This window comes from Kogia breviceps, chromosome 2, assembly GCF_026419965.1.
Source record: "Kogia breviceps isolate mKogBre1 chromosome 2, mKogBre1 haplotype 1, whole genome shotgun sequence".
NCBI lineage: Eukaryota > Metazoa > Chordata > Mammalia > Artiodactyla > Physeteridae > Kogia > Kogia breviceps.
In genome coordinates this window covers 133,026,650-133,170,828 of record NC_081311.1, presented here as the reverse complement: position 1 = coordinate 133,170,828, position 144,179 = coordinate 133,026,650, and the positions used below count along the sequence as shown (strand labels likewise).

The following is a 144,179-nucleotide window of genomic DNA, read 5'->3' as shown; positions in this document are numbered from 1 at the left end:
TTGTCCTGTGGCCTCACTTCTCTGCTGAATCTAAGAACTGTTGATTTTTAAATTTGTTCAATTTTTACTTCTTAGGATGAAGTGGAGACTTATAAACTCTTTACACGCCTGACTGGAAACCAGGAGTCCTAAATCTATAAACTTTTTTCTTTTCTTATATTTAATTTAGTAATAGGATTTTACTAGTCTCATAAAATTAGTTAGCTATTCCAGCATCTTTTCCCCCCTTCCATTTGAAGGAAGAATTATTCACTCCTTAAATGTTTGGTAAAACTCACCTGCGAAACAGTGTGGGCCTGGGAGGGGGGTGTCATGATTCTTTTAAATATATCTTCAGATTATATTTCTATATAATTCAATTGAATTATTTGGTTTTTTAGTTCTTTGAATTCAGCCTTAGTACTAAAAAAAAAGCCAAATATTTTGGTACTTCAGAAAAAACTTTGGGTTTTGCACATGCTATTTCTTTTTGGGGAGTACTTTTCTTTTCATGTATTTTGCCAGCTAACTTTGATCATTCTTTAGTTTTTTTAAATCTTATCAGATGGTGGTGATTATATGTTATAGAGAACCATGTCTTCTAGAAAGCCTTCCTTGATCTAAGTCGGGTTACATGTTCATATTATGTGAGCACACAGAGTCCTGTACTTCTGTTTTATATTGTGCATCACACAGTACTGTCATTCCCTGTGGACTCACCAGTATGTCCCACCAGTCCATAATCTCCTTGAAGACAAGAATGATATCACTTCTTGATTCCTCAAAATCAACATTTATTGTCTTAAAATATTTGCTAGATAAAACATTCTACACCACTATAACTAGGTTATGGTTTCAAAGAGGAAGTAACTGACATTCTCCATACCTTTGTTTTGATATTGCCATTTGTGGAGAGATTTTAATTGTTCAGTGTACACTTTAAAACAGATAACCACTACCATCTCGTGGCGGTTTTACGAATTACAGCCCATAGCCTCAAAGTGACCCAAAGTGAATGTGTTCTTTTAAGCCAGTAGTTCTCACTTAAGGGGTTGGAAAATCAGATTAGGAGGAAGGTGAGTAGCAGATAATGTGTTTCTCAAAATACTTAAAAGGTCAAAGTTAACACATTATTTTTAAAAACATCATGGATATATTCTGTGCTAAATCTATATTTGCATATTTTACTCATAATCCCAAAGCTCACATATTCTTTGAAGATATTTTGTTAGATGAATACACATTTATTATTGCTATATTTCCTCTCTGTATTAACTTTTTTATCATTATGAAATAACTTGCCTTGTCTTATGTTCTTCATTGATGTTAATTATAGCTACACCACTTACTTTTGATTATTGGTTGCAGGCAAGTCTTTCTATCCTGTCACTTTCAACTGATCTGTGTCCTTATATTTAAAGTTTGTGACAATCACTCCATCTGTTCCACTGGCTCTGGTTTATATGTTGGGTAGTCCTCTGGAGGTCACCACACCTACCCTCTCTGAGGGCTTTCAAAACAATTACTTTATCTCTTGCCTTCAACAGTGGGTGACATCATGCTATCCTGGTTTGGCCACAAGCTGTTCAAGAAAAGCATGGATATCCCTTGTGCAAATAGAATGCTCTTTTTGTTCTGCCTATGGGCGCTGGCATATCCTCTGTTTATGGCCTTGTGGGGAAAGCACTGAATGAAATCACATTTTAGGAATGCAGTGATTATAGCCTATGCAGAGAAGACATAGATGGAAGATGTGTAGTTTATGCTACAAAATCCCCAATAGGAAATTTAACATGAACAAAAAATAAATTATTTTTCACATTTTCTTGCATACACTGGAAAATTATCAATGGTGCTCAGTTACAACCTTTAGAGAGCTATTAAAAACTAGTATTCATGGGCAGCATAATGGATGCTGCAGCATCATAAGTAACAATGTAACCAGCATTAAATAAATGGTATTAAGACACTGCAGAGGCAAGGTTATATTGTTTACATATAAACAAGTTCCAAAGAACCATAGCATTGTAATTAATAACAATGGTACTTCCTTTTGCTAAATATTGAAAATATGAAGCTAACCAGGAACAGCCTTCTGACAATATGGAACACCAAAAAAATAATTCATCAACCTAAACAGAAGGAGAGTGTGCTTAGACACTGTGAAGAATCATCATGTGTGCCAATAAATGTATAAATACATAAGTGCATTGTCTCTGCAGACTATTAAAAAAAGCTTCATTAAAAATTACTATACGTTATATAGACTCAAGAATATTGTTATGCATTTTATTTTTAAAAATTTTTTTTAAAATTTATTTTATTTATTTATTTTTTGGCTGCGTTAGGTCTTCATTGCTGCGTGCAGGCTTTCTCTAGTTGCGACAAGCGGGAGCTATTCTTCATTGTGGTGCATGGCTTCTCACTGTGGTGGCTTCTCCTGTTGCGGAGCACAGGCTCTAGGCGTGCGGGCTCAGTAGTTGTGGTACGTGGGCCCAGTAGTTGTGACTCATGGGTTCTAGAGCGCAGGCTCAGTAGTTGTGGTGCACAGGCTTAGTTGCTCTGCGGCATGTGGGATCATCCCGGACCAGGGCTCGAACCCTTGTCTCCTGCATTGGCAGGCAGATTCTTAACCACTGCACCACCAGTGAAGCCCTGTTATGCCTTTTAAAATCATGTTGTTGGTATAGAAAGGGCCCTTCATAAAATATGTGCCTGATGCTCTGCTCACCCCAGACGTTAGGCCTAGAAGTGGCCCTGTTTATAAGCATCTCTAATTAGACAGAAGGTGACTTGTTTAGGAGTGGAATCACAGAGGGAAAATACCCCTAACTGATTGAGATAGAGTTTTCTTGACTATGGGTTATGTCCTGATAAACCCATATTCAGTTGAAAATGTCAGAAGTTGAAAACGCATTTAATACACCTAACCTACTGAGCATCATGGTTTAACCTACCTTAAAGCATACTTCCAACACTTACATTAGGTTACAATTGGGCAAAATCATCTAACACAAAGCCTATTTTATAATAAAGTGTTGACTATTTCATGCAACATTGAATACTGTACTGAAAGTGAAAAATGCAGTGGTTGAATGGGTAAGGAATGGTTGTATGTATATCAGTTGTTCACCTGGGTGATTGTGTGGCTGATTGGGAGTTGCGGCTCACTGCTGCTACCCAGCATCACGAGAGAGAATTGCACTGCATATAGTGTGATCTAGTCCAGGAAAAGGACAAAATTCAAAATTCAAAGTACAGTTTCTACTGGATGCGTATTGTTTTTGCTTCATCATAAAGTAGAAAAATCTTGAAGTCAAACCATCTAAAGTTGGGGACCATCTGTATAATTAAAGAGAACACATTGGAAACTATCCTTGTAGTGAGAGAAGTGATGGAGATGATGTTCCATAAATTAAGGGAAAGCACCAATTTGAGTTTTTGCAAAAGGATGGTTTGGTCACAGGCCTCTGATTTCCATACTCTTCTAAGTTTTTTCTAGGATAATGATATTCTAGAAAAGGTAAAACGATGGGGATGGAAAATGATTCAGTGATTTTACTGCCAATGTACCTTATCTAAAAAAATACTCGGGATTATTGAAATTAAATGACAATTAAAATAGAGATTTCAAAGTGGTGACCAACAGGAGAAGACAATTTTGTTGGCATTAAATCTCTTTCTCTCTTTTTCTTCCTCTTTCTCTTTATCCACCTATCTACCTATCTAAAATGACTGTGCTTTTGAAATAAGAGATTTAAGGACTGTTTAAACATTTGAGAAATATTATAAGGAAAAATATTATTAGAAGCCTAAAATAGAAATATGAAATTGTCTTAGGAAAACATAGCAGGATTGGTTTGTGTGTGTATTGAAATTTATATCATTCATATTATATAATGTTATGAGTGACTTAAAAAAAGGGATCAAATCTCTTTTTGTTCATGTGAAGGGAAGACAGGATATATTTTATGTATGAAAAGAAAGTGAGAGTAAAAAGGATCCAGTTTTGTAAAAGCAAACAAACCAAAAGTCTGTGTATGTGAATATATGTGTACATAATTTTGGATGGACACAGGATAAGAGGGAATATAAAGGCTATTAACATTGGTTTAATTATGAATAGATTAAGCAGCTAAGTAATTAGAGAGATCATTAATTGTTTATACTGCCTTATATTATTTCACTCATTACAATTATCATACAATATTTATTTAATTAACATTTCAATAGGAAAATATTAATTAACTAATGGTTACTTATTACTGTAGAAAAGCATTCAAAATCTTTTGTTGAGCACCTGCTATATTCAAGATATTGTGCTAAAGTGGAGAATTTAGGGCACATTTGAAATCTGTCCTCAAGAAACTATCAATCATTTTCTTCTTCTGTTTTTGCAGACCAATCATCAGGATATATTCAGGCTTTGGATAGTTATAATTATCAGGACTAAAGGGAAACACAGAAAGGTGAACCCAATATTTAGTGTAAGTTTTTTCCCTTGACATATTTACCAATAACATGTACTATAGGATGGGCTGAAAAGATGGAAAGCAAATGGTAGCTTAGAGCCTAAAAAAATCAGGCAGAGCTTCCAGTCATTTCATGAGGTTGATGGGAAAAAAATTTATGTTTCAAAGAAACCAAGGAGGAGGATGTTTGGCAAACACAGGCTTTTAGTTGAAGACCTCAAAGGGATACAACCTAGGAGTACAGGTGAAGAAAAGTAGACCAGCACTCACAAATAACAGTATCTAGGTAATATTAACATTAAAGCTTAAGGTTATTCACCCCAACCTAGCCTGCCAGAAACAAAATTAAACCTTATTTGAAAGAATAAAACTTTCTCTATAGCATGAAAATACCGTTTCCATGCACAATTTTGGCATTAAATCAAAATTACTGGGCATAAGAGAAGACAAATTATATGAAAAAGATCAAGAGGAAAAAAACAGAAAAACAGAAAATAGAAACATACCTAGAGAAGATCACTGCATTTGATTTGTAAATTGTAAAATATACAATAACAGAATTTAAGAAATCAAAATATGACCTAACAGCAGAAAGACATAGCTGAAGACAAAATTTCTTTAAGGTACAGAATATATTCAGTTTTGTCATTATTCCAAGTACTTAAGGAATAAAGGAACCCCCCCAAATTTCAAGGAACTGAAATCACACAGTGTATTTTTGTAAAGCAGTGATATAAAACTAAAATAAATAATAAAAATAAATAGAAAAGCTTTAAATATATGGAAATATTAAAGTATACTACAAATATACCATGGGTCAAAAAGAAATAACAAGGACAATTAGGAAATATTTTGAACAGAATGGCTATGTAAATAGACCATATAAATATTTGGGGAATGCAGTTATAACCTAACAAATAAGAAAATCTATAACCATGCTTCCAGGAAAATTCATAGCCTCAAAAGCATATGTTAGAAAAGTAGAAAGAGGGACTTCCCTAGCAGTCCAGGGGTTAAAACTCCCTGCTTCCACTGTGGGGGGTGCGGGTTCAATCCCTGGTCAGGGAAACATGATCTAAGATTCCACATGCTGTGTGGTGCAGCCAAAAGAAAAAAAGAAAAAAAAGAAAAAAAGACTGAAAAGCTAACTATTTCAATATCCATCTCAAGAAGTTAGAAAAAGTAATTAAACCAAAAAGAAAAGTAACAAAACGATGAGGACAAGAGCAGAAAACAATTAAATCAACAGCAAACATAGAATAGAGAAAGACCTCAAAGCCAAGAGTTGGTTGTTTGAAAAAAAGTAATAAAGTTGTTAAGCCCCTAAAAAGATTATTTAAGAAAAAAGAAGGTATGAAATCCAATATCAGAAATAAAGAAGGAGACAGCAGTCTAGGTCATACAGACACTACACACAATATAGCACAGTTTTGTGAACAGCTTTATGACACTCCCTCAAAATGTATTTTGAAATATAGATGAAATGGACAAATTTTTCATAAAACATAAATTACCAGAACTAATATAAGGGGAAAGAAAACATCTGAATAGTCCTTTATCTATTAAAGAAGTGAAATCTGTAATTAACATCTGTCAACTAAGAAAATTCCCAAGTACAAGAAGCTTTGATAGAGAATTATTCTTAATATTTAAGGAGGAGAAAACACTAGTGTTAAGCAGACTATTTCAGAAAATTGGAAAGAGTGAACTGCTGGGTGGGTGACTCACAAACTGGAGAATATTTATACCACAGAAGTCCACCCACTGGAGTGAAGGGTCTGAGCCCCATGCCATGCTTCCCAACCTAGGGGTCTGGCAATGGGAGGAGGAATTCCTAGACAATCAAACTTTGAAGCCTAGCAGGATTTGATGGCAGGACTTCAAAAAGGAAAGGACTGGAGGAAAAAGAGACTCCACTCTTTGAGGGCACACACAAAGTAGTGTGCACATCAGGACCCAGGGGAAGGAGCAGTGACCCCACAGGAGACTGAACCCAACCTACCTGTTAGTGTTGGAGGATCTCCTGCAGAGGTGGGGTGTGGCTGTGGCTCACTGTGGGGACAAGGACACTGTCAGCAGAAGTTCTAGTAAGTGCTCCTTGGCATGAGCCCTCCCAGAGTGTGCCATTAGCCCCACCAAAGAGCCTGGTAGGCTCCAGTGCTGGGTTGCCTAAGGCCAAACAACCAACAGGGAGGGAAGTCAGCCCCACCTATCAGCAGACAAGTAGATTAAAGTTTTACTGAGCTCTGCCCAGCAGAGCAACACCCAGCTCTACCCACCACCAGTCCCTCCCATCAGGAAGCTTGCACAAGCCTCTTAGATTGCCTCATCCACCAGAGGGCAGACAGGAGAAGCAAGAAGAACTAAATTCTGAAGCCTGTGGAAGGAAAACCATTCACAGAAAGATAGACAAAATGAAAAGGCAGAGGACTTTGTACCAGATGAAGGAACAAGATAAAACCCCAGAAAAACAACTAAATGAAGTGGAGATAGGCAACCTTCCAGAAAAAGATTTCAGAATAATGATGGTGAATATGATCCAGGACCTCAGAAAAAGAATGGAGGCAAAGATCAAAAGATGCAAGAAATGTTTAACAAAGAACTAGAAGAATTAAAGAACAAACACCTAGAAGAATTTAAAAACAAACAGAGATGAACAATACAATAACTGAAATTAAAAATACACTAAAAGGAATCAATAGCAGAATAACTGAGGCAGAAGGACGATAAGTGACCTTGAAGACAGAAGGATGGAATTCACTGCCACAGAAAAGAATAAACAAAAAAGAATGAAAAGAAATAAAGACAGCCTAAGAGACCTCTGGGACAACATTAAAAACAACAACATTCCCATCATAGGGGTCCCAGAAGGAGAAGGGAGAGAGAAAGGACCCGAGAAAATATTTGAAGTGATTATTGTCGAAAACTTCCCTAACATGGGAAAGGAATTAGCCACCCAAGTCCAGGAAGTGCAGATTTCCAGGCAGGATAAGCCCAAGGAGAAACATGCTGAACACATAGTAATCAAATTGACAAAAATTAAAGACAAAAAAAAATTATTGAAAGCAGCAAGGGAAAAATGACAAATAACATACAAGGGAACTCCCATAAGGTTAACAGATGATTTCTCAGCAGAAACTCTACAAGTTGGAGGGAAGTGGCACAATATATTTAAAGAGGTGAAAGGGAACAACCCACAACAAGGATTAGTCTACCCGGCAAGGATCTCATTCAGATTCGATGGAAAAATCAAAAGCTTTACAGACAAGCAAAAGTTAAGAGAATTCACCACCACCAAACTAGCTTTACAACAAATGCTAAAGGAACTTCTCCAGGCAGGAAACACAAGAGAAGAAAAGAACCTACAAAAACAAACCCAAAACAATTAAGAAAATGGTCATAGGTACATACATATCGATAATTACCTTAAACGTGAGTGGATTAAATGCTCCAACCAAAAGACACAAGCTTGCTGAATAGATACAAAAACAAGACCCATACATATGCTGTCTACAACAGACCCAATTCAGACCTAGGGACACATACACACTGAAAGTGACGGGATGGAAAAAGATATTGCATGCAAATTGGAAATCAAAAGAAAGCTGGAGTAGCAATACTCATTTCAGATAAAGTAGACTTTAAAATAAAGAATGTTACAAGAGACAGGGAAGGACACTACATAATGATCAAGGGATCAATCCAAGAAGAAGATAGAACAGTTGTAAATGTTTATGCACCCAACATAGGAGCACTGCAATACATAAGGTAGCTGCTAACAGCTATAAAAGAGGAAATCGACAGTAACACAATAATAGTGGGGGACTTTAACACCTCACTTGCACCACTGGACAGATCATCCAAACAGAAAATTAATAAGAAAATACAAGCTTTAAATGACACAATAGACCAGATAGATTTAATTGATATTCATAGGACATTCCAACCAAAAACAGCAGATTACACTTTCTTCTCAAGTGCACACAGAAAATTCTCCAGGATAGATCACATCTTGGGTCACAAATCAAGCCTCAGTAAATTTAAGAAAATTGAAATCATATCAAGCATCTTTACCAACCACAACACTATGAGAATAGAAATCAATTATAGGGAAAAAATGTAAAAAACACAAACACATGGAGGCTAAATAATATGTTATTTAATAACCAAGAGATCACTAAAGAAATTAACGAGGAAATCAAAAAATAACTAGAGACAAATGACAATGAAAACATGACTATCCAAAACCTGTGGGATGCAGCAAAAGCAGTTCTAAGAGGGAAGTTTATAGAAATACAAGCCTACCTCAAGAAACAACAAAAATCTCAAATAAACAATTTAACCTTACACCTAAAGGAACTAGAGAAAAAAGAACAAACAAAACGCAAAGTTAGCAGAAGGAAAGAAATCATAAGGATCAGAGCAGAAATAAATGAAATAGAAACAAAGAAAACAATAGCAAAGTTCAATAAAACTAAAAGTTGGTTGTTCGAGAAGATAAACAAAATTGATAAGCCTTTAACCAAACTCATCAAAAAAAAGAGGGAGAGGACTTGAATCAATAAAGTTAGAAATGGAAAAGAAGTTACAACACACACTGCAGAAATACAAAGCATCATAAGAGACAACTACAGGCAACTCTGTGCCAATTAAATAGACAATCTGGAAGGAATGGACAAATGCTTAGAAAGGTATAACCTTCCAAGACTGAACCAGGAAGAAATAGAAAATATGAACAGACCAATCACAAGTAATGAAATTGAAACTGTGATTTAAAATCTTCCAACAGGGCTTCCCTGGTGGCACAGTGGTTGAGAGCCCACCTGCCGATGCAGGGGACATGGATTTGTGCCACGGTCCAGGAAGATCCCACATGCCGCAGAGCAGCTAGGCCCATGAGTCATGGCCACTGAGCCTGCACGTCCGGAGCCTGTGCTCCGCAACGGGAGAGGCCACAACAGTGAGAGGCCCGTGTACTGCAAAAATAATAAAAAATAAAAATCTTCCAACAAACAGAAGTCCAGGACCAGATGGCTTCACAGTTGAATTCTATCAAACATTTAGAGAAGAGCTAACACCCATCCTTCTCAAACTCTTCCAAAACTGTAGCAGAAGGAACACTCCCAAACTCATTCTATGAGGCCACCAACACCCTGATACCAAAACCAGACAAAGATACTACAAAAAAAAGAAAATTACAGACTAATATCACTGATGAATATAGATGCAAAAATCCTCAACAAAATACTAGCAAACAGAATCCAACAACATGTTAAAAGGAACATACACCATGATCAAGTGGGATTTATCTCAGGGATGCAAGGATTCTTCAATATACATAAATCAACCAATGTGATAAACCATATTAACAAGTTGAAGAATAAAAACCATATGACCATCTCAATAGATGCAGAAAAAGCTTTTGACAAAATTCAACACCCATTTATGATAAAAACTCTGAAGAAAGTGAGCATAGAGGGAACCTACCTCAACATAACAAAGGCCATATACAAGAAACCCACAGCAAACTTCATTCTCAATGGTGAAAAACTGAAAGCATTTCCTCTAAGATCAGGAACAAGACAAGGATGTCCACTCTCACCACTGTTATTCAACATAGTTTTGGAAGTCCTAGCCATGGCAGTCAGAGAAGAAAAAGAAATAAAAGGAATTTAAATTGGAAAAGAAGATGTAAAACTGTCACTGTTTGCAGATGACATGATACTATACATGGAGAATCCTAAAGATGCCACCAGAAAACTACTAGAGCTAATCAATGAATTTGGTAAAGTTACAGGATACAAAATTAATGCACAGAAATCTCTTCCATTCCTATACACTAATGATGAAAAATCTGAAAGAGAAATTAAGGAAACACTCCCATTTACGATTACAACAAAAAGAATAAAATACCTAGGAATGAACCTAAGTAGGTAAAAGACCTGTATGCAGAAAACTGTAAGACACTGATGAAAGAAATGAAAAATGACACAAACAGGTGGAGAGATATACCATGTTCTTGGATTGCAAGAATCAATATTGTGAAAGTGGGTATACTATCCACAGCAATCTATTGATTCAATGCAATCCCTATCAAATTAACTGTAGCATTTTTTACACAACTAGAACAAAAAATCTTAAAATTTGTATGGAGACACAAAAGACCCTGAATAGCCAAAGCAGTCTTGAGGGAAAAAAAATAGAGCTAGAGGAATCAGACTCCCTGACTTCAGACTATACTACAGAGTTACAGTAATCAAGACAATACGGTACTGGCTCAAAAACAGAAATATAGTTCAATGGAACAGGATAGAAAGACCAGAGATAAACCCATGCACCTATGGCCAAATAATCTATGACAAAGGAGGCAAGGATATACAATGGAGAAAAGACAGCCTCTTCAATAAGTGGTGCTGGGAAAACTGGACAGCTACATGTAAAAGAATGAAATTAAAACACTTCCTAACACCATCCACAAAAAGAAACTCAAAATGGATTAGAGACCTAAATGTAAGATTGGACACTATAAAACTCTTAGAGGAAAGCATACGAAGAACACTCTTTGACATAAATCACAGCAAGATCTTTTTTGATCCACCTCCTAGAGTAATGGAAATAAAAACAAAATAAACAAATGGATCCTAATGAAACTTAAAAACTTTTGCAAAGCAAAGGAAACTACAAACAAGACAGAAAGACAACCCTCAGAATGGGAGAAAATATTTGCAAACAAATCAATGGGCAAAGGATTAATCTCCAAAATATATAAACAACTCATGCTGCTCAATACTAAAAACACCAGCAACCCAATCCAAAAATGGGCTGAAGACGTAAATAGACATTTCTCCAAAGAAGACATGCAGATGGCCAAGAAGGACATGAAAAGCTGCTCAACATCACTAATTATTAGAGAAATGCAAATCAAAACTACAATGAGAGGGCTTCCCTGGTGGCACAGTTGTTGAGAGTCTGCCTGTCAATGCAGGGGACACGGGCTCATGCCCTGGTCCAGGGAGATCCCACATGCCGCGGAGTGGCTAGGCCTGTGAGCCATGGCCGCTGAGCCTGTGTGTCCGGAGCCTGTGTTCTGCAACAGGAGAGGTCACAACAGTGAGAGGCCTGTGTACTGCAAAAAAAAAAAAAAAAAAAAAAAAAAAAAAAAAAAAAAAACCCACAAAAACCCCAAAAACAAACAAACAAAAACTACAATGAGGTATCACCTCACACCAATTAGAATGGGCATCATCAGAAAATCTACAAACAACAAATTCTGGAGAGGGTGTGGAGAAAAGGGAACCCTTTTGCACTATTGGTGGGAATATAAATTGATACAGCCACTATGTAGAACAGTATGGAGGTTCCTTAAAAAACTAAAAATAGAATTACCATATGACCCAGCAATTCCACTACTGGGCACATACCCTGAGAAAACCATAATTCAAAAAGACACATGCACCCCAATGTTCATTGCAGCACTATTTACAATAGCCAGGTCATGGAAGCAATCTAAATGCCCATCGACAGACGAATGGATAAAGAAGATGTGGTAAATATATACAATGGAATATTACTCAGACATAAAAAAGAATGAAATTGGGTCACTTGTAGAGACGTGGATGGATCTAGAGACTGTAAGTGAAGTAAGTCAAAAAGAGAAAACAAATATCGTATATTAATACATATATGTGGGCTTCCCTGGTGGCGCAGTGGTTGAGAATCCGCCTGCCGATGCAGGGGACACGGGTTCGTGCCCCGGTCCGGGAAGATCCCACATGCCGCAGAGCGGCTGGGCCCGTGAGCCATGGCCGCTGAGCCTGTGCATCCGGAGCCTGCGCTCCGCAATGGGAGAGGCCACAACAGTGAGAGGCCTGCGTACCACAAAAAAAAAAAAAAAAAAAAAAAAAAAAAATACATATATGTGGAACTTAGAAAAATGGTACAGGTGAACTGATGTGCAGGGCAGAAATAGAGACAGATGTAGAGAACAAACTTATGGACACCAATGGGGGAAGTTTGTGGGGTGCTGGTGGTGGTGTTGGGATGAATTGGGAGATTGGGATTGACATATATACACTAATATGTATAAAATAGACAACTAATAAGAACCTGGTGTATAAAAAATAAAATATAATTCAAAAATTCCAAAAAAAGTTATTATAAATGTGATTCCACAAGATTTGATTAGATTTGAAAGTTGAGGTAGATCATAGATTTCAATATGATTCTGAGATTTTTCTGCCGATTGGTTAATAACCAGCCCAACTGGTATTTATGAGAAAGGCAATATCCTAGGAAGTCCCCAAGTTGGAATCCCCTAGTTGACTAAAAAACTTGTATTTTTCAACCATCTTGGAGTTTGTTAAATGTGTTCAAAATTTTGTGTTCTTACATATGAAAGAGATGGCTGAAACAATGGAGTTAAATGTGATTCTGAAGAAGGAAATGTAGAGATAGTGAGAGATGAGAGAGCAAGAGAGAAATATTGAAATCAACATACTGAGAAATATAGATATAAAATTCTAAAGATCACATCATATGCCATCAGTGAAATACAAATTAAAATGTGATACCACGGTGGCCAAAATCCGGTACGCTGACAACACTAAATGATTGTGAGGATGTGAAACATCAGGAACTCTCAGTCATTGCTGCTGGGAATGCAAGAGAATACAAGAACTTTGGAAGACAGTTTGGTGGTTTCTTACAAAACTAAACATATTTTTACCACATGATACAGCAATCATCTTCCTTGGTATTTACCCAAAGGAGTTGAAGATTTATGTCTGTACAAAAACCTACACACAAATGTTTATAGCAGCTTTATTCATAATTGCCAAATTCTGGAAGCAATCAAGATATCCTTCAGTAGGTGAATGGATAAATAAACTGTGGTACATCCAGACAATGGAATATTATTCAATGCTAAAAAGAAGTGAGCTATCAGGCCATGAAAAGACATGGAGGAACTTTAAATGCATATTACTAAGTGAAAGAGGCCAATCTGAAGAGATTACATAGACTTGATTCCAACTATATGACATTCTGGAAAAGGCTGAATTGTGGAGACAGTAAAAAAAAATCAGTGGTTGACAGGGGTTGGAGGAGTGGAGAGGGATGGATAGGTGCAGCACAGAGGATTTTAGGGCAGTGAAAATACACTGTATGATATGATGATGATGGATATGTCATTATACATGGATAAATGTCTAAACCCATAGAATATACAACACCGAGAGTGAATAGTAATATAAACTGTGGACTTTTGATGATTATGATGTTTTCATATAGGTTCATCAATTGTAAAAAATATACCTCTCTGGTGGGGGATGTTGATAATGGGGGAGGCGATGCATATGTGGGGGCAGAGGGTACATGGGAAACCTCTGTACTTTCCTCTCAATCTTGCTATGAATCTGAAACTGCTACAAATATAATCTTAAAAATATCTAAAGAAAGAGGCTATACATCAGGCATCTGCATTTTAGACATCTTGGTATTCTGTTAATGCCTTACTACAGTGCTCTACACAAAAATTCTGCTTAACAAATATTTATTAAATCTATGTAAAAATCAGATTTATTATGATTTTTCAGTCTATAGCAGGATAACATAATTAATTAGAGAACTAAGGGGGGAGACATTGCTAGTGGCAGGCTGAGAAAAGTGATAATCAATAGCAAAAGTAACAAGATAGAATAACTATAAAAGACAGCAATAGATACTTTAAAAACCAAGCAATTATATAATCAAGTGTAGGGAACAAATGGTCATCCCAACAACCTAATAGCTCATCAAGGGATCACTGTATTCCAGTATGGACATTGTTGACAGTGAAAGCTGTGACCAAGAATCATTAAGAAATCAACATAACCTAAAGGCCTTGCCTTTGATTTGTATTTTTGTGAAATGACATCATAAGAGAATACATTACAAATATGTTCAATAAATTCTTCAGTGTTTATTCAGATTACAGTGGGAGTATAGTGGGATGAGGATCGAAAAATATAAGACTGATCAGAATTTTATATATATATAAAATACATTAATATATATTATATAAAATATATGTTCATTAGTTATAATGCCTATTTCTAAAAACTTCTTTTATGAAAACTTTTTCATTCTTATAAAAAGAACGAGATGAAAGTCAACTATACTTCAATAAAAAAATAAATCAGCAAACAACCAGGGTTTGGCTATGGGAATAATTATTCTTCAGGAGCCTTTTTTTAATTTAACATCTGTATTGGAGTATTAGTTGTGTTAGTTTTTGCTGTATAACAAAGTGAATTAGCTATATGTATACATATATCCCCATATCCCCCTGCTCTTGCATCTCTCTCCCAACCTCCCTATCCCACCCCTCTAGGTGCTCACAAAGCACAAAGCTGATCTCTCTGTGCTACGTGGCAGCTTCCCACTAGCTATGTATTTAACATTTGGTAGTGTATATATGTCAATGCTATTCTCTTACTTCGTCCCAACTTCCCCTCCCCCTCCCCATGTCCTCAAGTCCATTCTGTACATCTGTGTCTTTATTCCTGTCCTGCTCCTAGGTTCATCAGAACCATTTTTTTTTTTTAGATTCCATATATATGTGTTAGCCTACGGAATTTGTTTTTCTCTTTCTGACTTATTTCATTCCGTATGACAGACTCCAGGTCCATCCACCTCACTATAAATAACTCAATTTCCTTTTTTTTTTTGGCTGAGTAATATTCCACTGTATATATATGCCACATCTTCTTTATCCATTCATCTGTTGATGGATATTTAGGTTGGTTCCATGTCCTGGCTATTGTAAATAGTGCTGCAGTGAACACTGTGGTACATGTCTCTTTTTGAATTATGGTTTTCTTAGGGTATATGCCCAGTGGTGGGATTGCTAGGTCATAAGGTAGCTCTATTTTTAACTTTTTAAGGAAACTCCATACTGTTCTCCATAGTGGCTGTATCAATTTATATTCCCACGAACAATGCAAGAGGGTTCCCTTTTCTCCACACCCTCTCTAGCATTTGTCATTTGTAGATTTTTTGATGATGGCCATTCTGACCAGTGTGAGGTGATACCTCACTGTGGTTTTGATTTGCATTTCTCTAATGATTAGTGATGTTGAGCATCCTTTCATGAGTTGGTTGGCAATCTGTAAATCTTCTTTGGAGAAATGTCTATTTAGGTCTTCTGCCCATTTTTTGATTGGGTTGTTTGTTTTTTTTGATATTGAGCTGCATGAGCTGCTTGTATAATTTGGAGATTAATCCTTTGTCTGTTGCTTCATTTGCAAATACTCTCTGCCATTCTGAGGGTTGTCTTTTCATCTTGTTTATGGTTTCTTTTGCTCTGCAAAAGCTTTTAAGTTTCATTAGGTCCCATTTGTTTATTTTTGTTTTTATTTCTATTACTCTAGGAGTTGGGTCAAAAAGGATCTTTTTGTGATGTATGTCATAGAGTGTTCTTCCAGTGTTTTCCTCTAAGAGTTTTACAGTGTCTGGCCTTGCATTTCGGTCTTGAATCCATTTTGAGTTTATTTTTGTGTATGGTCTTAGGGAGTGTTCTAATTTCATTCTTTTACATGTAGCTGTCCAGTTTTCCCAGCACCACTTATTGAAGAGGCTGTCTTTTCTCCATTATATATATTCTTGCCTCCTTTATCAAAAATAAAGTGATCATGTGTGTGTGGGTTTATCTCTAGACTTTCTATCCTGTTCCATATTTCTGTTTTTGTGCCAGTACCATACTGCCTTGATTACTGTAGCTTTGTAGTATAGTCTGAAGTCAGGGAGCCTGATTCCTCTAGCTCCATTTTTCTTTCTCAAGATTGTTTTGGCTATTTGGGGTCTTTTCTATTTCCATACAAATTGTAAAATTTACTCTACTTTTGTGGAAAATGCCATTGGTAGTTTGATAGGGATTGTATTGAATCTGTAGATTGCTTTGGGCAGTATAGTCATTTTCACAATGTTGCTTCTTCCAATCCAAGATCATGGTATGTCTCTCCATTTGTTTGTATCATCTTTGATTTCTTTCATCAGTGTCTTACAGTTTCCTGCATACAGTTCTTTTGTCTCCTTAGGTAGTTTTCTTATTAGGTATTTTATTCCTTTTGTTGCAATGATAAATGGGATTGTTTCCTTAATTTCTCTTTCAGATATTTCATTGTCAGTTTATAGGAATGCAAGAGATTTCTGTTCATTAATTCCGTATCCTGCTACTTTACCAAATTCATTGATTAGCCCTAGTAGTTTTCTGGTGGCATCTTTAGGTATAGTATACCTTTATTTATGTATAGTATGATGTCATCTGCAAACAGTGACAGTTTTACTTCTTCTTTTCCAATTTGGATTCCTCTTATTTATTTTTCTTCTCTGATTACTGTGGCTAAAACTTCCAAAACTATGTTGAATAATAGTGGTGAGAGTGTGCACCCTGGTCTTGTTCCTGATCTTGGAAATGCTTTCAGTTTTTCACCATTGAAAATGATGTTTGCTGTGGGTTTGTTGTATATGGCCTTTATTATGTTGAGGTAGGTTCCCTCTATGCCCACTTTCTGGAGAGTTTTTATCATAAATGGGTGTTGAATTTTGTCAAAAGCTTTCTCTGCATCTATTGAGATGATCATATGGTTTTTATTCTTCAATTTATTAATATAGCATATCACATTGTTTGATTTGCATATATTGAAGAATGCTTGCATCCCTGCAATAAATCCTACTTGATCATGGTGTATAATCCTTTTAATATGCTGTTGGATTCTGTTTGCTAATATTTTGTTGAGGATTTCTACATCTATGTTCATCATTGATATTGGCCTGTAGTTTTCTTTTTTCTGTGACATCTTTGTCTGGTTTTGGTATCAGGGTGATGGTGGCCTCATAGAATGAGTTTGGGAGTGGTCCTCCCTCTGCTATATTTTGCAAGAGTTTGAAAAGGATAGGTGTTAACTCTTCTCTAAATATTTGATCAAATTCGCCTGTGAAGCCATCTGGCCCTGGGCTTTTATTTGTTGGAAGATTTTTGATCCCAGTTTCAATTTCAGTGCTTGTGATTGGTCTGTTCATATTTTCTATTTCTTCCTGGTTGTCTTGGAAGGTTGTACTTTTCTAAGAGTTTGTCCATTTCTTCCAGGTTGTCCATTTTATTGGAATATAGTTGTTTGTAGTAGTCTCTCATGTTCCTTTGTATTTTCTTCAGTGTCAGTTGTTACTTCTTTTTCATTTCTAATTCTGTTGATTTGAGTCTTCTCCCTTTTTCTCCTGATGAGTCAGGCTAATGGTTTATCAATTTTGTTTATCTTCTCAAAGAACCAGCTTTTAGTTTTATTGATCTTTGCTATTGTTTCCTTCATTTCTTTTTCATTTATTTCTGATCTGATCTTTATGATTTCTTTCCTTCTGCTAACTTTGGGTTATTTTGGTTCTTCTTTCTCTAATTGCTTTAGATGTAAGGTTAGGTTGTTTATTTGAGATTTTTCTTGTTTCTTGAGGTAGGATTGCATTGCTATAAATTTCCCTCTTAGAAATGCTTTTGCTGCATCCCATAGGTTTTGTGTTGTCATGTTTTCATTGTCATTTGTTTCTAGGTATTTTTTGATTTCCTCTTTGATTTCTTCAGCGATCTCTTGGTTATTTAGTAGCGAATTGTTTAGCCTCCATATGTTTATATTTTTTACAGTATTTTTCCTGTAATTGATATCTAGTATCAAACCGTTGTGTTTGGAACACATACTTGATACGATTTGAATTTTCTTAAATTTACCAAGGCTTGATTTGTGACCCAAGATATGATCTATTCTGGAAAATGTTCCACGTGTACTTGAGAAGAAAGCGTGTTCTGTTGTTTTTGGCTGGACTGTCCTATAAATATCAATTAAGTCCATCTGGTCTAATGTATCATTTAAAGCTTGTGTTTCCTTATTTATTTACATTTTGGATGATCTGTCCATTGGTGTAAGTGGGGTGTTAAAGTCCTCTAGCATCATTGTGTTACGGTCAATTACCCGTTTTATGGCTGTTAGCTTTTGCCTTATGTATTGAGGTGCTCCTATGTTGAGTGCATAAACATTTACAACTGTTTTATTTTTTTCTTGGATTGATCCCTGGATCATTATGTAGTGTCCTTCTTTGTCTATTGTAATAGTCTTTATTTTAAAGTCTATTTTTTCTGATATGAAAATTGCTACCCCAGCTTTCTTTTGATTTCCATTTGCATTGAATACCTTTTTCCACCCCTTCACTTTCAGTCTGTGTGTGTCCCTAGGCCCAAAGTTGGTCTCTTGTAGACATCATATATATGTGTCTCTTTTTGTTATCCATTCAGCCAGTCTTTGTCTTTTGTTTGGAGAATTTAATCCATTTAAAGTTAAGGTAATTATTGATATGTATGTTTATATTACCATTTTCTTAATTGATTTGGGTTTGTTTTTGTGGGTCTTTTCCTTCTCTTGTGTTTCCCACCTAGAGAAGTTCCTTTAGCATTTGTTGTAAAACTGGTTTGGTGGTGCTGAATTTTCTTAACTTTTGCTCATCTGCAAAATATTAATTTCTCCATCACATCTGAATGAGATACTTGCTAGGTAATCCTAGTTGTAGGTTTTTCCCTTTCATCACTTTAAATATGTCCTGCCACTCCCTTCTGGCTTGCAGGGTTTCTGCTGAAAGATCAGCTGTTAACCTTATGGGGATTCCCTTATAAGTTATTTGTTGCTTTTCCCTTGCTGATTTTAATATTTTTTCTTTGAATTTAAGTTTTGATAGTTTGATTAATATGTGTCTTGGCGGGTTTCTCCTTGGATTTATCCTGTATGGGACTCTCTGTGCTTCCTGGGCTTGATTGACTATTTACTTTCCCATGTTAGGGAAGTTTTCAACTATAATGTCTTCAAATGTTTTCTCAGTCCCTTTCTTTTTCTGGTCTTCTTCTGGGAAGCCTATAATTTGAATGTTGGTGTCTAATGTTGTCCCAGAGGTCTCTGAGACTGTCATCAATTCTTTTCATTCTTTTTTTCTTTATTCTGCTCTGTGGTAGTTATTTCCACTATTCTATCTTCCAGGTCACTTATCCATTCTTCTGCCTCAGTTATTCTACTATTGATTCCTTCTAGAGAATTTTTAATTTCATTTATTTTGTTGTTCATCATTGTTTGTTTGCTCTTTCATTCTTCTAGGTTCTTGTTAACCATTTCTTGTATTTCCTCCATCTATTTCCAAGATTTTGGATCATCTTTATTATCATTACTCTGAATTCTTTTCCAGGTAGACTGCCTATTTCCTCTCCTTTTGTTTGGTCTGGTGGGTTTTTACCTTGCTACTTCATCTGCTGCATATTTCTCTGTCTTCCCACTTTGTTTAACTTACTGTGTTTGGGGTCTCTTTTTCACAGGCTGCATGTTCGTAGTTCCTCTTACCTCTGGTGCCTGCCCCCAGTTGGGGAGGTTGGTTTGCTGTCTTGTGTAGGCTTCCTGCTGGGCGGTACTGGTGCCTGTGTTCTGATGGGTGGGGCTGGATCTTGTGCCTCTCGTGGGCAGGTCTGCATCCGGTGCTGTGTTTTGGGGTGTCTGTGAACTTAGTCTGCTAATGGGTGGGGTTGTGTTCCTGTCTTGCTAGTTTTTTGGCATGGGGCGTCCATCACTGGAGCTTGCTGGCTGTTGGGTGGATCTGAGTCTTAGTGTTGAGCTGGGTGAGCTCTTGCCAATTACTATTACATGGGGCCGGGAGGTCTCTGGTTGTCCAACATACTGGACTTGGCTCTCCCACCTCGGAGGCTCAGGCTCGACGCCCGGCTGGAGCACCGAGACCCTGCCAGCCACACCACACAGAAGAAAAGGAAGAAAAAGAAAAAACTGAACAGACAGAACCCCAAAACAAACAGTAAAAGCAAAACTAAACAGAATCTCACAGAGGAACGTGTACACACACAGTCACAAGAAAAAAAAAAAGGAAGAGAGCAACCAAGCCAATAAACAAACCCACAAATGAAAACAAACAGTAAAAACTAAACTAAGATAAACATAAAGCCAAAACCAAATCAAACACAGAAAGCAAACCTCAAGTCCACAGTTGCCCCCAAAGTCCACCACCTCACTTTTGGGAACACTCATTGTCTATTCAGGTAGGTATTCCACAGATGCAGGGTTTACCAAGCAGGTTGCGGGGATTTAATCTGTTGCTCCTGAGGCTGCACGGAGATATTTCCCTTCCTCTTCTTTGTTCGCACAGCTCCTGGGGTTCAGCTTTGGTTTTGGCCTCACCTCTTCGTGTAAGCTGCCCTCAGGCGTCTGTTCCTGCCCAGACAGGAAGGGTATTAAAGCAGTGGCTGATTAGGGCTCTCTTGCTCACTCAGGCCAAGGAAAGGGAGGGTATGGAGGAGTCTATTTTTATCTGACTAAGTTCTAACAGGGACAGCAAGCACTAATGACTTTAGACCAAAGCAAGAATATGTGTAATATATTTGTGAAGTTCCCACTACATACACACACACATCATTTTGGCACTTAGCAAACCAAACTTTAATTATAAAACTTATTTATAGAGACTACATTTTCTAGCAATAGTAGATAAATAAGGTCTTACTGTATTTGTTATCAGCTGTTCAAATAACAAACTATTGAAACACAGTCACCAGTACTTTAAAATTGCATGATTTTTTAAAAACTTGAGAATATTTATTTATTTATTTAAACATTCTTTTCCTACTCCCAAAGAGTCACATAACACATAATCATGAATCTTAGACATCATTTTAGAAAATTTCCTCTAATTTATTATTCTACTTTCTACATTTTAACAAAAGCTACAGTTTTTATCCCTTCCATCAACTCATTCGTTTCCTGCATCCTAACTTCTTTATTTATAAAAGAGGTAAGATTTATGTGGAATTATTTTTAAGTGAATAATGATTATGAAAAAACTGTAGAGTCATAAAGGACCATTTCTCTGAGAAACATATCTATGACCTAGATTGAAAGTTTGCTTTATAAAGAAATGTGCCCACATTCTTGTGCTCTGTTAACACTACATTGCTATAAAAAGTCAGACTAACAAAATCCCAGTGGAATATGTACATTGCACCAGCTGCTAAGGTAACACCTTTAGTCTCTAAATAGAAAAAAATTAAAAATACATTCTTTGAGGGCAGATAAGTTAAGGCTGTCCCAAGTCTTTCTAAGACTATTTTCATGGCAGCAATAAATGACAGTAAGGAGAATAACTAGGACCTAAACTGAGACCTAGTCATAGGTGAATAATAAATTGGCCTGTATAAATGAAATTAAAACAGCATAGGATAAAGCCCTTCTGAAGTGCCCTTTAGGTACCCACAAGGAAGAGTAGCCTCAAGGAGAACTAAAAATGAGGAAATTAAACTACATTGTCATATTCATCCCTCTGGGTGAATTCACTATTAAGACAGAAAGAAGCTCAGAATAATTTGCTCACTATACAATCTTCCTATTCAAACTTTATCTTTCCTCTGGGGTGACCCTTGAAAGTATAGATTTCTTATATACGAGCCTAGAAATGCACAGAGAACAAGTTTCAGAACAAGATTAAATTACCCTCTACTCAAAAAGTCTAATATCTAAATATATATTATTTAAAGAGGCAGCCACTGGATGTCATTGTAATGCCATGAAAATAAAAGTTTCATAAGTAAACTTTTACTCCAGAAATTTGATAGCATTAAGCATAGTTCAGTCTACATCACCTGAAACATCATCAAAGATATGCTTTCCAGATTTGTTTTATTTGGTGGTGACAGCGATGAGATATTTATTAAAGGATTTAAATGCATTGTTTATTTTTTCATTATTTTTTCTGTTTTGTTTGTCAACTGATAAGTAGAGTGAAAATATTTTATGATTTTCCTGTTACCATACTTCAGATATTTCAGTCAAATTGGTTTGTATTGTTAACTAACACACATTTTATTAACTAAGACATTATTATGGTTCAGTAGAATGAGAGAAATTATAAAGATTTGAGGCCCAACCCCATGGCATGCTTTAGACTGTGTCAGGGCTACTGGAAATAAATGATTCACAAGGACTGTAGACATGCCGGGAGACCGGGCATCGGAATACTGTATCTGTCCCTAGACTACTTAGGACCCCCTAGACTACTTGGGACATCCTGTTCAGGGTACCAGTTGCCCAGAGAAGCTCCTGATAGCTTTTCACAGTTTTAGCACAAATTTAACAAGTCAAATTGAATTAGTCTCTTTTCCACCCAGTTCAAAATTCTATCCCTGACAGAAAAAACAATGGAAAAAAAAAAAGTTTGGTTGAGGTTATCCTTGTTTTATTTGAAGTCAAACTAAAAAGCTTAGGTAATTAAGAAGGTGCCTTACCCCTATCTCTGATCTCCCTATCTCTCTTAATAATAACCCATAATAAATCTGTTATTTATTTATCTAAGCAAATTTACCAAATAAATTCAGTGAAACCAGGGTTCCACCAAATTTTATGTAAATAATTCTCAGTGGTCAAGAGTTAAAAATCAAACTAGTCTATGAACCTCTTGGAACTTTACAATGAGTTTTATAGTGTCAAAGTTTCTGAAAATTCTTGCAGTAAAACACTCTTATCTATATATGTTTAATATAGATTTGATACCTTTTAATTCCTATCACAGTCAGTTCTAATATGATGTCTATTATGTCATACTTATAATTTATAAATAGATTTTCTAGAAAAAACATATTAAATGTTCACATACAATTATTAACCAGTTATAATATTTAATTATTCCTAGACTTAAATGCTACTTTCTTTTCCAATAGAAACATCTAAGTTCCAGTCTAGAGCTTCTTCACATTCTGAATTAAAGTTTTTCTGAATTACTCTGGGGTCAGAGTTGTAAAGTTTTTTCTACAAAGTAATGTCCTTTTATCATGTTCAGTTCTGATGCACCATTTCAAAGATTGATGTTTTTCAGTTATTTGGGGTATTTTATTTCTACCATGCTCTCATTCTGCAAGCTTTGGTGCAGATGTCCTTTTAATCTTACCATAAGGCAGCAGAAGAAAAAACCTAGTATAGATTCATACTCTTTCCTTAGAAAACTGGTTCTAAATTTTAGCATTCATCAGATACACTTGGAGGGCTGTTAAAACAGAGGTTGCTAGGGCACACTCCCAGAGTTTCTCATTCAGAATGTCTGGGCTCAAGAATTTATGTCTAACAAGTCCCCAGGTAATGCTAATGCTGTGGCCCAGGAGCCACACTTGTAGAACCACTGCCTTAGGCCTTCTCTAAAATGCTTTACCTCAAGGGCTTGAAGGTGGTTAGTTGTACTCTCAGGAATAAAAACTATGTCATAGCACATTCTGCTAAACTTATTTTCAGCTGATTGGATGAACTGATTGTTTGCAGAACTCATTAAAAATTTATGGACTGGTTGTGTTAACTAAACATCTCTTGTATAAATATTCAAGTAGGATTTATCAGTCTTGTATTAGCACAAAAATCTTATATTCACTGTTCATGCAAATATCATATATTTGAGAAATAAATATACACATTCTTGTGTAACTTGTCTTTTGTAATCATGCAAGATGGTAGGAGCATCAATAAATAGCATCAGAGTGAAGCACTTCATTTCAAAACTGGCACTCTTTGAAATTAATATTTTTAGCAGCTTTAAGATTGGCAGTAAGATTTTGAGGTATATTTGACACAATATTTATTTATTTAGTTTTTAGTTAAATTTGAGGTTAATTTTTTTTCTTCATGAATTTCTTCATTGAATCACTGAAAGTCATGTAGCATCTTCTGAAAGTCACACCTTGAAGGAATGGAAGTATGTCACCTGATTGATATTTCTTCATGATGCAAAATGGATGATAAGTTCTTTTTTGCTTTGTGAAGTCTATGGTCTTGTGATAGAGATCTGGCAGTGTGTATGGTCTTTAATTGCATTGCCTAGAATGTGGCAAACAATTATTTTGATAATAGGTATCCATGACAAAACAATAAGTTTTGGCCTAAACAATAGGTCTTAATGACAAATAAAACACAACTTTATTTGTGAATATCTTGCATCTTGAAATTCTGAAAGTTTCTTGGTTGTTTCTTCACAAGAAAACATAGAAATGTAGTTTTTCTCTAGTAATAGGTGTTTAAATTTCATAACTATATTTTTATGTCCTTTTTGTTTTAAAACTTTATTATAGTGAAAACTTTTAAAAGGACATTTTAAATGACTTTTAAGTGTACAAATATAAACTGTATGTGATTTTATCAGTACTAATAACCTAGATGACAATCTGTTCAGATTCTTTTTATGCACATTTGATATAGATGTATGCAAAGACAGCATTATATCTTTTCTGCCTAAAGGTTGGTGTAAACATAATAGAAAATATATATTCATGTATATGGAATCAAGGAAATATTGTAATTAAAAAAACAGGAAAATAGTGATGTAAGCTGATGTAATTCATTCTTAAAATATCAGGAACTGGTAAATTTTTATACTCTCTCTATTTTTTTCTTTATGTCTTTATAGAACAGAGATAGTGGTGTGTAGGTTCTCCTATTGCCAGGACTGTTTAATGGAGAGGTTCTTTATAAATATTTATAAATATTAAGTAATTTCATCTCTTTACCTTAGTTTGAAATTATCCAAAGGAATTTGTCTTAGGAAATAAAAATGGTATCAAAACAATTTACAGTCTAAGTAACATGTAATGTTACATGTACATGTAATGCAACTGTTTTACACTCATTTATTTAAATGTAGATAAGTAAATAGTATAAGTTTGTTTCTATATTAAAAAAGCAAGGGAAACTGAAGAATCATTGTATAGAAGATACAATAAAATGAACAAAGAGACATAAACTTAAAGCTTAGTAACAGAAAGAACTGTAGAGATCATCTAGAGCTCTATTTTACAGTGGAGAAATTTTGAATTCAAAGTAAATGAATTTTCCAAAAGACAGTAATCATGGATTATAAACATCATAAAGATAGTTAGTGACAAAGTCAGGACTAGAACTTTTCTACCAAAGGACTTTTCTACGAAATATCCCAAGGCATGTTTAGTTAAGATGACAGAGTAAGTGTCAGTAACATTTTCCTCTCAGGTGACTGCAGATTCCAAATATATTCTTCCCCCAGAACCTTTCCTCTGTTCCTTTTCCTTCTGTTTCCCTCTGCATAACACCTGCTCTGTGAGTTATCTCCTTTTTCTTCTTCACAGTCTGAGTCCCTCAAGGTAGAAGAGATAATTTTCTGAGCAAGGAGTGGTCAGGTGGGAAGCAGTAATGCTTCTGGAATGGGTGAGGGAGGAGACAGTGCATTTGGGGAGTGGGGGTAGGAGGACAGTCAAGGGAATGGAATTTGATGCTGCTGAACTCAAGCTTTTTCATAAAAAGTCAGCAGTCATTTCCTCCCCTCAAGGAGGCATCTCAAAAGACTTTGTACTTTAGCATTTTACACATTGTGCGTGGTGGCGGGGGAGAAAAAGGGGAGGGGGAGAGAGAGAACTTTGTCTTTCTTCAGCTTGTAAAATCATGAGTTCCCTAGAGTTGTAAAAGGACTTGGGATCACATAGCACAGTACTGAACACATAGCAGACACTTTATCAATTACCTGTTGACTGTTAATTTTATGTATATATATATATTATTTTCTCAGGTTTGGAGTTACAGGTTTATCCAGTTATTTATTGTTTGAAGGCAAAAAATCCATTAATTGTTTCATTTATTTATTTATTTTTGTGGTATGCGGGCCTCTCACTGTTGTGGCCTCTCCCGTTGCGGAGCACAGGCTCTGGACGCGCAGGCTCAGCTGCCATGGCTCACGGGCCCAGCCGCTCCGCGGCATGTGGGATCCTCCCGGACCGGGGCACGAACCCGTGTCCCCTGCATCGGCAGGCGGACTCTCAACCACTGCGCCACCAGGGAAGCCCTGTTGAATTTACTTTTAAAAAATTAATTGAATGCTTACTATGTGCCAGGCAGGTACTGTGCTGTTACTTCCTCTACCACATCCTCCATTACCACTGCTAATGAAGATGACACAGCAATTGGTGATGCTGCTGATAATAAAGATGAAGATAATGATTGCCAACATTTGTTGAGTGCTTACTATTTCCCAGGCATTGCTCTAAATGTTTTCTCAATTACTGTTTAGAACAAATGTAGGAAGTGGCTACAATTATCTTCATTTTATAGTTGAGAAAACTAGAGCAACTTGTCCAGTGTCACAGCACTAATAGTTGAAGCATCTGGAGTTAGGTGATGCATCTGGGGTCTGGACCCCAAGCAATGCAGCTCCAGAGCCATTATGCTAGAGAGAGGAGCTCTGCCTCCATAAACTAATGGTCTGAGGGATGAGCAGTATACATGAATGGACATGAGAAGTGCCAGTTATGATTTGCAAATTAAGTGTAAATCAGTAATGCACAAACGGACATGCTGAACCCTCCCTGTGGAGTTGTGGAGGTTTCATAGAGCAGAAAAGTATGATGTAGGTCTAACAGGAGTTAGCATATTTTTCATTCAGACTACTTTGGCAGTCTGATGAATTTGTCCCAGAATAATATTTTTAAATGCTTTAAAGAAAATACATAGAAATGTAACTAAAACTAACTGTATGTAAATAAAGGTATTTTAAATACATTTTTTTCATGTAGTAATATGTGCACTTCTTTATTAATGCATAAAATAACAAGATCTGTTGGTCGTTCTAATAGTTACCCTAATTCAAAGAGTTGGAGTCTAAATGTTATTTGAGATACCTGCAAAAACTGTAACCTGCTATGAAAATATTTGTGATTTCTGTTGATGATAAAGTCACAGGTTCTGCTAATAATACTAAAGTTTGTATACTACATTTACTTTTGAAGGATATGCTAAATTTCAGTTATGGGTTAGCAAAAGTAAAGGTATAATTTTTTTCCATCCACATTCATAAATCCATTGAATTCTATCCATGGTCTATCTAGAGTCCATGGACCCCAAGTTAAGAAGCCCTGAAAAAATGAAGAAGCATTTATGCTGTGGGCAAGGCGGCATAACCTGCTATGCTATGATTTGGGGAATATCTTATTGAGAGTTATGTTGAGTTGAATCACAATAAAAACTCCTTCCCAAAAGTATAAGCAGCAGATTATTATTTTCACACCATGGACTGCAAGATGGCCTGCTGAGAAGCACCATTAATTAAGACCGAACAGTAAGCAGTTTGCTCTCTACAAAGTTTGTTCCTCTTTCACTACAGCCAACTTAGAATTTCCAGGCTCTTGCCAGCACTGTCCTGCAGATTTCACTGTCTTAATAGCTTTATTACAAAGTGAACATTTGATCCCAATAAAGGCATAGTTTCTACCTGAGCAGCATCTATAGTCTGGACAAAAAAAAAAAAGACCCAAAATGTGATAATAGATAGAGTCCCCAGTCATGCTGGGACCAGCGTTTTGGCAACCAACTGAATGAAAGAATTTATCGAATGTCCAATTTGTGACCCAGGATGCATATTGGAAGGACAGATGGAAAATAAGAAAAAAGAGGGAAAGGGATTCTTGTTTACTCTTTGAAGGCAAGGTCACCATTGAAATGTAATGGACATCACTGAAACTCAATGTTCAAATATTTGTTTACCACCCAGACCCTGCTGCCAGGTTTTGGTGTGTGCTGGGACGTTTCCCACAGCACATGCAAAGGCTCCAAGTAGTTCATTAAGGCTTCTCACCGCTTTCTTGCTCACCCTTATCTTTGGAGGTGTAAATTAGAGAGGCAGATGTACAATCTGGGAAGTTTTCCAGCTATATATTTAGAACGTGGAGTGTTCAGCACCGTGGGCGTTGAGCAGTTTTTTCAGTCTGTCACACATCTAGCCTGGGTGCCAAGGAAACCCCCCAAATGGCCCCTGAATGCTTTGTTCTGGAAGAAAATAGTAACCTTTATCAGGACAAGCCACAGTTTGCTTTTTAATGTTTATTGTATAATGAATTACTATTGAGCATAGTGGAAGAAAAAGTGGATTGTGATTGAAGTCTGGGAAGCCCTGAGGTTCCTGGCTAAGTGATATCTGTTAGAAGAACGTTTTAAAGGATCCCTTTCTTGCAATTTGCAGAAAGTACTTGTGCATCAAGGACATGAGATACCAAAAAGGCTGAAATGGTCTAAGAGCATACTTACTTATATTTGAAAAGTACATATCAGTTGAAGAGTGCTTTCATATATTTTTATCTGATTTTATCCTTGCTATACCTTGTATCTACAGGATAGATTTTATTTTTCCACAATTTGATAGGGAACCAGACTCAGGTTAAGTAGCCAATGTTGTGAAGATATGTTATGGTGGAATTAGGTCTTAATCTCTTCATTCATGAAACTATTCAGTAGCTACCGTTTGTCAGGGGTACAGAGAGGGAAGCAAAATAACACAGCACCCTATACTCATCTAATTTCCTCCACTCTCTCCTAAATAAACTAATATGGAGAGGAGTCATCTGAGAAATAGAAGTAGTCAAGTATGAAGGGAGATTAAAGGTAGCCTCAGAAAGAACATGGAAGGTTGGGAAAATTGTTACAGCGGGTGCTTTTAGTGCATAGAGACATATCCATCTCGCACTCTTTTCAGCACAGTTGAGTTCTCTGGTCTTCCCTACTCTAAATTTCTCTTCTCTTCTAAACTGTAAAGAGTCAGAGGCCACTGATGGTGAAAATGCTCTCTTCTTCTGTCCCTCAGGTGGAAAATTCTGAGACAGAGTCTGTTAAGACTATTCAGAGGCCCCCAGTAGGATTGAGGGCCAGTTGCCTATAGTGGTGACCATTTCAAGAACACAAGCCGGTAATGACTGTCCTTTTTGTTTTTCCTTCTTTCCAACCTCTTACTCTGTGCTCTTGGGATCACTTCCAAAATAAGCCACTTGTATACAAGCCCTCGTTTAAAGCTCTGCCTTCTGGGGGCAGCCTAGGTGAACACAGGGGAACTATAAGCCTTTGATTTTGTGTAACCTAAATTCCTCAGCTGGCTCTATGTTAAAAGAGAATTTTGTTACTATGTACTGTCAACTCCAAATATTAATAGTTGAACCAAAACACCTTAGGGAAGGAAGTGAATGCCATATACCTCCAGCTTTGAAGGAAACCAGAATGTGTAGAGCCCAAGTTTCAATTGCTTACAACCTACACCACCAAGCTGTAAGAATAGTCTAGTATTATGTTCTTCCCATCTCTCCTAATTAGAGCTCTGTGCAGGGAAAAAAAAAAAAAGAGAGAGAACACCTCTGCCTTCACATTTTACCAGCACAGACTTAGCCTTAAGGCAGATTCCCCTTTCAATTATGTAGGCCCCCAACTGAGGACTTTGCTCATGTGTGCCATTCTATTTTCATCATGAAATTCAGCTCCCCTTTCTTAGCAGGATCCATTCCATGTGAACGTGCTAGGAATTTCCCATCCCCTTTGACTTTTGTGGGCAGCAGAGCACACGTGGCCTTGTCCCTGACAGCCACACTGCCACAGGCGCCTTCCCCTCACCACACACTCTGCACACCCGCTTCAAGAAGCAGTGCCTCCTGCCTTCTTGGCCGGATTTTTATGCACTGGTTTGGGGAATGAGCCGCAGTCTAATGTCTGACACTTCTGATTTAAGTTACCCTAAGAAAAAAATGAATTCCCAAACCCCTCATTCTGTATTTAAATGATTAGCAGTTACCTATTTTTCAAAAATATAGGGATAAGCCACGTGACTGACCTGCATTATGACACCACTCGCAAGAAGTTGGAGATCATTTAGCCTCTGTCTCCATTCATGTGCTTCAGAGGACGTCTTTATGTGAAGGTTTTTACTTTCAACATGATCCCGATTTGCAGAAAGAGCATAAAAGCTTTGGCCATTGTATTTTGTTGTCTGCTGTTATTTAAAAAATGAGGTTTTGTTTAAACTTTTAACTCAGCGTAAGGACATTCCCTTTTCATGGTATGGTGGAGCTCAAGAACAAACATAAGTATCAGTCAAAAGGGATGCAGCAATTGCAAAGTCACAATATTTGATAACTTTAATAATATTAGACAGGTATGAAATAATTATTTTTAGATGATGGCAGTGTATTTGTGGGTGTGTCAGGAATGAACAAAAGCACTCTTCACCTTATTTTTTGAACATGTGAAATGACAGGTTTTGCGATTTATATTCAAGGCAAGTAAAATTATATATTACTATTCCTATTTTTTTTTTAATTGTGGGAAAAACTTTTGCTGTTTTTTAAAGCTACCACTAGATGGTATGCAAATACTCTTTCTTCAATGCCAGTTCTACTGGTTTTAGATTGTTAGAATATGAGATGGACCTGTATGTGATGATCTTATTTAATTTTATTCTTGTCTTTGAGATAGCGGGGTAGGCAGAAGGGAGGAATTTTTCATTAACTCATCAACTCCACAGGACCAGTTTTATTCCCCTGCATGATAATGGGGATTTTATGACTTATTTTAACTTTAAATTTTCTCATACCATTTCTCCAGTATAACCAAGAAGCAACTATTAAATAATAATATTTAAGGATTTTCTGCAAGTATACTTCATATCTAGAAGTTCTTTGTACTTGAAGAACTAAAGGTATTTTACATTTGTGATTTTAAAAAATTACTTAGAGTTTTAAAAAACTACTTAGTTACCAAATATAGATATCACCTCATGGTAGGGAAAAAAGAAAAAATAAGTGTTTTTCCTATAAATTATCTAATACTTTTAATAGCTAAAATTAATTTCTAATCTAGCCTATCTAAATACCTATGTCTTTCAATATATGTGAATATGCTGAATGTCCTTCTGTCCAACTGAGATTCTGATCTGTTTTCTTCTAACTCATAAATAAAATTAGTGGGCTGCTATTCCAAATGAGGTAATGACATTCATCATTGTGTAACAAATCTATGGTGAGTCCAGGTCTTTCCAAAACAATTATTATTTGAAGTACCAATCAACTCTAGCTTCTAGTATTTGATAGTATGTTCACCATTCCAACTTCATTATTCCTGCTGTAATACAAGAGACCTTCTGTGCAAAAGTCATCTACAAAATTTCCCAATTAATGGCTTCTGATCTGGCAGCAGTGGTCTTCCTGCCATTCTTCTGGACGGGGGGTTAATGAAAGACCAGCAAAGAATAGGGAGGAAAGTGAAGATGAGGTGAGATGGCTATAAGAATCACTGACTCAGCTGTCAGTGCTTAAAATTAACCTTTTCTCAGAATATGTAGCACAGTACTTTGCATTAGTGCAATTTCAGAGATAAAGAGCATCTGAACTCATTACATTATTTAGCTGTTTATATAGCCACGTATACCTACATAACCATACACACTATAAATGTAAAAAGCCATCCACACACATAACCACATAAATCGTAAGGGACTGTCTTATATCTCAAATTATCTGAATTTTGCTGATTACTCATTTTCAGATAATTGAGACTTCATCATCAGCCTGAACTTCATGTTCCTCTCTTTCATTCCGCTTATTGCTACATTTTTCTAAATCTTTGTCCGTTGGATCTCATACTTGCTTTCTCTGTTTTTGTTCTGAATCACAAAGTAATCCCAGAGGAAGATAGATAACCATGCAGATTTCATGCAGTACAGAGACCAGATCAGCAGCAGCCCTTATGCTTGCTAACTTACTGCTGAAGACTCCAAAATAATTATACCCTTTTCTTAAGTTCTAGACTCACTGATTTCACACTTGTACTATTTGTGGATGAACTCACCTCTGGCTTCACTGAAGGAATGGAGACTCTTAGATCCATTCTCCTTGACCTAATTTTACATATTCTGAAAAATATTTGCAGTAGAAGGTGTTAGCAGTCTTTGTAATCCATAATCATTTGCCTTTGATCTCATCATTTCCTGACATTGGAAAACTGTGCTCCTTTACCTGATTCTGCACTGTTGTTTATCTTAGCAACTCCTCCTCCTTTAATACATAGTATTTATTTCTTCTCTTAAGAGAACAAATAAACAAACTAATGAATCCTTCCTTTGCCCCTCCACACTTATACCCAGTTACCAAATTTTATCTTTTATTTCACTGAAAATGTGTCAATATTCTAACATTTTTATTCTTCTCTTTATCAACTGTAACCTCTGCAATTTTACATGTGACCCCACTCTTCTGAAAAATGCTCACTTTCCAATATTCCATTTACTGCTACTTCTAATGACATTTCTTATCTGCCTACACCTGTGGACTATATTTTATTGACCAAACTTTCCTTTGTGAACATCCCTTGTGCTGTGAAATCTGTGATCACTACCTTGATTCTCCTCCCATCTTTTAGATAGCATATCCATTTATTTGAGGTCTCCAGCACTTCATTTTTCTTCTTAATTATAAACATTTCTCAGGGCTAACTGCATCCTAATCCTTTGCTCTTCTATTTATTTTCCACCTGTTTACTTTTTTATTCACCATTCCTTTTTTTACAGCTATCATACCAGTCTACCCATACCACTACTAAATCTGTTACAGTTTCTTGTGGTATCGCTCTACAAGGAAAAGATCATTACAGAAGAGCTAATTGGTAAACATAGAAAAAATGCTGGGATTAGGAAATCATTTTGTAACCACAAAAACTTAAGTATATAAACCATGTAATCATAGTAAAGATTAGTTCAGGCAAGAATCATCAGTGGGGGACTTCCCTGGTGGAGCAGTTGTTGAGAATCCGCCTGCCAATGCAGGGGACACAGGTTCCAGCCCTGGTCCCGGAAGATCCCACATGGCGCAGAGCAACTAGGCCCATGCACAGCAACTACTGAGCCTGCACTCCAGAGCCCGCGAGCTACAACTACTGAAGCCCACGCACCTAGAGCCTGTGCTCCGCAACAAGAGAGGCCACTGCAATAAGAAGCCCATGCACTGCAGCGAGGAGTGGCCCCTGCTCGCCACAACTAGAGAAGTCCCATGTGCAGCAAGGAAAACCCAACACAGCCAAAAAAAAAAAAAAAAAGAAAGAAAAAGAAATCAATGGATGCTAAATCTAGAAAGAAATTTTGATGAAGTGTAAGATAGTTGTATTATCTTAAGTTGTCTTTCCAAATATTGGTTAATTGTTGCAAAAGGAATTATAGGAGAAAGTAAGCATCATCTTAGCTGAGTGATAACATTAATATCACAAAAGGAGAGAATGATGAACATAATCTGCCTCCAGATGTTACGCCCTGGTACAACGTCACTTAAGCCATCAGTTCAGCTTCCTTAGCAATCAACTGAAGATGTGCCTTGTGAATTCAAGGGCTCAGCACTGTGCCTGAATCATTGTAGGCACTCAGTAAGTGTTAATTTCTTCTTTCAAATTCTTCCACAACAGGTCATCATACATTTCTTACCTTTTATCTCATTGCTCTTCATTGTGCCCTCTTCATTCAAGCCACATGTGTGTCTTCTTTCCCCAGCTAGATTGTCAGGTAGTGTTTAATACTGTATCTCACATACAGTAGATACTGATACATGTTTGTTGTTGCCATTGGTGTTCGATTATTGTATGCACAATTTTGTTTGATGAATTGGAGGAGAAAGGACTCTTCTAATTTCTACAAAGTCTGTTGCTATAGATACCACATTTTCCTCTAGGTTTTCATTTTTTTTACTTCTCTCTGTGGTACCAGCAAATTATTTTCATCACATCTCTTTTTAACTTGATTTAGCTACACAAATAAACAAGAAGTGTAATAATTTAATTTAAAAGACAATTTACATTCAATGCTTATAAACAATTGCTCTCATTGTAAAGTTTATTTTCTAATAACCAAATATATTGGAAGACATATTTATTGATTATGCTGTGGTGTTTTAGCATAAGGCAACACTAAATTTTAAAGTAGTTCTTATCTAATGGTGGCTAAAGAAGCAAGTTAAGACTGCATACATGATGCAATTTAATTAAATAGTTTAAAATCTCATCAGTTACATTAAAATTGTATTGAAAAATCATGTTTATTGATTATACAGAGAAATACAAGGTAACTATTGATGTTAAACTAAAGTTATTTTCCAATTGGGTCTAAGAAATAATTAAGGTGTTAAAGTTTAATGAATGATTTATTTTCATTAAATCACTTTGGAACGTCATCCTTTACATTAAAATGTGTTTGTCAAATTAGGATTTTTGATTTGGAGACTAACAAGAAATATTGTTTTAGTTTTTCTTATTTATTATATTTAGCATAGAGTTTGTGCTCATTAAAGCATATTAGGATTAGTCTATATTATGGCATGAAATAAGAAAAAGGAATATTCATTCAATACAAATAAAATGGATGAATCAGAGTCAATTTAATATTTTGTGTAATTTCCTCAATTGATTGCTTAGTAGTTTAGTGATCTTTGTATAGTGATTTAATTTTTTAGCTGAGACAAAGATTTTTAAAGCTTTTTCTTAGGTAACCTCAGTGAACATATTGAGACAATAAAAGCATCAGAAATTAAGTACATATTCTTCAATTAGAAAATCAAATGCTTGCACTAGAACCTGAATTCTCTGAATATACAAATAAAAGCAACCACCTCATTTGGTTAAAAAATTAGAAAAAGAAATTAGCTTTATGACATCCTAGTCCATAATATTTTGTAGCTTGTTTTTAAATTCAGGGTAGTATTGAATTCTTGAGATAAAAAGCATTGAATAACAAATAGAGCAATTCTGTTTTTTTCTTTGTTTTGTGGTATTTAAAGACACAGTGCTATAAAAAACAACTAGGGAAATGACATAAAACTATTATTTGTCTTAACTTACCTGTAATTTCAATACCTATCAAATAATGAATAAAAAGAAATAAAAAGTATATAAATAGTATATTCACCCAGCCTGGAGGATAAAAGAAGTATTATTTACCAGATTCTATATCAATAATATTAATAACCTCTATTTATCAATCTTAGTATATAAATGGCAACTAACATACATTAATTTTCACCTTAACTCTATTAGCGGCATTTGACAAGTAAGAAAATAGACTTGTATTAGCTTTACTTGACAAATGAGGAAATAGAGACTTCCAGAGGTTAAGTAATCTGGCCAAGGTCATGAAGCAAGTATGGGCAGAACCAGGATTCAAAAATAGATCAGTCTGGGTTTAAAGTCTGCAGTTTTAACTGGTATGCATATTGCCTTCATGGGTGTGTTTATATTTCAAGTGTGAAGGTCGCGTAAGCTTTTAGTTTCTGTTGTTCTCCTTTGAACATGGCTATATTTAACTTTCTTCTCACCAGAAAATCGGTCAAGAAAAATATGAGAACTTTCACGTAATGTACCATCTTTCAACATTCCATTCCAAGGAAAGAAATTATGGATACCAAGCTTAAAATGGTGATCTTTTCACCCTGATACTAATTATTTCCATTTTAAAATGAGGAAAATACTATCTACCCTCAAAGTTTGTCGTAAGGAGTAAATGAGATAAGGCATCATGAAAGTTATGTATAAGAAATTACTCAAGTGTGTTCTATGAATGTGAACATTATTTTTACATTTCTCTGTGCTTTTAATGAATGCTTAGCATCATGATTTAGTTATAACTTGAAAGAGGACCTTCAACTTTTGGATAAATAGTGACACAAATAAGTTCTTAAGTGTGTTACTCTAAAAAGTTCTGCATTGCCCCTGGAACATAAGGCAGATATGAGTAATTTAAGAAATTCCAATTGGTACTTTAATACTCTGATACATTGGCTGGTTTAGACCCTCTGGGAAACTAAACATTTCATGAAATATTTTATTAGAATCAAAGTTTGTGTGTGTTTGCCCTTGTTTTGAAAGTAGATACATATCTATATATCTATGTATATGTATATATATGATTTTATGGATATTATATGAGTTGGCTGCATGCTCACCTGCCATAATAAATAAGAACTTGCAAGGTGACTGCTTCATACATCCTTCTCCTGATAATGCATACTGCCGTGTGTCCATATAGAAAGTCCCTTCTGGGCAAGAATACAAGAAATACTTTAACATTTTTTCAACAGAGTGCCAAATCTGCACCTGCACATCTGTTATCTAAAGCATATGGATCTCTCAGATGAATTACGTGAATATTATCATTTTAGACACTTGTCACAGAATTGAATCATGAATTGACTGTGATTTAATACTTGCCAAATGTTCACCTGAGCTAGCTAATGTTTTGGAGTTGGTACAGGGATTCATTAAGTATCCATTCCTCTGAGCTCTCTAACTTCTTCAGTTTTCTCTGTATTATATCAGGCCATTAAAAAAGTAATATTGGGTTTTCTTTTTTTTTGTGGTACGCGGGCCTCTCACTGTTGTGGCCTCTCCCATTGCGGAGCGCAGGCTCCGGACGCGCAGGCTCAGCGGCCTTGGCTCACGGGCCCAGCCGCTCCGCGGCATGTGGGATCCTCCCGGACCGGGGCACGAACCCGTGTCCCCTGCATCGGCAGGCGGACTCTCAACCACTGCGCCACCAGGGAAGCCCGGGTTTTCTTAAAAGTTTAAGCTTCTCATAAAAGAATTTCAAAGTTGGGAAACAGGGGCCCTACCCTATGGCTATAGCTGGCCACATGCAGATTATTATTCTTCCTCCATCATGAAAAATAACAATTTTATACCCTGACATGTAAAGAGCTTGGAGTCTTTACTCCCGTGCTCACAGCAAGAAGAGAACAGAAAAACTGAAAATCAATACCTAGGGGCCCAGTCATAGGCCCACCTACTTTCATCATTTTTACCTTCTGTAACCCTACCAGGTTCTCACAGTGGACTGGAGAAAAATCCTCCTGTGCTCAGGCAGGATTTTTGAGATCCATCATTTGAACCATTTTGAGATCCACCTAGAGCATTCTGATCTCTCTAACAAAGGTCCATCCTCAAGGGAAACTACTTTACGGGAGCCTCACCTGACTTGGGGGAAGGGCACTAAGGCAACTCTAGCGCCCACAAGCCTTCCTGTCTCATATAAATTGAGAAAGAAAAAGGCTAAGAAACTTCTCTGAAGGTCACAGTCCAGGGATTCTGCCCTCCCTCGTCTCCCAAATGAAGATTTAATCATAGGATTAAGAATGCTTCCCCTCTCAAATACTTCATACCGTATCATCAGGGCTCTTGTACAATTGTAGCAGATTACAGCTAAGAGAGTTGTAAGACAGACTTCCTTTAAGAAGTTATTAGGGAAATCCAAACACAACAGAGTAAACAAATATGAGGACACCAGAGGAAGTGAAACCCCTGACACCTACAGCTAGCTATAGCAAACATTAAACACAGACTAACTCCTAGACAGATAAATATAAAACCACTAACTAAAGGCATGTTCACTTCAGTTCCTGTTACACAATATGTCATGTCCAACAGTCAACAGAAAATTACAAGGCATTCTAACAGGCAAGGAAAAATGCAGTTTGAAGAAACAAAACAAACATCAGACCAGACTCAGATATGACAGAGATTTTAGAATTATCAAAACAGGAATTTAAAGCAATTATGATTAATATGCTAAGGGCTGTAACAGAAAAAAAAAAAGGACAGCGTGCAAGAACAGATGGGTAACCTAAGCAGAGAGATGGAAACTCTAAGAAAGAATCAAAAGGAAATGCTAGAAATAAAGCACACTGTAACAGAAATGAAGAATGCCTTTGATGGGCTAATCAATACAGTAGACTGGAAATAGACAAGGAAAGAATCAGTAATATTGTAAATATGTCAATAAACACTTCTAAAGCTGAAATTCAAACAGAAAAAAGAATGAAAATAAAAAGTAATAAAATATCCAAGAGGGGGCTTCCCTGGTGGCGCAGTGGTTGAGAGTCCGCCTGCCGATGCAGGGGACACGGGTTCGTGCCTCGGTCCGGGAAGATCCCACGTGCCGCGGAGTAGCTGGGCCCGTGAGCCATGGCTGCTGCGCCTGCGCGTCCAGAGCCTGTGCTCCGCAACGGGAGAGGCCACAACAGTGAGAGGCCCGCGTACCACACACACACACACACACAAAAACTAGACAAAGATATTACAAGAAACTACAAACCAACATCTTACATGAACATAGATGCAAAGATCCTCAATAAAATATTAGCAAATCTAATCCAACAATGTATTAAAAAAAATTATACAGGAGCACTAAGCTGGAGCTTCTATTTTCCCCCATTTTGCTCCCATATGTTCTTTTCAGAGAAGTTAGAAAATATTCATAAGTGAAAAATATTTTAATTACCTATATCACCATTTAAAAATAACCACTGTTAATGTTTTTATGGATGTACTTCCTGACGTTTTCTTATGTTCAAATCTCAGCTCCATTATTTACTATATGACCTTGGACAGGTAACTTAACCTTTATGAATGAGTTTTATCTTCAACATGATAATAATGATAATAATTTTCTTCATTGAATTGTTGTGAAGATTATATGAAATAGTGCATGTTAAGTAGTTAGAATAGTGCCTGGTTCTAGCTTATAAACGTAAGTGTACACCTAGACTTTGACCTGCTAATTATTCTCCTAGATATTTACTTATATCAATTCTACCCCCTCCCATAATGCACAAATATTGAAAGCAATCTGAATGTCCAGCAACAACAGAATGAAAAAAACGTGATAATGTGATAAATACCACCCAGCATGAAAAAGCACAAACTAGTGATAAACTCAACAATATGGATAATCTCAAAAGCATTTTGCTAAGTGAAAGGAGCCAGAGGCAAACGACTACATAATATAATATGTAATTCCATTTCTATGAAGTTCAAGAGCAAGCAAAACTAAACTGGTGAAATCAGAAGAGCAGTTACATTTGGGGATGGGGTTACACTAGAAATGGCATGACGAAAATTACTGGGCTGTATCTCAATTGGAGTGGTAGTTGTATGGGTGTGTACATTTGACATAATTCTTTAAACTCTACTCCTAAAATTGGTTCTTTAATTTTGTGTGAGAATTGTACCTCAGTTTTTAAAAAAGTCTTCATCCTCACATAATACTTGACTATCATGCTGTCTCCAGTCTTAATGCTGGTCATTGCCACATCCAATCAACAACTTGTGGAAATCATCCTTTTCTCTTCATCTGCACTGCTGCCTCATGTATGCAGGATATTATTTTCTCTCGTACAGTTTATTGAAATATCTCCTAATTAAGATCATTGTCCTCAACTTAGCTGAACGGATTTTTTTAAATGCAAAACAGATCAGATCACATCACATTATTACTTAAAATCCTCTAATGGCTGTCAATAAATCTTGACAATTCTCAAATCCCTTTCTGTATCTTTATGGGACCATTTGACCTGGGCCCCTGCAAACCACTTCAGTCTCATCTTTCACTATTTACCCACTAGAATGTTTGGTCCCAGACATTAGAAATGTTTTTATTTAATTTCAACCCCTTTTCTTGATTCTAGTTCTTCCCCCATGCTTTTATTTGACATGGAGCAATTTTATTTTCCTCTTACTTGACTAATCCTACTAGATCATCTGGTTTCAACTGAATTAACCTTTTATTCTAGGAAGCTGTCCCCAACTATGTATTCTGTTCAGGGCATAAGTGCTACCATAATATCCTATTCTTCTCATACTGTACTTAAATACTTATTTATTTGTCCGTATTTCTTTTTTGACTCTAAACATGTGATCTGAAAGATCACATCTTTGTCATTTACACTAACATCCACAACACCTGCAACAATCCCTAGTCCATAGTAGGGTCTCAGTAAATATATGATTATTATTAAGCCATTGAATAACTGAATGAATGATGAGTAAAATAAAGAATGAGTGAACATTATATTCTTGGCCTTTTTAAAAGAGAAACTATAAAATAGCCATTTAAAGAATAGTTGGATACCATTTACAAAACTGTAGTAAAAATTTTCACACATAAAAGTCTCATGGATGCTTAAGTTTGCCAACATTTTTGTCAGTGGTTGACAAAAACCTCTGCCTGAGGTAGGGCAAAATGGTCATGACAATTTCTATATATTAAATATATTATGAGAAATTTAAAACTGGTCTGTTTCTGTATAAATAGGATGTAGGTTATCCTGTGACAATAGCTGCTAAGTAGTTTAAAATGAAAATAAACAGTTTATAAGTCAGTCTCCCAAAGGAAACTCAAAGGAAACAACATAGTTAAGTTAATATCCTTTTATAAACCATGTCGGTTTCTAATTAAAGTAAAATTTTCAGTAGGAAATTTAGGATGTAGTTCATGGCACCTCTCAGGTAACACAAGAAAGCACAAATATCTACTGATAACTAAATTATTTCTTGTAAGTTTATAGCTGTATAGTGATTTCTCATTATTTGTTAAACCTTCAATATTTCCCCAGTTGAAGCCTGGAAAAACCATCAGATATAAAAACATTTGAGCGATAAATAAAACTTTAAAATAATTAAATAATTTTTGTCCTATATGAAATGTTTTCAGCTTATTTTCTGTAGCAATAGGTTATAATGCTATTAGCCACCATTTACCACATGGTTATTAAATGTCAGGCAATATTCAGTTACTGAGCACTGAGAGGTCTTGTTTCATCTTCTCGAAAACGCAGTTAGGAAAATGAATGGTAGAAATATGTCTGTAATTTATTATTGGCAAATTAACATATTATTAAAAAGCAGACTGACTACAATTATGATTATTTAAAATTATAGATATACTGTGTATGTGTACATGTAAGAGACCCTAGGCAGATTCCTCACCAAAACGTTGACAAAGATTATGTCTTACTTTGAAAAAAATATGTGCAATGTTACAAAAGTCATTTTATGATGATCACACGTTATTTCATTTGTCAGTGACTATCTCTTTTCTCTACACACATCTTCACTTTGAAGAGATATACTAGAATTTTTATTATATTTTAATCTTTCCTCTATTTCCATATCCATACAGAAGCCTCCTATTTCAAGCTTTATGGATTCAGATTTTTTTTTCCTGTAGCTCTTATGCCTGAATATTTTACCTGAATCAGAGGAGCTGGGAATGGCTCATTGAAAGATAAATGAATCATTTTAAATGGAATAAGTTGTAATTGTGTCTTGACTCCTATCTCTTCTTCTCAGTATATACCTAAACAAATTAGTTTAGTTTTAAAATATATTGGATCAAGATGTCCCAACATGGGCTTCCCTGGTGGCGCAGTGGTTGAGAGCCCGCCTGCCGATGCAGGGGACATGGGTTCTTGCCCCGGTCCGGGAAGATCCCACATGCCGCGGAGCGGCTGGATCCGTGAGCCATGGCCGCTGAGCCTGCGCGTCCGGAGCCTGTGCTCCGAGACGGGAGAGGCCACAGTGCTGAGAGCCCCGTGTACTGCAAAAAAAAAAAAAAAAAAAAAAAAAAAAAAAAAAAACAAACGATGTCCCAACAGAGCCTAAGATTGTAATCACTAATCACATTTCTTTATTCTTAAAAGTTGGAATGTACTTAAGAAATTATTTTAAAACAATAACTTCACATAAACTATACCAAAAACTGAGTGTTTTCAAGACAAGAATTTCCCAGTTTTCAGACAGACAATACAAAATCACTCCATCCAAAGTCTATTCAACAATTTATGAAGCTGAAACTTGAGACTACAGCTTGCAGCTAACATATTCTAGTAGGCTCAACAAAATCTGTGAACTTCAAGATCAGATATTCTATTAGAGCCATCTAGAGATTTTTTTATTGCTTATACTTATACTTAAAATTTTATAGGTTTCAATTCCTACTTCTCCAGATTTTAGGGCAACTTTAGAGATCATTTTGAGAAAATATTTGGAACTTATTCCTACAGTCTATCTCCTCTCAAGAGTACAATGGCACCATACCTTCAATAATGTATGTTGACACAATTACTTAATGAAATATTATCTAAAGCAAGGGGAGTCTCTGTTCAACCATTTAAATAATTTCTGCCCTTTAGATATTGACCAGAGAGCTTCATCCTTCTTTATTGACTCTTCCAATTTTTGTCAAACAAATATTTGAAACAAGGGTTCCTTGAGAAAGAAAATCCAGAAAACATGCTATTTAGACTATCAGTAACTAATTGTGCTCACTTTCTTATGAAAAGGCCACTTCTACAAATAAATCGCTTGGAGGTAATTTCCTACTTCAGATGGGGAACTTTAGGGAATATGATCTAGTGAAGGACATGTCCCAGCTTCAGATGACAAGAGCAAGTGAAAAATGAAAAATTTTATATCCATCATGGTTATTTTCCTGATGCTTTGAGACCTGGTTATACTCTTTAATCCTATGTTTTGAATTAGCAACAATGCTGAGGACCAAGAGGTACAGTGGTGTCTCATCTTCTATCCATACTCAGTACACCTTGTCTTAGAACTAAAGATGGTGTAAGAGAATACCTTGTCTTACAACTAAGGGTTGTAAATGAAGGGAGGTGATGGGGTGACACTATACTTGTATTCTTTATTTATAGTACTCCAACGAATAGGCTTCCTTCTTTTTGAAGATTTGGAATTTACTCTTTTAATATTGGTAATTGATTGTTTTGTAAAATTTGTACAAAATATTGTGTTCTAGAAGACAGTGATAAAAAAAAAAAAAAAAAAAAAGACAGTGATAGATTTTTTTTTTTTACTTCACCTTTTATTCTTTGGACCAACATACAGGGCCTTCTTTAGAAATGTCTATTGACAGGAAAGAAAGTTTGTTTGACTTCTACTAAGGATCAAGTGAGTAAAAAGCCCTTTTCCATCATATATAAATATTTATTGCCCCTTAAGTAAATTGTTGTTCTTCCTAATAGGAATAAGATAGGGAAGAATGATAAATTACTCAAACAGTTTGGGCAAGAAAATGTCTCTCTCAACAGTCTTTCTCCAAATGGCTCTTAGGATACAATATGCATTCCTTGCTAATCATAGTATACCATGAATTAATATTAAATCACTGCATATATAATTTTAAGGGCCTTATTACAATGTAATTCCATTTATGTCTCTCCTATTTTTTTGAGCTATTTTGTCATAAGTTTTACTTCTATATATGTTCCAAGCACCACATACATTATTACTATTTGTGAAAAATAATCAATTTACTTTAAAATTTTTTTAAGAAAAGGGATAATATTAATCATTCCTACCTGTATGTAAGGATTTCCATCTGGAGTCATTTACCCTAAGCCTGAGAACTTTATTTAGCCATATTTTAGTGTATATCTACTGTAATAAGTTCTATCAATTTTTGTTTACCTGAAAATGTCTTTTTTTTGCCTTGAAATTTTAAACATATTTTTCCTGGATATAGAATTTTTTCTTTAAGAATTTTTACCATTATTCCATTATCTTCTGATTTATACTATTTCTAAAAAGATGTAAGCAATATTTTTATTCCACTGTATGTAATTTTTCTCTCATTATCAACAGTTTGACTATGATGTGCCCAGGTGCATTTTTCTTTTTATTTATGCTGTTTTGAGTTCACTGAGTGTCCTGCATTTTTGGTTGCTCTTTTTGATCAAATTTGAAAAAATTTCAGCCAGTATTTCTTTAAATATTTTTTTCCTACACCTTTCTTTCTTCTTCTCCTGGGACTCTAATTTCATGAATGTTATACTAGTTGATGCTGTCATATTGGCCATTGAGGCTCTGTTTACATTTTTCAGTCAGCTTTCTCACTGTAGTTTAGTTTGGATAATTTCTGTTGACTTCTTTTCATGTTTACTGATCATTTCTCCTCTTTTGTGCAATCTGTTGTTAATCACATGCAATGAATTTTTGATTTCAAAATTTTTTTCAGTTTTACATTTTTTCTTTGTTTCTTCTTTATAGTCCTATAGCTTTTCTGAAATTTTCTATTGCCTTACCAATTTTACCAACATTTTTCTATAATTCCTTTAACATATTTATCATAATTATATTAAAGTCCTGACTGCTAATTCCAAATCTGGGTCATATGTGGTTTTATTTTTAGTGAATTATATTTCCTGTTTCTTCACATATCTGGGATTTTTTTTCAGTAGTTGACATTGTGCATTGTAGAGCATCTGGAATCTGTTATTGTCTTCTGAAAAGTGCTGTATTTTGTAAAAGCATGCAGTTAAACTACAATGCAGTTTATTTGATTTTTGAGACAATTACTTGTAGGCTTTCTTATTAGAGTGGTCAATTTTCATTTTTTCTTTAAGTCTTCTGGCAAACTCCTTAGTCTTTGGGTGCAGTCTTTATTCAGAAGGTGTGACCCTTATGTTGTATCAGTGGAGACCCTGAGATATTTACCAATTCCCTCAAAATGTTGAGATTCCCATGCTAATCCTGTCTCCCCAGCAGAGGCAGCTACTAATTTGTAAGTACATCTCTTTCAGCCTTCCGGATGTTCTTTTCCCTAAATGGGTTTATTGATATCTTATTCTGTGGATGTATAGTTTGCGGGTCAGTGATTTGAGGGGGGTTTATATGCAGAGTTTCTGTGGTTCTTTCCTTTCTGGGATTCTCCCCTCACATTCTATCCACTCCCAGTTTCATGAATCCTATTGTCTGACTCCTCAAACCAATGAGGCAGTAGCTTTTTTTCTTGAGTTTTGTCAAAGGCATGTCATGTGGACTTGAGAGTTTCCTCAGGGGAAAACCACATAAATGGGGATCTTACCCGGAATGCTTCTACTCTTTCAGGGTTAAACCTCCTCCAGTTTGTACTTGTTTCTGTTACTCTCCAGTTATTTTAAGTATTTATATTTTGTCCATAGCTTATAGTTACTAGCAGCAGATGAGTTAGCCCATTAGAAGTTTTTCTATCATTGCCAGAAGGTTTCATCACTTTTATTTTCTTAATTTGCAAATTATTAGTGAACTAGGAGATCTTTTAAATATTTTACAAAAATTAAATTCATATGCATGCAAATTACCTCTTAATTATGTGACTGTTGGTACAACAAATGAGTAAGAGCCTCAGAATTAGATATGTCATTATTTTAAAGAATATTAGTCTTTATGCAATGAGCACACTAAAATTTACACAGACAGATACTTGGAAGATAGTAATCAAGAATCTCAAGTCATCTTTATTCAAGTATTTAATGAAGTTGCCAACATGTTTTCTAATATCTATTGATACCACTCTTGCATTTTAGCTCTGTGATTGTTCAGATTACTTTGCCTATTTGAGGCAGCAGTAAATGTCTTGGGGAAGGATCTGTATATTTACTGCACAAAAATGATTATCCCTAAGGATATCTCACATTCATACAATATAGCTTGCAAACAAAATTCACATATGTTTACCTGGTTTAATTTTCTTAACTACCCTCTGAGGTAGCGTTTCAGTATCTCCATTTTATATTGAATAGATGATAAAATTAGAATGTTAAAGGGATTATGGTGACTTTCAAAAGAAAAGAAAAGAAACCCACAGATAGTAGGTGACGGAGCCAAGTCCTGGACTTAGATATTCTGCCTCCCAATAGAACTTTGTTTCCACTAATCCATAGCAATCTCCTTAATTGGATCCCCTCTAATTCTGCTTTAGATCTCAATGCCCTTCTTTGTATAAGTCAAATACTTTGTGTAATCCTTTTATAATACAGAGTAACACAGGATATTTGATGGTAACTTCAAATTTGAGACTAGTTACCTTGATGAGAAAATAAAATTCAGAAAGGATTAAATAGCATGTAAAGATACATTGATTGACATAGCTCAGATTAGAATTTAGGAATCCTAACTGCTAAATGTTCCATTGCTTCATGCTTGGCAGAGTTAAAGAAATGCATTCTGGCTCATTGTTTTCTGTTACCCATGTTTATATTTAAAAATATTGATCAACTTCAAGCTGAATACAAACAATTTATTTGCATTTGAGCAGGAAAATTTTTGTAGGAAAGAAATCAATAACTGCAATTTTGGAAGTAAATTTTAGAAAAAAATCTGTCTCTCTTAGCATCCAGTGTCTTATATCAAGCCTGAAAACAAGTTTTAAAAATTACTTGCTAATAGCTTTTTATCTCTGAAATCTAGAACTAGTCGTATTTGTCCTCTGGGGCAAAGAAAAGGAAGATGAACAAAATTCAGTTTCTTATTTACAAGTCTAGTTAATTTAACCACACTTTGAAATTAAATTATTTTTTAACGTCTAGCTCTGAAAATAAAACTTGAGCCTCTCAAGCCCAATATGATGTGCAGCATTTTGATGATATTATTGACTATTGTGGGCATCTCCTTCTAGGTGACTTTTTAAAATTTTGCTGCCTGAGTATCTACTTGGCTTAAGAAATTTGTTGCCTGAGTATCTCTTTGGCTTTTTCCTCATGTATGCTATAATTGCACCCTTACTTTGATTGTTAGATGTCCTGTGTAGAAAATGGAGCTGCTTCTGAAAACCTCTTACCTTGCTAATACACTGAAAGCTTGTGATTGTAGAGAGGGAGCGCCTTTAAAAACTAACATGTGATTCTTGTTACCAGGAAACCATATTCCTAGATTAAATCTCTCTCTCATACAGCCATTGCTCAATATAGACATCTATAGATATGCTATACATACATATGCATATCCAAAACTTTGGACATACATAAAAATCAAGTTAAAATAAGATCTAGCTTTACAGAGATATGATTTCTACAAATCTAGTTGGACTGAAAAGCAGGTCACTTTTGAGATGTCAAACAATCACATGATTAATTTTACATCTTATATTCTTGACCTTAGAAATATACAGAATGGAAATTAAAAGAATAAAACAACCTAAATTTGAAATCTTTCCAGTTTCTGTTTCTTCTGTATTGAAAATATGTGTGGAGGGTTGTAAGAGAGACATTCAGTTAAATTGTCAGAGCTGAATTTAGATATATTACAGGATTTACAAATTTACTTTCTCTTAAGAGAGTAAGAAAGACATATGTATATCAATGTAATCAGTTCCCGGAAACTTAAAAACTGTTATAGACCATTCAGACAAATTTTCCTTCTATTAATACATGTTTTGTAAAATTACAGAAAGCTTCTTTTTGCAAATTGATATAATGGTTAGATGCATCCACCCAAGTACTATTGTTCAGAAAACTTCCTGTTGTCGAGGATTTTTCTTAAAATTAAGCCTGACATAGAGTAATATTAAAAAGAGAATCATTTTGACCCAGTGGCCAGAAGGACCACTGAGTTTCTTGGGACAAAAGGATGGCTCCACTAATAGGAGCTATCTCAAAGAGCACAATGGTAACTAGCTCAAATATATTTGAAGGAAGTGTGTTAGACTGGTGGAATACAAAAACCTAAAACCATTGTGAAGAAGAATTTACCAATAGCTGAAAAATAATTACCAATGAAATTACTCTTTCACTCAGTAATCTCACTTCTAGGGATTCACCTTTAAAATACATCTTCAAGAAAACAAAACAAAGCAAATATTCACAGAGATATTTATTGCAGCAGTATTTCTAATAGCAAAATGTTTGAAACAAATTCTCATTTATAAAAAATTGGTTGAATAAAATATGTTAAATCCACAGAAATGGACAATTTTGCAGATGTAATAAAACAGGATGATCTCTATGAATCAGTATTGTGTTATATTCAGGGTATATTGTGAAGTGGAAAAAACAAGTTTGGAAAAATATATTTGCTGTAAGATCTTTGTTTAAGAATGAAGGGGGGTAAAGTATTTATACATATTTTAAAAATTCCTATTTTTTAAAAAAAGAAATACAGAAAGGAACAACAAGACAGTAAAGAAAATGATTATACAGAGGGAGTGGTAGGAATTGGGTGGAAGGAAATGGGAATGAGACTCTTCTAATGATATGTTTTCACATTGGAACTATATAATTAATTTATTTAAAACTGTGTAAATTATTTGCATATTTAAAAATAAATTAAGTCAAAAAGGGTACAAAAGAAGCAAACACCTACATAAAAAACAAATAGCAACAAAGGAATGAAACATGATGATATTAATAACTAAATGAAATATGTGGTCCTTGATTGGATCATAGATTGAAAAGAAAAAAAAAGAAAAGGAAAATAGGCATTATTGGGACAATAGGGAAAATTTGAATATGGACTTGTTTTCAACTTCAGGAGAATGAAGCTTGCATATATTGAAATTAATTTAAATGAGTTATCTAAGAATTAAAATAACTCAGGAAAGGTGGCCTAATTTGGCATTACTGACAACAGAACACCTTTTTTAAAACTTTTTATTTTATAATGTAATATAGGTGATTAACAATGTTGTGTTAGTTTCAGGTGTACAGCAAAGTGATTCAGTTATACATATACATGTATCTATTCTTTTTCAAATTCTTTTCCCATTTAGGTTGTTAAACAATATTGAGCAGAGCTCCCTGTGCTATACAGTAGGTCTCTGTTGGTCATCCATTTAAAATATAGCAATGTGTACATGTCAACCCGAAACTCCCTAACTAACCCTTCCCCCCAGTAACCATAAGTTCATTCTCTAAGTCTGTGAGTCTGTTTCTATTTTGTAAATAAGTTCATTTGCATCATTTTTTTGATTCCGCATATAAGCAATATCATATGATATTTGTCTTTGTCTGACTTACTTCTCTCAGTATGACAATCTCTCGGTCCATCCATGTTGCTGCAAATGGCATTATTTGATTATTTTTAATGGCTGAGTAATATTCCATTGTATATATGTACCACACCTTCTTTATCCATTCCACTGTTGATGAACATTTAGGTTGCTTCCATGTCTTGTCTATTGTAAACAGTGCTGCAATGAATATTGGGGTGCATGTATCCTTTCAGACCATGTTTTTTTCAGGATATATGCCCAGGAGTGGGATTGCAGGATCATATGGTAGCTCTATTTTTAGTTTTTTAATGAACCTCCATACTGTTCTCCACAGTGGCTGTACCAATTTACATCCCCACCAACAGTGTAGGAGGGTTCCCTTCTCTCCACACCCTCTCCAGCATTTATTGTTTGTGGATGTTTTGATGATAGCCAGTCTGACTGATGTGAAGTAATAGCTCATTGTAGTTCTGATTTGCATTTCTCTAATAATTGGTGATGTTGAACATCTTTTCATATGCCTCTTGGCCATCTGTATGTCTTCTTTGGAGAAATGTTTATTTAGGTCTTCTGCCCATGTTTTGATTGGGTTCTTTGTTTTGATGATATTAAGCCACATGAGCTCTTTGTAAATTTTGGAGACGAATCCCTTGTCAGTCACACAGTTTGCAAATATTTTCTCCCATTGTTTATGGTTTCCTTTGCTGTGCAAAAGCTTTTGCGTTTAAATAGGTCCCATTTGTTTATTTTTGTTTTTATTTCCATTACTCTGTGAGACAGATTGAAAAAGATCTTGCTGCGATTTATGTCAGAGAGTCTTCTGCCTATGTTATCCTCTAAGAGTTTTATAGTGTCTGGCCTTACATTTAGGTCTTTAATCCATTTTGAGTTTATTTTTGTGTATGGTGTTAAAGAGTGTTCTAATTTCATTTTTTTTACATATAGCTGTCCAGTTTTCCCAGCACCATTTACTGAAGACACTGTCTTTCTTCCATTGTGTAGTCTTGCCTCCTTTGTTGTAGATTAGTTGACCATAGGTGTGTGGGTTTATTTCTGGGCTTTCCATCCTGGTCCATTGATCTATATTTCTACTTTTGTGCCAGTACCGTACTGTTTTGATGACTATAGTTTTGTGGTATAGTCTGAAGTATCCTATGATACTCTCATAGTATCCTATGATGTGAATCTACATCTTTCTGATTTTATTTTCTAGATTGGTTTGCAAGACTATTCTATAGTTAAGTTCACTTTTTCAGGAGATATGATTTTTCCTAGGTTCTGGTGTGTATGTTTGTAAATAAAAGGGAGCTCTAGTTGGACAAAATAATTTAAAACCCAGAAATGGTCTTCTTATGAAATAAACAATATCCCCCGCCATATCGCACTAACAACTTCACGTTTTATTTGCTTTTCTTTGTAAAATATTGAGTCTGGTGCTTGTTAGCTGAAGACATACAGCATCAAATGGAAATGCTGCTTGAAATGACAAGAATGTTAGTGTTGGAATTTTCTTTGATAGTATTTGTGCTTACAAGAAATAGGGAAAGTTCTTAATCTAAATGGTTGGATGCATAGCTTAAGGACTGCACTAGATCAGGGTAACTGGCAGAGACAGTCTTTCCGGCTGTGTTGCACTGGGTTTAGGCACAAAAGATCTCCCCGCTCCCTGCCCTAGGCAGGTGCTCTGACAGTCCCTCTCTCACACCTCTGGTATCTTTCCATCACAGCTTGTCTCCTAGCTTCTGAAATGAGGTTCCATCTCCTCACACCTCATCCACGTGGTGCTCATGCACTCCCACACTTCATGCTGAGCTGAGCCGCCTCTTTTTTTGGAGTGTTTGTTTCCCCAGTGACTAGGTAAGCACAATGTTTTTGAAATCATATATGCGAACTTATACACTGCTCAATCTAACTCCAGATCTGTAATTCACAAAAAATCCTCACTCTCTTTAAAATATTCCATAGACACATTAAAGTAAGAACTCACCTTTACACAACATATTTACTTTGAAAATATTTGGACATTAAAACCCATTTCTTTCTGTATGTATGTGAAAACAATACATGCTTTGCATATTATAGGAAAATCAGAGCAGGGCTTTTTGTGTTTAGACAGCCAGCAAGACAGAATTCAAGCATTAATATGGTTTAAATTTTTATTTTCCCTTTAATTTAATTAACTGTGAGAGAAGCAAAACGTAACTCTATTTTCCTTTTATTTTCCCCACGTATTCCCCACACCCCTCCAGTGTAAGGAAAACCAGTTCTGCCCAATAACGTTGGTGGCATTAATTATTGCTGCATCACTTTCAGCTGCTACAAGAGGCTCACTGCAGTGATGGCTGGCTGTTGGCCAAAGGGCAGTCTTCCTTCTCCTCAGCCTTTCTCTTCTTCTCTCATTAGCTGCCTGTGAAATTGTCACATATATTTTTATAAGAAACCTTTTTCATGAGAATCTAATTCATTCAATATTATATCTAGCCTGAAATTCTGGCCATCACATGCTCCTATGTATTTCAAGAAACTTTATTCTTAGCTTGTCCCTTTTTGTGCCCTGTCAGCACTTATAGCTTTCCTCCCTCTGTAGCTAGGTGATGAGGAAAGGCTAAAAAGAAAGATCTATTCAGAAAGAAGAGCCTTGTGAATCCTTGGGATCACTATTTCTCTTGCTGTGCCAAATATTTATATAGCAGCCTATAAATGAGCATCGTTCAATTGGGGTTCTTTCCATTGCCACCAAAGGTCAACACTGCCATTTATAGATTCTGTTTGTATATATGCTTACACTCATGAAGCCCAGATTTTGGTTTCCATCCCTTCATCATCCAAAATGATCCAGCAACAATGTAGTTCTGATATTCTGAATAAAAGGTCTGCTAGACTTAATCATAAAGCAGTGCATGAAATTGGCAGGCTCTCTTGAGTCACACTCTGTCACTCTTACTTTTTGAAAATAGTTTGTCAAACTGACCTACACACCCAGGAAATTTAATAAATTACTTGTAGGCTTTCTTGGGGGGAGGGGGTGATGAGGAAAATAATTTGCCAGGGTCAGTGCAAAAATAGTGTTGTTACTACTTTTGGAAATTGATTTTATTTGAGCCTAGTTTTTTAGTTTAGGGAATAAACCAGGTTCTCACACTCCACTCTGTGCCTTCCTTGGGCTGAAGGACAAGCCCCAAAGTCTCTGATTAGTAACTCTGAGATGAGAAGATTTGAGATATTCACTGGCAGTGCTCTTTGGTGAAAATAATTAAGAGGAAATGAATGGATATACTCATTGGTTTCACAACTTCAGCCTACCACAAATCACAACAAGGAACCAAATGTTTAAGTCTAAAAATAATCTTTTTTTCATGGATTGAACTGGTTTTTACACCAAGAAAATCAAAAGGAGCTAAACACTTTCTACCCTTGTTTTCTAAAAGTAGCAACATATTCCTCTAAAATTTTATGCTGTGAAATCTGAAAGCCTGTAAGTACTAAGGCTTTGTTCTTCAGTGGCTGTTGAAGTGGCCAACAGGAAAAGTTCTAGGGCTTATTGGCTGCAGCCAATGAAAGCAGGAACAGATGATTTCTATCAGCACAGAGAGTCAAAATGCTAATGTCACCAACCCAGCAAAAAAGGTATGAGAAGGAAACTTCATTAGAACTTTTAGCAATAGTAAATCTCCTACTGGTGTGTGTTTGGTGAGCTCCTTTTACTTGTGCTCTTTTTCTCCAAAAAAGTTTAAAGTTAATCATTATTTCTACCCTACTCATCCAACAACACAAGGAAGCTAGAATTATTTAACACAAACATTTCTTCTGTCTTATGTGGTATTTTTGTCTGGTATTTAAGTTTATTTTTCTCTATTTTTAACACCACAAATAAATATTATTTTTATAGAGTCAATGTTAATATAGATTTATCCACATATTTATCAATATTTTTGCACACTCTTCTGTTTTGCACCTAAACTTTTCTTAAATACTTTTTTTCTTGAAGTACATCTACTAGAAGTATATTTAATGAGGCTCTATTGAAGGTAAATTTTCTTAGTTTTATCTAAATATGTATTTTATCCTGCTCTTAAATATAATTTAAGGTAGGTTTAAAGTTTTAAGTTACAGTTATTTTCTTTTAGCACATTGAGGATATTGTTCTGTTAACATCAGTTTCTATTGTTGTCAAGAAGTTGCCAGTCAGTCTAAATGCTTATTGTTTGCAGATAATGTCTTTTCTTTTTCATGACTTTTAAGGTACTGTTTTTGTCTCTGGAGTTCTACAGCTTCACCATGATGTGTCCAATGTTTGTTTGTTTGTCTGCTTTTTTTAAACCCTGTTTGGATTTTGTTGAGATTACGGAATATGAGAATTCATGTCTTCAGGTGTTGAAAATGTTTAACCATTATCTCTTCGAATGTTTCTCTCACATCTAATTTCTCCCTCTAGAATTCTGAAAAGAAAAGCATTCAATATTATTTTTTAAATTTCAATAGCTCATGTTTTCTGTTCCTTTGCTTCCCTAGACTTCAGATTAATATCTCAGTTTACTAATTATCTTCAGTTGGGTTTATGTTATCCACTAAATTCAATGAGTATCTGTTTATTGCACACATCCTATTTGTGTGTTTTGATTTGGTTTGGTTTTGGTTTTAAAGTCTGACTGCTTTTAGAAGTCTCTTGTTCCTGGCTCATGCCTTCAGTTCCCATTCAATTTTAAACAGACTTTCCTCATATGCTCCTTCTGATCTTTCTAAAATCAGAAATATTTGTGGGTTAATTCTGCTGATGGTTGTTTCTGCTGACTTACCCATGGTGATTTATTTCTTAGTGTGTTTGATAATTTTAGATTGTGAGCTCATATTCAGTTATTCTTTATTGAACTTCTGTAAGACTGGGTTGAGGTGTACCCTTCTAAAAATGAATTGTGCTGATACTCCCAGATACTTGGGACCACACTGAGTTCTCAGCCTGGGGTTTCCTAGGACTTACAGTTACTGTGAATTCAGGCATACAACTGTGTGAAAACACCTCTGGCCATGAATTCCCAGGAGGGACATTCTTCTTCCAGATATAATTGAGGTGAAGACAGACAAATTATCTTATTTTTAATTGCCATAGGGAATATTATTTTTTTCTAGTGTGTCTTCCAACGAGGGAGTGTCTCCTAGAGATTCTTGGTTTCATGCACATGTCTCAGTTTTTTTTTTTTTTTTTTTTTGTGGTACGTGGGCCTCTCACTGTTGTGGCCTCTCCCGTTGCGGAGCACAGGCTACGGACACGCAGCCTCAGCAGCCATGGCCCACGGGCCCAGGCACTCCGCGGCACGCGGGATCCTCCCAGACCAGGGCACGAACCCGTGTCCCCTGCATCGGCAGGCAGACTCTCAACCACTGCACCACCAGGGAAGCCCCCCATGTCTCAGTTTTAACTCACCATATTGTTTGGCCCAAGGTCTTATTTCATTTCTATCATGAGACAACTTGCTGTATCAGCTTTAGCTTTCTATTACTATTTCAGATTATTTTCCTTTTTATTTTTTACCACTTAGGATTTCGTTTTTATTTCTCAAAAGTTCACCTAGGCATTTTTAAAAATGTTTGTTCTAGTTTATCAAGAATTTCTGTTTTTTTAAAAGAAAGTTTTTCAGACTTTCAAACTTACCCATATAGCCAGAAATTGAAGATCACATTATTTTTTTTTTCAATGTGATCCAAAGAATTAATGGAAATAAACATTAGAAATATGGATTATCATCCTAAATCCATCACAGATACTCTGTGAATGTTCACGTTTATGAACAATGAGCAATATGTCTCTTTCCCTGAAAAAAGTTTTTTCTTTTTTCTATAGTGTAATCTTACTGGCTTCTCAGATCCAGATTCTGAGTCACTTTAATATGCCTCAAAAATTCAAGTTTGATCACCACTATGCATTGTGTGAGGGGCACTTTAGGTGGCTCATTTTATATTAGATAGTTTATTTTGTATTGGTACACATTTAACAGTTTTCGTTACTTGAAATTCTTTGTTTTTAATAAAGAGAAAGAGAGTGCCAAGCTTAAAGCCGAATGGATCAATCAGCAGTACGGTACCTAGTTAGGTTTTAAAAGCATAATTTTTGTGTTATTACATTTATTTTAAAATTCTATTTTTGGCAATGTTACTATTTTCTTTTTATAGTAGTAATATGTTTTCTTTATGTATTATTTGAATTTAGAAAGTGAGTCATTTTAAAGACTATAGTGAGTAGATAATAATGAATGTGAGTTGTGGACATGGTGAGACTTTAAAAGTAATATTCGGGAAACAGGATTATAAACCTAGGTTAAACATGTGCTCTGAGCTACTAGTCCATCAATAACCATGAATTTACCCCAATATTAACCATACTTTTCAGTGTCCTTTCTTTTGGTTATAAACAGCTTATTTACAAGGCTCTTGGTGAAAAATTGATGGACAAAATATGGTTACAGAATAGGGCTCTAATTATAACCTATGCCTTAGTAGTGTGATGATCTAGCTGGAAAAGGTAAATAATCTGATTATGATTAGCTTGTAACCCACATAATTTAAAGAAACCAAACCACCTCCAAAACTGTAAAAATCAAGTGAAATGTCAGCCAAGGAACAAATTAGGAAAATTAAATTATCTAGAGAAGCGATTGCTAAACCATCACATTAGAATCACCTGGGAAACTTGTTTGACTTTTCATGACTATTGCTCAGTCTGAATGATGAATAGAATTTTTAGTGGTAGATCCTCTACCACTAAATTTGAAGCGAATTACTACAGACAAATGATCTTGACAATATATTCCTGAAATATATTGGGATTAATGCAGTCTATAATTTATTTCAGAGAAAAAAGGAATGTTTTAGATTAAAAGAAAGAAAAAAACATAGGAATTAGATGATCAATAAATGAATTTTAGATATAACACATATAAATATCTATCAAGAAATGAATTTTAGATATAACACATAAATATCTGAGTCATAAGATATTTATGTTTCTTAGTTAGTATTATTAAAACATTATATGGATAGGAAGTAGAACTATTTGGTTTTGCCATCATTGTTATGTTACTCTATATATTGACTAAAGAGCAACATTTATAAATTCTGAACAAGACAGTAATTTCTTCCATTTCCTTTGCAAAAGTTCAGTCATATTGAATATTTCTAGTCATTATCACTATTTAAATGATTTACTGAAAATACCTTCCTGAATGATTGAATGACTGGAATGAAAGCAGGTTGCCATTAGTAAGAGTAGGCCATCTTTTTGCTAATGATGTGTATAAAAAGTTTAATTCATTGTCAAATATATAAGAATATAAGTCATGGAATCCCTGTCCACCTGGCCAAAATTTGGTCCAAAATGCCATGCAAAACTCTTGCTCTCTAATCTTAAAATACGTACATGTATACGTACATATATAAAATATTTTAAATACAGCTTAAACACACACACAAAAAAGAGGAGGTTGTTCAGAATCAAAATAACTTTAAAAGAGAATGGAATAGAGGATTTGCTCAGATATTAGACTGGTTGAGTATAGAAGGGAAATTGTGACTTCATTACTAGTGCTGTCTACGTCTATACTAAAAGAGGGAGAACTTGGTATTACATAATGTTTAATCTCATGAGTAGAAGCCTTGCACTTGATTTAATGACTTCCTCTAACTCATTTCTCTTAAGAGAAAAAAATATATAGAAAGGAGAAATTAAACTTTATAATTAACCTTTTACACATTTAAACCTCATGAAGTCACGACTGTGCATATGTTCCAGAATTGCATATACTTTCAGGAATCTTATGATTATAAAATAGAGTGTAATAGAGTCATCCCACCGCAAGTCAGCCATACAACATTTCTAGATGTTTTTTACCTCCTCCTTTATGAGAAGCAATGAAGAAATAGATCTTAGATAAATAACATGAAAGTGAACCTTGTTACTATAGATTTTTTGTTTATTGTTTGTTCATTTATTTTTTGTTCTTAGATGCTGGAATGCAAATCCAAAATGGTAGTGGTCACTTGTTCTGCCATGAGACTGCAGAAGTGATATAAACTAGAAATTCTGTAATATTGTTTGAGTGCAGCAATAACTGTATCTTTAAAGCCCTACCTGCAGGCACACACTCTGAAAATAGATCCCTTAGTAGTGTTTTCAGAAAATATATTTATTTCTTTTCAGTTAGTTGCAGGAGGATCCAAGCTCTTGTATTCATACTTTATATTTGTTAAAAAGAAATAAAATAAATTCAACCATTGGCTTTTAGTTCAACTCTACTAAGCTTTTTCAACTTTAACGCTTTTTGAAGTTAAATGAGTACCAGTGAGTGAAACGAGGCAGAAGGTCCTTATATTCTACCTTTAATCACCCTTGATATTAAACTAGGGTTTAAGAAACCTCTCCAGTTATTTTCACTCCTTACTGTACCGACTGCACTTTTTCAGAAAGAGACAGTACTCAATCTAACTTTAAGGCATTTTCAGACTGTTTAAAGAAGGGAGATTTACAACAATGAGCTAAGTCAAGAACATTAAAAAATATATCCATCAGTGCTAGCTCATGCTGTACACACACACACACTAGGTGTAAGAAAAAGAAAATGATTTTTGTGGTTTGGAAAAGGTGAAATGTGAGCTCTATTGTGATGGCATAGATAAAATGTTAATTCAAGTGTAGGTAGGAAAAGGACTTATAGTCAGGGGAATGGAGATGACTAAACAAAATTTACAAACAAAATAAGATCAGCCTTACTGGTAAATATTGGTATTCCTCTCTAAAAGTTGAGAAAATGAAAGCATAAAAATTTAGTAAATTTGTCAAGATCACACATCTAGTAAATGGCACTACATGAATTTCAAACTGTCAACAGGGCTTTGCCAATGAGGATCCCAAGGTTTGGCCAGAGGAGCAGTGAGAGACATTAATATGAATAGAAAGCGTTGGGCCTCTTCTAAAAACCCATTCCTCCAACTCACTCCTGTTTCTCAGACTTCATTCTGGTTTCCTTTATATCCACTTTTCAAAATTATCTCCTTTCCAATTTATTTTTCATTCTCGAATTTTCTCAAAATAAGCTTCTTATGTTTAACTTGATTTCAGAATTCTCTGGCCACTGCCTGAGAAACCAAAAACTCTATCCTGTTAAGAGGTAGATACACTGAGGCATATTAAAATTTTTGAGTTTATTTGAACAAAAATCAATTCGAATCAGGCAGCATCCAATGTAGCAGATAGAAAGGAGCTCCTAGGGGCTATACCAAATGAAAGACTTATAGGCAGAAGGGAGCAGGAACAAGGATTTATATTAGACAAAAAAGCAGGTTGGTTATTGAAGGTTACCTTCCTTTAGGGGATGGCAGAGATCTGTCAGGCAGATTACCTAACTAGTGCTGCCAGGCATTCCTGATTGACTGGTTTCAGATGCCATTTCTGGGAGAGCCAAAAGTATAATTAAGTCTCAGCTTGGTGACATGGGGCTTAGCATAAATGATTCCATTTTGGGTTTGTTGTCTTGTTTTTTAATAATCTCCAACACCCTTTTTTCAGTATTTTAATTCGCTACAAAGAAAAAAATACCTTACTTTCCTCTCTCCCTTCTTTATGAAAAGTACTTGGAACTTTTTAGATTAATTGCCTGGGTGCAAAGGAGTAGTCCCTCTTTCCCCTGTAAAATCCCTTAAGAATGTATTCTTAAGTTCTACTCCTGTTCAAAAGTTTAGAAAACACTATTTTATCTATATTTGTTCTATCATCTAAATAATTATTTGGCCTTCAGGTTTTTTTTCCCTAACACAAGTCATTCATTCCATGTTACACTACACGCATACTCACAAAGCAATGCTACAGTTGTGAAATAATCAGTGATGAAAGCAACAGATTGATTTGCTGCAAGGTTTCTCAGAGCCTTTAATGTAGTAATGTGCATTGTGAATTCTCTTTAATTCTTTTTTAAAAATTAAGTTAAATTTTTTCTTCCAGCTTTATTGAGACATAATTGACATATAGCACTGTGTAAGTTTAAGCTGTACAGCGTAATGAATTGAGTGACATACTTCATGAAATGATTACCACAGTAAGTGTAGGGAACATCCATCATCTCGTATAGATACAAAATTTTAAAAATAGAAAAAAAAATTTTCTTGTGATGAGTACTCTTAGGATTTACTTTCTTAACAACTTTCATATGTAACATAGAGCAGTGCTACTTACATTTACCCTGTTGTACATTACATCCCTAGTATTTATTTATCTTATAACTTGGAAGTTTGTACATTTTGACTGCCCTCATCCAATTCACTCTCTCCCTAGCCCACACCTCTGGTAACCTCAAATCTAATTTCTTTTCCTTTGAGTTTATTTGTTTGTTCGTTTTTGAATTATAATTGACCTACAACACTATGTTAGTTTCTGTTACACAGTATAATAATTTGGTATTTCTGTACATTTCAAAATGATGACCAGGATAAGTCTGGGTATGATATGCCACCATACAATGATTCACACTGTACATTTCATACCTGTGACACTTATTTTGCAACTGGAAGTTCGTATTCCTTAATCTCCTTCACCTATTTCTTTCCTCTCCTTACTCTCGTCCCCTCTGGCAACCACCTGGTTTGTTCTCTGTATCTATAACTCTCCTACTGTTTTATTATGTTTATTCATTTGTTTTGTTTTCTAGATTCCATATATGAGTGAAATCATAAAGTATTTGTCTTTCTCTGTCTGACTTTTTTCACTTAGCATAGTATCCTCTAGCTCCATCCATATTGTTGAAAAGAGCAAGATTTCATTCTTTTTATAGCTGATTAATATTCCATTGTACACGTATATACCACATTTTCTTTATCCATTTATCTATTAATGGGCACTTATGTTGATTCCATATCTTGGCCATTGTAAATAATGCTGCAATGAACATAGGGGTGCATATAGCTTTTCTAATTAGCATTTTTTTCTTTGGATAAATACCCAGGAGTAGAATTGCTGGATCATATGGTAGTTCCATTTTTAATTATTTGAAGACTCCATACTCTTTTCCATAGTGGCTGCACCAATTTACATTCCCACCAACAGTGCAGAGGATTCCCTTTTCTCCACATTCTACTAATACTCGGTATTTGTTGTCTTTTTGGTAATAGCCATTCTGACAGGTGGGAGGTGATATCTTATTGTGGTTTTGATTTGCATTTCCCTGGTGATTAGCGATGTTGGGCATTATTTCATATGCCTGTTGGCCATCTTTATGTCTTCTTTGGAAAAATATCTATTCAAATAGACATTTTAAAAATCGGGTTGGTTTTTCTGATGTTGATTTGTGTGAGTTCTTGGTATATTTTGGATATTAATTTCTTATCAGATATACTGTTTGCAAATATTTTCTCCCATTCAGTAGGGTTTTTCATTTTATTGATAGTTTCCTTCACTGTGCAAAACTCTTTAATTCTTTATTTTCTTTTTCATGATAGAACTAGTGCACCACAAACATACTGTGGCAAATATTATATTTCCATATTTGTGTATATTTATGTAATCAAAACAAATATCTCTATAAACAGTATTTGTTTTCTTTGACTGCATAATCAAGAAAAAAGATTCCATTAAAGCTTTATCAGAAAAAAACTATTGAATCTAAAATAAGAAGAGCAGTATTGGTATTCTAGTGTGACCTAGAAGTACCTTAGAGAATATATTCTAGGTTTCATGCTCCCTTGGTTCTTATGTTAAGAGTTAAAACATAGATTTGGGTTATAAACAGGGCTGACACCCAAACAAAAATAGAACTTAAAATGGTCCATACTTATTTTTCCAAGATACCTTGAAAGGAAATATCACTTGGTAAAGATTTTGAGATTTAATTTAGAGGTAAAAAGAGTAACATTGATCTATTAATAATTGGTACATCTGACTCCAACATTCGGTAGTTATCTTTTTGGCACCTGATGTCTTTTTCCCAAAATGGAATTAAAATCTGACAACCATGTGTTCTCTGTATAAACATAGATATACACAGGAATACACAAGAATTATAAAGAGATTGCTTTACTGCCTTCTGCTATGTCTGCATGAAGTGAAAATTAAATATTTTTGAAAATTAAATTTTTTGAAGGTGGTCATTTAAACTGGAAAGCCACAAAATTATGTTGAAAATAATATTTTTTGAATCCGTGAGTCACTAATGATAAGATATTTCTTTTAGGTACTCTGTTGTGAGTGGTTATTTAGATTTTTCTCATTCTTGTAAGGAAATTATGTTTATCCAGTTATAGACTTGGGTTGTGTGTTTGCTGAGGGTTAAACAGATTTTTAATAAATGTGCTGTATTCAAAATTTGTCATCTTTCAAATCAATTTAAGCTTCCCCTTGAAAGTGGAGGTCTGCTTATAGTTTTCCACCTTGGATTGTCAATCTACATTAAAACTGACCTTTGCCAAAACTAATTAAGGTATTTTAACCTTCAGAAAGAAATATTAAGCTTAGTATATGTTGGAATGCTGACCTAATTTTTTTTTTTTAATGTTTCGCGGGCCTCTCACTGTTGCGGCCTCTCGCATTGCGGAGCACAGGCTCCGGACGCGCAGGCTCAGCGGCCATGGCTCACGGGCCCAGCTGCTCTGTGGCATGTGGGATCTTCCCGGACCGGGGCACGAACCCGTGTCTCCTGCATTTACAGGCGGACTCTCAAGCACTGCGCCACCAGGGAAGCCCCTGACCTAATTTTTGAAACTTCAACACCACCAGTGACATCTTTGCAATTAGTATAGCATAAGTTTCCTTCAAAGGGGCATGATGGTAAAATCTGCAAAGACCTTCCAAGGTGGAAATTGGAAAATTAATAGCAGTGACCATGGGTTCAAGAGACTATATTTCTGTTTTCTTTATTTGCTCCTCCCCTAGCTCCTACTGGGAAGTCCCACACAGAGATGTTAATCAAAATTCCAATGGAAATTGCCTCAGTCTTTTCATGATGACCCATCAGTGAAAAGTGTAGTGTGTGGAATCGAGTTTGAAAAGTAAGTTAAATTTAGAATGGCTGTCTCAGAGCTGGGAAAGGGGGTAGAAAATTTCCTTAACATTATTCTATCATTTGATACTAATACTCTGGATTCACATCACAGTTTTATATCTTATGGAACCCAATATATTTCAAAAGCTTTATCTCCCTTTCCCCCTTCTTCACAGAATCATTTCAAGAGGGACATAAAGTATCATTTCTATTGTAAGAGAGGTCACATTGCACCAGGCAGTTTATAGAGAAGCCGGTCCTGTGTCATTCTAAATTTAGTAAGAAGATCCCACTCTGCACAAGCATTTGGTCTACGTAATTGCCAGAGTCTCAGGCTTTGTTACAGAAACTTATGAAAACAAGTGTAACTCTCTACCACAGCAAGGGCCAAGTATCCTTGAGCATCTCTAGACCCTGTTTAACTGAAGCTTTTCCCAGCAAAGCACCTACTCCTTAAACATGCAAAATTCCAGCCATATCTACACATAATAATCAGGCTGCAGAGGAGGGAAAGAGTGGAGAGAGAGTCCCTAAGGCAGCATGAGTTCTGTACAGAACCTAAAAGCTGGTACTTCTGCCAGAACCAGAAATAAAGTATTCCTTTGACAGTAATAATTGGGAATAGCTGCTGAACTGTGTCCTCTTGAAAATGTTTCAAGGTTGCCTTCAATGGGAAGAAATACATGATGTTAATAAGCTTCAAATGATAATGAGAAAATATTTTATGGAGAATTACATAAGAACTGTACCATAAAAAATGGATATAGACATTATGAATCAGGAGACTGCAAAATGAATCCCACAAACAAAATTGTTTTGTCTTTCCTGCTTGCCTTGTTTTAATTTAAGTTAGTTTCTAACATTTAAGAATTGGGAGGGTTTCACTCAATTTCTGCCATCTCCAAAATGTGGGAATATCTGAACAACCTAAGTGTTCATCAGTGGATGAATGGATAAAGAATTTGTGATACACACACACACACACACACACACACACGCACACCGGAATATTATTCATTCATAAAAAAGAAGAAATTCTTGCCATTTGTGACAAAATGGATGGATCGTAAGGGCACTGTGCTAAGTGAAATAAGCCAAACAGAGAAAGACAAATACTGTGTGGTCTCACTTATATGTGAAATCTAAAAACATAGAACTTATAGAAACAGAGAGTAGAATGGTGGTTGCCAGGGGCTGAGGGGTGGAGAAAATGGGAAAATGTTTGTCAAAGGATACAAACTTCTAGTTATAAGATGAATAAGTACAGCATGGTGATGATAGTTAACTAGTTAACCATACTGTACTGTTTTGTATACTTGAAAGTTCTTTTGATACAAGTAGAGCTTTCGTGTTCTCATCATAACGGTATAACAATAAAATGGTAATTAAGTGAGGTAAAGAATGTAATTAACTTTATTGTGGTAAACATTTTGCAATATATACATATATCAAATCATCGTGTTGTACACCTTAAATTTTTTTTTTTTTTTTTTTTTTTTTTTTGCGGTACGCGGGCCTCTCACTGTTGTGGCCTCTCCCGTTGCGGAGCACAGGCTCCGGACGCGCAGGCTCAGCGGCCATGGCTCACGGGCCCAGCCGCTCCGCGGCATATGGGATCCTCCCAGGCCGGGGCACGAACCTGTGTCCCCTGCATCGGCAGGCGGACTCTCAACCACTGCGCCACCAGGGAAGCCCTACACCTTAAATTTATACAAAGCTGTATGTCAATTATATCTCAATCAAGCTGGAAAAATATATGTATTTTTAAAAATTGGAGGACCTGGCAATAGTGAACCCCATTCCTTAATGTCAACAATAAACTGAAGCTTACATCACCCTACTCCTTATACTTGGTTCGTTTTGCATGTCACTTGGCATCTGAGTTTGCAAATCCCGCTCTGAAAGTTTGAGATATAAAAACTGACCCTGGATGTCACCTGGAGGCTCCAAAGGGTATATAGAGAGATTTCTAGGAGATGGCATCAAGAAACGTCAGTTTGTAGATCATTGTAGTTTATCCCTGCTTCTGCATATAATGAGCTCAGAAATAGGTACCATAAAACGATCTAATGTGAGTATATAAGCATTACAAAGCCCATACTCAGAAATGACTGAGGCCCTGTGAATCCACACTCTGCACCATGAACACTTAAGATTGCCACATACATTCATCTGCTCTGACTTTAGGAAGAGCCCCAGGACTTTGGGAAGACTCTTGGGTTTAGTGTACAGTATAATGACCTGTCTGTATTATGGTTTGTCTCCTGAAACAAGCAGGAAATTCTCTTTGCTGAGGTCTTAAGTCATAAGAACTTTAAGCCAATAACTACTTTCAATGATGTAGAAACACTTAATATGTGACAATTACATACAATAAATTTTCATAACATTTTACAACATTTAATATGCTCTTACACGCATTAACTCCTTCTTTTCTTAAAACAACTCTGGAAAGTAGGCAAAGCAGATATTTGCTGCTTCTCATAGTGTCTGACAGTAAAAATGACTTTTGTCCAAGCACACAAAAATGTTTGAAAAGCCATGAGCAGAGCTCTGGTCTATTATCTACCAATAATAAAATTTTGGAGTGTATTCCTTAAATACCTAAATTATCAGCAATTGAGTAAATGTTATAGAGAGGTACAGTTGTTAAGAAGGAAAGTTCTGGAATTAATAGATCTGGGTTACTACTCTGGGTATGATGCTTAATACCTCTAAGACGTTGGACAAGTTAATAATTTAAGTTTTATTTTTCTCATCCATAAAATGTACATAATTGTAGTTACCCAACAGAATTATTGTGAAAATGAATGAGATAATGCCTGTTAAGTAATTGTAACAGTGGCTGGCACACAATAGGAATTCAATAAATAATGCTTAAAAGAATTATATTAAGATTCATAAGAAAATAGAGAATTTGAATTTACCTACCTGGCTGAAAAAGTGATTTAGGTTATTTTAGTGTAACTTTCTTTTATGAATTCAATAGCATGTAAGGAAAGAAAAGGTCAATGTGGAATTTAACTTAGGTAATTGAATATATATGTACAAAGACTCCTATAAACATGTCAGAATGGTACTTGGGAAAAAAATTACTGCTGGATTCTGTTATTCTTTTATGTGCTACAAATTTTTTTGAAAATCATTTTATTTATTGACAGGATATTTTTAATACTTGAAATGCTCTCAAGCACAATGCTTTCAACCGTTCATTTCACATTTGCTATTGGCAAATGGAAATACTCTAAACCGATGCTTTCTCTATTACAAATGTGAAATTTTTGTAAAGCTCTTGGAGAGTTGCAACCTACTTCTTAGCTTGCAGCAAAGTTGACTGTTTTTTATTTTTCTTTCTGTCTGTCAGAGTTGCTATAATTCTCTTACTGGGTAATGAGAAACAGGTGTATACGAGTCAAGATTCATTAAGATGAAAACCAACTGAGGCTCATATTTCTCTGTGTACCGTGTGACAGATGCAGGGCTCTCACAATCAAATAAGTATCAATGCTTAACTTGTTGCATGATTATTGTTGATTAGAAGTGGATCCTGATAACAAAATTGCAGTACTATTGACTTAATCTGTGAACTACAACCTTACCAAACACAACTAAACTGCATATTCTTTACATTGCACTGCTCACATACTTCCTAAATTCCAAGGGAACAATGCAGGCACCTCTAAATCACTTTCATAGTACTTATTGAATATTATGTCTAGTTTACTACCTTTAATATTCTAGGTTTTCACACAGAATTCACTGTTTTATATTCAATTATTCAAAACATCTATATCAAATTGATAATTCTTTTGGGTCTCAGCTTAACTAAAGCACTGAAAGTTTAAATAAACCCATTGGTTTTTAAGGTTTCTATTTGTGAGTTTGCTTATAGTTTATTTGTGTACATTTTTGCAAAAACAAAATGTAATGCTTCTCAAAACGTGGTAGTTTTAAGAATTATTTATAAACGTGAAACCAATGTGTTCTTTCCCTTTAAAAATGGTCTTTTAAAAAGTTTAAGGATGAAATGGATTTTTATTTTAATCTGCACCTCTCTCAAATTCAGAGATTGTAATCACACCGTGAAAGGAAAGGGAACTTATAAAATCCTTTCAATGGCAGTGCTAATAATTTTTAATTGCCCTTTAATTAGCTTAATAACTTATACTTCCTTGCCTATCTCTTTTCATATGGCAAATTTTATATAGGATCCCAATTGTTATTTTTACAGCTTTTATTGACACTAGCAAATTGTTTTTCAGTTACTAACATATGCAAATTATTTGCATATATACATACTTTGGTCTTCAGGGATGTTTGTATGTGTTGTGATCTTACCAATAGTTTTTATTAAATAAATCTCTGTCCATAATTAACATATATTCCATTAAAAGAATAGCAAATAAATAATTTCTTAAAATATTTAATATTGCTCAAGCAGCTTTATGAAAATTTTCATAAGGTACAGTGTATTTATGCATATTACAAAAGAAGAAATTGTATCATATAAAAGGATTTACCCAATGAAGCAGCATTAAATAATTACTTATTCTGATTCATTGCAGTGTTTTTTATAAACATTTTTCATTGCATGGCTAGTATAATGGGGACGAGAAAAACTAAAAGTAATATAGAGAAAAGCTAGTAGATAGAAATGAAAATTAGCCAGAGTTGAAAGAAATAAGGAACAGATTCTTATTAATTGGCTTCTTGTATAATACAAGTTGTTGGAGGAAAACAGGCCCTTTATATTGTTTGCACATATTCTTTCAGAAATATGTTTAACTATACTACTGAAATGCAGAAAACAAATATTATGATTCAGCATTATTGGTTATTATACACATGGCACTTTGCTTTTCTAGAAGTTGCTGTATACAACTAACATTTCTAATCTTCATTTAAAAGCTATTTAAGGCTGGGCTCCACACTTCAAGAGTACTGAAGTTTCTTTGTTCTCAACCCCCAAAGTGAGCAGAATGAAAGATATCATAAAGATCAGATCAGAAACAAATGAAAAAGAAATGAAGGAAACAATAGCAAAGATCAATAAAATTAAAAGCTGGTTCTTTAACAAGATAAACAGAATTGATAAACCATTAGCCAGACTCATCAAGAAAAAAAGGGAGAAGACTCAAATCAATAGAATTAGAAATGAAAAAGAAGTAACAACTGACACTGCAGAAATACACAGGATCATGAAAGATTACTACAAGTAACTATATACCAATAAATTGGACAAACTGGAAGAAATGGACAAATTCTTAGAAAAACACCACCTTCCAAGACTGAATCAGGAAGAAATAGAAAATATAAACAGACCAATCACAAACACAGAAATTGAAACTGTGATTAAAAATCTTCCAACAACAAAAAAATACCTAGGACTAGATTGCTTCACAGGCAAATTCTAGCAAACATTTAGAGAAGAGCTAACACCTATCCTTCTCAAACTCTTCCAAAATATAGCAGAGGGAGGAACACTCCCAAACTCATTCTACGATGCCACCATCACCCTGATACCAAAACCAGACAAAGATATCACAAAGTAAGAAAACTACAGGCCAATATCACTGATGAACACAGATGCAAAAACTTCTAGCAAAATACTAGCAAACAGAATCCAACAGCACATTAAAAAGATCATACACTATGATCAAGTGAGGTTTATCCCAGGAATGCGAGGATTCTTCAATATACATAAATCAATGTGATACACCATATTAACAAGTTGAAGGATAAAAACCATATGATCATCTCAATAGATGCAGAATAAGCTTTTGACAAAATTCAACACCAATTTATGATAAAAACCCTCCAGAAAGTAGGCATACAGGGAACTTACCTCAACATAATAAAGGCCATATATGAAAAACCCACAGCCAACATCGTTCTCAGTGGTGAAAAACCGAAACCATTTCCACTAAGATCAGGAACAAAACAAGGTTGTCCACTCTCACCACTATTATTCAGCATAGTTTTGGAAGTTTTAGCCACATCAATCAGAGAAGGAAAAGAAATAAAAGGAATCCAAATCAGAAAAGAAGTAAAGTTGTCAGTGTTTGCAGATGACATGATACTATACATAGAGAATCCTAAAGATGCTACCAGAAAACTGCTAGAGCTAATCAATGAATTTGGTAAAGTTGCAGGATACAAAATTAATGCACAGAAATCTCTTCCATTCCTATACACTAATGATGAAAAATATGAAAGAGAAATTAAGGAAACACTCCCATTTACCATTGCAACAAAAAGAATAAAATACCTAGGAATAAACCTACCTAAGGAGACAAAAGACCTCTATGCAGAAAACTATAAGACACTGATGAAAGAAATTAAAGATGATACAAACAGATGGAGAGCTATACCATGTTCTTGGATTGGAAGAATATACATTATGAAAATGACTATACTACCTAAAGCAATCTACAGATTCAATGCAATCCCTATCAAACTACCAAAGGCATTTTCCACAGAACTAGGACAAAAAATTTCACAATTTGTATGGAAACACAAGACCCCATATAGCCAAAGCAATCTTGAGAAAGAAAAATGGAGCTGGAGGAATCAGGTGCCCTGACTTCAGACTATACTACAAAGCTACAGTAATCAAGACAGTATGGTACTGGCACAAAAACAGAAATATAGATCAATGGAACAGGATAGAAAGCCCAGAGATAAACCCATGCACATATGGTCACCTTATTTTTGATAAAGGAGGCAAGAATATACAATGCAGAAAAGACAGCCTCTTCAATAAATGGTGCTGGGAAAACTGGAGAGCTACATGTAAAAGAATGAAATTAGAACACTCCCTAACACCATACACAAAAATAAACTCAAAATGGATTAAATACCTAAATGTAAGGCCAGACACTATAAAAATCTACCTATTCTTAAACTCAGAGAAAAATGTATTGGACAATTATAAATTTGAGATAGTAGGTATTTTTAATTTCCTTTCAAACAAGTCAAATATTCTTTATTATAAAATATCACAGTGATAAAAATAAATACAGCAAAATGCTATAGGTCCTTTGCATACTGCCTACCTTAAAAATTCCTTATCTCTTCTTAGAGTTAATAATTAGTTACATGCCCTTACAAATTTTTTCTATTCATATGTGCTTTTTAATTAGTTATAGATATAGATAGATGAATGTTTTATACACAAATTTAGATATAGAGATAGTAACTAATATATGAATTTTTAAAATGTCGTTGTGGAGAAAAAATACTTGCTTTACTTTTTTATACCTGAACTCTATATGTATCTGCATATTTTCCCATAAAGGAAAACATTTTTCCAATTCATGGTACACTCAGTCAATTTAGACATTTCTCAATTGATTCAGAAATATCTTTAAGTTCCAAGGGCTTACATAAAATCATGATGTCAGTAAGAAAACTCTGGTCCTTGGTCATCACCTCTCCATACAATATCTTCTCAGGTATTAGGTCATACTCAGAACTGATGGCTTCTTTGCTGTTTGCAATCAATCTACTCTCACTCTCATGGAAACCTGCTTGTTTTCATCTACTTCTTCCACTGGGGTCCATGGGGACTCTGAGGTTGGAATAGGTCCATTTGCCTAAACATCCCCAGGTAGCCATTTCTACTTTATTCTCCTGTGCCATGGTAGCATGGAGAACTTTAAGGACACTTGCCATCCCTCAGGTCCCTGGGCAGGAGATAGAATAAAGGCCTTTCCTGTTATCTGGTCTCTGAACTTATCTAGCAGTTCTGTTGATTACCTGTGATCAGCACAAGGGCAGGCATAGGGTCATTTCTCAGCATATCTTGCCAGTGTCTAACATTCTTGCAACTTTCTCTATTGGAGTAAATTTTATCATTTGGAGAGTGGGAAAGGATACCTACAGTTGTCTCTTCTCAGTTCTAATAATTATCTCTTTCTCTCTTTCTTAAAAAAATGGGATTAGCTAGGACCTCTCATAATTGTTAAATACAGTGGTGCTAGTGTGCAGTATTGCTTTTACTCTTTAGTACATGGACCCCTCTTTCAAGGAGATGCCACTTTATCAAGTTAAGAAAGTTTCCTTCTATTTCTGATTTACCATTAAAAAAAATCTGCCAAATTCCTCATGCTGATTTTTCTCCTTGGAACTATTAATTTCCTTATAGGTTCCCTAATGTTGAGTTATTCTTGCATTCTTAGAATAAATCCTACTTGGTCAATACCAAATCTGTTAGTACACTGTTGAACTCAATTTATAATATTTTATCTAGGAACTTTACATCTGTTCCCATAAATAAGATTGTTCTACGTTTCTCTCTCTTTTATTAATTTTATATTTTTATTTTAGTGTTGTCCAGCATTGTTATCAATATCCTTTGTATAAGAATATTATGTCACCGCTTAATGACTAATGAACAGTGTCTTACAAGGTACTTTGATTAACCAAATTATATATATATATATATATATATATATATATATATATATATATATATACCGTATATATTTATAGAGTATTAATCTTTTTTTTCGGTGGGGGAGGTTTCAGCCACCAAATTCCCATGGCTTTCCTTTGTTTTGCATTCTATTAAAACTTACTGAGCCTAGTACATTGTCACCTTGCACTTGAACTCTGTATTATTTACTATACTAATTTTATTCTATATCATTTTACTAATAGGTATGCCACCAGTATCACTGCTTTCTAAAACATTTTTCATACCAACATTAATCTTTCCAAATCTTTTCATTGCCACATTTTCTTCCCTTTTCAAAATGCATCTCCAATACTCATTCACTTGTAAATACTGTACCTTAATCAAGTAGAAGCTGGATAAATTTATTTCCTTATGTTGATGATTACAATAAAAAATAAGCACATATTAAATAAATAATATAAATAAATTATTAATTTTTACTTCTGAAAGTACTTTAGAATTATTAGAACAATATTAAGAACCTTCATTAAATCGTTTATCTTTGTATGCTGCTATAAAATCGGGGGAGGTATCTTATGTTTTGAGGTCCTAGATAAAATAAGTTTTTCTCTCCAAGTTCAAGGGAAAAAATTGACAAATATGTATAAAGCAACAATAATATATTTTTCACTCTATATGAACATATGCAGTATTTGCATTTAAGAGTTTAAAGAAGCAAATATTGTCAGTTGTAATTTATAAAGAAAATGTGTATATTTGTCATTCATCAAAAAATTTGGAGCATTTTAGTGTATATGTCATCTTGAGAAAATTAAATGAATCTTGGCTAAATATAGAGTTCAAGTTTCTTTGAGTTTACTGAGTCTCATCTGTCTTTGCAGAATATACAGCTTTCATTCATCTTGGGAAAAGATGCCTATATATATGTATATATATATATATATATATATACATATATATATATACACACACACACACACATTAACTAATGTTACAAACAATTAAGTGCATTCAGCTAAAGTGAGGGAATAGAACCCACGAAAATACAAGGAGTAGTGGAAACAGGGGCAACTGGAATTTCTGAAATATATATTAGAAAATGTAACTTGATATGAAACAGCACTTAGTTCCAGCATCAGAATAATATACACAAGCCTCCCTGGTTGGATCTATTTTGGTCTATAGACTGCATTTTTATTTATATACCAATGTAACTAAGTTCAGTACTTCTCTCTTCTCTGTTATCAGCTGTAAAACAGCACTCTTGGAATAAAAATATGCTTTTCACTGTAACCTATTTAATATTCATTTTTTAAAGTTTAGTTTTACCATATGATTCAAGTATAAATTGATTTCTTTTAGGCAATAACTAGATTCCCAACCTCACCCCCTTTCTTACACCTTTGCACTGTGTATTAACGCTACAGATTGACACAACCTCATGTTATGAACATGGGGCACAAAACCACACAGTTTGTTGGACTACTAGCTTGAAATAAAAATTATAGAAATAAAATATAGTTTTTACAGATATGAAGTTGTAGACTGAAATTTATACCCCATGTAATCATACAATTTGTTGTTGTTTTGAGAAGGGAAATGCCAAAGAAAGGACATTCCAGGCAAGAAGAACAGCCTATGGAAATGCGAAAATGTGAAACTGAATACTTCATATTGTGCCCAGAGACTGCATGGCCCCAATACAAAATAGCTGCAAAATAAATATTTATTGAATGTGCCAAATTTACCACTGACACAAATAGCTGATGAAACATTTTGCTTTCTCTATAAAGAGCCTATATCAGTAAGTCCAGGGTATTCAGAAACACTTAAGAGACCTACTTCTTGACTTTCCAAATGCTTTTCATACATTCTCACTTTTGTTTCCTACCCCTAACTTAAAATCTAAAGTCCAAATGAAATGTTTTTCATTTACACCATCTAAACCAAATTGATTTTAATTTTTCACTCCTTCTCTCTGCATCTCTTCAATTATAGGATACCATACGACTACCCAGGTTGAGATATGTCTGCAACCTCTTGAGTCTCTTAATCCAAGTGTGTCTCTATTTCCATAGCCATCTACCAAGGGCAGACCCTTCATTAGCTCATATTCAGATACGTATGATTCCACTCAGCTGATTTTCATGTTCTTGGGCTCTTTCCTATCTGGTGCATCTACAGTATTTCTGCTCAAAAGGGAGCATGGCCAGGTTTCCCCTGCCCACTTGGGTCCCTGGGAACCTTCTAAGATCCTGGGCCTATATTTCTCAAGAATCTTGTCAGTAACTTAAATCACTTCAAGATTTAATAAATTTAATATTATAGAGTCTTCAATACCTTGTACTCTCTACTGTATAATTTTAGTTTTTCAAAATTTTCTATCACATAGCCCTTAAATTGGTCCTTTCTCATATTTTCTACATACTTATGTAGAATTGAACACTACTTCTTTGCCTTTTTGAAAACATGTTGGGATTTCTGCTTCTATATTTGAACTTCATTGACCTTTCTGTAAATTATTATTTTTGTATTTGTTACTCAAACCTAGTTAGTTCTATGACCTTATAACACTCCTAATAAAAGCAAATGGCTTTTCTCAATAGCCATGATTATGATTATGTGTCCTAATAAATTAACTCAGTAATTATCTTTATGGTAGTTGGGATAACATTGACCTTTCCTTTTCAGTTTTTATTACTAGGACTTTATTTTTGTGTGTCCTATATCTTGAGATTTTTATTTAAGAATCTAAACAACAAAAATTTGCTATTAAAAGTGATTGCATTCTGTCACTGTAGTTTGGAAGGCTGTGTTCAAAAGATATAGTTATTCAAATGTAATAGGCAGCAGGAAAGATGTGTGCTGGGAAATCCACAAACTCAAGGATAAATGTGTAAAAGAGAACTTAAAAAAAAATTTTACTGGAGTATAGTTGATTTACAATGTCGTGTTAGTTTCAGGTATACAGCAAAGTGATTCAGCTATACATATACATATATTCATTCTTTTTCAGATTCTTTTGCCATATAGGTTATTACAGAATATTGAGTAGAATTCTCTGTGCTATATAGTAGGTCCTTTTTGATTACCTATTTTATATATTGTATTGTGTGTATGTTAATCCCAAACTCCTAATTTATTTCCCCCCCTTCCCCTTTGGTAACCATAAGTTTGTTTTCAAAATCTGTTTCTGTGTTGTAAATAAGTTCATTTAGATCATTAAAAAAAATTAGATTCCACATATGAGGGATATCATATGATATTACTAGGCCTTTAAACAAAATGTTTCAATGAAAGTTCAAATGTATAGTAGATACATTTTGAATTCTATGACATTATGTTAAGGAAGTAAGGCAAGAATTATCTCCATCTCAAATGAAGGAAAATGAAGCTTAGCAAAGTTGGGCAATTTATCAAAAGCTGTTTAGCTAATGGCATATTCAAAAAGAATATACAGTTTATTCTGAACATTTGTTGGACAAACTTCTGTTTCTCAACTACAACAATATCTCAGCATATGAGTAGAAAATTAATCAAAAATTCGGATCAAAGAGGATTTACATCTTAAAATAGATCATGTAGAATTCTACTTACATAGCATCTGTTCCCACCCACCACCTCTTCTGATTTTCTTTCCCCAAAGTGCAAGGAAGTGGTGATTGATGACATTCCGCAATGTTCTTATGTGCTTTACCTCCAAATTCAAGGTTTAAATTGAACTTGTAATGTGAGCTACATTGTCCTATAAGGAACCAACTATATATTCGATAGTTTAAAATTCCTTAAATCCAAATAGATTTCATGCTAAGTTTTTAAAAATAGAATTTGAGGGCAGAGTCAAGGTGGCGTATTAGGAGGACACGGAATTCACGTGCCCTCACAACTTAGTCACCTACCAGACACTGGAGGGGGACCACGGACACATAAGGGGATGGGAGGAACCCCCAGTGACCAGGAAGGATGTGGGGGTGTGGGGGGAGTGAAGGGGGAGGAGAAGTGTAGGTGGGACTGGACTTGTGCTCCTGAGGGGCGGCTGGGAGAGGGGAAAAGGGGGAAATTGGGGAACCATTGGGAGGGCAGAGAATCAAAAGGGAGCATGGCCAGGTTTCCCCTGCCCACTTGGGCCCCCGGGAAGCCTCTAAGATCCTGGGCCTGATCCTCTGCCCACCTAGGCCCCCTCCAGCTGTGCAGGTCCTGAGGGAGTGGGGGGAAGGGAAGGTGGAGCAAAAGTAAAGGCCGGACCTCCGGGACCGGCACCCATGAGGGGCAGCTGGGGGAGGGGAAGAGTTCCTACACCCAGCGGGACCCACCTACGGTTAGGGGTCCAGCGGCCATGGGGGAGACGCTGGGGGAGACAGTAGGGGAGGGCGCGAAGGAACGGAAGGGAACGGGGCCAGTGATTTCCCTGTCCACTCAGGCACTGAGAAGCCTGTTGGGCTCCCGGGCCTAATCCTCTGCCCTCAGAGCCTCCCTCCCGTCATGCAGAGCCCAAGCCCTGCCCCTACACCCCCACCCAGGGCCCCACGTCTACACTCGGAGAGACCCTCCAATGAGCTGGGCCTAAATCCCACCCACACACCATCACCCAGTGCCCTACTTCCAAACTCTGGAACTCCACACTACTACTGCCTGCTGCCTCTCCCCTTCTGGGCAGATCCTACGCTCAAACGTCAACCCCCACCCACCTAGGTCCTGCCCCATACTAAACCCCGCCGCTACCTATGTTCCACCCCTGCCTAAACTCCATCCCCATAGCCAAGGCTTTTTTTTCTTTCCTCTTTTAGATTGGGGTTCTGTTTTACCTTATTGATTCATTGTTGTTGACTCTTTTATATTTTCATTTTTACTAATAAGTCTTTTATTTTTCAAATTTTATTTTATTCTTTATACTTTGTTATTGTTCTCTCTCTTTGGCTTGTTCCCCACCCCCCTTATTTTTTAAAAATTTTTTCTGTTGTGATTTTATTTTACCTGTTGCACTTGTTTCAATTATACTTTTATTTTTCCTAATATAATTTTTACCTTTCTAATTCTGTTTTTTATTCTTTGACATTGTTCTGCTCCTTTTTTCTTTCTTTCTTCCTTTTTTATTTATTTATTTTTAACCACTCTATGAGTCTTGCAGAATCTTGGTCCCCAGGCCGGAGGTCAGGCCCAAGCTCCCGTGGTGGGAACTCCAAGTCCAAACCACTGGACTAATAGAGAACCTTAGACCCTGGGGAAAATCAATTGGACTGAGGCCTCCCGGAGGTCCTCACAGTACCAAAGATAACATTCCTAGTCCTTGGTGCTTCCTGGAGGATTTACAAATACACTGTGTAAACTAAAAAATAGGGTATTTTTTTCCCAGTGGCCAGCATCTTGTTTCTCCTACCCAGAAATATAGGCAGGTTCAAATCCAAATTATGGCTCATAGATGCATCTTCCTTGTATATCTTTCTCTTACTTACTCCTTCCTTCTACCTCTCTTTCCATTTTCTTCTCCCAAAACTTTTAAAAGGTAACAGATCTTTCAATTAGGAGCTAATATGATAGGTATTTCTCTAATTGGAGCATACTGAAGTTGAACTTGGACCAACAGGCTTTCATGTTGGACATAGATTTTGGAGTCTCTCAGAACTCAGAGTTTCTAAATTTGTCCGCTGATTTTACCTTCTTTGTATCAGGTTTTATTCTACTCAATAGCTGTTAACATGCATTTAAGCTCATTTATTCCTTTTGGCTAACTAGCAGGAAGTGAGAGGGAGGAGAAAGAGAATCTAATGTTCAAGCTTCTGTTCTACTATTTTTTACATCTTCTGGTGATGGTATCACAATCATTAAGTCAGTCCTATTAAATACATTTTAGTCCAATACTCAGATTATTTATTGCACCCAGCCCCCTGAAAGAGTGAAAGAGAGTATGTGTGTATATTGTGTGTATACGTGCATGTGTACCACAAAGAAGATTTTAACAAAGCACTAAAACCTGACAGGGTATGACGGCAAAGATCCAGGATAGGACCATTTAAGTAAACATGAAAGTGTAAATATTAAGCCCAATATCCACCTGAGAAAACCTTTTTGTCCTCATAGTTATATCACAGTAGAACAAAGAAGGTATCAATAATTAATTCAGTGGGCTAAGAAACATACATTTGAGTAAATAATTACTTTGAAATGACAAAATTTAGAAGCATTTGCATGTTTATCTTCTGTTTGAAATAGTTATATTCTTTTTGGGTCACAATCCATTGTTCAAAAATGGCTCCTGTTTTCTAAAAAACAAAAACCCATGAATGCTTTGGGAAACTTGTCTCAGGTTTGGATGTTAGATTCTAAAAATGGAGAGATTTCTGGAGATATTTTTGATGTTATTGATCACAATCAAATGGAAATGACCTGCAAAAATACTTTGTTAAACAAAATCAAAGTTAGTACAGCTTATGTCCCAACAATAGGTAATATTTATCAAGTAGTTAAAATGTGCCAGACACTATTCCAAGCATTTTACTCTTATTAATTTTGTAATCCTCACAATAACTCAGGGAGGTTATTTTAATTCTATAAATATTCATATTGGTGGCAGTTTACATTAATTATGGTTCAAGCCAAATCACCTTACTTTTTCAGTAGAAAATCTCCATCATGCCTTATGTCTTTTAGTGCTATAATTAAATTATAAACAAGAAATAAAACAATCAACTATATTAAACTAAATTAGTTGAATCAAAACCAAAAAAATATCTGTTAAAAATGAGAATATCGGGCTCCCCTGGTGGCGCAGTGGTTGAGAGTCCGCCTGCTGACGCAGGGGACACGGGTTCGTGCCCCGGTCCGGGAAGATCCCACGTGCCGCGGAGCGGCTGGGCCCGTGAGCCATTGCCACTGCGCCTGCGCGTCCGGAGCCTGTGCTCCGTAACGGCAGAGGCCACAACAGTGAGAGGCCCGCGTACCGCAAAAAAAAAAAAAAAAAAAAAGAGAATATCAAGTGAAAATTTGGCAAGATGATTCAAGAGATGATGATGTTATGGTATTAGAATCATTTTTAATAGTGTTTCCTTTGGAATTTTCCTGAAGGTCAATGACCAGTAGATATATTTACTGTACATTGGTAGGAAGCTATCTTAATCCATGAACAAACTACTTAGCGATTGATGAAAATTTAGTCCATACATAACAGTTGTTTTAAAAGAGACTATTTAAGAAATTGACAATTAGTCCTTATGGTTTTGAGTGCAATTTGAATCCATCCTCACTTCTAAATTCAACTGCCACTTCTTATTGTTAGTCACTTCACCAGCCAGAAAAATTACTGTTGATTCCCAATTCCATTCTTTCAATCCTGCAGTAGTGCCTCCACTCAGCTTCTAAAATGGCCATTTTCTTGCTTAAAACCTTGCCTGGGAAAGTGTCCAGCTAGAGTTTAATGGTGACCACCTGAATCTGAATCTCTTGATACAACCTTCCAAAAACCACAAGATCAACAATGACAAGTAAAACAACACAAATAAAGAACAAGAAATTACTATTGGCCATTCTTTAGATATGCTAAGGGACAGAGAATACCATGAATTTTTAATTACTTATAAGTAGAGACATGAAAAACAAATCCCAACAAGCTCTCCTGGCTGGTAAAAGTCTATAGGTGTGAAGAGTGAGGGAAGGCAAACTTAAGAGAGTCTGTGAAAAACAAAAGTAGAACAGAAGATGCAGATAAAGACAGACAAAATCACTTCCAGGAAGTGAAATTACAACAGTAAGTACCAAAATGCTAAACACAAGTTGAAGAATTGGCAGTTCCCAGCATCAGTTACAAGAATTGGGCTGGAAAGTAAGCAAAACTGTAGGTATTAGCCTTTGGGAAGCATTACTTCTGGGGGAAGGATCTGCCAAATAGAGAAGGGGTGGCAGTGAAAAGTAAGAAAGAAAACAAAAAAGGAAGAAGTAAATGTTAAGAATCCCACAGAAACTAAAGACGAACATGACAAACCACCTCTCTGCTCTTTGTGCCTCCACCCCTATCATGACAAACGTAATCAGATTTTTAAAATGCATTTTAAAATACTGGTACAAGAAGGCACTCTTGAGCCAGGAAAATTATCAACCAAAGGCCTAGGATTAAAAAACATTAACCCAATTCAACATAAAGTACTACCAAAAAGTAAACAGAAAATTCAAATTAAAATATTTCCTGTGATAGATATTCTTTCCAAAAATCAATAAGGGAGCAGAAGAACACTGTAACAAATTTCTAAGTTGAATTAAATATTCTTAAACAAGCCATAGTTTTAAAACAATTTTTAAAATGCATTGAGTCAGAAATTTTAAAAACTAATGACAAAAAAGGACAGAACACAAGAAAAAAAATGCAGTGAAAGTCACTCAGGCTCAGAAGAGGAATTGAAGAAAAAGACAAAGTCAACCAGGAAATGAAGAACAAATTAGAGGGTGCCCAAGAGAGTATAGGATGGAATAAAATTTTAATAAGGGACTTTGAAGAAAGGCAGGAAAATAACCAAGAGAGTACATTTGAGATTTTTAAAAAAGAGTAAAAAAGTTTAAGGAGAAAGTGGATGAAATGCCAGGCAGGCAAGAAAAAAAAAAAATCTGCTCTTTATATAATTAGAGTTATTGGAAAAGAAAACACAACAGAAATATTTAAATCTGTAAGGCAAGAGAACTATGGAAATAAAAAGTAAATTTACATGTTGAGAGGGCCTACCTTGTACCTGGGAAAATAAGTAAAAAACAAGGGACTTTGAGAAATATGCTAGTAAAATGATTCTATTTAAAGGAAAAAAATCATCAGGACCTCTAAACAGAATAATCAAATTATAATGAGAAGAATATTAGTCTAGCACCAGCCTCCCTAGAGTAACATACAATACAAAGCAACAGTGGAGCTGCTGGGACTTCCCTGGTGGCGCAGTGGTTAAGCATCTGCCTGCCAATGCAGAGGACACGGGTTTGAGCCTTAGTTCGGGAAGATCCCACATGCTGTGGAGCAACTAAGCCCGTGCACCACAACTACTGAGCCTGTGCTCTGGAGCCCACAATCCACAACTACTGAGCCCATGTGCGACAACTACTGAAGCCCATGTGCCTAGAGCCTGTGCTCTGCAACAAGAGAAGCCACCACAGTGAGAAGCCTGCACACCACAACGAAGTGTAGCCCCGACTCGTGGCAACTAGAGAAAGCCCGCACGCAGCCACAAAGACCCAATGCAGCCAAAAATAAATAAATAAAAATTTTAAAAATTTATTAAGAAAACCAGAAAAAAACAGTGGAGCTGCATTTTCAAAATATTCCATAGGATAAAAGTTAACCAAGGTTTTCATATTCAGCCAAACTGTCTTTAATGTATCAAGTCTATAGGTAAACAGTTTCAGCTGTGCAATAACCCAGAGACTATTTTATTGTGAGTCATTCATGAGGAATATGCTATAAAATAAGTACATGTAAACAGCACATACTGAGTAAACCTTGGTAAATGGATTGCTGGTGGTTATTTAATATATTTAATTATAAATCAAACACTAACACAAGAGTAGGGTAATGGGTGAGAGAATAGTGTGTAAATGTTATATGTTCTGACTATGTGGAAAGAATTCCATTAAAAATATGAGGAGAGGAAAGGGAGAAGGGTGAAATTTGAAAAAGGTAACTGACTGTTGTATATATGAGTGTCAATGAGTACCATTTAAAACTGACAGACGAGATAGTGAAAAGGTTTTTTAAGAAAAAAGAAAATTAAGGACACTGTAACAGGTACACATATAAAGATTACTAAAACAAAACAGAATCTTTCCAAAAAACCAAATTAAAAGAAAATTTTGTTATATTTATTGTAAATAAAACATATCAATTATAGCATAAAATAATATGTCAGAATTGAAACAAAATGTACTTATAACATTAAGAGTACAAGGGCAGGGACTTTCCTGGTGATCCAGTGGCTAAGACTGGATCTTAGGGGGTGTGAGTTCGATCCCTGGTTGGGGAACTAAGATCCCATATGCCCCATGGCCAAAAAACCAAAACATAAAACAGAAGCAATATTGTAACAAATTCAATAAAGGCTTTAAAAAAATGGTCAACATCCAAAAAAAAAAAAAGTACAAGGGCAAGAATGTCTTCACTCAACACTTTTATTTGACATACTGGAAATCCTAACTAGTGCAAGAAGACAAGAAAAAGAAACAAAAGCTATACAGAATGGATAGGAGAAAATAAAACTTTTTATTTGCAGATGCAATAATTGTCTATGTAAAAAATGCAAAGAATCTTTAAAGTAACCTACTAGAGCTAATATGCAGTTTGGGTGAGTAGCAGGATATAAGGTCAATATATAAACGTCAATTGCTTTCCTATGTACCAGTAATGAAAAAACAGAATTTAAAAAAATACCATTTACAATAGTATCAAAAAGTCAAACACTTAGGCATAAATTTAACAACATATATACAGAATCTATATGTAGAAAACTGCAAAATACTGCTGAAAGAAATTACAGATGAAGTAAATGAATGGATAGATATTTGTGTTCATGGATTCAATATAGTCAAGCTGTCAGTTCTTTCAATTTTGATCTACAGGTTTAATGCAATCCCAATCTAAATTCCAGGGACCTACTTTGTCAATATTGATAAACTGATTCTACAGTTTACATGGAAAGGCAAAAGACTTGCAATCCTATTTAATGTAATATTTTTCTTTATAAGTTACCATATTTCCTTTTAAAAATAGATTATTTTTATTCTTAATTCTAGACTTTCATTTTAGTAAAAACATATCATTAAAATCTCTGCAAAGGTAAACTGGTTATTGGAAAATTACCTTGGAAACCAAACTCAAGTGTATCATCATGGGATGCACTTTTGCCATTCTTAAGGAAATTGGCAGTTAGTTGTTGATTTTATTGCTCTGGAATTCCATTTTAAACTTTTCATCATTGTATACTCTAATGCATTATACATGCCTGGTGGCAAGTATGCTGAGTGTGTACAATTTGATTCACTTCATTGCTTAGATGTTCAATACACATCATGGGAATATACAAACTGAAAATCACAATTGCTTTTCACTGAACGTAAGGGACCTATCAATACTGATGATTCTTTTCACTCAGGCTTCTGTTCCTGGTGCAATCTTTGAGACAGCTGATCAATGACTGGGTGCCATGTGAAAACCCATTATGATCCCCAAGGAAGGCATAGCGCTGTGTTCTTTTTATAGCAAAGGAAACTTCTGAAAAGCCTGCAACTACTCCTTTTGGCTTCTTGACTGAGGGTGGCCTATTTAGAAAATATGAACTACAAACCCAGAGAGAAAGAAAGAAAAGAAGGAAGTAGGTTTCCTGTATTTTAAAATTTTCCAAACTCATTATAGATCTCTATGGAACAGAATTAAAGTTAAATAGCTTGATGGAACTAAACAATTAGGTGAAAATTTGTTAAACAAAAACAAAACTCAAACAGCTCAGTAGTTCAGTCTGGTAATAGAGTCTGTAAAATCAGATCGAAATTATGTCCTTACTTAATCCTGCACATGAGTTGAATAGCTAAAATTTATGAAATCTGCTATTACTGATCATTATACTTAGCAGAGCAGCTAAGTTTTGATTTGTATCATAACCACCTGGAGAACTTGTTAACTAATAGATAGCTAAGCCCCTCCCCCCACAAACTTACTATATGAAATCTCCTGGAGATTGATCTTTTCTGTTTTTAACTAGCTCCTTAGCTAATTTTGATGCACACCAATATCATGAATCACTGTCTTAACACATAGTCAGCCCTCTAATATGGTGCAGGAAAGTAATTTGTTATTGATTACTCATTATCTGTATCCAGTATGTAGAGGACCTATTTTTTTGGTGCAGCTACACTTCTTTGCCATCATTTTTTTGGGAATTTCACTTCACATTAATATATCTATCCTCTAGTAGTAAGAGAAGGGAAAGAGATGAAACAAAAAATGTGTCAAATTTTCTTCTCAAAGGTTTTGGTAAAAGATTGAGTAAGAAATAGATTAAAATCAATTTTAAGAATTGTCTGGGGATTTTGTTATCTATACTCTCTATGTTTTTGGTTACCAGATTAACAGAGGTGATTTTATTGCCTTTGATCCTAAATAGGCCCTAAAACAGGTTCAAGAGTCATAGCACTGGAGAATTAGCAACAGTCTCAGAAATTATCTAAATTACCTCAGCTTTTTGATAAGGAACCTGAATGATCTTTTAAAAATATTTATACAGGTTTTCACTTTGCATGATGCCTGCTTCAAACGAGTACAAGTCAGCAATAGCGTGTAGGGTTGTTAACTTTTAACAAATGAGCATAATGTGATCATGAAGTCATCTGTACATCTAGTCAAGCTTATAAAACAGACTATAAGATGTATCTGGTCTTGAGCCAAGCAGCTTGAAAGAAAGGAAATATGTGAAGAACAATTTACAAAGAGGGATGTGTAAAGAAAGAAAAAGAAGAACCTAAAAAACTTATAAGGGGGGACCTTCAAGATGGCGGAGGAGTAACACATGGAGATCACCTGCCTCCCCCAAAATATATCAAAAATACATCTACATGTGAAACAACTTCTACAGAACACCTACTGAATGCTGGCAGAAGACCTTAGACTTCCCAAAAGGCAAGAAAACACCCACGTACCTGGGTAGGGCAAAAGAAAAAATAAAAAAACAGAAACAAAAGAATAGGGATGGGACCTGCACCTCTGGGAGGGAGCTGTGAAGGAGGAAAAGTTTCCAAACACTAGGAAGCCCCTTCACTGGTGGAGATGGGGTTGGGTGGGGAGGAATCTTCAGAGCCACAGAGGAGAGCACAGCAGTAGGGTTGCAGAGGGCAAAGCAGAGACATTCCCGCACAGAGGATCAGTGCCGATCAGCAGTAACCAGCCTGAGAGGCTTGTCTGCTCTCCTGCTGGGGTGCTTGGTGGCTGGGAGCTGACGGTCTGGCTTAGGAGGCCAGACCCCAGGGAGAGGACTGGGGTTGGCTGTGGGAACGCAGCCTGAAGGGGGCTATTGTGCCACAGCAAGCCGGGAGAGAGTCCAGAAAAAGATCTGGACCTGCCTAAGAGGCAGAGACCATTGCTTTGGGGTGCACAAGGAGAGGGGATTCCTTCCCCATCTGCCCACAGAAGGCAGAGCACCTCCTAAACGAGCCCCAGAGATGGGTGCGAGCTGCAGCTATCAGCTCAGACCCCAGAGACAAGCAAGAAATGCTAACGCTACTACTGCAGCCACCATGAATCCTAAGTGCAAGCACAGGTCACTATCCCCACAGCCACCCTGGGAGCCTGTGCAGCCCACCATTACCAGGATCCTGTCATTCAGAGACAACTTCCCCAGGAGAACAAACGGCGCCCCTCAGGCTGCTGCAAAGTCATGGTGGCCTTTGCCGCCACAGGCTTGCCCCACATCCAATTATAACTACCGTATCCCACCCTCCCCCTGGTCTGAATGAGCAAGAGCCCCCTTCAGCCACTGCTTTCACCCCCTCCTGTCTGGGCAGGGAACAGATGCCTGAGGGCAACCTACACACGGAGGTGGGGACACAACCAAAGCTGAACACCAGGAGCTGTGCGAACAAAGAAGAGAAAGGGAAATTTTTCCATGCAGCCTCAGGAGCAGCGGATTAAATCCCCACAATCAACTTGACGAACCTTGCATCTGTGGAATACCTTAACACAAAATGAATCATCCCAAAAATGAGGCAGTGGACTTTGGGAGCAACCGTAGACTTGGGGTTTGCTGTCTGTGACTGATTTGTTTCTGATTTTTATATTTATCTTAGTTTAGTTTTAAGCACTTGTAATCATTGGTGGATTTGTTTATTGGTTTGGTTGCTCTCTTTTTTATTATTAAAAAATTTTTTTATTTAATAATTAATTTTTTTACTTGCTTATTTTTTTCTTTCTTTTTTCTCCCTTTTCTTCTGAGCCATGTGGTTGATAGGGTCTTGGTGCTCTGGCCTGGTGTCAGTCCTGAGCTTCTGAGGTGGCAGAGCCGGGTTCAGGATGCTGGATCACCAGAGACCTCCCAGTCCTATGTAATATCAATTAGCAAGAGCTCTCCCAGAGAACTCCATCTTATTGCTAAGACCCAGCTCCACCCAACGCCAGCAAGCTCCAGTGCTGGATGCCCCATGACAAACAGCTAGCAGAACAGGAACACAACCTCACCCATTAGCAGAGAAGCTGCCTAAAATCATACTAAGTTCACAGACACCCCCAAAACACACCACTGGACGTGGCCCTGCCCACCAGAAAGACAAGATCCAGCCTTATCCACCAGAACACAGGCACCAGTCCCCTCCACCAGGAAACCTACACAAGCCACTGAACCAACCTTACCCATTGGGGGCAAATACCAAAAACAATGGGAACTGTGAAACTGTAGCCTGAGAAAAGGAGACCCCAAACACAGTAAGTTAAACAAAATGAGAAGACAGAAAAATATGGAAGCAGATGAAGGAGCAAGGTAAAACCCCACCAGACCAAACAAATAAAGAGGAAGTAGGCAGTCTACCTGAAAAAGAATTCAGGGTAATGATAGTAAAGATGATCCAAAATATTGCAAATAGAATAGAGAAAATACAAGAATGCTTAACTAGGACCTAGAAGAACTAAAGAGCATACTAACAATGATGAACAACAAAATTAATGAAATGAAAAATTCTCTAGAAGGAATCAATAGCAGAATAACTGAGGCAGAAGAACGGATAAGTGATGGGGAAGATAAAATAATGGAAATAATGACCACAGAGCAGAACAAAGAAAAAAGAATGAAAAGAATTGAGGACAGTCTCAGAGATCACTGGGACAACATTAAGTGCACCAACATTTGAATTATAGGGTTCCCAGAAGAAGAACAGGAAAAGAAAGGCTCTGAGAACATATTTGAAGAGATTATAGTTGAAAACTTCCCTGACATGGGAAAGGAAATAAGCCAAGGAAGCACAGAGAGTCCCATACAGGATAAATCCAAGGAGAAACATGCCAAGACACATATTAATCAAACTATCAAAAATTAAATAAAAAGAAAAAATATTAAAACCAGCAAGGAAAAAGCAACAAATAACATCCAAGGGAATCCCCATAAGATTAACAGCTGATCTTTCAGCAAAACTCTGCAAGCCAGAAGGGAGTGACAGGACATATTTAAAGTGATGAAAGGGAAAAATCTACAACCAAGATTACTCTACCCAGCAGGGATCTCATTCAGATTTGAGAGAGAAATTAAAACCCTTAAAGACAAGCAAAAGTTAAGAGAATTCAGCACCACCAAACCAGCTATACAACAAATGCTAAAGGAACTTCTCTAAGCAGGAAACACAAGCGAAGGAAAAGACCTACAAAGACAAACCCAAAACAATAAAGAAAATGGTAATAGGAACACACATATCAATAATTACCTTAAATGTAAATGGACTAAATGCTCCAATGAAAAGACAGACTGGCTGAATGTATACAAAAACAAATCCATATATATGCTGTCTACAAGAGACCCACTTCAGACCTAGGGACATGTACAGACTGAAAGTGAGGGGATAGAAAAAGATATTCCATGCAAATGGAAATCAAAAGAAATCTGGAGTAGCAATTCTCACAGAGACAAAATAGACTTTAAAATAAAGACTATTACATGAGACAAAGAAGGACACTACATAATAATCAAGGTATTGATTCAAGAAGATAAAACAATTGTAAATATTTGTGCACCCAATATAAGAGATCCTCAATACATAAGGCAAATGCTAACAGCCATAAAAAGGAAAACTGACAGTAACACAATCATAGTAGGGGACTTTAACACCCCAATTTCACCAATTGATGCATCAACCAAAATGAAAGGAAATAAGGAAACACAAGCTTTAAATGACACATTAAACAAGATGGACTTAATTGATATTTAAAGGACATTCTATCTGAAAACAACAGAATACACTTTCTTCTCAATTGCTCAGGGAACATTCTCCAGGATAGATCATATCTTGGGTCACAAATCTAGCCTTGGTAAATTTAAGAAAATTGAAATCATATCAAGTATGTGTTCCAACCACAATGGTATGAGACTAGATATCAATTACAGGAAAAAAAAAAACTGTAAAAAATACAAACACGTGGCAGCTAAGCAATATGCTACTAAATAACCAAGAGACTGCTGAAGAAATCAAAGAGGAAATCAAAAATTACCTAGAAACAAATGACAATGAAAACATGACGACCCAAAACCTACAGGATGCAGCAAACACAGTTGTAAGAGGGAAGTTCACAGCAATACAATCCTACAAGAAGTAAGAAACATCTCAAATAAACAAACTAACCTTACACCTAAAGCAATTAGAGAAAAAAAAGAACAAAAAAACCCCAAAGTTAGCAGAAGAAAAGTAATCATAAAGGTCAGATCAGAAATAAATGAAAAAGAAATGAAGGAAACAACAGCAAAGACCAATAATACTAAAAGCTGGTTCTTTGAGAAGATAAACAAAATTGATAAGCCATTGGCCAGACTCATCAAGAAAAAAAGGAAGAAGACTGAAATCAACAGAATTAGAAATGAAAAAGGGGAAGTAATACCTGACACTGCAGAAATACAAAGGATCATGAGAGATTACTACAAGCAACTATATGCCAATAAAAAGGACAACCTGGGGGAAATGGACAAATTCTTAGAAAAGCACAACCTTCCAAGACAACTAGGAAGAAATAGAAAATATAAACAGACCAATCACAAGCACAGAAAGTGAAACTGTGATTAAAAATCTTCCAACAAACAAAAGCCAGGGCCAGATGGCTTCACAGATGAATTCTATCAAACATTTAGAGAAGAGCTAACACCCATCCTTCTCAAACTCTTCTGAAATATAGCAGAGGGAGGAACACCCCCAAACTCATTCTATGAAGCCACCATCACCTGGATACCAAAACCAGAGAAAGATGTCACAAAGAAAGAAAATTACAGGCCATTATCACTGATGAACATAGATGCAAAAATCCTTAACATGATACTAGCAAACAGAATCGAACAGCACACTGAAAGGATCATACACCATGATCAAGTGGGGTTTATCCCAGGAATGCAAGGATTCTTCAATATACGCAAATCAATCAATGTGATACACCATATTAACAAATTGAAGGGAAAAACCATATGGTAATCTCAATAGATGCAGAAAAAACTTTTGAAAAAATTCAGCATCCATTTACGATAAAAACTCTCCAGAAAGTAGGCACAGAGGGAAACTACCTCAACATAATAAAGGCCATATATGACAAACCCCCAGCCAACATCATTCTCAGTGGTGAAAAACTGAAACCATTTCCTCTAAGATCAGGAACAGGAGAAGGTTGCCCACTCTCGCTGCTATTTTTCAACATAGTTTTGGAAGTTTTAGCCAATTCTGTTTAGCAATCAGAGAAGAAAAATAAATAAAAGGAATCCAAATCGGAAAAGAAGAAGTAAAACTGTCACTGTTTGCAGATGACATGATACTATACATAGAGAATCCTAAAAATGCTACCACACACTGCTAGAGCTAATCAATGAATTTGGTAAAGTAGCAGGATACAAAATTAATGCAAAGAAATCTCTCGCATTCCTATACACTAATGGTAAATAATCTGAAAGAGAAATTAAGGAAACGCTCCCATTTACCATTGCAACAAAAAGAATAAAATACCTGGGAATAAACCTACCTAAGTAGACAAAAGACCTATATGCAGAAAACTATAAGACACTGATGAAAGGTATTAAAGTCAATACAAACAGATGGAGAGATATACCATGTTCTTGGATTGGAAGACTCAACATTGTCAAATTGAGTATACTACTCAAAGCATACTACAGATTCAATGAAATCCCTTTCAAACTACCAATGGCAATTTTCACAGAACTAGAACAAAAAATTTCACAATTTGTATGGAAACACAAAAGACCCCGAATAGACAAAGCAATCTTGAAAGAAAAACAGAGCTGGAGGAATCAGGCTCCCTGACTTCAGACTATACTACAATACTACAGTAATCAAGACAGTATGGTACTGGCACAAAAACCGAAATATAGATCAATGGAACAGGATAGAAAGCCCAGAGGTAATCCCACACACATATGGTAACCTTATCTTTGATAAAGTAGGCAAGAATATATGATGGAGAAAAGACAGTCTCTTCAATAAGTGGTGCTGGGAAAACTAGACAGCTACATGTAAAGGAATGAAATTAGGACATTCCCTAACACCATATACAGAAGTAAACTCAAAATGGATTAAAGATGTAAAGGTATAAAGCTGTAAAGGTAAGGCCAGACACTATAAAACTCTCAGAAGAAAACGTAGGCAGAACACTCTATGACATACATCACAGCAAGATCTTTTTGGATCCACCTCCTAGAGAAATGGAAATAAATACAAAAATAAACAAATGGGACCTAATGAAACTTAAAACTTTTGCATAGCAAAGGAAACAATAAAAAAGATGAAGAGACAACCCTCAGAAAGGGAGAAAATATTTGCAGACAAAGCAACTGACAAAGGATTAATCTCCAAAATATATAAGCAGCTCATGCAGCTCAATATCAAAAAAACAAACAACCTAATCCAAAAATGGGCAGAAGACCTATATAGATATTTCTCCAAAGAAGATATACAGATTGCCAAGAAACACATGAAAAGGGAACCCTCTTGCACTGTTGGTGGGAATGTAAATTAATACAGCCACTATGGAGAACAGTATGGTAGTTCATTAAAAAACTAAAAGTAGAACAACCATTTGACCCAGCAATCCCTCTACTGGGCATGTATGCTGAGAAAACCATAATTCAAAAAGAGACCTGGATCACAATGTTCATTGCAGCACTATTTACCATAGCCAAGACATGGAAGCAACCTAAGTGTCCATCGACAGATGAATGGATAAAGATGTGGCACATATATACAATGGAATATTCTTCAACCATAAAAAGAAACAAAATTGAACTATTTGTAGTGAGTTAGATGGACCTAGAGTCTGTCATACAGAGTGAAGTAAGTCAGAAAGAGAAAAACAAATACCATATACTAACACATATATATGGAATAAAAAATAAAAAGAATGGTTCTGATGAACCTAGGGGCAGGAAAGGAATAAAGACGCAGACGTGGGGAGTGGATTGAAGACACAGGGATGGGGAAGGGGAAGCTGGGACGAAGTGAGAGAGTAGCACTGACCTATATACACTACCAATGTGGGAAGCAGTCGCATAGCACAGGGAGATCAGCTCCATGCTTTGTGACCACCTAGAGGGGTGGGTTAGGGAGGGCAGGAGGGAGACACAAGAGGGAGGGGATATGGAGATATACGTATGCGTATAGCTGATTCACTTTGTTTTACAGCAGAAAGTAACACAACACTGTAAAGCAATTATACTCCAATAAAGATGTTAAAAGCAAAAATAGAATATGATATTCAGCTAATAATTTCTTATGGGAACATTATAACAAGGTTTTACTGAACATGATTTGTTATACAGCAGAAACTAACACAACGATGTAAAGCAATTATACTCCAATAAAGATGTTAAAAAAAAAAACAAGAGGAACTATCATGCAGGAGATGAGAAATGTGTTTTGTATTTCAATTGGGGAAAAAATGAAGAATGTGTTTTAAATTGCTTTAGAAAGGGTTGGCCTTAACTTCTACTTGCAGGTTCATTAAAGCACACTGTCCTGCCTCAGCCTCTTTGCACATGCTATTTTTTCTAGGTGGAATGCTCTTCTCTCTCTCTTGACTTTCTTTACTTCACCTACCATGCAGTTTTCCTTCTCTTGGGTTCTCACAAGGTGTAATTTAATTGTTCATGTGATTGGCTGCTACATCTCCTCCCTGGCAGAGATCATATTCAATTCATCTTTAATTCATTATTCTTCTTACAGTGCCTTGCATATGCTGGTACTTGATGTTTGCTGAATGAATGAAAAGTTAAATGGAAAAAATAAAATTCCCTAAATTAGTGATCTCTCTTGACTAAAGAGATGTAAGTTAACGAAAACAAGTCACTGGGGAAAAAAAATAAGACTGCCTTCTCTCACCAGAATTGGTTAGAAGGTAAATATATGAAGCCTGTGATAATTTCTTCAAACCTATTCTCACTCCTAAGTATAAAGGGGAGGCAACAAGCACGGCAGCTGTGGGGGGCCTCTGAGAAGCTTCTGCTTCAGTTAGATCTATCACTTTCTAAGTCTGAGCACAGAATCTGGAGGCAGACTCTTTGCAGTGATACTTTAAGTTGCAGTCCCTGTGTAACTGAATGGCATGAGCTATACGTTGCAACCTCGTGTGTCAGAGCAGCAACTTCACAGCCTGCAACCAGAAAGCCTGAAAACATAAGGGATGGCCTATAACCAGGTAAAGGTCAACTCCCATCACAATAGACAGAGAAGAAAACACACAGCACTTTGCTTTAACTAGAGCTTCCCCAAATTTAAAGTGTGTAAGATTCATGCAGGGAGCTTGTAAACCCACATTCCCATAAGTTATTGATTTTGTAGGTGTAGGAAGCTGCCCAGGAATCTGCAGCTTAACACCAGTGCCTGGTGATTCTAATGCAGTTGGCTCTTTGAAAATCACCACTTTATATTGACTCCAGGGGAAAATTTTCTGCTAATTATATGGCAAAATTCTAAAAATTTACCCAAATAAATAAAAATGATTTAAAAATTTAGCTTCTGTGGAATTAATCAAATAATGTAGGAACTTTAATTCCTATTCTTTGCAAGATAGAGGTATATGGTATATAGTAGTTCAGAGACTATGCTCTGGATTCTTCTTGTGCCCTTGGATTACTGGGCATTTGGGGGAAAGGTGCTTAAGTATTTTGCATCTTTATTTCTTCCTTCTTAAAGAATGGGAATAATAAAAGCACCTTCAGAGATGCTGTAAGGATAAAATCAGTTAATATGAAGTGCTTAGTACTATGTGCTTCTCCCAGGAAAAGTTGAATAAAGGTTATCAGTTATGATGATGTTATAATGTACAGTTTTGAAGAGTAGATAATATTTGGACAATAATAACTATAATACAAAGGGGACTGGGAAAAAGTAAAAAATGTCTAAGTATCTATATTAGGACAAGAGCAATAGGGTGCACAAGGTATAAAACAGTCAATTCCACAACACAAGTAAATATACAGTTCTGTGGAGGTCCAGAAGCCAGAAATAGTGTGTCCTGCCATGGAACGGGGAGGTGACATTGAAGCTGGAGTGAACTTTGATTTGGGCCGTGAAGGATCAGTAACCTATGAACATATGGACAAGAGCATCCCTGGCAGAGGAAACCTTGAACAAGGTTTGGAAACATTTAAGCACACAAGGTGTGTATGGGTGAGAGAGTGCATCTATTTTGATTTATTAGGGTAGTAATGAGAAATAAGATAGAAATGTTACATGAGACTGAAAAAAGTAGAAATGAAAGCCTTTGCTTATTTGATGGCTTTTTCCACACAGGTGCCTCTAACATGAACAGAGCAGCAGATACTTTTATTTCCAGCTTGAGAAGCAGTCCCAGAGGTGGTAACTGGAATGCCAATATCACGGACTTTTCAAAATGAGTCAGTTGGAGTCTAGAAAAGAGGTCCTTATTAGTCACGGATAAATATTCAACTGAGCCTGTCACATGGACCTAACAAGAGGTGCAGACAGTATTGAACAGATGCAGCCTTTTCATACTATGGTCTCCAGCTTTTTTCTAAAGGGAACATTAAAAAAATGACAGTATTTATAACCAAAGAGAATTAACATCACAGCCTTTGGTAATGAGTGCCATAATGTAAGTAAGGGTGCCTGAGTCCAATCTTGGCTCTAGCATTGACACCCCCTGTGGTTTGGGTAGATTCTGAAGCACTAAGGCCACTCTCCTTCCAGGGCTGTGAATCCTAACTAAATTGAAAGGGAAATCATTATAGTAAAAATATCTCAAGACCTTGAATCAGGCCAGCAAAGTTGATGCTATTAGCAAAGGAGTATTAAATAAGTACTATGTTTTTTGGACTTAAAATAAAAAATATGTTACATGCTCTCTTAATTCCATCAATACTGTAGCAATTGAAAATTAGTTTGTTGAACTTTGCAAAGAAGCAATAATATATGAAATCCACATGTTAGCCATTCAATCATGTTTTGAATATCAAGTTACTGGAAGATAGTCATACGAACAATAAAGATTTTCTGATAATGTATTTGTTATTTTTTTTTCCTTCAGGAAAATTATATAACAAAAAAATGATGGAGCTGAGTTCAGATGTTATAAATTTATCACAGAAACTGTTAGCTATGTTTATCTCTACATTAAAAATTCATATGCTTGAAATATATGTATGTATACATGTGTATATATGTTAAAAACATGTATGTTCAAAACATATATACACATATATGCATATGTGTTTAAAACAATAAGACAAAAGTTTGTAGGATTCCCCTGAGAGGATTTTCATTCATATATGTTAATGTGATATGGTTAGAAAACCTGACTCCATTAAGAATCCAGAATTGTGCATGCTGTTCATATACTGAAAAGGAAGTTATCCATGATGCCTCATTGAATAGACAACACTAGATGATTTCTACTTTATGACAGGAATGAGCTGACCTCATATAAAGTATAGGCCACGTTATTGTTCCTGAAGGTAATATTAACATATCAAATGTAAGGGACATGGTTTGTTGAATGACCTCCAGAATTCAATATGGCAACCTCTAGCTCTGACACTTTTGCTGACTAATATACTTGGTAGCATTATTAGCTTTTGTGATGACACATCTTTTATACTTCCAAAATGTATACATCAGTTATTGACAACAACATCAGAATGACGATATACCAATACAACCTCACTATTAGAGGTGCTACATAAAAAAGATACCCAACCTGCTTATTCAAAAATTATCACTAGTAGAAGCATGCATTAGTTTGAGTATGAAGAATAATAGTAACATGAATCTAGGCATAAATAGAGGAGTAATTTCTGTAAACATCTGACTTAATCTTTAATATAAAAGAGTGAGGGGGCAGCTGAGTAGGTCAGAAAGCTTTAATTTAAATTATTTAATGAATTCTGTGATTTTGTTATAGCTAATGTTTTTATATCGAGAACAGGCCTTGTGGTATTAAGTAGCTGGCAGCCCACATCTTAGTAATGTTTTTTAGAATCACCATTTATATTCTAAAATATTAATGAGTGAATATTTTTATCTGAGAACACTTTATGTACAGAAGTGATTCCAAATTTTCTTATCTTAATTGATAAAATACACTGCCTGTAGAAACATGTGTCTTTTAAAATAAGCTTAGGAAAATCTCACCTTTTTTTTTTTTTTTAAGTAATGTCTACTTCTGGTCTGACAGCAGAACATCATGAATTTGGCTAGTTTTCCCAATAAATAAATTATGTCCTGAGGCAAATTAGCTTGCTTTGGGACTCTGGCTAAACAAAATCATGTTTTGGCTCTTTATTCCTCCTAAAGCTCAATCCTCAGAGCTTGTAGGCAGAACTAAAATGGTTATTTAGTAATCATGTACCACCTTTTGGCATTTTATTGTTTTATTCTGTATGGGTATGTGCCCTATTTATCAAAAATATATAGACTACAGGGGGAAATAATTTACCATGGCCTGGAGCAATCTAGTTTAACAAAAATTTGCTACATACCTACTGTGAGTCAAGAAATGTTTACTTGAATTTTGGTTGATAGGTAGTATTCAAGAGTTTTAAGCAAAGGCATTAGTCTGGATATTGTATGAGAGATGGATTTGAGGCAATCACCTCATCGGGAAGGTGATGCCATGGTCTAGGCTAGAAATGTCCAAACTTAGGCTGTGAGAAAGTTGATGAAGAAAGAATTAGAGAAGAATTCAAGGAATCCTAAAGATGTAAACTGGCTCATTCTGATGATTAATTGTATATAGAGAATAGAGACAACTGAGGGAATGAAAAGAGTTGAGGAAATGAAAAGATTTTTAGCATAGGTTGGGATGGTTAGTGATATCACCAGATGCAATAGAGAACACAGGAGAAGACATTGCTTGGAGGCAGAGGAATATGATGAATTAAGCTTTAGGGTATATTAATTTGGAGGTTCTTCAAGGCATGCAGGTAGAGCTTTCCAGCTGTAATGTGAAAGTCTGAAGCTCAAGGAAATCTCAGGGATGGATATAGACATTTAGTCAGGATCAGTAAATGGTAGTAGAGTAGATGAAATCACTTCTGGAGAGAATGGAGAGGAAGAATAAAAATAGTTTGATGGCAAAACCTTGTAAAGAGTATTGATGTTTCAGGAATAGATAGAATAAATGATACTATAAAGGAATGGAGTGGAAAGATAAGAAAAGTAGAAGCAGCAGCAACAATATGGTTTCAATGAGGCAAAGGAATTTGATGAATAAACACACTGAGTGTTCACTTAAAATGTCAGCTCCTTTGGAGCAAGGCACTTGTCTGACTTGTTCACTGCTAAATCCCCAGCACCAGGAGCAATGTCTGAACCTTAAAGGACACTCAATAAGTGTTAAAATGAATCAAACAGCAGCATAATGTGCACTATAGAGGTTTATCCAAATAAACACTAAAAAATCACCATTGATGAGGTAATTGAGGACGTTGACAAAAGTGATTTCAATGAGATGGCGGGAGCAGAGTTAAACTCTAAGGCAAGGTTAAATAATACAAACACTGAGGGATGACTTCTTTTCAAAATAGTTGTATATAAAGGAAAGGTAAGAGGAGGACAGCCCTTAACATAATAAAAATAAAGCTTGGGAAACAGAAGATTATCAAAAGAAGAAAGTCCTGGGCTTCCCTGGTGGCGCAGTGGTTGAGAGTCCGCCTGCCGATGCAGGGGACACGGGTTCGTGCCCCGGTCCCGGGAGGACCCCACATGCCGCGGAGCGTCTGGGCCCGTGAGCCATGGCCGCTGAGCCTGCGCGTCCGGAGCCTGTGTTCCCCAACGGGAGAGGCCCCAGCAGTCAGAGGCCCGCGTACCGCAAAAAAAAAAAAGAAAAAAAGAAGAAAGTCCTGAAATGTCAGAATACAAAGGATTGGAGTCAAGTCATCCTGAAGTGGAGCACAGAAAGGAGAATCCCACCACCAGATTGTAATGTCTTGATAACAAAGACAGTATCTCACGCTATGGTCTTACTACAGGTTCTGACACGAAGCAGGTACTCAGATTGGGTGCTCTTGCTGAATCAACTGCACCTAAACTAACTCTACTCCAAGATGAAACCTGTTTTCGTTTGTATTTATTAGTCCAGTCCATCCCCTCTATCCCCCACCTCCCCTCTGTCAGCTTGGCAGCTGAAACAGATATCTCAGAAGCTGGGCCCACACTTGAAAGAAAAATGATTGGAAATGGTAAGAAAGGGTGTTAGCACTATCTGTAGAAGGGGCTTAATAATGCTCCAGTCCTGGGAACTCTGAAGAAATTGGATGAAACCATTGTTCTCCATTATGAAATTAATTCTCACTCATGGAGAGATAAGATGTGTTATACAGCACTTGAAATTTTTATGATTCAAAGGGTTTGAATCAGATACTAAAACTATTTGATATTGCAAAATACATATTTTTAGCTGTTTGTTGGCTCAAAAGTTTGTTCTAGTGGATACAATTAAATTACTTTCATGTGTTCACCTGTATATTGAAAAATAGTATTATTTTAAACCTGGAATTTGTTTTTGTTCCCCTTCCTTCCTCCCTCCCTCCCTCCCTCCCTTCTTTCCATCTTTCTTCTAGAAGGCACATATGTATAAGCTGGATGTTTTCATTTAGGTGATTATATTCCTATTTTGCTTCATGTCTCTCTCTTGCCTTTACACAGCTAGTTTACAGTGTTTGGATACATTCTTTGGTATCTGTAGTGATTTGCCAAAATACTAATTATAGGTAGACTGTTATATAAGTTACTGCTGCTGCTCTGAAGACTGAGCATTTGGAGCTTTGTCATTGACAGTTGCAGATATTGGGAGCTGTTTTATCTAGATTTACAGGATGTCTCAGCAGACCTTTAATCTGATGTGATTGTGCCAGAATAACCTGGTGCCATGCATATACAATATGTCTATGCTAAAAATTCCCACAAAAATTTGGATAAGTAACCTCACAGGCAAAGTAACTGGGATCTTCTATTTTAAAAACAGAACGAACACAATTGTGTTTGTTGTTTTCGAATAGCAAAAAGTATATTATCACTAAATATGCTCAATTGCTTAACATCCTCTCTGTAAATATGTGTTATGCTAGGTCTCCCTTAGAAAATGTCAGTTTAACATATAGGTGCTTATTTATTTTTCTCTATAGTCATGACAGTAGAGCCCGCATTGTTCCTTTGTGATGGGAAACTACTTAGACTATCTCCTAAGACTATTTTTGACCACCTCAAAAGTCTATAATATAATCACTTTTAGAATCAACTATAAGGACCAAATAATTAGCTAGAAAAGGGAGGAAAAGCATTGAGACTTGATTTGTTGTGTTAATGTTTCCCAAACTTTCATGTGCCTAAGAGTCACTTGGGAGGCTTATTAAATTTGTAGTTTCATGGGCTCTGTCTCATGCCTACTAGACAGGAAGCTTTGGGTATGGAGGCTGGACCCGGTAATCTAATAACCACCCTTGGTGAATTTTATGTCATTGGCCTAGACACACACTGTGTCCAGGCAAAATTTTAAAACTTTCTTGGATTCAATACCAGATTTTTAAATCTTAGTTTTAATATTTCAGTCTCTATTCATATAAGAAGGTACTGTGGGATTATCAATAGACCATAAGGAGTCTGGCAACTGAGAGAGAGTGAAGGTCAAGGGAAGAGAAAGAGGTGCCTCCCCCTCCTCTTTGGACAGGACATGGTAATAAGCTATTCCTACTTATAAAGCAAAGTGCCCATTAGAGGCAAGTGACCAGGGAAGTGAAGGAATTAGGTCATTCCCTGAGCAGGTAAATTTGCTATTTGAATTATCTGGGGAACCGGCCTGATTTTTTTTTTTTCTTGTTGATGGAGACTTGGCCTAAATTTGCCCTCACTGCACACACATACCAAGTATGATAAGTAGTCGGACAAATCCATTGGTCCAGGGTGCTCTTGAAACATTTGTGTTAGTCTTTCATTAGCATCAACACCGTATTAAGTTGAATTTTGATAACTCCTTAGATATTTGAAGACTTTTCATGTAGGTTGTGTCATTTGAGCCTTAAAGAAGTTCAGTACAGGATTTTGGTTCCATGTTAATGCTTAAAAGACTAAAAATCCAGGAAAATCTAACAGCTTGGCTATTTGGAAATCAGGGACTAAAACCCAGGTTCCCTGACATATTGTTCAGTGTTATATCTTTTTAAAAAAAATAATAAATTTATTTATTTATTTTTGGCTGCATTGTTTCTTCGTTGCTGCGAGCGGGCTTTCTCTAGTTGTGAGCGGGGACTACTCTTTGTTGCCTTGCGTGGGCTTCTCATTGCGGTGGCTTCTCTTGTTGTGGAGATGGGCTCTAGGTGCATGGGCTTCAGTAGTTGTGGCTCATGGACTCCATCGTTGTGGCTCACGGGCTCTAGTGTGCAGGCTCAGTAGTTGTGGCGCCTGGGCTTAGTCACTCCAAGGTATGTGGGATCTTCCTGGACCAGGGCTCGAACCCATGTCCCCTGCATTGGCAGGCAGATTCTTAACCACTGTGCCACCAAGGAAGTCCCCAGTGTTATATCTTTGATTGTGCTTTGATTTCTTTTTAAAAAATTAGGAAATAATTGTTGATACTTACTAATATGAATCGGAATCTATCAGAATATTTTAAGTTGCAAGTCACAGAAAGTCTCTATCGGGCCTAAACAATAAAGGTGATTTATTGACTCTTCAAAGCAAATGCTAGTATAACTAGTATTGCTTCAGAGAGGCTTGATCCTGGAACTCAAATAAGGACTTGCTATTATCCTCTATTTCTTCACTCAGCCTACCATTGTTGACTCTGTTCTGCAGCACCATCTTTCTTTGTGGCCATAAAACAATGGCCAGCAGCACCCAAATCAAAGTTTTTCTTCTTATCCAGCAGGAAAGAGAAAGCTTTTTGCTCTTCCTCCGGCCCATAACAAGATTAAAATCTCATTAGCCTGACTTGGATCTTCTGTCCAGTTCTAGGGGAAGAATAGATGGTATGATGGTTTAAGTCAAGCAGAGTTCACACTTGAAGTTATGGTTCTCAAAAACCCATTGTTAAGGGAAAAGGATGTTCATGGAGCTCAAAATAATTTTGTTTATCAGAATTCCGATTTCAAAGTCCCAATATCCTTTACTATTGATTTTAAAAACATTTGCCTGGTCAGCTGGAGGTTTGTGATAGTGAAGTCAAAATACTGAGGAACAAACTAATTAGACTAGTTTTATAGAAGAAAAATCCCATTATTCCCCTAATTCTGGCCAGCATTCTGACAAAGTTTTACTTTTTTTTTTTTTTATTTTTTTTTAACATGTTCTTTCAACTTTATTAAAATAATCAATACCCCAGATGCATTTACCATTTAAAAAAATCAATTTAATGCTATCAAAAGGTGATGTTCACTTTAATCCTGTTTGCCTTCACGCCACTGCCGTGAGCCTTCATTCCAGGCTACATAAACAAAGAGGGCCAGCACCACGTGGACGGCGACCACTGCAACAATAGCAGCATAAAAATAGCTGTCCCTATTGGACATCCCAAAGGCGCCTTCAAAAACATAAGATTTAGTCGTGAAATATAACCCAATAGGTACAGTGATCATTAAAGCTGTGAAGAACAGGAGCGTCTTCAGAGTGGATGCTAATGAACTTTCATTTCTGAAGTCGCACGGCTGCAGAGCGTTAAGCGCCGCTTTATCAAAACGCTCCATGGCGTCGCCACGACCGCAGCAGGGGCTCTAAAGTTTTACTTTTGATAACAAAAGGAACCAGGATGGAGAGTGTACCTGATTCACAATAATCTCTTTTTTTATTAATATATAAACAATATTAATATATAAAATATATAATAATTAATATATAATAATGAAATATATAGGGTATGTTCTGTAACAGTAAGTCTTAAATCACTGATCTTTGGAGGACATTGTGGGCCATTTCTGTGGCTTTATTCCAGCCCTGCTCTCCAAAGCCTTACTAGGATGAAGAAAGTTAGCTTCTTTGAAACAGCATTGGCACTAATTACTAGATACACAAAAAGAATGTATCAGTGGAAGAAAAATATGGAAGCAAAAGACAAATTAGGAGAGTAATTTTCATGGATCTTTCTTAGAATTCTCCTATGCCAAAAGAAAAACTCTCTAAAGTTTAGGAAGATTAGGTTATCTTGAGAGAAACCATTCCAATTTTAAGGGTAAGAGGAGTTTACACAGAAAACGTAAGCATTGAAGTGCTTCATTCAGTGAACAAATATTTCTTAAGCAACAACTCTGTGCAAAGGATTTATTTAAGCATCTGTTCAATTACTGCAGAGAATCGATTGTGTTTGTTGGTTTTCTTTTATGTTTAATTTATGGATTGAGTAGCCTCTAATCCCAAACTTTCCTTAGGAGGATATTGATTTGCTTTCTGAAAATCACAACTTTGTAATTCTCAGTTCAAGTGGTTGCAACATACTAACCATACCTCAGTTCTAGCAATGAACCGTGACCACCTGCCTGGCCAAGAAAAGAATTTTTGTTTCCCTCTCCACAGTAATTGGTTCAGACATTTACCCTCACCAGATCAACAGCAGTTATTTCAGGGCATTTTGCTGAAGATATTAAGAAAGAGAGAGTGGTATTACTCTTTACATGATCTACTGAGATACAGGCATCAAGCTTCTGGGGGCCACGACTGGGAAGGGAACTGCCTGGGAAATAAAAACAACATGGAAGAGAGAAGAGTTGAGAGATGCAGATGAAGATCTAGTCCTGATGATAACATCTGGGCAGCTATTAGTGTCAGTGTCTGAAATGATACCATATACTTTTCAGTTAGGAAAGCCTATACACTCTCTTTCTTGTTTAAACCAGTTTTATTTGTGTTTCTTACACAATTAAATTATAGATTAACATAGTTGCCAGTGCTAACAGGTTTATAAATGTAAACCCTTATTTTTAAACAAAGAATTAGAGAATTGAAAAAATATGTGTAATATAAAGAGAATATAGCTAGTTATAGTGGACATTGTGTTAAACTAAATAGAAACAGTTTGTATAAGCGACTGAAATTTTCTGAAGGGTAGACCCAATTTAATTGCAAAGTTTCCCAGTAGAAACCATACCCCTCCTTTATCACAAGGGGCCTGAGTTTCATCCCCTTGATAGAAAGACTAAAGCGGAAACCACATCTGTGCATACTTATGTTGTTTTTAAATAAAATGTGCCTATTTCTCAGAGAGGCTACTCCAGGGTCAGGAAATTTTATTAATTAAATGTCTCGGGCATTTAATTTTACCTTAAACATGTTAAACAGGGAATTTGAAATTTGTAGATTTTTGGTCTAGCATGTTCATCTAAGTGACTTTCTGTTTGTGACATTTGGAAAGTGCAAACCATGAAACAACTGAGCGTTTTGATAACTCCTAAAATAAATGGTAAGAAACCATAAGAAGGTGCCAAATTGTGCACTTTTAGTTTTAGGTTCAAATAGGGAAAATTGTTCGTTCTTTCTTTTTGGCGTAAAATTTTCATACAACTCATTTGGAAATGTGGTACTTTGTTCCTTTCCACTGCTGAATATTATTCATTGTATCTTCTTATATGACTATACCATGATTTGTCTACGGGCCAGTTGATGGATATTTTAAGTTTCTTCTAGTTTGAAACTATTAAGAATAAAGTTGCTATGAACATTCAAGTGTAAATGTTTTAAGGGTAATTCGTTTCATTCTTCTGCTTACACAACTGAATAGTTGGATAATTTGTATGGTAAAGCGATTTTCCAATTTAGCTGTACCACTTTGTATTGCTGTTGGAGGAGGTCACGGAGAGGACACGACAGCTGATTGACCTGCATGCTGGACTCCCGCCTTTCGAGGCTCCTCAACCCCTCCCCCGTCCTTGGAATGTACATTCCGCCCACCATTTCCCCCACTGGAAGCTGTTTGAAGAGCGCAGCCTTGAGAGAGTGAGGTGTTGTTGAGACCATCCGGACCAAACATGCTGACTGAACCCAGTTAAAGCCTCTACATAAACTTTTAAGACTGGCGGTCGGTGAGGAGATCTCGTCTTTCAGTTGCTGAAGACAAGCCTCCTGTGTAAGTGCTCTTGCTTATTAAACATGCCACCTACCAATCTGGAGTGGCCTGGCTTTCTTTGGCCTCAGATCCTTGCCCTCCCTGTACTCTGGTGGCCAGTTTGCAGGCCAGCAGTTCTCACCAGCCATATATAAGAGTTCCAGTTTCTCTACCTTGTCACTAATAATACTTGTACTGTCAGGTTTTTGTGTGTGTGTGTGTGATTTTTTTTTGGTTTGTTTTAGGCATTCTAGAAATTGTGAGGTAGCTGTCTAATGTTTTTAACTTGCATTTCTTCAATGACAGGATGTTGAACATTTTTCCATATGATTATTTGCTATTTGTACCACTTTGATAATGTATCTGTTGAAAGATTTTTGCCTATTTATATCTTTTAAAATTAGTTTGTCTTCTTAAAGTGTTGTAAATCCAAGTTATTTATGTTTTGCAAATACCATGCTGTTTCTTTTTTTAAAAATAGTATATTTTAAAGCAAAATATTTTAATTTTGATGAAGTCCCATTTATTTAGTTAGTTTGTGCATTCATGGTTTTGTATCCTAAGATATATTTGCTTAATCCAATTTTCTATGGTGCTTTTTCTAGAAGTATATCTTTAGCTCTCACATTTAGGTTTATTACTCATTTTTTGTTGTTGTTGTTTTTGTTTTTTTGGCAGTACGCGGGCCTCTCACGGTTGTGGCCTCTCCCGTTGCGGAGCACAGGCTCCGGACGCGCAGGCTCAGCGGCCATGGCTCACGGGCCCAGCCGCTCCGCGGCATGTGGGATCTTCCCCAACCGGTGCACGAACCTGTGTCCCCTGCATTGGCAGGTGGACTCTCAAGCACTGCGCCACCAGGGAAGCCCTATTACTCATTCTTATTCAAAATTCATAGTGGTGTAGGTAAGGTAGGAGTTTCATTTTTGCATATGGTTATCCAATTGTTCCAGTACCATTTGTTCAAAAGGCTATTGTATTTGTTTCTTATTAGTACTATGACAAATTATCAGAAATTTAGTAGCTTATAACAAGACAAATTGATTATCTTATAGTTTTGGAAGTCAGAAGTCCAAAATCAGTGTTATTGGGCTAAAGTCAAGATGTTGGCAGTGCTGGTTTCTTCTAGAGCTTCTAGGGGAGAATCCTTTTCTTACCTTTTTCAGATTCTAGAGGATGCCAAGGCTCCTGGCCACTTCCTCCATCTTCAAAACCAGCAGTATAACACTGTCAAATCTAGTTTACTGAGTCTGCTTCTGTCATCACATTGCCTTCTTTCACTCTGAATCTTCTTCCTCCCTCTCATAAGTACCCTGGTAATTATATTATGCCCACCTGAATAATTACGTTGTGCCCACTCAGAAAAAAGGATCCTTAACAACATCAGCAACGTTCTTTTTGCCATACAAGGTAATATTTCATAGGTTTAGAGGATTAAGACATGGACATCTTTGGGAGGAGGCCGACTACCACAACTATCGTTCCATCCATTGAGTTACTTTTGTTGAAAATCAATTGACCATATAGGTATGGGTCTGTTACTAGACTATTCTGATCCACTGATCAATATTACTACCCTTACACCAATGCCACACAGTCTAAATTACTGTAGCCTTAGAATGATTACTGAATTCATGTAGTAAGAGTCCTGCAACTCTATTCTACTTTTTCACACATTTGACTCTTCCAGATCCTCTACATTTATGTATAAATTTTAAAATCCGGTTTTTAAAGTCTACATCAAAACCTGCATATCAAGTTGAGGTTAACAGCTTAGTAGTATTAGATTTCTGATCAACGAACATGATATATATGTATATGTATATATATACGTATATCCTTTTATAATTCCCTCAGTATATGGATCCTGCACATATTTTGTTAAGTTTATTTCTATGTAATTCATATGTTTCATGATATTAAAATGGTGTTTGTTTTTACATTTTAATTTTCAATTGTTTGTGGCAAGTATATAGAAATACAGTTGAATTTTTACATTTACATTATATGTTATAATTTTGATAAATCCATTTATTAAGTCTGGTAGTCTTTGTATATTCTTTAGATTTTTCTATATAGATGTTCAGATTATCTTGAATAAAGATGATTTAACTTCTTTCTTTTCAATCTGAATGCTTTTTACTATTTTCCTTGACTTATTGCTCTGGCTAGAATTTCCCGCATTATGTTGAATAAAAATTGTGACAGTGGTCATCCTTGCCTTGTTCCCAATCTTAGGGGATTTCATTATAAAGTATGATACAAATGAAGTCTTATGCAAATTCCTTTACTGGTTCAAGTTCCCTTGTATTATTGGTTTACTGAGAGTTTTTAATCATGAATTAATGTTAAATTTTTTATATGCCTTTTTTACATCTACTGATATATTACTTTTTTTGGTCTGTTGAGGTGAAATACATTGATTGGTTTTCATCTTAAAACCCCCAAATTTTAAAATTCATCTTGCATTCCTAGGTTGAACTCACTGAGTCATGATGTATTATCCCTTTTATATATTAACTAATTTTTTTACAGTATGATCTTACATGTGGAATCTAAAAAACAAAATCTCATGGATACAGAGAACAGATTGGTTGTTGCCAGAGGTGGAGGTTGGAGGGGTGCAAAATGGGTGAAGGGGGTTTAAAAAGTACAAGCTTGCAGATATAAAATAAGTCCTGGAGGTGTAACGTACAGCATGGTGACTGTAATTAATACTATATTTATACTTAAAAATTGCTAAGAGTAAATCTTAAAAGTTCTCATCACAAGAAAAAACATTGTAACTCTGCATGGTGATATTAACTAGACATTTTTATATTGAGAAATGATCACAGTATCAAATTATGATGCACCCCTGAAACTTATATGTCAATTATGTGTCAATTTAAAAAACCTACTTTGAGCTATGACTGATACAGAAAGCTTGCACATATTTAGTGTAAGCCATGTGATGAGTTTGCCTCATTTTAAATTTTTTTAATTACAAAATTTATAAGCCTGTGTCTTGGAAGAGATCTGATATCTTCCTGCTTGTTCTGTGTTGCACTTGCAGTTTCCCACACTGTTTTGTCATCATAAGTATGGGGTTTCCCCCCTCCAATGAAGATATAAGAAGTAACACACTAGGAGGAATAGAGGAGTTGGGAAATTTGTAATCACCATGGTATGGACCTAGTTGAGCAAGAAGCCCCAATAAATGTTAAAGAGAGAGGAAGTGGTTGTGAAGAAGGGTGTTTCCCTGGTCTCAGTTTCTCCCCATCAACTGCTCATTATTGGTCAGAATTTCACTGAAATAAATACATTCCTAGTATTCAGAAGGCAGAGAGGAGAGACAGAGACTTACCTTATGCGTACTCAGGATTTTACCCCACGATGGCCTAAATATGCAGCCTTCAGACAACAGCCCCCTCCAATGATAAACCGCACCTGTAGGGCTGTAGGGGTCTGAAGCCCTGGAGTGGAACCTATGTTGTGCTGTCACACTGTGCATAGCGATGAATGGAGGGGGCTGCGCCTTGTGGGTTTTAGTTTCCCCAGCTTGAAAGTGTGAGCCTTGAATGAGATGATTCCCAACTGACATAAGCCAACATGCACCCTTTCTCCATGCAGGGGCACCCAGCAGACACGTAGTTGGCCAGGGAGCTTTGTAAGCAGCTGAAAGGCTTTGAAAATCTCAGGAAACTGATTCCCAGCAAGGCAGTGTTAATTTCCTGGGGGTGAAATTGACTCAGCTGATTGTGTTTGAACCTACTCAGGCAGCTGCCTGAACTGACTAGTTAGTCAGTGAGGTGTTGTGAGGGGCACTCAGGAGCATGCTCCAGGTCAGGGAGAGCCATTTCCTCCCTCAGGAAGGCCGACCTTGGTGGTCCACGTCCCATCTTCACGTATTTGGACCATCTTTTCAGGTACCTAAGAAGGGGTCCAGAAGAGCCTGGGTCGTAGGTGTGGGGTGTCCTGGGTGGTGAGGGGCTGCCATGCTCAGCTTGGGCAGCAGGTCCGGAGACATTGGGGCTTGCTTGGCTGCATGACACAAAGGTCCATCCCGAGAGCTTTCCCTTCCCAGCGTCTCTTTGACTGTAAAATGTGATAACAGATGAGGAGGCAGGGCAGCTGGTGACAGACGGTATCCTCTGAGAGGTCCTTGAAGCCTTGCACAGCACTCACTCCTCAGGTGCCTGGAACGGGGCTTGAGGAGCTGATTCTTCCCTCAGCCTCCTCTCTATCTTCCTCTCCTGCTTCTCCCTGTGGCAATTTTCTAACATTTTGTAAAGGTTTTTTGTGAGAGATGTTGAATTGTAGTTTTCTTGTAGTATCTTTGTCTAATTTTGAAACCAGGGTAATGATGGCCTTATAAAATGAACTGAAAAACAACTAGTGTAAAACTAGCATTATTTATGCCTTGCATGATTGATAAAATTCACCAAATCCATTAGGCCTAGAGTTTTCTTTCTTGGAAAGTTTTTAATTATGAATTCAGTTTCTTTTGTAGGCAACAGGCTATTTAGGTTTTCTGGTCTTGATTTAGTTTCGGTAATTTGTATCTTTCAAAGTTTTTGTTCATTTCATGTAAGTACTCTAACTTATTGGCATGAATTTTTTCATAAAATTCCCTTATTATCAGTTGTCTATGGTAATGCCCCTAATTTCATTCCTTACACCAGTAAATTGTATTTTTTTTTTTTTTTTTTTTTTTGCGGTACGCGGGCTTCTCACTGCTGTGGCCTCTCCCGTTGCGGAGCACAGGCTCTGGACGCTCAGGCTCAGCGGCCATGGCTCACGGGCCCAGCCGCTCCGCGGCATGTGGGATCTTCCCGGACCGGGGCACAAACCCGTGTCCCCTGCATCGGCAGGCGGACTCTCAACCACTGCGCCACCAGGGAAGCCCCTATTTTCTTCTTTGAAAAAAATCAGTTTATTTTATCCATTTATTGTGCTTTTCAAAGAACCAGCTTTTGAATTCATTGATTTTCTCTACCTTTTTTGATTTTCTCTTTCACTTTCACTTTATATTTCACTGATTTCTGTTATTATTATTTCCTTATTTCTACTTACTTTAGATTTAGTTTGATTTTTTTCCTAGTTTCTTAAGTTGAAACTTAAATCACTGCTTTGAAACTTTTCTTCTTTCCTAAAATGATCATTTAATTTAATGCTATAAAATTCCCTGCAAGGCTTTAGGTATGTGCCTCATATTTTGTTTGTGGTATTTTCATTTTCATTCAATTGAAACTATTTAATAATTTGCCTGTGATTTCTCTTTGACTGAGTTTTTTCCAAGTGTGTTATTTAGTTTTCAAATATTTGGGAAGTGTCCAGATATCTCTCTATAAGTTTAATTTTGTTTTGTTCAGAGGACATGCTTTGTATGCATTCAATCCTCTTAAATTTATTTCTTTTGATTATGGACCAGAATATGGTCTGATTTGATGAGTGTTCTGTGTACACTTTAGAAGAATGCTTAGTCACCTAACATGGAATAGAATGTTCTATACATGCCAATTTGGCAAAGTTGATGGTGTTGTTCAATTCATCTATATCTTTATGCTTGTTCTATCAGTTTTTGAGAAAATGGTATTGGACTATACAATTGAGCTAATTTCACATTAATCAACTTAATTGTGAGGTTGTTACAAGGACTCACAGGTCTCAAACAGTTTCTAATCACAAAACAACTTTATTATTGAAGGTCTCGAACCATTACCAACCTGCCTGTAAGCAAAGCACGTTAGTACCAGGAAGCCCAAGGTCTCTCATGATGAAGATTTTTTAGAGTATGCTGATTTTTTTTTTTTTTTTTTTTTTGCGGTACGCGGGCCTCTGACTGTTGTGGCCTCTCCCGTTGCGGAGCACAGGCTCCGGACGCGCAGGCTCAGCGGCCATGGCTCACGGGCCCAGCCGCTCTGCGGCATGTGGGATCTTCCCGGACTGGGGCACGAACCCGTGTCCCCTGCATCGGCAGGCAGACTCTCAACCACTGTGCCACCAGGGAAGCCCGAGTATGCTGATTTTGTAGGCATATTCTAGTTATGTGACCAGCCCTATTGGATCCCCTATCACTACCATTTATTGAAACCAGGTGCAGGGCTTCCCTGGTGGCGCAGTGGTTGAGAGTCCGCCTGCCGATGCAGGGGGCGCGGGTTCGTGCCCCGGTCCAGGAGGATCCCACGTGCCGCGGAGCGGCTGGGCCCATGAGCCATGGCCGCTGAGCCTGCGCGTCCGGAGTCTGTGCTCCGCCACGGGGGAGAGGCCACAACAGTGAGAGGCCCGCGTACCACAAAAAAAAAAAAAAAAAAACCAGGTGCAAATCATAAGTCCAATTAGTACTTCTAAACAATATTGTCAAGCTATTAAATCCTGTTCTGAAACAACTCACAGACACATGGTTGCAGAATATTATTTATCTTTACAATAGATTCCATAGCATTGCCCAAGGGCCAGTAGCTCTGGAGATATGCATGAGATCAATCCAGGCCAGCTGAAATAAATCCACCCTGTACCAGTGGGGTATTGGTATCAATTTAAGGAGACAATTAAACTAACATAATTTCTGTGAAAATTTTACCATATTTTTGCACCAACTTAACTGTTTTCTTACAGTCTTTGCCTACTGTAGTTTGAACTTTATTATAAGCTTATGCTTATAGCTTATAATAAATAATTAACCCATTATTAATGAGATAGAAGTCCTCTTCAGGCCAATATCTTCCATTGAGATTGCATCCTAAGCAGATTTTCACTCAGTTTCCTAGTACATTTGATCAACTATGTCTGTATTATCATGTCTTATTTTCACCTATCAAATTGACTTTACCAAATATCTCAGAATTGTACCAAACTGCACCATTTCTATGAACATTAAAAATATAATTACAAAATAAGGCAGAAATTATGACTATTATTGTTACTTCCCAATAGAAATAACTATTTCTTGTGTGCCAAATATTATTATGTACACAGTTATTAACCAAAAATGATGTTAGTGAAATATGGAGTTCTAGGTGTTCTGAATGAAGATACCTTCCTTCATCACACAGGATCAAATCAAAATGGGATTCAAATGGAAGAGCCTTTTAAGAAAGCCCCTTAACTGTCTTTTGATAGTATTCATGTAAAAGTTAAAGATTTTTCTATACTCACAAGTTGTACAATTGAGCTGTCTTATTCTGGTCCATTGATGTTGCCAGAGTTGTTAAGAAGACTATGTAAAATATACTCCCCATTTGGAAACTTGTGTTAATGAGGGGATCCATATAGTTCCATAAATGGACTGCCTGTGTTTCGGCAGTTGTATACCAGGCCAATGGGATTGGCTCTTTTATTTTTTTGGCTTCCATTTGAAGTAGTATATCTAAAACTCCTGCTTGTGCTATAGTACAAAGTTTTTTCTTCACTGTTCTGTTCGGGCTTGTTGTCTTAACTTTGTTCCATTTGTAAAAACTGTTTAGTTAAAACTGCATCATCAAACTAAACAGCTTGATGTCTACCTCATAAAATTTGAATACTCCCCAAGCCACCTTTTTTTGCAGGATCTTTTTTTTTTGAGAACTTTCTTAATTAAAGCAAATTCTGCTTTCTCTTATTCCCCATAAAGCACTCATTGGTCTGGTAGTAAATGTTCTTTTATCCATCATGTATGTTGTTCCAACTATGCATTAATTGCCCATGTGTAATTGGGAAACATATCTTGTAACCAAACATGCCCTGTTTCCCAGGACAAAGTCATATGGGAAATGAGTACTCCTATATATACCTTTGTGGATACCAGAATGTCCTCTATTGGTAGTCTCTCTAAATTGCAGATATTGTATCTCTAGTGTACGAAACCACTAGGTTAGCCGTATGGATTGATCAACCTCAATAACACCAATATTCTTTTAGCTTTTCCTTAAAGGTATTGGTGTATAATACTATGACACACTAGGCAAGTAATGTCTACCACTATAATCTTTTCTTAACATTTCATTCAATTTTATAGGTACACAATTATCTTCAGTTCTAACACAAAACAGAGTGCATGATGTTTGACCTAGGGAAAGAAATTCTCATAGATATCATCTCATTTGAGGTCCTAATAGTAAATATAACCTGTAAAATGAGAGCCAAAGACATACCATGTTAGTGTTCCATTTAGACATCAGGAGGATTTCTGTGATTTCACTGAAGCATATGACATTAGCCATTTCAATGACGATGTTGCTTTATGCTGTCTCCCAGGTCATGGCATTTTATTCTAGTAAGGATGGAGCATTGGTGGAAAAAAAATGTATCATCCTTACCAGCATCTGAGTCAAAGCTAAGAAAGAAAATTATTTTCTGGCTTTAAGTCTTTCTCAAGATACCAAAATAACGCTTGATGTTCCCTTATGAATAATTCCTTTGTTAATTCCTTTACCCTCAGTGATTATTTTACATTCTTTCCACTTATTTTAACCCAAACTTTTTCTCCCCACGTAAGCACTCAGGTTTGGCCTCTGTGCTGACCCACATGACGGGAGGAAATATGTGCCTTGCTAGTACCTCCCTCCCCACTCATTGCCGTTTATTCGAAGGAGAATTAGAAAAGTGTAAGCTTACAGACTATCTACCAGGTAATAAGCCACTTGTTCTTGTTGAAGCCAGTTTGGGCTTTGTATAATTTGAAGATTAGTTGCATATATATTTAGGATTTTATGTCTTTTGATAAATTGACCCATTTTTTCCCAATTTTATTGAGATAATTGGCATACAGCATTGTATAAGTTTAAGGTCAGCATAATGACTTGACTTGCATATGTTGTGAAATGATTACCACGATATGTTTAGTTAACATGTATCATTTTATATAGATACAAAAAAAGTTTTTTTGTGTGTGATGGGAACTTTTAGGATCTACTCTCTTAGCAACTTTCAAATATATGATACAGCAGTCAACTCTAGTCATCATGTTGTACATTACATCCCTAGTACGAGTACTTATTTATCTTATAAGTGGAAGTTTGTGTCTTTTGACCACCTTCATCCAATTCAATTATGAATTGACCCTATAACATTATGAAACATCACTATTTATCCTTCATAATATTCCTTTCTCTAAAACTTATCTTATTATTTTTATAGCCATTCTAACTTTGTTTTAACTTGTGCTTATGTGGTATATCACTTCTTGTCCATTTACTTTTTTTTTTTAACATATCTTTGTCTTTAACTTAAAGTAGAATTCTTGTAGACAACATATAGTCGAGTCTTATTCTTCTCCATTTTACAATTGGAGCACTTGGACCCATACTCATTTGATGTAACTGTCAGTATAGTTGCATTTACATCTATAATCTTCCTCTTTGTTTTATGTTTTGTCATGCGTTTTTTCTCTATAGTTGGCAAAACATTTTGCTTATTTAAATTCTCCTAAAATATAAAAAACCAGAATGGTTTCCTGAAATACAGTTTTTGGCAGTAAGTAAAGGTTACAATAGAGAACATTAAACCCCAAGTTTCCATAGCAGCTTTTATTTTTCTCTAAAAAGAAAGTTCATTTTCCCACAGAGACGTTCATTTAGATATGTATTCTACTGCACATAAAAGTTTTTTTCTAAAGTGCCGAAACTCAAATAATTTTCATTATTTCAGAGGAGAATTATAATAAGCAGAAGAATACATCAGCTTAAATACTCAAGGTCATCTCAAATCCTGAAGAGTCCCTGGGTTCTGTGATAGGGAATTATTTTGATAGCAAATACTTGGACTGAAATCCAAGCAATATGCTCTAAATCTTTATCTTCTGATTCTTAATTCTTTAAAATATAGTAACAGATTGCTTAGTCATATCTAATTATGTGGTCAAAAGACCTGAGAGTGTTTTGTAATGACTTGTTTTAAAAATTCCTGCATAAACTTCATTTGTCAATTCTTTATTCCACCATCTATATTTTTCTTTGCTTTGTATGTCTTTTTTAATTTCCACCAATTCCCAAGGACAACCCTTCAAAAAACTATTCGTCCTGTTGTTTGGATGGAGGTAAATTACCGCCATAATCGTAAGGTCTGTGGCTGTCTAGAGTGTCAGTCTGGCAAGCCAGATGGTCTCCAGTGGTCAGAGCAGTGCCGTAGGGAGTGGTCTGGTCACTCTTCACTCCCACCAGGCTCAGGGCCCCCAGCATCATGACACTGAAGCCACTGAGCCACAGCGCCGTGGACTTAAGATAATCAGAACATCATCTCTTGTGTTTCAGTGGGCATAGATAGTATCAAATATATGTGTCCACATAATTCCAGAAAAATAAAGGCGCTGGTAAACAGATGGATCACAGGAGCCTTGGTAGCCGACCATCTAAGTAATGTTCCCCAATTAAATGTCAACCCTGAGGCTAATTGAGGCCTTCCACTGATGCAGAACATATTTACAATTGCAAGAATCCCTCATGTTGCCATTCTGTATCCATATCCACTTTTCTCCCATCTCTAGCCTCTCCTTAACCACTGTCAACCACAAATCTGTTCTCCATTTCTATAACTTTGTCTTTTCAAGAATGTTGCATAAATGAAATCATACAGTTTGTACTTTTTGAGATTTTTTTCACTCAGCATAAGCCTCTGGGGTTTCATTCAGGTTTCCTTATGTCAGGTAATTCTAACATTTCTGTCGATTTGGTCTTGGCATCTAATGATTGTATTTTCTTTTAAAATTCAGTCTGGAATCTTCCTTGTTCTTGGTATGAGGAGTGATTTTTCAGTTGAAATCTGGACATTTTCATATTATGGTCTCAGACTTTGGATCTTATTTAAACTTCTGGTTTACTTTGCTTTTTCTGTTTCATCAGAAAAAGGAGGGGAATGTTGCCTCATTACTTCCAGTTGGAGATAGAAGTACAGGTTCCCCACTTGGTCTTTATTGACAACCAAGGGATTGGAGGCTCCTTGTTACTCTTTGGTGGGCATGCGAGTTTGAGCTCCCCCTATGGAGTCCGCTGACATTGTGGTGGAATGGCCTTATTACCACTGTGTGAGAGTCCTGAGTCTCCACTGGGCCTGCTGTGACACCTGTGGGGAGGGACCCCTTGTTACTGCTGGGTGGGTGTGAAAGTCTAAGCTGTGGTATCCATTAACTCTGGGGGGCTCATTACCAGATGATGGTGATGAAAATCTTAACTCCTTACTTGACCTTCTCTGACACTACCTCAGAGGGGTTGTTAGAGCACTTCATTACAGCCTCACAAGAGTGAAAGTCTAGGTTTCCCACTCAGACTTTGCTGCTGTGGATGGGGTAGGCCATAGTTTTTTTCTCGGTTTTGTTTGGAGTAGATTACTTATTATCTAGGCATTTTCCTCTTCTAGATTGCCCTTTCCTGGTACCTTGGCTAGAGAGAATAGGCTCTTATGGGTACTTGTTTTGTCTGCACTCTTTGACTTTTGTAGGCTACCAGCTTCTTCAACTCCAAGTCTGAGATATGAGCAAAAAGAAATCCCAGAGAACTAACTCACCATCCTGCTGTCCCTCAGGTCCTGAAGTCCCTGCTACTCTACCTTCTTCTTGCTGCCTTTCAGAGTCTTCTGAGCGTTTCTCTTTCTCTCTCTCTCTCACACACACACAATCTATCATCTATCTATTTATCTACTTGTTTATCTGTCTAACTATCTTAGTTTTCTAGAACTGTCTTAACTAAGTACCATATACTGGGTAGCTTAAACAACAGAAATTTATTTTCTCACAGTTCTGGAAGCTAGAAGTCCACTATCGGGTGTCAGCAAGTTTGGTTTCTTCTGAGGCTTCTCTCCTTGGCTGGTAGATGGCTGCCTTCTTGCTGTGTTCTCACATTGTCTCGCATATATCTGGTGTTTGTGTGTCTAGATTTGCTTTTCATGAGGGCACTAGTCACATTAGATTAAAGCCAACCATAATGCCCTCATTTTAACTTAATCATCTCTTTAAAGGCTGTATCTCCAAATACAATCATATTCTGAGGTACTGGGGGTTAGGGCTTCAAAATATGAATTTGGGGGAACACAATTCATACCATAACACTCTCTCCTGTTGTCTCTCTATCTCTCTAGGTATGAATGTATGTGATACACACACACACACATACACACACATACACACACATACACACACACACACACAATCTAGGAATTTAGCTGTAGTTAGAGGAGGGAATAAGGAAAAGTATATGTACTCTATCTTCCCAGAAGTGGAAGTCTTTATTGTAATTTATCTTAATGTCATCACTTTAAAGATGTCATTACATTCTGGTCTCCACTGTATTTAGTGAACTGTCAGCCAACATTTGTAGATTTGTATCTCTCTTTGTAATATATATATTTTTTCTTCTGGTTTTCAACAGTTTGATTGTATGTCTAGATATGGTCTAATCTGTGTTATACTACTTTGTATTTGCTGAGCTCTTTATTGGTTATGTCCTTCACCAAATTTTGAAAAAAATTAGCTCTTAAATCCTCATGCATTTTTTTCTGTCCTGTTTTCTCTCTCGAGTCCTTTTGGAACTCCAATTACACATAACAGATTACTTGATTTTGTGTCACAGATCATTGATGCACTTTTGTTTTCTTGCTCTTTTCCTATCTCTGTTTTTCAGATTACATAATTTCCATTGAATGTTTTCTACATACATTGATCCTTTCTTTGGCCATTTCCAACCATCTGTTGTCAGTTTCAGTGAACCTTTTATTTCAGGTACTGTGCTTCTAAACTCTAAAATTTCTATTGGGTTATTTTTTATATTTCCCATTTCTCTACTGAGCTCCTCCAGATCTTCACTCATTTTGATAATAGTTCCCGTTTGATTTTTGAATATGTTTTAAATACCTTGTCTAAAGTTCTTTTCTAGAAATTCCAACTTCTGGGTTATCTGGAAATCTGTTTTTATTGACTTTTAAAAAAACAAAATATGGGCCACATTTCCCTACTTTTAAAAATATATCTAGATATTTTACATAAAAATAGAATTCTGGATTCCATTAACTTCCTCTGAAGAATGTTGATTTTTGTTTTTCAGACAGTAAATTATTGGCTGTCAGTCTTGAATTACGGAGGCTTGGTTTTATGCTTTATTAGAAGAGATCTCTTATTGTTTTATCTTCGTTCAAGATAGATATTTTAGTCCTGCTACATCATCTATAGCCTTAAGGCATGATTTTATGATATTTCACTGAGAAGAACCCAAACTCAAAATTTTATCTTTTTTTCTGTGGGAAGAAACTGAGGCATCTGTCCAGTTAATTCAGCCTTACACTTGATGACTTCCACTTTTATCATTGGAGCCCTCTTCATACGTGCACAGTTTAGGGCACAGTCAATGATATGAGGATGGTTATATGCAGGTTTGGGACCTATTCTTTTGGTGTCCTCTTTTTTCCCAGGATTTTTACTCTCAGTTTCCATCAACTCTAGCTTCTGAAACCTTAAACCACTGAGGCAGCAGTTTTCTGCTTGAGCTTAGTCACTTCATGCTATGTGGACTGGAATATGGTATAGTGAAAGGTGGAATTCAGTTTTAAAATATAAGTTCTCTTAATTTTATGTTTCTGATTGCCGATGCCTTCAAATAGTTACTTAAAAAGTATTTTGCTTAGAGTTTATAATTGTTATCTAGGAGATCGTGAAGTTATATCAGTGAAAGCTATTCCAACATACCAAAACCAAAACTTTTCTTAATTTATATTTGTAAGTAAAAGAAAATAACCCAATTAAAAAATGAAAAGAAGACAGAAGGAAATATAAATGATAGCAATTTACTGGCTTATTAGAATGGTATACATAAAGTGCCTTCTAGTGGGTTTTTGGGTTTTAGCCATTTGGTTTTTTTTTTTTGTTTTGGATAAATAGTAAGAATTTCAAGTAGTTCAATCGTACATGAAAAATGTCGACAAAAAACAGAAAAAAGTCAAAGAAATATGGAATTTGACTTTATAGCTTCATGCTAAAATTGGATTTTTAGGCTGAGTCTCACACCAAGTTTGCTAATTCTAAGGCTACATGGAACAATTTCAGTTAGTATGTCTAAGACTTCAAAGGAGAAATAAATAATGAATTTTAACGTTTTTTTTTATCAGATTCTGTATAAAGCAAGATTTCTCTTCTTATGACTAGCAGAATTATACTATCAATAATAAAATTTCAGGCAGTGATGGTGGTGTGCAACTGCATTTGCTAAACATATAACAAGTACGTGTTTAGGGGATACTCATGAAGAATGATTGGTGTCGACGGATGTAATTTTATGTTCTTTTTCAAAATCCTTCAAAATACTTGCAAACAGCTTTAACTGCCAGAGAGTAGAGTAATCAGCTAGTTCACCTTGACTGGGAAAGGAGACTCAGTTTCTTAAAGCCAAATTTGTACTCTTGTGATTTCTGGGCAATTTTCTTTTGCTTCCATATAAAATTTCAGGGATCAAAATTAATTCTTCCTTATAGCTATCCCTATAAAATTGTCCTACAGTTATGTTCAAAGAATGAAATAATAATTATCTCAGCCTAAACATTAAATTTTCTAACTATGCCAGCATTGTAGCCTATCTTTTCTATTATTTAAGCTTGGTCCTTTTTTCTTAAGCCCTCTTTTTCTTATTGAGCTTGCAAATACATGGAAAGGCTGCCTCTAGGAGGATTAAAAATAATTTTTTGGGAAAATACTTTTACACAATTAGGCTCTTCTTTTAAAGATAAGTATTAAAAATTATGTGCACAATTATAGTCCTTTAAGCTAAGCTACTATACCCCATTGGATAAATCTGTATTCACACTTTATTTCTTCAACCCAATATTGTTTACAAAATAGACCAGAAATATTATGCAATTCAAGTTTGAAATACATGTTATCTATAAGAAAAAAAATCAATGTTATTAAATCAGTTATTCATAAAATTTTGTTTATATTTTTTCTGTTTTATTTGTATACATATTTTTAGTCCTAACACTTGTCTTTTTGGGGGGGATTTTTATGCAAAATAGAGTTCAAATAGTAACGCTAACTCAAAATGGTGCTGGCTGAGAACTTTTCAGTATCAGTCAATTAGATCAGATATTTGGATACTGTCTCTCTATGTGGCTCCATTATAGCATTTCTCTCTGTGAAGATGGGAGTGAGTGTTTATTAGTATTTATCTTACATATAGTGTGTATACATGTGTGTGTGTTTCTCTTATCTTAATCATATGCCTCTTGCTCTCCCACTCTCCCCGACTCCCCCTCCCACCTTAGTCTATCATTTCAATTTCATAAGTGTGGATTTTGCTACTGGCCTTCTTTCTAATTCATCACACTTTCTGGGTAGATGTTCATCATTTGCCTCCCTCTGCTAAGTACAAGTCTTATTTTCAAATCCTGTTTCCTGTCAAATATTTTGCCCCTGCTTGTCAGGCAGGTAGAGTAACATTGAACTTCCTGGTATTTCTTTTACATCTACTGGTTCAAGAAACAAAGAGAAAAGGAATGCATTGGGTGAAGAAAAGTGTACATATCTAACTGTGGGCTCTTTTGGGGAATTGTTATGTCAGGTTCTCATCTTTCTTAATATTTATTGTGCTTGTCGCTGCTTCTGCTAAAATGTATCTACAGTTTTCAATAATTTGTATCTTGAACTCTTATTGCAGTATATGGGACACAAAGGATTATAGTTATGTATTGGCTCTTAACTCCTACTGTCTCCTACTATGCATGTTAGTGACTGTTCTGTTTTATATTTTGGAGTAGTTTAACACATATTTTATCTAAGATACCTAAAATAATTGTGCTATTTATATAATAACAGTTACACTAATAAAACTACGTAACAGCAGAATTTGATTGAATATGTTTTGGTTATATTACCTATTCCTGTCACCTGTCTGTCCGATAATTGCTCAATTTTGAGTTGCATTTATACAGTGTGATGGAATATTTTTCACGCAAATGCTGCATACAATATGGCATTTTGTTAGTTGTAGCTTCCTCAGGTTTAAGGGGGTAAAGTGTATTCAATTCACCCACAGGTGCATGCCATTTATTGTAATTTATTTGCCAGAGGGCTGCCTGCCAGAGGTAATGTCACATTCATCTTCTTGTTCAAATCCTCTAAATTTGTTGAAACATTTAAGAGGCAATGTCAACAGTGATTCAGTTTAAAAAATCACACCAAGAGATGTTTGGCATGGTGTACAATCTAGGTTGCAATTAGGTTTTATCGCTTGTTTATGGGCCGAATCAATTCCATCTCTACTGTCTTATGTTGAGTAGGATGTCAAAGCCCTGTTCTTTCTCAAGAAGAAAGAGTAATGAATTAATAGTCAAGAGACTGGGAGTGGCAGCCCTTATGCTATTCACTTTCCAACATTAGTGTATACCAAACCACTACTGATTTACATAATTCGTTCACTGGCTTAACAGTATGAGACTATGAACCCATGACTGTAGTTACACCTTAAAATTAATTATTCACAGATGGTGTAAACATTTTACTAAGGAGAGTCTAAAACAACAAGGTTGAAGATATTAAATAGTCTTAAATAAAGTAAAAGTTCTTAGTGTGTAAGGCTGAAGAGAGACTAGCATATATAGTAAGATAGGGTTTTCTGTAGTTGGAATTATCAAAAGAAAAAAGTTCTAAAAGAACTTTTCTTGACAGATGTGAAAAATGATTGTTATTTAGTAGTCCTAAACAATGATTAAGGAAGAAATGGTGAAATATCTATAAATTCAAATTTTAAAAATAGGAAAATATAAAGAGATTAGTGTTGAACATTGAGTTGGAAGTCATCAGCATCCCCAACAAATTATCAGTCACTGAGCTTCTATTTGGACTCTGGGAATGATGAGAAACTCATGATCTCACGAGCAAGCCTATCCCCTCATTAGACAAATTTAACTGTCATTTAAAAAACTGTTAGCCAACATTTATTTCTGTAGAATTTCCATGTACTTACGAGAATTAAAAGCAAATGACAAGCTAAAACTATCATTCCTTACCATAATATATACTTTATTATTTGATTTTTTTTTAAAGTAAAATTCTGCTTTATTTCTAACTGCATGAGGACACTGACATGAAAGTAAACAGGAAAGGAAATAATCTAAGACTCTGACTTTCCAATTTCATCCAGGTTGGGCTTGGTTTAAGTCTGAGTTGAAGTTATAAACATGTTTCTTTGTTGTGACCAATCTTACTGATAAAGAATTCCATAATTTTCATCCCTTTACTAAATAAGTATAAAGATACTAAATGTCAGTCTTGCTAGTTTTAAGATATAGCTCATAAGTCTGTTGCGGGAAGGGGGACCCCTTCCAGGGCCCAAGAGTGAGCTCTTGTCTAACACTTGGAAATGAATCATCCAAAGAGACACAGGTACTGACAGAGCAAAAGACTTTATTGGGAAGAGGCTCCAGGGTGGAGAGCAGCAGGGTAAGGGAACCCAGGAGAACTGTTCAGCTATGTGGCTTGAGGTCTCAGGTTTTATGCTAATGGGGTTAGTTTCCAGGTTGTCTCTGGCCAGTCATCTTGCTTGGCCCATATTTGGTCTGACTCAGGGTCCTTCCAGGTGGCACATGCATCTCTCAGCCAAGATGGATTCCAGCGTGAGGGTTTCTGGGAGGTTGGCAGGACATATCATCTCCTCCCTCCTCCTTTCCGCCCCTCCCAGATTCTCCCGGTTAGTTTTAGGTGGCAGCACTGTGTTCTTTATCAGGACCTCCTGTTGTGAGACAACTCAGGAAAGCAGTTATCATCCTGCCTGGCCAAGGCGGGCAGTTTTGGTCAACGGTTCCCTAACAATTCTGTTATCAATCTTGAAGTGTACATTGAGGCCTTATTTGTTGGGATGTGTGTACAGCTAATTTAACTTAGCTCAGTTATTAAACATGCTTTGCTGACTCTTCTGAGCTTTTTTTTTTTTTTTTTTACCTTTCTCGACTGATAATAAAGTGACTTTTTGATGGTGGCTCAAGTGGTGTGCAGGGATGGATTACACTGTCCTTCCCTTCTTTCCTCATCACCTGCTTCTATCCGTCAGTCTCTAAATAAATATCTGTTATTCCTTAGAACATTCCAGGGGTATTCTTGTTGGGATTTCCAAAAGGTCCTCTTAAATAGCATCATTCTTTCCTACCCATTTCTGAATAATTTGAGAAAAAAAAATGATAGCATGGGAGCCAAAATATTGCCTTTGTTACTGATAATGAACAGATTTTGGTAGTAGATCTGTTCATTCGGAAAACTAATGTTCCTATCACCCCTGCCCTGCAGGTTGCTGGCAACCCTGGATAATTGGAAGAGGCCACCGTCCCAAAGAGGCTGGAGTGGAATGCCTGTTTCTGCAGCTGACAGCTTCCTCCCAAGAGGAAGGAAGGCGGAGGTGAGTCAAGTGCCTGGTTAATTGCCTCAAATTTACACATCAAACAGATCTTCTCACCTTCCTAATGACAAAGAGAGGTGACCAGTTTGAGAAAAAAATTCTTCCTCAAGTCAGATAAGAGTCGTGGTGGGGGAAATGTTCCCAATTAACATACTCAGTGAGAAGATATGGTGGGGCAGGGTCTTTCTCTGCTGGTCACAGAAGCTTCAGAGCACCGTTTTTTTTCCAGAGGTCCCCTGTTCCAAAGGGATATCAGATGAGGTTAAAACATACTAGTTGACACTATTTTTTACACTATTTTGACTAGTTTTTCTTCTAGCTTATACATTTTTTTCTTCTAAGGGCAGTCACAAGCACCCAGAAATCCTCAGCAAGTACCTGGCATTGCTGCTGTGTTCCAGCACTTATGCTTTTGTAGCCATTTATTAATGGTTACTTACTTCCTTTATTGTTTTGTATTAAGATCACATTTTAAAAATCTCTAGTTATTTATAATGAAGTATTTATATCATGACTTCCTTAGAGCAAGAGAGTTTCTTAGTAAACATCACCCTTTACTCACATTTTAAACATAAAGAACATGAAGTCAAGAGACACAGACTTACATGAGGTCTCAAAATTAAGGTAAATAACCACTTTTTAAAAGAAAACAACCGCGTCCTGATTGTAAAATATGTTAAGTGACTAGAATATATATACTTTTGAATATATTTATTTTATAAATGTATATCTCAATTGATACTTACAACTCTGGAGGTATGTAATATTATTGTCCTAACTTTCTAGATAAGGAACTGAAGTTGAAAGGAATTATGCTGGTGTTAGAAAAGAATAGTTGCTTGGATTTGTAATATAAGAAAGAGCTGCAGTATATAAGTTTTATCAAACTGGTGTTCAAGTAATTCTTCATTTCATTAATGTAGCCTATTTGGAGGCTTTCTAGGATTCATCAACGCAAATCACATTGCTCTCAGCTTCCTATACATTAGGTTTTGGTGAGTTTAGCTTTCTTAGGGTAGCCAATTACTACTATTTCAACTGCTTTCCAGCTTCCAAAATTTGGTTGCTGTTTTCTACTCTACTGTTCTTTGGCTTTTTAATTTAACGTTCCTTACTTGTAATTTAGTGAGATTTTAGTAGGGAGCACAAGGAAGGAGGTGGGTTCAATCTGTCTACTTTAACCAGAAACTATACTTGGTGAAGATTTTGGTTTTGATTAATTTAAGCCAATAAACTAAACTCAAATATTCTTCAACATACATTATTTTTTCATATGTTCCCCATATTTTGCCTCTAGGTATTTAAAGAATTTGTTGTTTTATACCTACTGTATATTCTAAGAAAGCATTATTAGTAAAACAAAAGTTAATAATTTTCTGATATTTATGTGCCCAGACAATTAGAGAATTCTCTTAGTAATTTCAAACTGCTTAGTTTTCCAGATAGGTAATAAATCCTTTGTTAATGATGCTTTACTATTGAAATGCACTTTTCTCTGATATTCAATGAGATATAGACAATCAACTGAGTTCTGAAATAAACACCTTCCACACCTTTATTTGTACTTAAACAAATTACACAACATTGGAATTAGTTGTGCCTTTAAACTTTGAATATATTGTTTATAAAATTGTCTACCTCTGGAGAGCATTCTTGAATTGATATCTGACTTTTAAAAATTTTGCTGTTTTATTATTTATTATCTCTTTTTCTTTCTGTATAAATAATACAAATATATTTATATGATATATAAATATATTTGATATGTTTCATATATAATTATAGAAAATTCATTTTACTCAAATTTTTAATATTCTACATATAATTATGTAAAATATAAACTATACTTTTTATAGTATCTTACCTACACTTTTTATATTTTTTAATTTTATTTTTTTAATACAGCAGGTTCTTATTAGTTATGTTTTATACATATTAGTGTATATATGTCAATCCCAATCTCCCAGTTCATCCTACCACCCCTGTCCCTGCTTTCCCCCCTTGATGTCCATAGGTTTGTTCTCTATATCCATGTCTCTATTTCTGCCTTGCAAACTGGTTCATATGTGTCGCTAGGTGTGAAGTGGGTCTCTTGTAGACAGCATATATATGGGTCTTGTTTTGGTATCCATTCAGTGAGCCTCTGTCTCTTGCTTGGAGCATTTAATCCATTCACATTTAAGGTAATATTTCCACATAAATGTGTTAGTATACGATATTTGTTTTTCTCTTTCTGACTTACTTCACTCTGTATGACAAACTCTAGGTCCATCGACGTCTCTACAAATGGCCCAGTTTTATTCCTTTTTATGGCTGAGTAATATTCCTTTGTACATATGTACCATATCTTCTTTATCATTCATCTGTCAATCGGCATTTATGTTGATTCCATGTCCTGGCTATTGTAAATAGTGCTGCAATGAACATTGTGGTACATGACTCTTTTTGAATTATGGTTTTCTCAGGGTATATGCCCAGTAGTAGGATCGCTGGGTCATATGGTAGTTCTATTTTTAGTTTTTTTAAGGAACCTCCATACTGTTCTCCATAGTGGCTGTACCAATTTACATTCCCATCATCATTGCAAGAGGGTCCCCTTTTCTCCACACGTTCTTCAGCATTTGTTGTTTGTAGATTTTCTGATGATGCCCATTCTAACTGGTGTGAGGTAATACCTCATTGTAGTTTTGATTTGCATTTCTCTATTAGTGATGTTGAGCAGCTTTTCATGTGCCTCTTGACCATCTGTATGTCTTCTTTGGAGAAATGTCTATTTGGGTCTTCTGCCTATTTTTTGATTGGGTTGTTTTTTTCTAATATTGAGATTTACAAGATGTTTATATATTTTGGAGATTAATCCTTTGCCCATTGATTTTTTTTTACAAATATTTTCTCCCATTCTGAGGGTTGTCTTTTTGTCTTATTTATAGTTTGCTGTGCAAAAGCTTTTAAGCTTCATTAAGTTACATTTGTTTATTTTTGTTTTTATTTACTCTAGGAGGTGGATCAAAAAGATCTTGCTGTGATTTATGTCAAAGCGTGTTCTTCCTATGTTTTCCTCTAAGAGTTCTATAGTGTCCGATCTTACATTTAGGTCTTGAATCCATTTTGAGTTTATCTTTGTGTATGGTGTTAAGGAGTGTTCTAATTTCATTGTTTTACGTGGAGCTGTACAGTTTTCCCAGCACCACTTATTGAAAAGGCTGTCTTTTCTCCATTGTATATTCTTGTCTCCTTTGTCATAGATTAGTTGACCATAGGTGTGTGGGTTTATCTCTGTGCTTTCTATCATGTTCCATTGATCTATATTTCGGTTTTTGTGCCACTACCGTATTGTCTTGATTACTGTAGCTTTGTAGGATAGTCTGAAGTTAGGGAGTCTGATTCCTCCAGCTCTGTTTTTTTCCCTCAAGATTGCTTTGGCTGTTCGAGGTCTTTTTTGTCTCCAAACAAATTTCAAGATTTTTTGTTCTAGCTCTGTAAAAAATGCCACTGGTAATTTCATAGGGATTGCATTGAATCTGTAGATTGCTTTGGGGAGTAAAGTCATTTTCACAATATTGATTCTTCCAATCCAAGAACATGGTATGTCTCTCCATCTGTGTTTGTCATCTTTGATTTCTTTCATCAGTGTCTTATAGTTTTCTGCATACAAGTCTTTTGTCTCCCTACGTAGGTTTATTCCTAGGCATTTTACTCTTTTTGTAGCAATGGTAAATGGGAGTGTTTCCTTAATTTCTCTTTCTGATCTTTCATTGTTAGTGTATAGGAATACAAGAGATTTCTGTGCATTAATTTTGTATCCTGCAACTTTACCAAATTCACTGATAGCTCTAGTAGTTTTCAGGTGGCATCTTTAGGATTCTCTATGTATAGTATCATGTCATCTGGAAACAGTGACACTTTTACTTCTTTTCCAATTTGTATTCCTTTTATTTCTTTTTCTTCTCTGATTGCCATGGCTAGGACTTCCAAAACTATGTTGAATAATAGTGGCAAGAGTGGACATCCTTGTCTTGTTCCTGATCTTAGAGGAAATGGTTTCAGTTTTTCACCATTGAGAATGATGTTTGCTGTGGGTTTGTCATATATGGCCTTTATTATGTTGAGGTAGATGCCCTCTGTGCCCACTTTCTTCAGAGTTTTTATCATAAATGGGTGTTTAATTTTGTCAAAAGTTTTTTCTGCATCTATTGAGAGATCATATGGTTTTTATTCTTCAATTTGTTAATATGGTGTATCACATTGATTGATTTGCATATATTGAAGAATGCTTGCATCCCTGGGATAAATCTCACTTGATCATGATGTATGATCCTTTTAATGTGTTGTTGGATTCTGTTTGCTAGTATTTTGCTGAGGATTTTTGCATCTATATTCATCAGTGATATTGTTCTCTAATTTTCTTTCTTTGTAGTATCTTTGTCTGGTTTTGGTATCAGGGTGATGGTGGCCTTGGAGAATGAGTTTGGGCGTGTTCCTTCCTCTGTAATTTTTTGGAAGAGTTTGAGAAGGATGGGTGTTAGCTCTTCTCTAAATGTTTCATAAAATTCGAAGCTATCTGGTTCTGGCCTTTGTTTTTTGGAAGATTTTTCATCACAGTTATAATTTCTCTGCTTGTGATTTGTCTGTTCAAATTTTCTATTTCTACCTGGTTCAGTCTTGGAAGGTTAAACGTTTCTAAGGATTTGTCCATTTCTTCCAGGTTGTCCATTTTATTGGCATAGGGTTGCTTGTAGTAGTCTCTTGTGATGCTTTGTATTTCTGTGCTGTCCATTGTAATTTCTCCTTTTTCATTTCTAATTTTATTGATTTGAACCCTCTCCCTCTTTTTCTTGATGAGTCTGGCTAAAGGTTCATCAGTTTTGTTTATCTTCTCAAAGAACCAGCTTTTAGTTTTATTGATCTTTTCTATTGTTTCCTGTTTTTATTTCACTTATTTAGGCTCTGAGTTTTACGATTTCTTTCCTTCTGCTAACTTTGGGTTTTTTTGTTCTTCTTTCTCTAGTTCCTTTAGGTGTAAGGTTGGATTGTTTATTTGCGATTTTTCTTGTTTCTTGAGGCAGGATTGTATTAAATTTCCCTTTTAGAACTGCTTTTGCTGCATCCCATAGGTTTTGCATGGTTGTGTTTCCGTTGTCATTTGTTTCTAGGTATTTTTTGATTTCCTCTTTGATTTCTTCAGTGATCTGTTGGTTATTTAGTTATGTGTTGTTTAGCCTCCATGTGTTTGTGTTTTTTATGTATTTTCCCCCTGTAATTGATTTCTAATCTCATAGCATTGTGGTCAGAAAAGGTGTTTGATATGAGTTCAATGTTCTTAAATTTACCGAGGCTTGATTTTTGACCAAGTTGTGATCTATCCTGGAGAATTTTCCATGTGCACTTGAGAAGAAAGTGTCATCTGCTATTTTCACATGGAGTGTCCTATAAATATCACTTAAATGTGTCTGATCTATTGTGTCATTTAAAGTTTGTGTTTCCTTATTAAGTTTCGGTCTGGATGATCTGTCCATTGGTGTGAGGTGTTAAAGTCCCTGACTATTACTGTGTTACTGTTAATTTCCTCTTTTATAGCTGTTAGCATTTGCCTTATGTATTGAAGTGCTCCTATGTTGGGTGCATATATATTTATAATTGTTATATCTTCTTCTCAGATTGATTCCTTGATCATTATGTAGTGTCCTTCCTTGTCTCTTGTAACATTCCTTATTTTAAAGTCTGTTTATCTGATATGGGTATTGCTACTCCAGCTTTCTTTTGATTTCCATTTGCATGGAATATCTTTTTCCATCCCTTCACTTTCAGTCTGTATGTGTCCCTAGGTGTGAAGTGGGTCTCTTGTAGACAGCATATATATGGGTCTTGTTTTGGTATCCATTCAGCAAGCCTCTGTCTCTTGCTTGGAGCATTTAATCCATTCACATTTAAGGTAATTATTGATAGGTATGTTCCTGTTACAATTTTCTTAATTGTTTTGGATTTGTTTTTGTAGGTCCTTTTCTTCTCCTGTGTTTTCCACTTAGAGAAATTCCTTTAGCATTTGTTGTAGAGCTGGTTTGGTGGTGCTGAATTCTCTTAGCTTTTGCATCTCTGTAAAGCTTTTGATTTCTCCATCAAATCTGCATGAGATCCTTGCTGGGTAGAGTAATATTGGTTGTAGGTTCTTGCCTTTCATCAGTTTAAATATATTGTACCACTCCCTTCTGGCTTGTAGAGCCTCTACCAAGAAATCAGCTGTTAACCTTATGGGAGTTCCCTTGTATGTTATTTGTGATTTTTCCTGTGTTGCTTTTAATACTTCTGATTTGTCTTTAATTTTTGTCAATTTGATTACTACGTGTCTCGGCATGTTTCTCCTTGAGTTTATCCTGCCTGGCACTCTCTGTGCTTCCTGGACTTGGGTGGCTCTTTCCTTTTCCTTGTTAGGGAAGTTTTCAACTGTAATCTCTTCAAATATTTTCTTGAGTCCTTTCTGTCTCTCTCCTCCTTCTGGGGCTCCTATAATGCGAATTTTGTTGCATTTAATGTTGTCCCAGATGTCTCTTAGGCTGTCTTCATTTCTTTTCATTCTTTTTTCTTCTGTTCCTCAGCATTGAATTCCACCATTCTGTCTTCCAGGTCGCTTATCAGTTCTTCTGCCTCAATTAGTCTGCTATTATTTCCTTCTAGTGTATTTTTCATTTCAGTTATTGTATTGTTCATCTCTGTTTGTTTGTTCTTTAATTCTTCTAGGTGTTTGTTCTTTAATTCTTCTTGGTCATTGTTAAACATTTCTTGTACCTTCTCGATCTTTGCCTCCATTCTTTTTCTGAAGTCCTGGATTATCTTCACTATCATTATTCTGAATTCTTTTTCTGGAAGGTTGTCTATCTCCACTTCATTTAATTATTTTTCTGGGGATTTTTCTTGTTCCTTCATCTGGTATGTAGCCCTCTGCCTTTTTATTTTGTCTATGTTTCTGTGAATGTGGTTTTCATTCCACAGGCTTCAGGATTGTAGTTCTTCTTGCTTCTGCTGTCTGCCCTATGGTGGATGAGGCTACCTAAGAGACTTGTACAAACTTCCTGATGGGAGGGACTGGTGGTGGGTAGAGACGGCTGTTCCTCTTATGGCCAGAGCTCAGTAAAAGTTTAATCTGCTTGTCTGCTGATGGGTAGGGCTGAGTTCCCTCCTTGCTGGTTGTTTGGCTTGAGGCGACCCAGCACTGAAGGCTACAGGCTCTTTGGTGGGGCTAATGGCAGACTCCAGGAGGGCTCATGCCAAGGAGTACTTCCCAAAACTTCTGCTGACAGTGCCCTTGTCCCCTCGGTGAACCACAGCCACCACCACCACCCCCCCGCCTCTGCAGGAGACCCTCCAACACTAGCAGGTAGGTCTGGTTCAGTCTCCTGTGGGATCACTGCTCCTTCCCCCTTCCTGATGCACGCATTACTTTGTGTGTGCCCTTCAAGAGTGAAGTCTCTGTTTCCCCCAGTCCTGTCAAATTCCTGCAATCAAATCCCACTAGCCTTCGAAGTCTGGTCCTCTGAGAATTCCCCCTCCCATTGCTGCACCCGCAGGTTGGGAAGCCTGAGATGGGGATCAGAACCTTCACTCCAGTGGGTGGACTTCTGTGGTTTAATTGTTCTACAGTTTGTGAGTCACCCACTCAGTGGGTATGGGATTTGATTTTATTGTGATTGTGCCCCTCCTACTGTCTCATTGTGGCTTCTCCTTTGTCTTTGGATGAGGGGTATTTTTTTCATGGGTTCCAGTGTCTTTCTGTTGATGATTGTTCAGCAGTTAGTTGTGATTCTGGTGCTCTCTCAAGAGGGAGTGAGTGCACGTCCTTCTACTCCACTGTCTCTTGCCTAGCCTTTTAATTACCTCTCCTGTTGATCGTATCATCTGTTTCTCTCTTTTATTAGATTTGCCAGATGGCTATATAATTTTTGGTGAAAAAATTATCATTTGCATATCAATTTTACTGCTTTTTACACATTTTATGTTTAATATTTTTCCTTGTAATTTTCTTCATCATTTGTTAATATAGTGAGTTGCATTTTTATCTCATTGATTTTAATTATTAATTTTCACAATAAAATAATTTAAAGTTAAGAATTGACATGTACAGCTTTGGGTACCTTTCATGTTTTTGTCAGGAAGTATGTTTTTTTCTGAATTATTTGGAAATGTAATGATGGTTTTGTTTTGGGTTGAGTTGTGTTCTCCTCAAATTTTTATGTTGAAATTCTAACCCTTAGTGCCTCGGAGTTCATCATTTGGAAATAACAATGTTGTGGATGTAGTTAAGATGAGGTCATGTTGGAGTAAGGTGGGTCACTAATCCAATATGACTGGGGTCTTTTATAAAGAGAACCTCATGTGGAGGGATAGATATGCACACAGGGAGAACACCACGGGAACATGAAGACAGAGGTCAGGGCAATGCAAGTCCAGTCAAGGAACACCAGAGATTGCAAGCAAACCACCAGAAACTAGGAGGGAGGTATGGAATTGATTCTCCCTCACAGCCCTCAGAGAGCACCAATCCTGCTGACACCTTGATCTCAGATTTCTAGCCTCCAGAGCTGTAAGACAGTACATTTCTGTTATTTAAACCACTCTGTAGTACTTTGTTAGGGCAGCCCTAGGAAACTAACAATTATAATTTTCCTCATACTGTATAAGACCTTATACTGTAAAAGGATTTTTCCATTGCAAAAAAGCAGTTGTGAAATATTTTGAACTTTCCTGTTTAGATGAACACTAAATATCATTATTGTTAGAAATATCCCAAAGTCACTTGAAGTTTTGTTCTTTCAGAATATAAAATGTGATATATATCAACTTCTTTATTCAATAAATATTTATCCAGCTTATAAGGTACCAAGCATTGCTATAAGTGCTGGGGAACTGTAGTGAACAAGTCACATAAGGCCTGTATTTATGAAACTTAATAAAAGTAACAGAGGAAAACACATAATAAACACATAAATAGATTTTCAGATTGTGTTTCCTATGGAGGAAATATAGAATTGTACATTACAAAGTAAGAAGGGTAAGGCAGGGAGAATGGTTAGAGAAGGCCTGTCTAAAGAGATGCCATTCAAACCAAGACTCAAAGATTGTGAAGGAGCCACCAGCTGGAATAGTGAGTGCACATTCTGAGCAGAAGCATTAGTAAGTGCAGTCTGCGAGATAAGAATAAATATGACCTGTTCAGAAAGGAGACCAGGTTGGCTGGAACAAGGTGGAGAGTGGTTAGAGAAATAGACCAGGAACAAATCACATACAGCCAGAGAGTGGACCCTGCTGTGGTTTGGCATCTAGTGTCCATTTCTATTTTTCCTGGTAAGGAAACACAATTGTCTTCTGAGGGAACTAGTTCCTCCCTCAGTCTCAGTCCTGTGCAGAATCTCAGCTTGGATCTCTCCACCCAACTTTCCCAGAGGTAGATACTTGACTTGGGCCTGGCTAAGAAGCTTTCATATTACTCTGTCCTATACTTGTGACTAAATCAGAGGAGGAGAGATTCCTAAAGGTGAGACATACTCTCTTCTGCAGCATGAGAACCAGGCATTTCATCATCATGTAGATACCTAGTTATGATGCAGAGAGCCAGCTAAGAGTCAGAGAATCTGAAGCCAGATCTATCCTGATGGGACACATCTATTTTGAGTTGGGTTTTCGGTTTATTAAGGTCATAATAGAAAGAGGTTATATGTATTAATTCTTCTTTATTAATTACATTGTTTTAATCATTTTCATTTTTTTCTACTTATTCAGCCTTTGAATGATACCAGTATTTTTAAATCTCTCACTGCAATTGTATTTCTGTCAACATTTCAATGTATATCTCTTCATTACAGCTTATACCATTTTTGATATAAAATGAACTGCTTTGACTGGTTTTATTATATTGGTCTGAGTTCCAGTTGCTAGTAGGAGAGGCCCAGCTTTGCTTTTGCTGTTTTTTTTTTCTTTTGTTCTTTTTGAAGTATTTCATGTGAATTGATTATCATTAGTTTCTTTTTTTTTTTTTCTTTTTCTTTTTAAGCAATCTGAATTCGTACTCTAATGTGCCAGGCCTACATGCCCTGGTTCTTCAGTAACTTCTGACTTCATGGGCAGATATGATCAATCTCATTGCTGTAGCTACCCTGGTCTTCTTGCTAATCTTTAAATACTCCTGACACATTTTCTCTTTAATATGTACCATTATCAAGCATACTTCATGTTTTACTTAATTTATCTTGTGGATCACCTGGCTCTCTTAGTAAAATGCAATGCTATGAGGGAAGAGATTTCTGTCTGTTAATCACTCTATATATAGGACCTAGAATATTGCTTAGTGTATAATAGGTACGTACAAATACTTGTTGACTGAATGAACTGAAGGTATATATATGCTTTTTAAAGCTATAGTATTTAATTTTGGCATCTATTTCTATTATTTTGTGCTTCTGAGCTGTTCTTTTTTTCTCTATATATATATAAGTAGTCTTTTTTTTTTGGCTGTGCCACACGGTTTTGTGAGATCTCAATTCCCTGACTAGGGATTGAACTCGGGACCTTGGCAGCGAGAGCTCGGAGTCCTAACCACTGGACCACCAGGGAATTCCCAGTAGTCTTATTCTTATTTGTTTATTAACTTCTGGAATTATTTCAAAGTTTGTCATATGCCTTTTAGTTAAGTGAATGGTTTCCTTAAAACTTTTCTGGGAAATTTATAAGCCAACATTGTACTGTGGAATGAGGAGATTAAGGTTAAATTTTTTGCTTCAGTACCTCCCAAATTTGTGACTTAGGCAAGTTCTTTAACCTCTCTGTGACAGCTTCCTTATCCAGCTCCACAACACATGATATAAAATAGTGGAAGAGAAACACAATACCTATAAGAAAGGCACCTGGTTGGAAAACAGCAGAATAGGAAATGCAGCAGTGTCTTCTCCACAGCATGTATTTCCTGCTGAATAGAAATAGTTGAGTTCCTGCCTGCCAGGGGTATAGGCTTCTGAGTTGTCTCTGCTCTCAAGGGAGAGGCTCCCTCTCCGTTGTCCTCCATGACCACAACAGAGAGGGTTCTTTCTCCGTGTACACTGCTTTGGTAGTCCACTTCCTGTTGTGGTGAGTCAGTGGCCCTAGGATTGAACATTTACACGTTGTTGTCAAGTCTTTAAGTGTATTCCATCAATAGAGTCCTCTCAAAAACTTAACAATCTTCTGTAATACTTATTTGTTGGGCTAATAACTACAACCAAGATCTTGACTACACTCCTTTTTCCCCCCACATCTAACCTTCAGTTTAATGGCCTCTGCCTTGAGTCCAGGAAGTAGTGACCACAAATCAGATTTTCTTCTTAACCAAGTTTGTTCATTCTGCCTGGTGAAGAATGCCCAATGAAGGAGCCCTAGAATAGGCATGAGTCTCACTCTTAATAATCATATTTGTTGCAAAATTGCTTACTTCCTGATTCTCTGAAGGTATGAGCTTCAGCTCAAGGATAGAGAAATTGGTTTTATAAGCCTGGAAAAGCACCAAATGAAGGGATTCAATCTGCTTAGAAGGCCTGTTATAGACAGAAATCATGTTCCTTCTCAAGGTTGCATTTTCTTTTGTTTCTCCTTTCAGCTCAACCTTCCTTAGGCTGAATTTCTCTCTGTTGTATAGTCCTTTGCTGAAAGCCACAGTATGAAACCAACTCATCAAACATTTTGAATTTTTCATGTTATTTTTTCCTACTTCTATATCACTCTAGTAGGAGGCTTGTTATGCTAGAAAGAAAGCAAAAATGGTGGTGGGGGGTGAAGGTAGATAAGGACTATTGATTAAAACAGTCAGCAAAGTCTGCCTGACTCAGGGCTTAATAAATGTTTATTGAATTATTTTACTTGGGTTCATAGTTGCTTCTGACAGCTCTTAACATTAAGAATGTTTTGCTATTTTAAAAATCTTTTCTTAAACTCTTTCTCCCCTGATGCTTGCATTAACTAGTATGATCAGGCTGCCATTTGAAATACCACAGGTTGAGTGGCTTAAAAACACATAAATTTATCTTCTCACAGCTCTGAAGGCTAGAAGTCCAAGATCAAGGTGCCAGCAGGGTTGGTTTCTGGTGAGACCTCTCTGCCTGCCTTACAGATGGCTGCCTTTTCTATGTGCATCAGTGGGGAGAGAGACCCAGTCATTGGATTAGGGCCCACCCTTATAACTTCATATAATCTTAATTATCTCCTTAAGGGACCTATATCCAAATACAGTCACATTGAGGACTGCGGCTTCAACATATGAATTTTGGAGAGGTACAATTCCATCTATAACAACCCCCTTTTAAAGCAAAATTTTAGTAATAAGTAAGCTTCTCTTGGAGTATCTGTTGCTCTCACTGCAAATGACACAGTACCACTTACAGAACAGAGGAACTGCTCAGTAGTATTGATGAAATGGGGGATCTTTCACACTGAAGCAGATTAAGAATTAATATAGAATGTATTTAGTCAGAGGGTTAGAAAGGTACAATCACATGATTATTGTGCTTGAAAATATATGTTGAGTTGTTAATATGTGTATTGAGTTTGCAATATGCCAAATTAATAGAAAGGGTAAAGGAGGTCTTAGTAAGATACAGGAAAATACAAGAGAAAATAGGAAGAAACGGTGAGGATTCTGCATTCTTGTAACTGTGAAGATGATGCATTCTGGGAAATATTAAGTCTGACCAAGTAGGGTAAAGGCTTCAATTAAGAATGGACTGTGCCACATATATACAATGGAATATTACTCAGCCTTAAAAAGAAACAAAATTGAGTTATTTGTAGTGAGGTGGGTGGACATAGAGTCTGTCGTACAGAGTGAAGTAAGTCAGAAAGAGAAAAACAAATACCATATACTAACACATATATATGGAATCTAAAACAAAGAAAAAAAGGTTCTGATGAACCTAGGGGCAGGACAGGAATAAAGACACAGAAGTAGAGAATGGACTTGAGGACGTGGGGAAGGGGAAGGGGAAACTGGGATGAAGTGAGAGACTGGCATTGACATATATACACTACCAAATGTAAAATAGATAGCTATTGGGAAGCAGCTGCAGAGCACAGGGAGATCAGCTCGGTGCTTTGTGACCACATAGAGGGGTGGGATAGGGAGGGTGGAAGGGAGGCGCTAGAGGGAGGAGATATGGGGATATATGTATGCATATAGCTGATTCACTTTTTTATACAGCAGAAACTAACACAACATTGTAAAGCAATTATACTCCAATAACGATGTTTAAAAAAAAAAAAAGAATGGATCGTGCTGATTTCATTCCTGGTTTCCTTGGTTATCAGACCAAGGTAAACCATTTGTTATGAGTGCCTAATGCATTCTAGGCACTGAGCATGCAGCAGTGAATTAAATGCAGGTGATGCCATGACCCATATCTCCTCAGCCTCTGGCCATAGAAGGACAGTTCCTATGCAGGTTGACAACTTTTCCCAACTTTGCTTCTCAATCTAAACATTAGGCTTTCTCCAGAACTCCAGAAATTGTTCACCCCACACAGCTGACAGCCCAGGAGAACTGGGAATGGAGCATTATCAGGAGAAATCCCCTCAATGAGACAATTCTGACGTATAGTCAATTGTGCTGTAATGCTTGTTTTGAAAATGTGAATTTGTTCCAACACAATATAATAAGGAATGATTTGAGCAGATTCCCAAATCTTTGTTTGTTTATTAGCATGACATCTTCCATGAGAAACATTAAATTAGGGATTGGCAAACTCCGGCCCATTGCCTATTTTTGTAAATAAGTTTTCATTGGAGCAGCAGACATGTTTGTTTTTTGAAAACCCTTTTTATGACTGTGTCAGTGTCTATGTGGCCGTCAATACTGAAAATATTTACTTTCTGATCCTTTAAGAAAAAAGATGATACATACAGGTGGCCAACAAACACATGAAAAGATGCTCAACATCACTAATCATTAGAGAAATGCAAATCAAAACTACAATGAGGTATCACCTCACACCAGTCAGAATGGCCATCATTTAAAAGTCTACCAATAACAAATGCTAGAGAGGGTGTGGAGAAAAGGGAACCCTCTTGCACTGTTGGTGGGAATGTAAATTGATACAGCCACTATGGAGAACAGTATGGAGGTTCCTTAAAAAACTAAAAATAGAATTACCATATGACCCAGCAATCCCACTACTGGGCATGTACCCGGAGAAAACCATAATTCAAAAAGATACATGCACCCCAGTGTTCATTGCAGCATTATTTGCAATAACCCAGGACATGGAAGCAACCTAAATATCCATCCACAGAGGAATGGTTAAAAAAGATGTGGTATATATACAGAATGGAATATTACTCAGCCATAAAAAGGAACGAAATTGGGTCATTTGTAGAGACGTGGATGGACCTAGAGTCTGTCATGCAGAGTAAAGTAAGTCAGAAAGAGAAAAACAGATATTGTTTATTAACGCATATATGTGGAATCTATAAAAATGGTATAGATGATCTTATTTGCAAAGCAGAAATAGAGACACAGATGTAGAGAACAAACATATGAATGCTAAGGGGGGGTGGGGTGAATTGGGAGATTGGGGTTGACATATACACACTATTGATGCTATGTATAAAATAGATAACTAATGAGAACCTATTATATAGCTCAGGGAATTCTACTCAATGCTCTGTGGTGACCTAAATGGGGAGGAAATCCAGAAAAGAGGGGGTATATGTATATGTATGGCTGATTCACTTTGCTGTACAGTAGAAACTAATACAACATTGTAAAGCAGCTACACTCCAATAAAAATTAATTTTAAAAAAATGATAATCCCCGATTAGGTGAATGCAGGAAACAACATGCAGCTGACCAAAGCCAAAAAAAAAAGTATACACACACACACCTCGAACATCTACCAGTGACCTGCATATGTTATGAACCACACCCAGTCACTCCTAGCCTTACAACTTTCTATCAGATTTCACATAATTCTTCTTCTACCACTTTGCAGTAACTCACAAACTGCAACCCTTCCAGCATGCCCTTCCACAAGCCAACATTAGGCCTTCGAAGTAAAATGCCATATTTATTGTAGATTTTATGTATTTCTTAAACTTTTAGCATGTGTGACACACTGTGCTACCATTAAAAAAAAATAGATTTATTTATTTATTTATTTATATTTGGCTATGTCGGGTCTGTTGCTGCGAGCGGGCTTTTTCTAGTGGCGGTGAGCGGGGGTTACTCTTTGTTGCAGTGCGCGGGCTTCTCATTGCGGTGGCTTCTCTTGTTGCAGAGCACGGGCTCTAGGTACATGGGCTTCAGTAATTGTGGCACGTGGGCTCAGTAGTTGTGGCTCTAGAGCGCAGGCTCAGTAGTTGTGGCACACAGGCTTATTTGCTCCGCGACATGTGGGATCTTTCTGGACCAGGGATCGAACCTGTGTCCCCTGCGTTGGCAGGTAGATTCTTAACCACTGTGCCACCAGGGAAGTCCCTGTGCTACCATTTTTAAGGATTCTATCTTTTTTATGTGTGACTGATGAAGCTTTTGAGTATTGTGCTCCTAACTTCATTTTTCTCCATAAGCCCTGTGATTTTTATTGCATGATTTTGTTTAGCACAGTGATTTTTTTTTTTTAGGAACACATATGCCACATTCTATCAGAACTGGCTGTACTTTCTACACTCTATTTCTAGGAAGTTCTCCAGAAGAGTGAGTCCCAATTGGCCAATCAGTGACTTGCTTATTAACAGACAGATTAAATGGCTTTTCTCTCTTCCCTGGCTCACTTCTCCCACTCCTTCTTTGTGCTTCCTTGGATTACTTTTCATGTAAGCCACTTGCTCCCAAGTCCTTGTCTCAGGCTCTAATTCTGGGGGAACAAATTAAGACAACAGTTTCCTGCCCTCAGAGAGCATACATCCTAATTCGGTAGAGAAACTATGATCAAGCAAATAAATGAGCAAACAACAAGCAAACAAGATAAATACAGATTGGAGTGTTTTATGTAGAAAATAGCCAGGGTGATGAGAGGAAAAAAAATGGGGGGTCACTTTAAAAAGGATTCAGGGGAGGGCTCTCTGAGGAGGAGACATTTGACTTGAGCCATGAAGGATGAAAATGAGCCAACCAGGGTAAAATGGTGATGGTGTTATAATGAGAAATACTAGAGGCACATCCCTCAGTGGAAAAGGACCAGTGTGGTACATAATGAAGTTATATCAATACTTGAGGATGTGTTGGGCACTGCAGTGCTTGTCATTTCCCTTACTGGTATGACCACAACCAGTACAAGTACACTATGTCTTGATAAAGCCATGTTATACTCACTGTATGGAAGGGTCCACAGGCTGCAAGGCTGAAGTTCACACTTAGCATTTGTGAGTCAGCGTAGGTGGGTAGAAACGCTAGCAACTCACTGCCTCATTTGTTCTCCCTTCCCTTTACTGCTATGAAAATAGAATTTTCAGAGAAAGATAAGAACCAACAGGTGTGGTATAAAACTACAATATGGGGCTTCCTTGGTGGCGCAGTGGTTGAGAGTCCGCCTGCCGATGCAGGGGACACGGGTTCGTGCCCCGGTCCGGGAGGATCCCACGTGCCGCGGAGCGGCTGGGCCCGTGAGCCATGGCCGCTGAGCCTGCGCGTCCGGAGCCTGTGCTCCGCAACGGGAGAGGCCACAGCAGTGAGAGGCCCGCGTACAGTAAAAAAAAAAAAAAAAAAAAAAAAAAAAAAAAAAAAAAAAAAAAAAACCACAGAAAAAAACCTACAATATGTGGTACAGATAAAGCATCTAAAATGATCCTGGGGGTCCTCAAGTCCCCAGTAGAGGGTCTCAAGGAACGGTGATGGCTTTGACATTGCATTAACAGTTATCATGGAGAGTGGTCACAATCATGATGCTGATTGATTACCAACCCTCAGTGCAGAAAGAAAAAAAGAAAAATATTCTCAACTATTAGACTTCTTGCCAATTTGGAAGAAACACACAATTTGAACGTTCGTTATAGGACTGGCTCCTAAAACTTAAGGTATCTTATCAAAAAGAAAGGAACAGAGGGAAGAAAGGATGGGTCAAGAGAAATGACATTGTGAGTGTCCACACATCATCACTCTTTGGCACGTTTTACATGTTATCCTACTCATCTTCACAATAACCATATGTGATAGTCTACCCAACTTTTATATACAAGGAAACTGAATCTCGGAGAGGTTCTATAATTTGCCCAAGTTCACAGAGCTCCTTCAAACCAAAGTGTATCTGGCTTCATGCTAACAGAGAAAAAAAAAAAAAAAAAACAGTTACTAATATAGACTGAGTGGATATGAGTAATTTTAAAGAAAAGAACAAACATGGAAAAAAAAATGAGTGCCAGCTTTAATTAAGACTTCGTTTAGAAAGGGTTGGAAAGGAGAGAAGACAAGAAATGCTGCGGTGGGACCTGAGGTTGTCTCAAATGTATTGTATGGTCTTTAGCAGTGGATTCATTCTTGTGGATCATCACCTTTGCTAAGATACACGGTGTTGGGCTTACTGTCAGTAATTAAACATTTGTGCTGATTTTGAAGAATTTTATGGACATAGTAAGGAAGCCAAACTGATTTGTTTTGCTAATTGCTAATCAGCCTCAGTATAATGGCAGGTGTTTGCATTTGTGTAGTTAGGAAGAGGGCCAGAATATCATTTGTAAGAAATCCTACACTAAAATTTAAGTGAAAACTGTATCAGTTGACTAAATTCTGTCCCATAAAGCAGGTGGTTTGAAATTGTTTTACGTTATAAGATTATATTAAGATACAGTCTCTCTAGCTCTTCTTCTACCATCTTCATGACAGTGCACTGATATATACCTAGATTTGTCTATCTGTCTAGTCTTTTTTTGCACATTTAGGAATGAGGCTGTTAATGAGCTAATAGGATTACTTAATATGGAAAAGTATGGAACTAAAGTAAAACACATCAATAGCAGCACCATTTTGTTTTCCGTGCCCTTTAATGCTATGAAAGTAAAGGGCAGGGAGAACAAATGAGGCAGTGAGTTGCTAGCGTTTCTACCCACCTATGCTGACTCACATATGCTAAGTGTGAACTTCAGACTTGCAGGCTGTGGTCCCTTCCATGCAGTGAGCATAACATGGCTTTATCAAGACATAGTGTACGTGTACTGGTTGTTGTCATACCAGTAAGGGAAATGACAAGCACTGCAGTACCCAACATATCCTCAAGTATTGATATAACTTCATTATGTACCACGCTGGTCCTTTTCCATCAAGTGATTTGCCTCTAGTATTTCTCATTTCCAACCTTTCCTCCCCTGTTCTTCAACTCTTTATCTTCCTTTAAACTATTCTTAAATTTATCTCCATACATTTCATATTTAACTTCATAAATTTATTCATAAATTTAAATTTAAAAAAAATTTATCTTCATTCTTTTTAAAAATCCTGTTCTTATTTGCATTATACTATACTAGTGTACTTTGTGTTTAGTCTTCAAGTTGGCGTATTTTCTGTGACAATAGGGATTCTCTGTGCATAAATGCTGTTTGAAATTTTTTATGTTCTACTTGAAAGACAAAACCCTATTACTGACAGAATGTCCTGTTGGTTGAATAGGTTAATCAAGATATCAGGAAGTTTGGGGAAATTGCTGCAAACATACACTGCACTGTATTATTTTTTCATAACTGTTTTACAAATATGAAGAAGATGAAGAAGGAAGTAACTGTGCTAGTCTTTATCTGAGTCATGTCTTTCCGGGAAACATCAGACAGTTAAGATATCCTCTCACCATTTTGTTTTCTGAAATCTCATCATTTTATGTTTCAACAAACTGGCTAACCTAACAACAAAGGACCTGCCCTCTCTCATACTCCAAAAAATGACTCACCTCCACCTCTCCTCAGTGATTCAGATTAGACCCATCTCTGTTCTTCTTCATGACTCCCATAAGACTCACTGATAATTTTCCTGTTTACCTGCCTCTATAAAACTGTTCTTCATTAATGAACATTCTCACTATTGCAAAAGCCTTAATAGAATCATATCCTTAATTGTCCAATGCCTTTTGTCTTTCAAAGAGAGTTGAATAACTCGGAAGAGACACTTGAATTTACACTTGGCAAAGGCTTTTACCCCACTCATTCTTCTTTGAGTGAAGAACATGGCATGTAGCAACTAGCTGGTTCTATTCACAAATTCTTGGCACCAATATGCCTCCTAAAGCAGAGGAGACTGTGTTGAAGTTCATCACCACCAAGTGATATGAGTTGAGTATCATAGGATGACCTTCTACTCCAGAGTATCTTATTCCTGCCTCACTGGTACACACTCACAGACCTAGCAAAAAGACATGCAAAGGTTTCAGTTCAGCGACTAACATGTAGTGAATGTTCTATTAATAGTACTTTTTAGTATTATTGTTAACCAAGTACTCACAATTCTTCTAGTAAATTACACTTTCATTTCTTTGGCTTGGAAGGCCTTCCATATCTGAGATACTCAGTAGTAAATGCAAATCCTCTTGGAATGGGTGACATCTGAACCTATTATTGGAAAAGTTCTAGATTAGTATGAATTACAACAACAGAGGAGCCAAAGCATTCTCTATAGTAATGGGTGGACAAGAAAGGAGAAGGTGCCACAAACTATTTATAATATGGCCTTCTACTGGTCGCTCAAGGTCATGGCTACATGTTAGAGTTTCATGTTATTATTAACAGAATAACAAATTTATACTTTATACTCAGATGTGCACAGAAAACATACTTTGCTTACTTTCTATAGTGTATTGATATCTAACTTTCCTTAAAAACATCCCACCACCACATTACATATATATCTATTCCACTGATAAAAAAAAACTCTATATATTTACTATATACAGATATATCTTTTACCATCCTATTTAAGGCATAAACCACTCAACATCCACTTCCATGTCCCATTTTCCACTGGGACAGTGGATCCACAGGACTTAAGGAGACTGCTGGCTAGGACGAACAGGCATCTATCTCCATGGTAAGCAGCATGAGAGGAAACCAGATGGACTACTCTCAAATGCACTGTATGAGACTCTTGGTCTTTAACATGATTCTCTGGAGTAAACACCAAAAGCAACTGAGCTCTAATTCCCCAGCAGGCCAGCTGGATGAGGGCTCTTTTTTGACCTCCACTGAATTTAATTAGATTAAAAAAATAAAGACATAAGACATCTCTTGCAAAGCTTAATTTGTGGACAACCCACATCTGCTATGTAGTGTTGTTCCTCTCCACTATAAGTTCAGAATTTCTGATGTTTTGCTTAATATTCACAAGGACTAATGACATAAATTGGTATTTTTAATTTAAAATAGATTTCTTCTTCCTCAAAGTGCAATTTTAACTGATTTACATTTGCATGCTTTGCACAGGCTTTAATAGTTATTTATTTCTCTGAAGGAAATCGAACATTTGCAATTTATTATGCTAGAATATCCTTGAGTTCCCCCATCATCATATGGTATGAAAAGTATATCACAGTTGCTGTATCTATATTTTTTAACAGTTGTGGCTTTTAAGAATTTGAGGATTTTAGAGACAAGACATACTTAACTCACACATTAATTCTTTATGCTGTGTAAAATATCTAAATCAATAAACATTTTAGAAGAAAAAAATCAATACTGCCCAAACTCCAGTGCTGAAGTTCTGTGGGGAGATGCATAATTGGGTTGATTCTGTTTTTGGCTTTGCGATACATCTTGATTATGATATATGTTATATTACCAGTGTCACCCGTTGCAAGAAACCTATGCATTCAGGATCAGAGCCACATTTTCATTGTATATGTTTAGTGTGTGAGGGACAACTTGGGTCATCTGCTTAAAGATATGAGGAGGTGACTATAAGAACAAAACGTTAAAGCTGTTTTGTAAGCTGATGATTTATTTATTTATTTTCATTTACCAGACCATGGTAATAGAGAAGTATAGCATTTTACCTAACCCTGGAAAAAAGAAGGAACATCAGAAATAACTGAGTTCTAATTCCCCAGCAATAGAACAGATGAGGGCCCTCCATTGACCTCTACTGAATTCAGTTTAATTAAAAGAAAATAAATAAATGAGACATTTCCTGCAAACAACTCAAAATGCTAATGTAAATTTGTTATAACTAGATAAAGGAGTACAGCTATAATCTCATTAGACGTTACCCCCCAAATCATATTTCTTTAAACATTAGTGTATTTTCTATAGTTTAGAGTCAGTTGTTTGTTTGAAAAGTTAGGCATCCCTGACTTCCCAAGCCAGGGTTGCTGCCTGTGTTCTTTTCAGTTATAATAAGGTGCCAAGGTGCATCCAGGTGGATCAGTTGGGTTTCACAGGTATTCCTCTTCATCACCTCCTATGGACTTAATTGTGTCTCCTCCCAAAATTCATTTGTTGAAGCCCTGACCCCTCAATGTGACTGTGTTTAGAGATGGGGCTTTTAGGAGGTAATTAAGCTTAATTGAGGCCATAAGGGTTGAGTACTAATCTGATAGGATTAGTGACCTTACAAGAAGAGGAAGAGAGAGAGAGAGAGATCTCTGTCCATGTGCATGCCTCAGGGAAAAGTCATGTGAACACACACTGAGAAGGCAGCCATCTGCGAGCCGGGAAAAGATCCCTCATCAAAGCTCAACCTTGCAGAACCTCTGCTTTCAGGCTATCAGCATCTAAAAGTGTGAGAAAAGGATTCCTCTTGTTTAAGCCTCCCAATCTACAGTATCTTGTTATGGTAGCCTGAGCTAAGACACCACCGTTTTGTAAAAGCATCCCTACCTCTTTCTAATCAGTGTCTATTGCCTCTGCTGATATGATGATGACTCTTCTTGCCTGCTGGCCCTTGGTCACAAGGAATCCAAAGAGCCACGGTGGCAGCTGTAGCTTGTAGTTCAGTGAGTCCCTTGTGGTGTCCCAAGAGTGTACCCTGTTTTGGAGACTATATCCTCTAACCCTATAGAAACCAGAGTTGCCAGGATAGAGAGCATAATTTTTTAAGTAGGTATTTGGGAGTGATGGTAAGAGGGGCCCATCCTTCTAGCACCCCTCAGTTCTCAGATCAGTGCATTCTTATTGGGATCACAGTGCCATGTAGAGCTTTCTGATTTAGTACATTTATAATGAGTCCTGAATGATGACACCAACTTCTTACAGAGTATTGCTTCCAAGCTGGCACTTTAACACTGTCTTCAACAGGCCATCCCTATATTAGAGGAGACTAGCTGCTTCTGGATGTTGCAGTATGAGATGTAACCAGTGGATCGCAACGTTATAGGCCCATTCTTGCATATTCTTTGCTGTAAAATGGGTCCTTGGGTTGGATGCAGCATTATGTGGAATTTAATGCCTGAGCATCATGCATTCCCTAAACCCATGGATAGTGGTTCTGGCTGAAGTTTTGCAGGCAGGAAAGGCAAATCCATACCTGGGAGAGGTATCCATCTCTGTGAGGATAAACAACTGGCACTTCCAGGACAGAAAGTCTAGTGTAGTTAACTTTGCATCAAGTGACCACTTGATCTCCTTGAGGGATTGTGCCATATTAGTGGCTCAGTGTTGGTCTTTGTTGCTGACATGTTGGACATTCAGGGGCAGCAGTAACTAGACTGACCTTGGCAAGTGCACTGCTAGAATAAATGATATTTTAGGTACCTGCATGCAGGGATTTGATCAGTTTCTTTTTTCAGTTATTAGCATAACTTTCACCCATCATGTATCATATTTCCAATGGTTTTTTTAAAAAATCTACCCTTTTACCATGCAGGCTGACAAAATAACTATCAAACTGGAGAGGTGCCATGCTAAAAAGATTCATAGATTTGGCAGAAGTATAAAGGTTTTGTGCTTCAAAGCAAGAAATGTCACCAACTGACTGGGTGTGCTTTGGCACCTTAATATATATGTTTTCCCACATCAAAAGTATGTGTAAGCATATCCAATCTTTTTTTTTTTTTTTTTTTTTTGGTGGTACGCGGGCCTCTCACTGTTGTGGCCTCTCCCGTTGCGGAGCACAGGCTCCGGACGCGCAGGCTCAGCGGCCATGGCTCACGGGCCCAGCTGCTCCGCGGTATGTGGGATCTTCCCGGACCGGGGCACGAACCCGTGTCCCCTGCATCGGCAGGCGGATTCTCAACCACTGCGCCACCAGGGAAGCCCCATATCCAATCTTATTCTCGGAAGTTTTTATGAAAAATATTACCTAGTGGAAAACAAGACATATATTTTTCTGTTAGTTTTTCAGTGTGAATACACTTTATTCTTATGGCTTAATAGGTATAGGATACAAATACTTCTTGACTTAAATTTGCCATTGTTTGCCTTGATAAAACAGAGTCAGTACAGTTTTTTTTTTTTTTTTTTTTGATTAAGGATTCTTTTTCACTCTATGTTCAAACTACCTCTCACATCTATTGGCTTTAAACTAATCTCAGCATCTGTCTACAGGGTTCTTCACTGTTTACTGTTTCCTCCGTATATAGTTTCATCCATCTGTGAAAATCCCAGTTTTTCTGCTGCTTTTTTCCCTGAGATAAATTTTCTCCTTCCTTTAGAGTAAAATTCATCAAAATAGGTATTTCATTTAAAATATGAGTGGTAATGTATATCAGACTTTCTTCATTGTTATACAAATTGAACTAGTAATACTAACATATATATTTGATTTATTATTTACAAATACATATACATATATAATATATTTACTATACCTTGCTCTGAAAATCTGTTTAGTAGTTTTAAATGTTTTGTTTGGCAGTGAAAGCTACACTCTCTTAAGAAACCGCATTGACTCCTTAGGAAATCTAGAAGTACCGCTGAATTTAAATTCAAGTAACGTGGCTACAAGCTAATTACTATATTGTGTGTTAAAAGGAAATATTTTTCTTATTTAAAACTGAGAAAAATGTATCTCTTGAGGAAAGAGTTGTTTATAAATAAAATCTCTACTTCCTCTCCCATTTATTCTTTATCTCAGTCCATTCTGAATTTTCCTCTATCATTCAATTTAAATAACTTTGCCAAGGTCACAAATGTTTCCCAGATCCAGTGAACACTTATTAGTTCTTATCTCACTCAGTGGACTTAGGTTTTCATAGTTGAACAATCCTCCTTTGTGAATCACATTTCTGTCTTGGCTTTCATGATGCCATGTTCAAATGTTTGTTTTTCTCCTTTCTTACCTCCCTGGCCACTATAATTTGATCTCCATTTCTGGCTCATCAAAATGTGGTGCAGTGTTCTATGAAGCTGAACTTGGTCTTACACACTTTGCCAATTATATTGGCCAGCTAT

The 144,179-nt window shown here is 36.3% G+C and overlaps 1 protein-coding gene across 1 annotated transcript; it reads right to left on the bottom strand.

The window, feature by feature from the left end:
- Positions 1-98,791: 98,791 nt before the first annotated feature.
- On the bottom strand, positions 98,792-99,231 carry LOC131750023 (vacuolar ATPase assembly integral membrane protein VMA21). Its single transcript, XM_059052227.2, has one exon. It carries the CDS (start codon positions 99,206-99,208, stop codon positions 98,903-98,905), a length of 306 nt encoding a protein of 101 aa, XP_058908210.1. The 5' UTR covers positions 99,209-99,231; the 3' UTR covers positions 98,792-98,902.
- Positions 99,232-144,179: the final 44,948 nt, after the last annotated feature.

Excerpts from the sequence above, each read along its gene's own strand:
- LOC131750023 (XM_059052227.2), bottom strand. The coding sequence starts at position 99,208 with ATGGAGCGTTTTGATAAAGCGGCGCTTAACGCTCTGCAGCCGTGCGAC.